The following is a 142,060-nucleotide window of genomic DNA, read 5'->3' as shown; positions in this document are numbered from 1 at the left end:
CTGCCCAGGCTGGGAAGCAGGGGCGGTTTGAGGGGTGTCTGTGCCCACCACGGCGTTAGCGCTGCACCGCGCTGTGCCGTGACGCGCAGCTTTGCCTCACGTGAGAGGGAAACCGGCTCGCGGAGCCATCTCTAGCTTGGCTGGTCTGCCCACCAGAACGGCAGCTTTACCGCCAGCTGGAGTCAGCTGGGTGCAATCACTACAAAAATCCTCTATTTATAATAGCAGGAATGAGTGATCCATGGAGACAGTGCGTGCGCAGGCCGAGCGCAGAAAGGCACCTCCGCTGAAATACGTGTCCAGAGCAGCCATTTCCACCTCGGCTTCAGAGCACCTAGGCTGAATTTGTCTCATCTTATTCTAGCCACCTCAAAGGCAGGTGTCTAGCTTGGGCAGCAAGCGGAAGCTTCCACTGTAACTGTGGAAAGTTACTGGTGTCTCTAGAACACGATGTCTCACTGTCCAGAGACACTTAACTTGCATCTACAGCCTCCAAATGGTGCAGAGAGCACAAAACAGCTTAGAAATTTGGACAGCCACCAGCACAGCCGTAGGCCCAGCCCGACTTGGTTCTTGGCTCATGCTGTGATAGTAACAAATGACACAAAAATCTGCAGTGGGCTATAATTGTTCCCAACTCTGAATCGTCTTAGTGTGAGAGAAGCCCCTCTCCCTCCAAGCTTACGCCACTACTGCTGTTGAAAGACAAAAGCAATTTTGCAATAGGGAAACTTGAAAGACTCAGTAGGATTTTCTACTAAATTAAATCTTGCCTTGAGTAGTTACTGTCAGGTTTGATGATTAGCAATGGATGCAGATGGGGTGGGCAAAGCTGGTATTCTGTGCCAATCACTCACATCATATAAAATACAGATTTTTTTAATTTAGAATGTAATAACAAATATCTTCAAAGACATGACAGGTCTCTCTCTGTCTCTATCACCTGGAGCACTAGAAGTAGAACTGCAGTTCTCAGAAAATCTGTAAATCTCTGCACTTCCACTCTCCACAAATAGAAGGCCGAATGCTTTTGGAAGACCACATCTGTGGAGCTTGGGGCCCAACAACAATTATGAGGTCACAAGAAAACAATGAAGTGCTGAAGTTTCCAGGAATTCTCCACAAAACTGCAAGATCCAAAGAATTCGCACAGTGACTAAACTGCTGCGGTGGCTGCCTGACGTCTGCTGCCTTAGAGCAGAGGTGGGCGATCCTGCAACCATTATCAGCATCATCACCATCTCTTTCAAGCTGTGGAACAGGGCCACCATGTCCTTAACTCTAGGGAAGCAGGAAGACTCCCACGTGCCCCGTAGTTCAGTGGTGGGAGACTAGCAGTGAGGAATGGTTGCAGCTGGGTCACATGCAGGGGTGGTTCCTGCTTCGCTTTGATTTCAGAGCCCTGCAGGTTCAAAGTCTGGAGCTTTGCCATCTGCAGCTGCAAAGAGCCAGGCGGTAACGCTTGGGTTTAATGGTTTGTTTTGAAACCATGATGAATTGGAAGTGAAGATACAGTAAATCACCCTTAGAATTAAAATTGTAACAGGAGGCACTGGAATTCCTCTAGCCATGGTAAAGTTGCCGCTTTTTCAGATACCAAGCATTGATTTTTGCCCTCTCCTGAGGTGATCTGAATTGTTCCGTCATGAATAGGGGTTGAGCCTGTTCTCCTCTTCTCCTACCCCATCAGTTCCTCTCTAATTCTCATCCAACTGTTTAATGGTGATTTCTGTTCTCAAAAAAAACAACTTGGGGAGGGGAAAAGAAGGGCAGAACACAGCCCGCCATGGCCCAGTTGTATTTTCCATTTTTAACCTATTTACCTCTGGGAATTTTTGTTTGTTTGATTGTTTTCTTCCTACCTTTCAGGGACAATCCCGCAAAGAAGGGGAGAGGGACTGCAGAGGAATCTCACCAGCTTGAACAACAGACGAAGGCGGGAGCAGCTGCGGAGAGGCCTCTCTCCACAAGAGGCTGCTGGCAGCGAGCTCAGCACTGGGCTCAGCCTGTGAAGGCACCAGCACAACCAGCTTTCAGGGACCGCTCTGGTCATCCTTCCGTGCCCTCCGTGGCTGATGCAGGCAGCACACGGATACCCCATGGAGGAGAATGGAACACCCTTCTGGCAACCGGACAAACTGTCCTTGCAACGTCTGGGCAACGTCAGGATGACTCCAGTGTGGAAACAAACCACCTCGTACATAAAACTGCAGGGCTAACGATAGCTTGCAGAGCAAGGAAATATTTCATAAATGCAAACACTTTAAAATCCTTCAGTTATTTTGTATTTAAAATAAAAGAGTGGATTTGTCTACATTTTGCATGGGATGGATTTAATGAAAGATGTAATTTTAAACAGTTTAGTTCAACTATTCCAAAAATGCTGGGAGGATACTTAAAATTCACTCTCAGTATGATTTACACTGTTGAGTTTAAGCTCTTCCCTTGTCATTTGGGGCTGCTTCCTGGGAACCTGAAGGAAACACGCTTGGCTCAGTGAGGACAGGCTGAAAGCTAAGCTCCCCAGCAGGCCAGGAAGCCCCATGCCCTTCCAGAGGGTGCCATGCGGAGGGACAGAAATGTCTGGGCAGGTTGGAGGTGTCTCTGGGGAACAAGCCCTGGAAGAAAGCTTTGCAGTTCAGCCATCGGATGGACTGCCAGCTCCTCCCTGGGAACAGAGCGCGCAGCGCAACCTGGGAGCACGAAGCTTTGAGGAAGGAAAAGCTGGAGCCTGGAAAACATGAAGGAATTACAAACCCTTTTGGGGAGGCTAGATAAAAACAGACTCCAAGAAGAGCAGCCCTAAGCGTGAACTTACTAAGAACCCATGACAAAGGTCCCTCTAACCTGATATCCTGCCCCCCACGACTAGATGATTAGATAAAGGCTATAAGGAACATTGAACATATGCAGTGATGCTTCCCGCACGTTACCCTCCCAAGCTCCCAGCCCTCCGTGGTTTCAGGGCATCCTGCAGCCTAAGCTGCGGCTAGAGCAGTGTTTCATTACCCTCCCACCCTGCTTGCATATGATTGATCTCTTTTTCAGCATAGTTTTATTTTTAGACTCTATAGCATCCTGTGGCAGTTGTGTAATATGAGAAAACAACTTCCGTCTCTGTTTCTTTCAAACGCGCTTCCTGCTAACTTGACCATGTTAGCCATTGCTCTTGTATGATAAGAAATGGTGAATCATTGTGGTTTATTTGCTCTTCCCACAACTTTCATGATTTTAGAAGTGACAAAAATGATTTCTGGGAGAACTCCCTTCGGCAAGTGTAAAATGGCAAACAAGCAAAACAAAAAAAAAAGGAGAGAGAAGATTAAAGACATTAAGCAAAAGTAAATATGTATCAACATTGACTTTTAAAGCTCTGCAAGATTTAAATACGGGTCAGTAACCATTCTTCGTGTTATAAGAAAATGAGCAGCATCTCCCATCTCCTGAACGCATCTCTTTTCTTCTGTCTAATTTGTAGGAGGCAGCGTGTCTGATACAAGACACCACTTTAAGGTGTCTCATGGCAACATCCCCACCTTCTTTTCCCCACCTTCTTTTCGGGTTACTTTGATTTTCACCGTGACTTCACCTTCAAAGCTACTTCAGAAGCCACCCAGATGATAGTTCATGTATCTGTTGGAGAGTGCCAACCTATTCTTGCTTTGACGCTCATTTTTCATTTTTATCCTCCTAAATTGAAAGACACATTTGCACATACATAGACTTACTTCCCCAGCCTCTTTTCTGTCTCACACCCCAGCCAAACAACAGTGCTTTAATTAGCCAAAGGCATTAAAGTGAGGCTGACAGATGAGCACAAAGCCCGCGTCATTTTCCGTTGTTTTCTTTTAACACAGTGCCTGAGATACAAGAAAAGCAAACATAGGTTCATACCCACTGCCAGATGCATTATAAAAAGCCCTTTTAATGAGGTTGGCCGTGTTTCTGCTTTGGGTCCTCCCCTCCGTCAGCAGGAGCTGCCGGGCGCAGTGCTGAGGCCCGCTGAGGTGCTGGGAGGCCCAGCGAGGCCTCCCTCGCCCTGGGCCCGCAGGAGGTGCCGCTCGTCCCGGCGCGCGCCCTGCTGCCTTCCTGTTGACCCCGCTCCACAGCATCCCGCTCAGGAGAGCCTTCTGCCCTGCAGAGCCAACGTGTGCCATGTGCTCCAGGTGTCCCTGTTTGAGCAGGGGGGTTGGATTAGATGATCTCTACAGGTCCCTTCCAACCTCAGCCATTCTGTGGTTCTGTGAAACGGCCGAGGGACAGGAGTAGGGAGGCGTGGGGCAATGCAAGAGGGAGGCAGCAGCCCTCACAGCCGCCCATTCCTGGTACTCGGTACCGCTCTCTAATGGGTCAGAGGCTGTGGCACCGACTTGGGATAAAAGCATTGCATGGCCATGAGTCAACGGGCTTCAAAGGAGAAAATAATGACAAAGCCATGAGGAATGATGGCTGCAGGGTAAGAAGGAACTGGAGCCGTTGCTTGACACAGACATTTTGAACCAAGCACCGGGTTCTCCCTGTCAGCTCCACGGTGCTGCTCAGGAGCGCAGGAACGGGGGCAGCAGCACGTGCTCTGCAGCCACAGAAATGGCGGCGCCGGCTCCTCACAGAGCACTGAGCCCCCTGCACTCGCTGACCCGCAGGCAGCCAAACCTGCGGGTCTTGACAGGTCCCCAGCAGGGGCAAAACACTGGTGATTTGCAAGCTGTAAAATTGGATGCCAACAAGTCACAGCTCTTTTTGATAAGAGGAAATGGTGCCCTCGGAAACAGCGAACAGGTGTACGATCGCTACTATCCATGTGACTTCAGCTTCCCAAAGGAAACTCAAGGAACCTGGCTGAAGGTGCATGTGTGCAGCAAGCGGCAGTTTGGTTGTGTGATGCTGGAATGACCAGCGCTAGTTTAACAGTTTAATGCAAACGTAAGATGTTAATTTGAGGCGATTAATTTTAGCAGTCATGTAGCTAAGAGATGCTGGCAAAGCCAAGAAAAACACAAACACGGATGGTGCCCGTCCCTCCTACCCCTCTGTGCCACCTCAGCGCTGACCTGCCGTGCCCTTGGCTGCACAGCACTTGTGCACCCCAGGGGAAGTGACTACAGGTCGTCCGTATTTGTTTTCCAAATGCTTTTGGTGGTGTGAGAAGAAAGATAAGGAGCCTTCTCACATGAAACTCTTACGCTGAAACACTAAGCAGCTTTCATGTAGGTTGTGCCGCTTATCTCTCTGGGATCTTCCTTCTTCCATCCATCACATACTGACCCCTAAGTGCACTCAGAGGAAATATTTGCCTGGAGAGTCCTTAAATCACCCCGTCCCACAGTTCACAAAGACAGGAACATCAGAGCACACAAGCTGCAGGGCTGGAAGACCAGCTTGTTCAAAAGCAACTGCAGTTCATGGTTTTGTTTTACCCGTGTTACGCCGCACGGCAAACGTGCCGTTCTCGCCCTCACAATATTGCCCAGGTGGTGCTTTATGCGGATGTGTAAAAGGGAAGTCAAATCTTTAGGCCAAAAGTGCTGCCAGCAGTTTCTGAAAGCAAGCAATGGGCACAGCTTGCTTTCCTCTGCATTTAACCTAGGGTAAAAGTTGCCTGCAAGAAAAGAGGTGCTCACTGCTGTAGATGGAAGAAACAACAGGTTGTTGAGAGAGCGGTGGCCACGGCGCAGACGCACTGTGGGACGTGACACAGACACAGTTTTCAACGTGCACAAGCCATGCAGCACTGTGGGGCAGGCTGCGCCTCCCCAGCCATCCCAAGCAGGACCAGCAGCTTTGCTAGGGGAAGGAGAGTGCTTGGAACTCTGTGACCTTGTATGCATCCACCTGCAGCTCATCATTTTAAGAGGTAAAAATGCTATGGGAGAATGCTGACAGACAAGTCTAAAAATACAAAGATTTCACAAAGACCAAAAGGAGAAAACAGGCGATTAAATCAAAAACATATTGTACACCCACGTTCAAATTCTGCGCAACAGAATACGGGTGAGGAGCATTTGTCTTGCCTTATTCTCCTCCAGAGTAAGAGGAGCCCCAACCCACAGCAGCCCGGAGTTCAGCCGGAGCTCAGAGCAGGGCCAGGGCGCCCGTGGACAACCCGCGCAGCACAGGCCGCGCGTCTCGCAGAGCGGAGGCTGCCGTCAGCGGCTGGCCCAGGCCACGTTGCTTTGAGGTACCTGCCTTCCCCCACAGCCAAACCCCAGGCTTCCTCCCCACAAGCAGCAGCCGGGCTGCCGCCTCTCACCATGCGCTTCACACCGCCGCCACCTCTCCGCAGCTGCACAGCTCCTGCCCCACGCCACGGCCCAGGCCCTGCTTTCCTACGAAGGCCTCCTCCCCACAGCTGCACAGCTCCTGCCCCACGCCACGGCCCGGGCCCCGCTTTCCCCACAAAAGCCATGCCCTTGCTCCCCTCCATGCCTCTGGAGGAGGAGGGCGGCGCTGGCACAACCAGTGCCTCAGGGACAGGAACCTCTTTTCCCATTACATGCACACAGAAGGGAGATGAACAGGGAGGCAGATTCCTTGGTATCATCTCTTCTGCCTTTTATAGGTTTGTTTTCAGAGGCCTAACAGGCCTTGGCTAGGGAGGAGTCTTGCACCAGCCTGCGGAGAGAATAAGTGCCACGGTGGAGAGCAGATGAAGACATGGGGATGATGCATGTGCCCCCTCTAGCCCATCTGCTGCTTTCCACCTCCCCCCGACCTGCTCGCTCTCGTTGCTGCTCCACCTCCAACGTCCTTCTTCCCACAGCACGACATTGCCGCTCCTTCCTAGGCCGAGCTCCCAGCACCTTTCCTTGACCCACTGCCTCCTCTTGCTCCTCCTTTGCCAGAGGCCCAGCTTTTCTCCTCTTCCATGCCATAGTGCATGCAAGCATTTATTAGCACTGTTGGTTTTCCTTGGCCATAGAAACAGGCTGGACCTCAGAAAGCCCCTTCTCAAAGGATAACCATTTTGGACCAGTAGCTATCCCGAAGCATTGAATGTAATGGCAATGGGAAAAGGGGTATTGACTTAAGAGCAACCAGAAGAGTCAGTCTTCAGAGACAAGGGGATCCTGAAACTTCACTCTTGTGGAGCTGCCACTTCACCACAAACATGGATTTACACTATATTTTGACCTGAAAGGTGTCTATCAAGGCTTTCATAGCAGATTCTGTCATTTTGTGCCTTCTTCAGAGCCTGACACCGGCATCAGCGGGAGGCAGCCACAGCTTTTCTCCCACACAGCAATTCCCATGTTGGCATGTGGCACTGCAGAGCAAGGGTGGCACATGACGGCCAGAGATAACATCATGAACAGCGCAGCCTTCTTGCAGCGCTCACGGCATCTCCACGAGATGCACCTGACCTGAAACCGGCCCTTCCCCACTGCGGAAACCTCGCATTCACCTGGGACTCCTGGGACTCGGGGAAGGCAACAGGTCATGGAGGAGGGACGGCAGGATGCAAGTTGGTCTGCAAGAGTCACAGGATAATTCGGATTGCCTCAACAGATCACACCAAGGGTGAGAGGGGTAAAAGGGGACTGATAGGTTTTGGGGAGGAAAGGAAAAGAAAAGGGAGTGGGGAGCCATAAAAACAGCATCTCCTGGAAATGCCAGTGAGCTCTAAATCCCTGCTGAAGTGTATGAAAATTAGTGATTGTCAGCGTTTTCATTTGAAATATCTTATAATTTTGACTTACACTCTGGCATCAGTTCCAAGAAATGTTAATGATTAATAAGAATGAAACATCAGATGAATATAAACACTGGTTAACTTATTACATTTTCTAGTATACATTTCCAAGCATACATGACCAAATGTATGCTTAACTTGATACAAACATTAAACACTTGGTTTTGGCATTTAAAACAGCCTTATGTGATGTTACCATACAATATATGTATCATTGTGCAGAGATGAGAGATGATACTGGAATATACACCAGAAAATGTTTTCCTTCTGGGAGAAAAAGAAGAAACCTTAGGAAGAGGAAAAAAAACACAAACCCACACAATCTGACAGTTTATATTTAAAGCAAAATTTAAAAATCTACTAAATTATAAATATGTCACTAGTTTAGAAAATGCACATTATTAATGAGGGCATGACCCACGAAAACGGACAGACACATATATGGCCCAACATTGCAAAGCCAAGGTCTGACTTTCTTACAGACATCTTTGAAAATATTGCTATGCTTGTGCTTAAATATGAACAACTACATAGCTCAACAGCTCATAAAGCTGCACTCCTGCACTTCAAATTATACCTGGCAGCTAAGGCAAACACTGCTAAATATTAGTGAAAGTTGGATCCCTAATTCATTCCTTAAGTACATCCTCTTTTGATCTTTAACAGACAGAAAACATACACACAAATAAAATACACCCAGTTTTCAGAGCAATAGCTACCTTCAAAATTCAGAAGATTAAACAATCACAACTGTATTAATCAAGTGTCCTCTTCTGGCCTTAACATATATAATCTTCTTAGCACCTTATTTCCTTGCTTGGAAGATTCATTAAACTGGCCATCTGCTTGTGCAACATTCTATGTACTCAGTGAACTGGCTAGGAAAATAACACCACAGATTGTTCTGATACCATATAAAACATGTTTAAAAATCCTTAAATTATGTATGAATTTATAAAAATAACTTAAAACACTATTATTAAAAATCAGTAGTAAAATATAAATTTGTTACTGGGTAGAAATTTAGGCATAAATTCTTCTGCCCAGGGAGCTGGACCATTTAGCCTTTATTCATGTTGCAATACTGAACTCCTAAGAACCATTAGTCATCTGTAACCTCCTGTTACAGAGGGAAACAGAGGGAAATGAAGATAATAAAGGAGATTGATTTCCATTACAAAGAAGCACTTTGCCATTTTTTGGTAAATATGTATGTAGTTTATGCAGCACTGGAGGAATAGTGAAGAAAGTAGGTCTGTTGGTCATTTTTTATGGAAACCTGTTTAAAAGGTATTAATCAAATATGAAAGTACATGGAACTAATAAAAGCTTTATGCCTTGTCTACCCAAAAGGTTTTACTATTGCTTTTTGGAGGCTGGGCGCTGTGTTTTCTGTTTGTTTGGTTGTTTTTTTGAATATACAGCTCAACGAAGCTGAAGGAGCCTCCATGCTGCCGTGTTCCAAGTGGCCACTTCAGACCAGCCACAGTGCAGCATATGATGCTCACGTGAAAAGGAAGAATTTATTCAAAGTGAACTGGGCTCTACAAAGCTCTCGGCAAAATAATTTATTCCAAATTGGAATTCTGTCAGTTCCAAAGTGGATTAATTATAATCACATAAGCTGCAAGATAAAACTAGAAAGATCACATCTGTGTATGTGCATGGTTGTGACTATCAGAAAAAAAAGCTTTCTATATAACAATGCCTCAGTAGTGTTTTCCTGACACACCAATAAAAATGTTTTTCCAAATAAATATATTTAAAATAAAATAAAAAAAAAGTGACAGTCAATTTGGAGCCAAGAGAGATGCTATTCTAGCTGGTACTAAACCTTTTTGCAAGGCTATTCTCTTCCTCATAAAGACACACGAGGACACAACCTTCTGTCTACAGGCACGCCTCACCTACATGACTGTGATGGGAGAAAAAGGTTGCTCATGAAGAGAATTGTGATTGCAGCTTTTTAACTTTGTGCACAGAGGGACTGTGCAATTATCTGAACTTGTGGTAATACATTTGAAATAGGAAGCTCTTTGTACAGGTAACAAAAGACAGAGGAAAAGGAAGTTATTGAGCAGCTGTGCTAGCAGTTCTTCCATCACTGCCCACCAGGAAATGCTGGCTGCAGGCTGTGATTTCACGAAAGCATTTTGCTAAATGCCCTGCAAAGCAATGGCTCAAGAGTCAATATTCCCATTGTGCTGCTGATGGCCATCCCATCGCCGCAAGTGACTCAGCTCCACAGCAGCCTTCGCCGTGGGATAACGGAGCGCCCTGGCCAAGCTTTAAACATTTCTGCAGGGCCCTGGTGATGATTTCTCCACAGCGTTCCTTCCGAATTGCGCTAGTCGGCCACAGCGATGAGAGTCCGTCTGGCAGCAGCAGCAATGGGGGTCTTTAACCTCAGCATCCAGCCTGAAGGGTATTTTCACCAGAACGCTTCGTCACAGAGAGCGTGGTGAATATCTTAAAAGAAAAGAACAAGAAGATTTTTAGTATGTTAAAATGAATCGTCTGCTGAATTAACTTGGGCATAATGCTTAAAACCACAGTTATTTTTTACTTAGAGTAATAAAATAATAATGAAAAACATACATGTAAAATCCTTGCCGCTAAAAAAAAAAATCCTTTGATTTGCCTTCTGGTTCTCTTTTTGCTGTGGAGCAGAAACAACGAAGAGCCCTCCCATGGCTTTATAGCACCTCTTGTCTTACCGCCGTGAAGTCTGCACATGGGAACGAGCGCGTCAGGAGCCCTCCCTAGCGGAGGAGCGGGTTTCTTTACGACTCACAAGTGACTTCTTCTTTGGGAAAGTATCTTTACAGCTCAAAGATGACTTCTGCTTTGGGGAAGTGAAGGCAGCCTCAGGCAACAGCATGTGAAGAGAACAAAAACTTTGCCACGTATGGAAACGTGAAACTGCTTGCTCATCTGGATATATCTGGGCTTTTTATCTTCTGGACAATAACTAAGAAACATTTGGCAAATCTTGTTTAAAAAGGTCCAATCTTTACTGATTTCAACTCATATTAATAAAATATATTCCAGAATAATTACTGTAAAATTAAAAAGTATCAAAATTCTAAAAGAAAAGCAAATTCTACCAAATTCTGTTTCGCATTAGAACTTTACTGTGCAAATGACTGCATTGATTTGCACACATATAACATACAAAGACAAGGGGTATCTGAAAGCCTCTACATGGAAGCTTTACTGCATTAAGGCTGCTGGCAGCTCTTTGGGGAACAGCAGCCATAAGTGATCTACCTCTTCCACCTTCTACAAGCACAAAAAACACTGAGCACAGGGAGACAAACACAGGCCTAATGTATGAGTGGAGGAACAATATATTTAAGCTGGCACAGGATTTGAGATAGAGTTTCTGACTCTTCGGCTCTGATCCACAGGCTGACAATGTAGGGGAGTTTTCATTTTTCACTTGGAAGTAACACTAAGGATGAGAATGAGCAAGCTTTATTTGTTTCCCTCTTGTCCCTATCAGAAATTCTGGGTGTAACAGCCAGTTGCGATGGCTACGAGGCCTGCACAGATCTCTGACTCTCAGGAGCCAGATGGTAATTATTAGAAACATGAATTTTTGACACAACTAGTTAGTTATTCAAGTGAAGACAACATCTTAGATGCAGTAACTGGAAAGCAGTCATTAGCCTACTCACAGAACCACCCCAGCTTTTTAAAAAGAAACACTTTCCCCTCATGATAGACTCTCAATTATACATGCCTGCATCACAAGGAGTGCAGCAGAGTCTGCACCAAAGGGCAATTCTCTGCCAGGCTCATTTCCTACCACTCTGCATCCACTGGCACTTGTATTTTACCTTGCAAAAAAGTCCATTTTGACTTCCAACTCTTTGCTGTCAGAATAAGATGCTGCAAGGAAAGCAAATTTGGCTCCAGTGTGTAAGCAGGGCAAAGTGGGAACCTCAGTTTTACAGTATTCTTTCCATTGAGTAATCCTGTGTTTCACATGAGACTCTGCAAAATTAAATGGCCTTAATGCTAGTGAAGATGGCAGTATTTCACTTAACAATACTGCCACTTTCTTCTTGAGAACAGACTACCTTTCCATTAGCCTTTTCACAGTTCTAAGATTAAAAAAGCTGATATTATCCACCATTCTACTCATCCACATATGCATAGTACTTATAAATGCAAAAAACTAAATTTAAAGGATTTTTAAAAATTAAACACTACTATCCTTGAACTTCCGCTTTTGTTGACTGTTTAAGAGATGAGATTAGTAACAAGCATCACAAAACCCCTTTGAATACTGGCATTAAAAACAATCATTGTTCACCCAAGCTTTCAATTTGTGTATTCCTACTGAGCCAATTTCCTCCTCCTGCACCCAAATAAATATGATTAACTGAAATTATCTACCTCAATTACATCTAATCATCATTCTATTCAGTTTCAGTTTTAGCAGCTCAGATGTCCAGAATAAATTATGCCTGTCATCTTCTCTTCACACTGCATATGCCAATATCCTACTTGAGTTCACAGGTTTCGGTGCCGCACCCAGACTTTCACTGTGCAGGGCCTCTGGTAAAATAAGAACTTGCTGCCCCCACTTCAAGGGCTCCAAGGGCTTCCAGGAACACCATTATAACATGATCATACAGAAAAAGGTACAATCTTTACTGCAGATGCTTTGAAGGTGACTCACATTGCTAGCAGTTCTTTATATTATGGAGCTCATTTTATATTGCTCCCGCTGTATCACTTTGGAAAAGCAAAACAGAGAAGAGGACTTCTCTTCCGCAGCCTGGCGCTACTCCAGTTTGTAGCTAAAATACAGGTGTGCTAAAAACAAGATTCTGCAGAAAGCCCTATTAGCAGAGCTCACACTATGCAGGGATCCTTAGCTAATATAAATTGCTCATAGCACCACTGAAGTCTGGGCAGCATCTTTGATTTACACAAAGGGTAGCTGTCCCTCACCCTATAGAGAGTTCAGGTCTTCATTAAAGAGGAACAGCAAAGTAAACACAAGAAATGTGTGTGCTACTTCTTGTGCTTCATTTCAAGAACGAAAAACAGTGTGGGTAAAGGAGAGATCTCTGTAAGGGCAGAATTTAATAGAAGAATCAGGATGTTGCTGGTCTCCCTTTACAGCACCAGCTTATAGACCTGTTTTGAGCAGGCCTACAAGCCTACTACTCCTGTGAGCTAAAAATAAGCAAATTAATTTAGTCCAAACAGTATCTGAAGCCTTTACGGATGGATGTGGGAGGAAAATTCTATAGTCCCCAGTAGAGGGAGCAGTGAATTAGGGGAGACTATAAGCATTAAGCAAATTAATCAACTAAAAAATAAACCCCAGGCAAAATCGTAGATTAAACCCAAATGTGAAGTTTCTAATTACATATAAAAGAATCACTTTTATGCCTTTCCCCTGCTCACTCCCCCTTCCCCATACCCTTTAATAAAATTCTGGTATTCAGGTTTCCAACATCCGATCCCACACGCTACAGGAGCTGGGCTATGAAGGGGACTTTGCACACAAACCTCTGCGCAGACCGGATGAATTCCTATGGTGCCATCCAGCTGCTCTTTGGTCATTCCACATTTAATAGCAGCTGCGAACCCCTGGGTCACTTCTCCAGCGTTTGGACCAAGAACATGGAAACCAATGACTCGCTCCTAAATAACAATGAAATGGAAACACAATCATGCATCCAGTTCTCTTTAAAAAAAAGTATGCTTTTTTTTCCTTTAACTGAAAGCAGGTAATTTCATCAGTCCCTGAAATATTCCACAGATTAAGGTAACCACACAAATGCAAGTCATCATCAGTGAGAGAGAGAAGGGAAACAGCAGAGATCATGTTGCCCTTTCTGCAAAGGAAAAAGTTGAACCTAAGAACTGAAGAACCACCTTCCTTACAAAGTTTTGGGCAGAAGTCCTCTGTTTGCATCAAGAGCACATAAATTTAGCACAATATGAGCTGTGCTTGATTGTCCTGCAAGTCCAGTTTGCAAACATGTAGTTGAATTTTATTCAGACAAGCTATTCGGCTCAGTCCAACAGACCACTGGCCTAAGGAGAGACAGGGATGTGAAGGATGATTTGCAACATGATGATTTGGCCAATACGATACGTATCTGTTGAAGAACTTTGTTCTATTGAAGCGCAGTTTGACAGTTGCTTGTGTAAAAAGGGTCCTAAGCAAAAATTCTGGCTAACTGAAAATAGACCGAAGAAGGCTCTTTTTGCAGCACTCACCGTCGTTGGGACAAAATGTATCTAGAGATTGCCAAAACAAATTAAAAGTTATCACGTTATATTGACAATAATTTTGCTTCATGCTTTTACTTCTCTCACATCTGTACTACTGTTCACCTGAAAACCATGCAAGCCATAGCATACATCCTTGACAAATACTCAAGAGAGTGAGTAGTGCTGACTTGACTTGCTTTTCCTAAAGAAAGACTGGTTCATTTAGCACATGCCAACTACCATGGTCCTCACTGGCTTTCATGGGTATTCATCAGATTTTGCTTAGCAGATCTAGCCCCGTTGGTATCTGAAGTTGTATCTTCTTCCTCCACTGAATATAAGGAAGTGGGGATACAGAGCACATTGTAAGGTTATTTTGCTTTCACAAAACAGGAGGACTCAGATTTACCCTATAGCTTAAAGAACAATATCTAAGATTAAATAACAGTTAAAATGGAATTATCCTTGCTGCCCTTAAAAAGTGTGCACATGTAGAAAATTAAAAAAAATGAAACTGGGTTAACTACAGTTTCCACTATAAATTTAAATAATTAATGATAAAAATCGCATCCTGAATAATTTTCAACTCCAGTTTTTAAAGGCATTTCTAATTTTCAGGACAAGAAATGGAAACAAAATTAATTAAACACTTTAAACCCCAGTAAATCTTCCCATTTTCTTCAAAAACTTTGGATTAGAAACATTATCATGGCCTCCAAAATAGCCTCCACACTAGTGTAAACTCCTCCAGAAAAAGGGGATGCACAAGATTAGTCTGGCAGACTTAAAACGTGTGACATGCCAATCAAAAAAACTGCAGGAAGATAAATCAGTACCTGATGATAAAAGAAAATAGGCACAATTTTTTTCTGGCACTGTTAGCTCTATGCCACTATCTTAATGAGAACACATTCTTATCAGCACATTAATTATTCAAATCCAACAAAGTTTTTATTAAACAGATGATGCTCATTCAGGGAGGGACATACCCATCCTTCCAGCCTATCTAATTTTGCTTGTGCTTCAGCAGGCACTATACATTTCCATAGCCAGGAAGTTTTATCCTAGTTTTATCTTAGTCTGAGGATAATCTGGGCATTATACAGTGGTAAATGAGATTTTTGCAGGCAAGATAGATTAATCTTGCTAGAATGAACTGGAAACTTTTATAGACACATGTATTTGTAATATACAAATGGCTTCTAAGTGACTTCAATTTCAGAGTGAAAAATTCCCCCCAACGAATTGGAGGGTGGGGAGATGGGGGAGCAACATCAGCAGATAAAAACTTTTAACATGTTTTACATGCCTTGATTTAATCACTTTTCGAAGTTAACAGTCTCAATGATTTCTAGTCATTATTTTACGTGTATGAAAAAAAATGCCATATATCAATGGCAATTTCAGAATTGTGTGTTTTACTAAGAGCTATTCTTCTATAAACAAAAATACTGTCTCATTATAAATATGCAAAATTGGAAAAAGGTAGAGAAATTTAAATTCATTTGCAATTTGTTAAAAGTACACTGTTTACACTGTGGTATCAATGGTCCCTAACAGGAATGTGTAGCTGCTGGTTTCTCCAGAGGGGGACACTTACGTTATCTTTAATATTGCAAATTATCTTTGCGTAGCATTTGTTGTTGTCTCTGGATGGGACAGTCCATTCCAGGGGCCAGAAGTAACTATGGTACACCTGGAAATGCAACACAGAGGTTAAAGAAAAATCAGTAATTTCACAGCACCAACTATGATCTTCCCAAAGCTGCCCGGTTAGCCTAATTTTGCATCATCTATCTCCCAGGGCACTTTACCACTGACTGCAATTGCAGCAGACTCAGGAGGATGGGGCTTTGGAAATGTCACACCTGTAAAAACCTTCACCAGTCATGAAAGGAGCGTATGGCACAGCACGGAGCAGATTATTAGGGGCTGTTTTAAGGAACAGCTATATCCCGAACTCCCTAAGGATTCCCTACAGTTCTCATTAGAAACTAATACCAAATTGATACTATCTCGGAGAATTTAGTAATTATTTGCAACTCCAGGAATAAAATGTCCCTGCACAAATAAGGAGAGACAGCTCACGGTTTTCCATATTAATGGGGTTGCAGAGCATTTGTAAACATTCTGTTACCCAATGTTGAAGTTTAGCAGGTCTGAATGACAAATGCAACTCAATAATGCAACTGTAGTGTATCAAAGGAAAGCAAAATTAAACATAAAAAGCAATACAGGAGGCCAGAATAAGCTGAATTAGGATATAGCCAGACTATGAATGTTTCCAGATATATTTATATTTTACTTTTTGTTATTTAAGTGTTTCCAGCACATTTTCAAAACTAACTTTGAAAATGACAGGTGCACTTTGCACAAGAGTCCTGTGTTTCACATTACAGCTAGAATTTGACTGAATAACAAATATGTGACTCTGTACATAAAAACTCTGTGTGGACAGGACACAACTTTGGCCCCTGCCCTATAGTCAATGTCAAAAGTACTTAATAAAGCAATTTTAAGGAACATTTCACAATTTTCTCCATAGCCCAGTTCAAAAGGTGTATCCAAATAGACCTATGAGGAGAAAAAGTTCTCAGGTTTATGAATGGCAACTTTTCTGATTATTTTCCCAAATTAGGCTCCTCAAGGGATCTTTATGGAACAGAAAAAGAGTTCAATTTACTGTCAGACTCCCTTCTCTTCTGCCTTTTGTACTGTGGTCTGTACAGTATTTTGCAAGAAGAGCCTGAAACAGTAAGTATTTACATATGTCTAATTTCACCCCAGACAGTCATCCCAGTGAATGACAGGGGCTACTCACGTAAGTAAAATTAAGCACATACCTGCTTGCATAGCCCAAAAATACAGCAAAAAAAAAAAATGAATGTAGCAAGATTTCCTCACTTTAGAAAGGAAAAATCACCTTGGCAGGGAATTTGCCACACTGCAGCACAAGAAGCTCAGCTTTGACATTAAAATTAATTTCCTGCTTCCAGTACCTACCCACCTTTAATTTATCCCTCAAATATCTGTAGAGACAAAGAACCTCCTTTTTTTTTTAAACAAACATTCCACCTACAAGCCCACTTTGCCAAAAAAGAACATTTTTGAAACCAGAACTATCAGAATTAGGGACTATTTTTAAAACATAAAAATGGGACTGCCCAGAAAGACGAAAATGTACCTAGCATCCTCCCGCACTTAAATCACAGAATATAATGCTTATGTTATTTTAAATTACATATTTAGAACTTAAAACCCAGATGAAACAAAGGCACTTACCTCAATGTTTTCCTCCCCGAACTCCTCCACTGCCCTCTCTTCAGAATACCCACAGGCTCCATACTCCAAAGGAGTGAACACTGTTGTTGGGACATTCACATAGTCACACTGTGTATTTGAAACAAAACAAAAACCACACAATATCAGTTATATACCAGCACACTGAGAATATCTCAGCAGCCTGAAATGCAGGAAGAAAAGTTGGGTTATTCATAACTTTAAAAGCTGATTTTTGACGGGACAAGAAGAGGGAGATGGGGGGGGAACAAACACAGAACTGGACACTCTCACCAGCGTTGAGCAGACAGCAAACCTGCTGCCAATGCTCTTCCTCCTGCAGCCTGGGGTGCCATGGCCCCCTTTGCCACGAGGCTGCATTGCTGGCTCATGGTCAACGTTTTGTCCCCCCGAACCCTAGGACCTTTTCTGCAAAGCTGCAGAAAACCCCTCCCCTCTCACTTACCTAGTCCACACTCCATCATGTTGTCTATGAGGATGTTGTGGGAGGAAATGTCAAGGTCTTGCTAAACTCAGGATAAACAATAACCACTGCTCTCTTCAACGGATCATCATTTTACCACAGAAGACCAGCAAGCTGCACAGTTCTAATACACTGCGCTAATTAACTTCCACTAATTTCAATTTCTATCAATTTCAATGCTAATTAATTTCTTTTGTGATTCAGGATCAACTAAGATGTGTTTATTATTCTCTCTTTCTCTACCCATACCACTTCATGGAGTTTCATACGATCACCTTATCCACATTTTCTAACCAGCAGTGTAAGCGAGGATCTCATCTGAAGTAGTCCCTCATTTCTTGGATTCACTGAAGGAGATGATGCTTTCTATGGCAGTATAAAGATTTTCATATCTTGAGAGACAGTTATCTAGCACAAACTGCACATCAAGATGTATTTCTAGTGTATTTCATAGAATCATAGAATCGTTAAGGTTGGAAGGGACCTTCAGAGATGATCTAGCCCAACCCCCCTGCACATGCAGGGCACCTAGAGCACGTAGCACAGGACTGCATCCAAGTGGGTTTTGAAGATCATCAGAGATATTATGCACACCGATTCAGAACTCTACTACTGCAATATCAAAAATAAACAACTCAAGCTCCAAACCTGGCTTACAACCAAGTGCAGGTGGCTCTGCAGAGAAAGTCTTTATGCCTGTGCCCTGTGGTTATGAAGGTGAGATGAACACCCACATCGATAGGTGCACAGGTAATAGTTCTTTAAAGGCATTTTCCTTTCTTTCTGGTTTAAAGATACAGGCTGTATGAGTACCAGGTTACTCTTACTGCACTAGCAGAGCTTGACTGCAAACCACAGTAAAGCTAATATGAAAGGCAGGCAGTGAATTGATTATTTTAATTTCTCAGGTAGAAAAGTGTGTTCATCTATTGGTACATTTGACCCTTATTTGTCTCCATACGTAATTTGCAATAGAAATCACTATGCACTATTAAAATGAAAAGACAAATTGGGAAGTAAAACTATTAGTGCACATAAAACTGGAAGTTAAGAGCATCACAAACTCTTTTACATTCTACTTAGGGAACGCAGGTAAGAGTTAGTAAATTGACTGTGAATTAGAGTTAATGAATTTAATGAAACTGGGGTGATTGCTGACATTTAGGGGGAAGGCAGCACTGTTAAAACCAGTTAACTGATCTCAGTAATTTTATTATCACTACAGTTAGAGAAAAGAATAAAATCTCTTACTAGCAAGAAGAGACCATTACAGAATCCATAAGGTATTAATTTCAGCCTATGCTATAAGAACATATCTGCAGTAATATCTTTGCGAGGAGAAAATTAAAGGAATCATTGAAGCTAATCCTTAAAAGCCTATTAAAAGCTTGCCATAAACAAGCAAACTTGCACACTGCACTTACAGTTAGTGCACTGATAGTGTTTCATGGCAACTGGTTACTTACCTTACTGGTTGCACCACCATAAAGCCTCCGAACCAACAACCTTCCAGCCTGGATTGCCACGGGTGTGAGTTCCAGCTTGTCCTGCAGTATATCTCCAATAGCATAGATATATGGCACATTTGTTTGCTCCTCATCATTGACAGGGATTTTTCCTGTTCTACAGTAGGCATTAACAAGAAAATAAATAAATAAACAAACAAACGAATAGGCTACTGTGAAGACTGGAGGGGTAAGTAATTTTTGCAGGAGAGAAAAACATGTACCTGAAATACAAGGGAAAGAAGCTGTGTTCATAATCTTACAAACTTGGACAAGAATGTACGCCAGTGCAGAACAGTGTCTCTACAAAAGTTACAGAAATTTACACACTGGATAAGGAGGTAGCCCATGAAGTTCTGATTCATCTCCTGAATTAAGTCTTTGGTGAGGCATAAATGCTTTCCTCAGCATACTTTACTACCAGCTGTGTGTTGGCAACCTCCAGGAATCACAGGAAGAGACATTCTCCCACTCAAGCTGTAGGATGGAAGAATTTCTCCACTGCTGAAATCCCAGCCCACTGGCTGCAGTAGTTGCTACAAACTTAGCCATCAGGTTTCTACAGGCTGCTACATAGAGACAGGTCATGCTGTTAGATACCTTACCCAAGGGACAGTCAGCAAGCTTTTCAGTGTTAAATGTATTGAACTAATGGAAACCTTTAATTATTAATATTTTCTACTCTATTAATAAATTAAATAGTGCAGTAGCCACTGCAAGAAACACATGTAAAAGGGACAGCTACAAAGACAGGCACAGAAATAGTCACACAGTTACCTAGGGCATTAGAGGGACCAGTGGTGATTCTCATATTAAAATTCAGCTTCCTTTATTTTGCTCTTGTTAACAAACACATAGTCTACACTAAGAATTTTATGGTTTATTCCATTAAGGTGGTAATGGTCGTCGTCATGGTGTCAGGACTGTTCTACTAGACTGCCAGTTTTGGGTGAACCAAAATTCTCCCTTATTCACAAACTGCAACAATTCCCTTTAGCCATATGAGTCACTGTGGTGATACACAAGCTGTCCCCTCACAGATTACCAAGCCAAGTTCCTGGTCCTGCTCATTTCCTTCAAAGGGAGCTCAGCCTGGGTCCCTCATGTTTAGACAGTTTAAAATTACCAATACTGACAATATTACCAGTAGGTCCCCTTCCTGGCACAGTCACCTCACAAAATCAAACATGAAATTCTTCTCTACCAGAAACAGATTGTTTCCGGGGGCTGCTTTAAAACCGAAAAAGGAATTCCTCCAAAAACTAAAAGACATAACCAACTGTGAGTTTAACGAATGCTACTTTGACCTTACATTCCAAAATAAACATATAGCACCATTTACATTAAATAACTAAATCCACCACATTAGAAGAATTCATTTAATTTGTATGAACAAATAAATCTATATCCCAAGAGGCGGTACATATAAAAACAAGGACAAGGATTACAAGAGAAGGAACAGCCAGCAGAGCTTAACACACCCAGTCACTGCGGATGGATTCCAGTATGTGAATCTAGACAGAACAGACCAGACACTTGATTCTTGGCATTTAGGAGCTGGCATTTCAATATCAAAAAAACCCCACATGTGACAAAGTGCTGCTACCTGCTAAACAAACTCCTATCCAAGTACAAGCAAACAGGGGAAAAATTTTCTCAAAGCAACTGAATGTTCATGTGGCCCCACTGTCGCAGCAAATGACACAGCAGTCTGTGCTGTATAGATATGTCCTTACTTTTCATTGATCTTCACTCCAACTTTGTCCAAACCAATTTTTCTTGTGCATGCATCTCTTCCAATTGCCAGCAACACCTGCAAAACAGCGATGCTCCTGTTACTTCCTAAAACCTCCAAAGGGCATTTGCATGTTGCTATCTATCATTTTAATCACATATTAGTAGCTTTGGCTCAGTCATATTGAGATAAACATGCTCCTTACCCATTACACATTTCCCAGAGTTCAAAGCAAGACACACCCTCACTGTGATCTAAGAGTATCAGGGTTTATTTCTGAGATCAAATATAAGCATATATCTTTTCTTGAAAAAATACCTCAAGAGTTTTGTAAACAAATCAGTTAGGATCAAATTACTTCATTTTGTCATGTTTTTTATATTTAAGTGTTTTGCCATATTCCTACTAAAAAGATGACCACAACTGATTTGAAAGTAAAAATCTCTTCAGGAAGAAAACTCAGGTCCTTATACAAATAAAAAGACTGTAAAATGACCGTTGCTGTGATCAGGAAACATCATCATTTACTTGCATGGGCATTCAACCAAGTGACTGCCAGAGAACATTATCTCCACCCAAAGCAATATTTGTTCAGAATGACAGGCAGACCGGGCTGGATTCCCACTCATCCCACCTACTTGCAGAGCAAATTAACAAGTACAGCAGATTCAAATGTGTGCTGCACCAAGGGAAGATGCTTGCAGTCTTGGCCAGTCGCCCAGGCAGTGACGCTGTGCCCTGCACATGACACCCAGGAACAGGGCTGAAGGAGCCACAAGGCTCTTCGCGGGGCAAGCGGGGTAGATCTTCAAAGCTGAAGATCTTCAAAGGAGTCACACACAGCTTCTATACTGAGTGACAGCATTTGAGGGAAAGAGGTAATTGCACTGAGAAATCAGATATTTTATTAAAGGAAAGATGTGCCTGATTTGTAAATCAAACAACTTTCACTAGCATGGACCAACCCCAGCAGTAACTGCTGCTACTGCTGAGTTTCCTCCTGGGCACTGAGGCCACGTCCTTGCTACGGAACAAGTGGAGTGCTGTGAAGGAGAACAAGGTGCTGGCACAGAGTACCTGCAATCTGAAGTCTCAGGCTCGCAGTGCTTACATTTGTGCTTTCTGAAGAGCTCAAAAAAAATATTCACAACTTTTATCCTTTCAGCATCACAGCTGAAAATGAGTGGGGTGAGAGGTGCTGGAAACAGCTAGTCCCACACATACCTTTATGCCCTCACGCTGTGCACACAGTGCTATTTTACTGCCATAGGGGCGTTATAAAGTTCTCTCAGACCAACTTGCCACAGGTCATTAGATGTTTTCATGAAGATGCTGCATCAACAATAGATCTTGAGAAAACATGACACAGGGCTTATAGGGACTCACTGATATGGTAGCTCCAGAACAACAGGTTTCAGTTACTGTGAAATCTATTATAAATCACTACTTATAGTTTATGAGAAATATCTCCTTGGAGACAAATTCTGCAGGGAATTTCACATGACCAAGCTTCTCTGCATCCCAAAGCTGGAAAACAGGGTTTTCAAAAGCATGCAAGTGATTTGGTAAGGTACTTGGGGCTTACGTGAATGGACTCTGAGACTTCTCACAAATTACTCTTTGATTGTGTGCAATCAGCATTTTGTAATGATTAAAAGTTATTTAAAAAATTAAACTTAATCTATGGACAAAAACAACCCACAAAATCTCAACATTAAATGGAAGGTAGTCCATGTTCTTCTTTACATGCTTAGAAAGTTTATTGCAAAGGACTCACAGTATTGTATTCCCCTTCAATGATCTCATTCCCCACTGTGGATTGAGCTGTAACTTTCAACCTTCCAGGAGTTCCTTCCTCAATCTGTTCAACCTGAGGTGTTTGAAAACAAGTTTTTAGTTTCACATAAACATATGCAAATATATCCTTGTCCCACCACATACCATTGACAGTTAGTGTTTTTCATCATGACCTAAAATTCAAGCATTCACTCTAAAGATTGTGTTACCTTCCTCTGGATTTCTGATTACTTGTATTTTTTTAATGTTTTATCTCTCTGCATTTATTCTTAGAAGCAACACAATAATCCCCATCTTCTAAAAGCTGTATTGATGGCTGGGTTCTAGCTCAAGCTCACACATAGCTTGTAATGTCCTTGGCAGGACATTTGCCCTGCTGGAATGACTCGGTCTGGCACATACAGCACTCCTTGCTTGCAGGAGAGGGCAGCAGCTGACTCCAAAGGGCTGGAAAACACTGGCAACGTACAAAACTCTGAAGAATCAAAACTGCACAGAGGCAGCTGAAATAACTATTCCCAGTTTTAGCCATGAATCCTGTAATTGCAGTGGACTACAGCCTATTCCAGAAAAGCAAAGCAACAAAAGAAGGAAACGTGAATCTTTTTTTGTCTTTTTGCACTGTGCTGTTTCTTGAGAGCAACACAATCACAGTTTGTAAAAACAACCACCACCACTACAAAAAGCAGAATGATTGATGCCACAGGCTTTTTCCAAATACTATTTTCTTCCTGATAAATGAACAACAAAACAAGCAAATGCAGTTTGAAGCTATATAGGTGGGTTCTCTTTTATCCTATCAATTTTCACTGAACTATGAGGAAGGGAATAAATATGCTCAAGTAGAGTCCTTCTCTCACTGCCAGAAAACTGCAAAACTAGCTGCTTCCTATAGCTGACTGTACGCACAAAGGATACGTGTGTTTAACCATCCAGTGAAACTTTTAGTGTTCATTCTACAGAAGAAAGAATGTGCACTCCAACAACTGCCCTAGTTCTCTCATCATATATATTGAATGTTTGGTGGTAGAAAAAGGAAAATTTCTAATCAAATTCTGTTTCCCCTGTATTTTTTTTAATTAACTCCTCTACACCTTTTGTGCTGTTCTGCCATCTTCAAAGGATCACTATATTGAATGTTCCTATTCTAAGGAAGCCTGATTTATAATAATTCATTTTCTGTCTTCAAATGTCCAACACAAGATTCCTTAATAAGCACAATATGCATAACTTTGAAAACAACATTGAAAAATAAGAAAAGGTGAGAAGCAATTTATGCAATTTATGTTCCAGAGAACTCTCAACTAGAAGCATGGCCAAATACTCTATTCCCATGGAAATCAATGGTCCATAGTGACCAAAATACACGAGTGCTAAATCTGAAACACTTTAAAGACAGACGCTCATCCCTGATTTTCATACCCCATGGCATTTCTACAACATAAACACAAATAAGAGCATAAATTTCTCTGAAACACCCATTTGACCCCCCACAGCAAATCTCATACTTTCTGAGAGGCCACATCCACAGAGCAGCTACTGAAAACTGCATTTTTTAAACTATTATTGATATTGCTAAGGGTTAAAAAGAATGGACTTCATTCTATTTAAAGTTTTAATCTCCTAAGTGTTAAACTCTATCATCCTGGCTTATTGCCAAATGGAAAATTGCTTAATACAGTTTTCCTATTTTGTAATTAAGCACTAATCATTGTGAAAAATCATCAAGAAAAATACTGCTAGCACTCTCTGAAGTCCTTGATAAGGCAATTTTACATTAAGGTCCAGAGCTTATCTAATCTGTTTTTCAGCTTGAATTTGCCTTTACATATACATAACTAACTGCACAAGTTCCCCTACTGAACTGGAGCAAAATGAAGCAAGCATCCCAAAACTCTGCCAAGGATATCGGTGTGCACGTGTAAAGTCCTTTTACTTTTCAGGATGGTCCATTCAGCCTGGACAACATAAGCAGTAGGAATTGGTTGAGAACTTGAAAACTGACAATTAAAAAAAAATGACTATTTCTGATGCACTGGCTTTCGTCCTGCAGAAAATTATGAACCCACCTAATTCTGAGCCTACCAGCAGTGCCAGTGCCAACTGGACAATCACAAAAATCTGAGTACATTCAGCATTTGCAGAATCAGGACCAGCAAGCACAACAAGGTTTTTAATGCACAATATGCTGAGCAATCTAATTTTGATAAAGACAGTGAACAACCTCAGGTGATTTTAATAAGGCTAACTTGTGTTTCTAATTATACATTTTAACAGGCTTACTCAATTTTAAACATACAAAAATTAACCTATGTTGTAGCAGATCCTGTATTGTGAATTCAACTTGTGTATTTAGTAAAATCATCTGTATCTTAAAACATTACAGTAAGTAACCAATTACATTAGAATCAATTATCATTCAATCCCGGTCATGTGATTCAGCCTACCTTGATTGGCACAAACTGCTTAATAAAGTTGATTCCGTGTTCTTCCATATATTCACCAATTTTGTTTGCAATATCTTGGTCGAATCCTCTCAGAAGAATGGATCTCACCATCACAGTGACATCTAACCCAAGACCTGCCAGAAATCCTGCACATTCCAGGGCAACATAAGAAGCTCCAACCACCAGGGTTTTCCCTGGGCAGTAAGGCAGTGAGAAAAGATCATCACTGGAAAAAAAAAAAAAAGAAAAGAAAAAGAAAAGAAAGTCAGAGAGCACCAAAAGAGTATATTGCTCTTCATATTTTTCTACTTTTTTTTTCCTTGTTGCATGAGTAGATCTTTATTCTTATTCCTACTCACAAAAAAGAGGAGGGAAAGAAATTTTTTTTTTAGAAAATTAGCTGAGATACAAGATCAATACATGACAGATTAAAAGGTTCTTATTAGGGGCATAAAAATAAGTATGAAATACTGTGAATCACCAAAAATGCTAAGGGCTTTTACCATATCAAATGATAAATTGTTGAAAAATGCCTTTTCTTCCCCCAGAATCTTTCTGCAACTATTTCTGCAGAGGTACGAACTGCTCAGAGGTACAATTTGCAAAGTGACTCAGCATGTAGAGAAACATGCCATCTTCACTTTTTTGAAGATGTACATTTGTCAGAACCTTATACACAGAGCCAAATATATCCTGTCAATAAAAGAAATTAACACAAATCACCATAACAGGTAGAACTGAAATATCCAAGAGCTTTGGAGCTAGACTATGAAGCCAGGGATTCCCAGGGAAGCAGGGAGTGATGGGGGAAGTCCTGCTTGTTCAGCAGACACTTGTCTGGCAACTAAATTCTCAAGAGCTTTACATCTGAAATAAGTGTCTCTCAGTGACCCATTGCAGAGGCTAAGCAAGATGCTCTCTGCAAATGTTGCTGTGGAACAAAATAGCATGTGACAGCATAATTAAAGGTTACATCATAGTTGCTATTCCCCAGGGAACCTAATTAAGGTTGTACAGACAGCTTTGGTCTGATATTCCTTGGCTTTGGAGCTCCTGACCCTGACACCTTAAGGTTCTTTTAAAGTAGCACCTTAGGGGTCGTATTATCTGTTATATCCAGTTTCACCACTTACTACCAAGGAAAACATGCAACAGGGTATTTTGGTCTCACAGGGATTATGCCAGTCATTTATTTCATTGATATAGGTTTGCAAGTCTGTAATTTTAATCTCAGATTCTACATTTTAATGGGTAATTTAAAATGAGCCTGAAATGAAAAACACATTTCACATGCGTATCACTTTTTTTTTTTTTTGTCAAAACCATGCTAATTTTGCTTCATTTCATCAATTAACCAGACATTGGAAGTAACTTTTCCCAGAAGTTGAGTTCATTCCGCTGAGTGGCTGGGAAAAGTTTGGGTTGAGTTTCAGGACTGATGAAACACATAAAGATGGTACATTTCAACTGCCTTCATGACAGGGACTACCATGGAAACCCCTTTTTCCTTGACACTTGAGCAGGCAGGTTTTCTCTGAGCAGGGAACGTTCTTCATTATAAGCAAACTGCAGTGTGTGAACTGCAATGCATCATGAAGGGCAGGGGGAGAGGGTGTGCAATGCAACTAGGACCAAGCTGATGAATTAGTTTTATGATGGGCATACATATGATTTAGAGCAGTTTCTGTTACTGGTGCTATCAGCTACAAACAGAACCATCTCAGCCAGCCACCCACTGTCCTGCAGCGTTTACTAGATACCAGTGTTCTCGGTACCTCAATATCTGCCTATCACTGTTCTCCTCTGCTCATGTTCCTTCAAAGGAAAGATACATAGGGAAAAAAAAAAAACAGCAAGAAAGCAGCCCTGTTCACACTTTACTGTTCTATCTTGCAGATTGAGCATTTGCACACGATGAATTATTGCATATTTCTCCCTATTTTACCTGCTAATGCAGTATTCCTTGTCTCCAGGGATGCCCAGGTAACGTGGTCTTTCACCAGTGGCAATGAGAAATCTCTTAGCTGTGTAGAGTTTCTCAATTCCTCTTTTATTTGTTGCCTGTGGATGAAGTAAGAGTCTGAAGTGAGTACTCTCCAGTTCTAACAAGGGAAAGGATATTGCATTTGAAAAGTATCTTTATTGATAAAGCAGTTCAGGAAGACCTAGGAAACAGGTATGTAGTACCTTAACTGTATGTGGTCCTACAAATTCTCCATATGCATTCTCATAGGTGACCTTCTTCTCTCGCAGTGCCACGCGATAGCCCCAGTTCAGTGAGCCAATGTAATTCTGAACAGACTCTGTCATAGTCATCCAGTTGTGCTTGACTGTTACAAAGAAAATGAAGATGTATCTTTCAATTTTTAACCCCATTCTTTTTTTCTATATGCCACATTTTATTCCCAGACAGATCTTTGATCATGGCCTGGTCACATTTATCTTATTTCCATTTTACTCCAGGGTAATCCTGCTGAAATTCAAAGAATTACAGCAGCATAGACAACACAAGAGGTCACACAAAATCAGATCATACAACTAAAAAGCAGCGTATAGTTTTGCCAGCCACTAAAGATATTTTTTTTCTTTTATTAAGATAGCCATAGTCTTTGAAAATGAATCACTTAGATGCATCCCTTTATCAATATTCTCCTATGGACAAATGCTGTGATCGGTTGTCATTGCTCAACAAATGAAGATTATGCATCTCTGAGAGGTGCTTCTGCATGTTTCCCTCTACAGAATTACATACAAAATAAATCCCAACCCTGTAAACATGCACATCAGTGCTAAAATAAAGCAAATTAATCTGTCTATGTAGTAGTGAGGGAAACTGAGGGAAAGGAAATCATTGTTTGCAATGGTAAGAAAGTTTCTAACAGAGAACATACTGGGTTACAGGAATGTACAGGGAATACAGGGTTACATTCAGAAATGAAGTAATATTTTATTGGTTTTATCCACACACCAGTTTTATCAAATATTGGAATCATCGTAAATTATTAAAAACAGATCAAATGCTGCAAACCAGAAAGCACTGTGACCTGTAAATCTTTAAATCTAAAAAGCACTTAAGTTTATGTATAGTCTCTCTGAAACTGCCTCGCTTTGTTAAAATTGGAACATGCTTAAGTGCATCAAGCACTTGACTGTGAAAAACAACCTTGGATTTTTCATACAAATGACAAAACAGGAAAAAAAAAGTTATCTTTCTGTACCTTCTTCTGTAAACTGCCATCCAAATTTCCGTGCATCTTGTAAGGCTTGTCCCAGTAAAGCTGCCTGGTGCATCAATTTTTTAGGTATGCAGCCCACATTCACACAAGTTCCTCCAAGACCTAAGAGAACGGAACAGATTGTGTGCTCCACATAAGTGTGCCTGGTCCCAAAGGAAAATCAGAGTTTCCTAGTAAATAATGGTCCTTTATAACAGATTTGCAGTGGAGAGAAATTTACCCCATGATGTTCCCAGAGGTGTAGGTGTGACAAAGTCCAGCACCATCACTTTCTTGTCATATTTGGCAGCCTCCTGCAAAACAAATTAAATAAGACATGTATTTAAATATTAGAGGGTAAATGGAGTAGATGATAACATCATGCACTGCTGAAAAGCTTCATGACTTTTAATTAAGTAATAACGAATGATTTGCAAGGGCACAGCCATACAGTCATTAATCTTCAGAATTAATCTGTTCACTCAGTAGGAAAAAAAAAGATGAAAGGGAAAAAACAGCAAAAACAGGCATTCACCCTGCTTCACAAGCAGCACAGCTGCTGTTACGCAGAGGACTCTGACAGGGAATCAAACCTCTTCTCCATCCTGTTGTTTTATTTATAACATTTCCAAACATACCATTTATGTTCAATATATTTAACAAACTCTTTATTTATCCAATTTTCCTTTCAAAAAAAGTGTCTGGGACATTTGTTTGAAACCACATCATGCAGTGACACAAGCAGTCATGTGGCCAAGCACTACAACTGTCTTTATCCAGTCTTTCTCCTGGCAGTATGAAGGAATGCTCAATTTCGAGTTCAGCCTGTATGTGTCAGGACTAACTCTTGCTCTTCAGACTAGCCAGCCTGTGATAAGCTGCCTTGACCGTCAGGATGTGCAGATGTCATCATTACCAGGAAAGTGAAGGCTTATTTCAAAACATTTCCCCTAAGATTAATTACCAATTCTATTGACAGTGTGTATACATGATACAGAGACCTGGAATTTCTATACTGGGTCCATTATTCCCTGTGCACTTTTTGAGAGAAAGGCAAAAATCACTGGCAATAAACTGGTATCTGAGAAAGTCACTTAGGTAAACACTACACAGCCGGGAAAGCACAACAACAAATCCCTAGTGAAATGTCGAGAAGTAACTTTGACACTTGGAGTAACCTTAACTGTGTTGTATCACAGGGTGAGTTCCTTAGAGACGTAAGCAATTAAAACTGCAGGCACAGGCTATTACCCTAAGGCCTTGGGGTTGCTTTGGGAAGAGCCAACAGCCCTTAGCAGTATATTACTAGTAATATTTGCTAATCGAAATAGTTAACAATAAAAATTTCCATTTTAAATATATCTTATTTTATGCAAAGCATAAATCATGTATTACAAACAACGCAGACCATGGATAACTTTGAAAACTAATAATCTACTGGGTTTCTGCTTCCAGTTCGAGTTCAAGGTGGGCCGAGAAGCTCATTTATATGCATTAGCAGAACCTCTGAGACAGCTCCACAGAGAGGCACCCGTGGTCTGAGGTGTGTGTTCCCTCATGTGCCACTTCTTAGACAGGCACCAGAAGAGCTTCACCAGAGTTAGCTGACTAGTGAGCACTCGCAGGCTCCCAGCTCACGCTGGTCCTGAGATGCTACATGTTCACATAACACAGTGCAGCAGCATATGGACATTCTCACGAGGAAAGATCACCAACAGATATAATCAGCCTCTACACAATGAGACACCCTCTCTAAAAAGCCCTGTCCCACAGGCTTTCAAACCTTCCTGCATTCAGGTCAGTGCTGCGTGAAGACAAGGAGACTGTTGGGGCTGGAGCTGTTCTGTATGAGCTGATACCAGTGGCCGGGTGCTTTGATCTGGCGCTGTGGTCAGGTTTGGATGTCAGTTTGGATGTGCTTGCACTCACTGTGCAGACATGCCCAGAAAATAACAAGTTCACAGAGCACAGACAGAGGGGAAATGGAAGCTGTCTGATGCAAAGCTGTGTGCCTCACGAGGCAAGGCAGCCCTTATGCCCATGTGTGACTGGAGTTTCGCTTTGCTTTGCCTTTAAAGCTGTCAATTCACTTAAAACTAAAATGAGTTAGAAGTTTATAGGTAAGACAATTTCACTTAATGAAACTGACTTAAAATAGACACATTACTACTGATAGTGATGCTGATTTTATTGATCTACCACCCTCTGCTCTGTTCTTGTGGTGTTTCTAAACTAAACTGAAGGAATAAGGCAATTTATCTTCCTAGCTTCACACATTTTCTGACCCACAGAAGAGAAATGACACAGTTACCACCACTGCTGTAGCCTCACAGCCTAACGTATGTATACACTAAAGCAAAGCGGTTTCCTTAATACCATTACTGCAAGCTGTTACTCTCTTCTCTTCTTGTTGCTCTCTTTTGTCTTTAAACATCCTCATTACCTCAAAATTTGTGTCTACTCATCTTTGTGGGTTCTCCTAATTTTTCTAGATTTTATCTTTTATCCCGGGCCATTGCAATAGTGCCCCTATTAAAGAGAGACCATAAACCTACCAGAATAGGTCATGGACTTAATTCACATTACAAACTACTTCCCAGTTCTGCACTCTGCCATTAAAACAAAGTTCTTCCAAAGGTTCAGGGTTTAAATCCAGTACAATACAATGTAATATTTTCTCCTCATTTTGTCTCATCCCTGATTTACCTCCCTCGTTTCTCAAGAAAATGTCTCCTGTCTGAAGAAACAATCCAGTTTCAGCTCTTGATCAATGAAATAATTGCAATTTCCTGGGAATTCACAATTCACTTCTAAATAGATAATACTGCTACAGCAAGAAAAGGTAAAATGTACCTAACTATAGATGTAAGGAAGAGTTACTGAATCACACTAAATTTCAGTAAATTTCAATTATTTGAAACAATGACAATTCTAAGAGTTGGAGTAGGTGCTTTCTGCACTACTTCAGATTCTTCAATCAATTCTAACTATGTTTCTAAAAGGAATAGCTCAGCCAAAGTCACAAATTACCTGGCTGCAGGCAGGAAGTACTAGAACCTAGAAATTAAGGGTGAGTAGGAGCCTCTACTGAAATTAGAGGCAAAGCCTTCATTTATGTAGCTGTGTAGGCTCACAAATTACATAAAATCTCTCCAAACGAAAAGCACTGTCAGAAATGAAAACAATATATACAATTATTTCTGAGAATGTATTAACATCCCACAAAACTAAAAACCCTTTGATGTTCATTTGGAAAAAGTTTTTAAAGCTTTTTCAATTATTAGTTGAGCTTAAATTTTATTTTAACTACTAATAAAAGCCATTTTTGAGGTATCTCCGTGCTGCTTTCTAACAACATCATCTCCCACTAGTGGGGACACAGGGAAACCAAGTTTTACTTTATTGAGATGCATCCCGTGATATTTTTACTTTTCTTCTTCAGAACATATGGAAATGAATATTATTGGGGTTAACTTCAAAAGAACTGCTGCTTTTAGTAAATGTGATGTCCCTACAGATCCAAGCTGATTCAGGACGTCACTTGCCTACTTACAAGAAAATCCTAAATTATTTTTCTCATACCTTGGCAGCAGCCAGGCCACCTGAGCCCCCACCAATGACAATGAGGTCATAGTCATAGGCATGGGGCACCTGGCCATTCATTTCCAACAGCTTCTGAAGGTCGCCCTCTTTATGTGCCTGGAAAGAGCAAAAAAAGGGGGTGAGGAAACATTAAGACATTACCCATGGTGCTCAAAAATGAGTATTTTCAGTAGCAAATATTGTGACAAGGGAATATAGGTGCATCTGGGTTTCCTGAGCTCTGCTCTTAATTTGCATCTTCAGCCTTCATCTTCTTAATTCTTTCTTGGATATCTCAGTACCTATTATACCAAATTATGAACTTTCTTGTTCTTTGCACAGCCTGGCTTTCCACGTCACCACATCTTCACTGCCTCTTCATAACGTACTTAGGATGAAATACATACATGTTGACACAGGCATGCCATTCATTTATTTTATTCTTTTAATCTGCTCTGGCTTTTCCTAATTAGTGTTTTTTGCTGCATATATTAGTAGGAAAATACAGCAACACATGTACCACTGTAATAACTTGCAATTACCAGTCTTGCAAATGAACAGAACTGAATGAAAATTTCTAAAAAAATACACTTTGTCACCTGCCTTTGTGTGTTTTTACTTTGGTTTAGCATTGTAACTAACCTTATCATCTCCCCCAAAGTCCTGAGATGCATTTTGATAGCTGTATGCTACAAAGCACCCTATTAATCCTATTCATCTTCAGATAGCCTTCCTAAGATCAGTCTTTTGTATCCACTTTGTGGAGCTCCAGTTTATCCAGGCTTCAGACCTTGACCAAGGTCTGGCAAAATTCTCAGTGCCTCCCAAATTGTGGGACAATGTTTGGAGTGAGTAAAGTGTAGATTCCTCACTGATATAAATCAGTGAGTATCAACTGAGGTAACAATATTTTTTTAAAAAACTAAAAGGTATATAAAAAATAAAATTAAAAACCAAAAAGCAATAAAAAGTAAATAAAAAGCAACTAGTCACTTCACAAATCCAGTCACTTTTATTCATGTGTTTCTATCTGTTTGATTAAGCACTTGATTCAGTACTACTGGAGACAGTTATGGTAAATAAAATTAAAGAAGCCAATTGAGCTCTCTCTCTGTTTTGAGCTTACTTTCATTTTGCATTTGTGCTCAATGCATTCTACTGCTTCTCTCCTCTTGGGTTAAATTATCCCTTTGCTTAATTGTGTCTACACTAGGCACTGATGCCACTGTGGCCCCATCACTGACAAAATCCGCTCCCGCTCCATCAAATTACAGAGCAATCTCAGCAGAAGGTCAGACTGTGCCGCTGTTGGTAGAAAGCTACACTTACATTAGTCTTTCATAATCTTGGATAGCATGTTCATTGCACAAATGAAACCTAGAAAACATCTGTGGTTGTTGTGAGCACAGCCAGAAATAGCTCAAGTCTTCCTTCCTCTTCTCTTTCCCCTCTGTAACACCAGTGATAGACCCCTACCACTGAACCTAAGTTAGTGCTCAGTTCTGCTTTTTGCATCATGGCCACTGGCCAGGCTCCTCCTGCAAACAAAAAAGAGTCTGAAAAAGAAACACTTACTGTACTAAGATACATAGTTTCACTTTATTCATATTTATGGATATAACCCAGAGAAAGCATCCTGTTACTTTCCAAAACTATTCCAAAACTGCTATTCTCTTCTGGTTCGCCTAGTGACAACAGGCCAGCATGAAGTAGAAGGGTGGGCGCAAGTTAGCTGCTGCACAGCCAGCAGATGCAACTACCAATAGCAGCGGCTTCATGATGCACATGCAGCTCTGTCTACAGTTCCCTCCTATCTGGTTCATCTTCATTAGTTCAGTATACTCACTCTTCACGGAAATGCATTACCAGTTTTAGACCACACTAAGTAGATTATAACCTCTCCTCTGATGCCATCTCCTAAAAACGTACCCAAAGCAGCACGGGTCTTGCGCAGCTCTGCCTCCCATTTAACAGGGGAAACTTGTTCAGCACCTGTGAACCAGGGCTATGACCCCATCCTGAGAATGGGTCTCCTCCTTCCTGCTCCCACAGTTTGTAAAAGAGAGTCTACATTCTTACCCTTCATGTCAAAACCAAATTACAGAGTTAAAAATAAAAGGTATCTTCCCCCTTACCTTTAAAGTCTTTGCATGATCTCCTGTTGGCTTCTCTTCTCCAACCACCACCACCGGCTGGGTGGCTGCGGGGGCTACCTCGCAGGGCGCCTCTTGCAGCTTCTGTGTGTTCCCTGCAGAAGGGAGGTGAGAGAAGGTGCTGGTGAGAGAAGGCGCTGCCTGAGCCCGAGGTCCCTTATGAAGGCTGCGCTCCCCAGGGAGATTGGTGGGGGAGTGGCCTTCGCGCTCGCGCTCTTCCTCCTAGGCGGCAGGCCGTCTGGGCAGCGTTTCCTCGGGCAACTGATGAGTCATTTGCAACGTTAGGATGACTTGGTATATTTTTCTCTTTAAAGAAATCCCCTACGAGGACTGGCAGGGATTTCAGGACGTTTTGCCAATCCAACAATATGCTTGGAATGAGGCAAGGAAATCGGATTTGCTGCGGTTAAGCTTGAAGATTCAGTCTTAAAAGAAGGTTAAGATTTTTACTTTTGTCATCCAGAAAATGATTTTTTTACATTGTTGTTCTGTCACTTTTTTTTTCCAATCTAATATCTTTTAAAACCAATGAAAACTTTTGATGTTTTTCTTTCAGTTGGTTCCCTAGAAACACTTCACTCAGGTTGATTCACTGAAATGATAAAATGTGTTTTTTATGAAAAAAAATGTATTTTTTTTTCTGCCACAAGGTATTGCTCATACTCTTCAATTGCCTAAACAATTTTTATTTTGAGAAAGATCTGTGCTTCTTCACTGGGCATACTGGTGAAATATATACATATGTCCTAATGAAAAGGCAAAATATATTTAAGCAGAAAGAAAAACGTAACACCTCCAGTTCTGGTTACACTTGATTTGACATGGCACAGAAAGAAAAGAATATCTAACACATGACTGGAAGCCAGGAACAGCTTTGCCTTCCTCCACATAACCCTGAGTTACATTATGCTTAACTCCCAATACATGGGTCAGTACCCCCTTGTTTGTACTTTATCATATACATATTTTGCAGTGCACAACCAGCATTAATTGAGCAAATGCTGACTGACACATGGACCTACTCAGACCAACAGCTACCCTGAACGTGCCCACATCCCTAGGGCAATGAGCCCACGAATCCATAAAGCATTCCCACACACGCGCACACAAATGTAAAGGGGCAGAGCCACTGAAAACTGCTCTGTAACCCTATTGTCTCTGTTTCCCTCTCTGAAACGGGTTGATAAAATTCCTCTAGCTCACAAAGTCACTAGGGAAAGTAATTTGCTGGTGTTGGTAGAGAGTTCCAAAGATCAAAACAGTTATTCAATAATTACACAGCAGTATTAGGGACATGTCATTCTAAGCCTATCCCAGCTTGTGAGAAGCCTACATGAATCCAGGTATATAGATATCCCCCCAGACCTCCCATACACACGCACTCCGCCCCAGGATAAGCAAGATCAGAGGTTTTGAACACAGGACACCATCTGCACAAGGAAGGAATCACTTTTTTCAATACATTACCAAAGCTACACTCCTGCGGCTACCTAAAGCAGCTGAAGCCTCAGCCTTTATTCCTGTAACAAGTTTCAACAACCTCAGGAATGTTCATATAAAAATGTATCTTCAACTAGATAAAGATCTAGCAGTTACACAACATAGACATTTATATAAATATCTCTAATTATCTACAGGTAGACCTCTGTTAGACACTCATAGCCTCAAAACCTGTAGGCAGCCATAACCTTTGGCAGAAACTTGAAAGAGTTTTGTGGTCGGGCTGTTAATGCTTGGGCCCTCTCCCTAGTCCTTTCAGGCAATCTGCCATGCAGAGAATGACAAAGCAGAAAAAATACCCTGCCTCTCACGGGTTTGCTCACATGAGCACTGAACAGAATTCCAGCCATTACTGGCAATTAGCACCGTCTTGGGCTTGGGAAATCAAGACTTGCCCCAAACCCATTAGCAGGTACCTTTCTTCAGACCAAGGCTGATAAGCAGACCCTGGATCACAGAGCAGCTTGGGCTAGTCCTCACAGCTGGCACACTCAGGACTACCTTCTTTGCTGCTGAGCATCAGCACGACTTCAGCAGGCCTGCAGGGACCCACCACCACAACAGGAAGATTTAGCTCTTTCTGGCTACTTCTGCTTACTTTGGGTTCATCAGTTGCAATCTAGAGGCTGGCAGCTACTCTGTGCTGCATCCCCTACTATCTGTCAAGTGCCCCTTGACTTGGCATGGCTGGAGCTAACAAATCATTAGGATCAAAGGGGGATAAGTGTGTTATTTCACCCCACCCTTCCTTACCTGGAGAGAACTTCCTCATGAACCAAAGTTCATACTCCCACCAGCCTCTGCCTGTGAACCTTAGACTCTTCATCATGTAACTTCTAGCACTGAGAGGGGAAAGGAAGCCTTTGGTTCAGAAGGCCCTGACCAAAGAGGACCCCAACAAACCCTACAGAATAATCCAGATTTGAGAGCGGAATTATTCCAGGATATGAATCACCTCATTCTGCAAAAACATCCTCACAGGGATCTAACAGGCCATGTAGACAGGACTTGGGGATCTGCAGCAAGCACGTGCCATTAAACTACTCACTATGCAGATTTAGAAATGGTGCTCCAAGGCAAAAGTTGGTGCTGATTTAGCTAGCCTCTAAATATCACACGGCAGTACCAAATCAAGAAAACTTCACAATATTTTTGACAAAATATCTAATTAAAAACAGCTGTCTGGACTGCAATAGTTTGGAAGATGCCTCTAATTTTGGAATGCTTATGAACAGGTGCCTAACGCACTTTGCAGTCTCTTCAGGCATCTGAGAAACACAGGTTATTTCATATGACATTGAAGGTTTCCCTTATGCTTAAATTAGCTCTTAGCTGAAAATGCATTTCAGCTCTTCCTTCTGCCACCTTTGCTCCTTTCTGCCCTTTCAGCACATTTCATTGCCTTCGCAGTTACATAAGCGTAAACATCTGGAAGTGTCGGATTAGAAAGCTGTTATACGATCCAGGTTACAACAACAAGAAGGAAACAAGCCTTTAAAATATGAATGTGTGTAACTTGGATCATATCACCAATCCACACTAAGAAGCTGCCTTGCAATCAGATGAGCTGAAAAAACTGCAAAGTGATGAAAACTTGGGGCAGCAGGCAAGAAAAACGAAAACCTTTTAAACTGACTTTACTCACAGAATCACAGAATGGTTGAGGTTGGAAAGGATCTCTAGAGATCATCTAGTCCAACCCCCCTGCTCCAGCAGGGACACCTAGAGCACGTGGCACAGGGTGGCGTCCAGGCAGGTTTGGAAGATCTCCAGAGAAGGAGACTCTGCAGCCTCTCCGGGCAGCCTGTTCCAGGGCTCTGTCACCCTCACAGGAAAGAAGTTCTTCCTTGGTATCATAATGCACCTATATCTCCAAGGGATCAGAACTGAAGATTCTGACGACTGAGAAATTCAAACATATGTAGAAGCTGTACTTCAATGCATCTATATAGGTTAGGTCTTTAACCTACCTCACACCCTATTTTCTCTTGCGAGAGCAGCCTTACAGCTGACTGGGAGGCCTGGCTGGGCTGGCTGGGTCAAAGCTTGTTTAGATAAGGGCTGCACGCAGACTGCGCTAGTGATCCTGGCCAAGAACCACTGGCGCTGGCGACAGCACAAAGTAACGCAGCCCTCTGGCTACTCTCATTCGCTCCAAGGGCTGACTCAACCCTTGGCTGCCTGCAGAGGAAGTATAAAGGGAGATTAGAGGTATTTCTCCCTTCACACCTGAACGCAGCTCACATTTGAACCTGAAATGAGGACGTTGCTAGTGTTAAGATGGGCCAATCTCACATTATTTATACACATAGAATTCCATGCTCACGGACTGTTAAGCAAGCGTAAGGCACTGATGTCTAAAGAGTGGTACTACTGAAGGCTGGTATATGTGAGCCTTGAATCCTACTACGAGCATTCAGAAAAAAAGATATATGAATGACAAGTTGTCTTGTGACTCAAATTCAAAATCACCAAGCTTCAAAACTGACAAATCTAACAGAGATTTTTTTTTCCTAATAAACATAAAGGATTTATTTGGATTATATTATTGCTTATACCTATTAGACATACTGCTACAGACTACCTTAATTCTAACTGTATTTTGTTAATCACCCTTTAATATCTTAGCACCTAAGACTTCTTCCATTTACAGGAAGCATAGTTGGAATGGGATGCACATCAGGACATAATGTGGAATGACTTAACCTTGTACCTAGCTAAAAGAGTCTATGTTTAGAGAAACTGGGGTGCTCTACTTTGGTACAGATTTAATGTTAACAAAGTCCTGGACTCCAGTCAGTAGTGTTACCCCTACACTACTCCTGCCTATCTTCTTTATAAAAGAAAAAAATATAGATAAATGGGTAGATATGCATATATACATATATATATATATATACAATTGCATCCATTTGAGTATTTTTTATACAGATATAGAAATTTAATTTGGGTAACTTTTTAACCTAAGTGTCAAGTTCAGTATGCCAGAGGGGAAGGAAAAAATAAAGGAAGCTATCAGGTTTTAACAAAGAGGCCACTCTCAACAAATCAAATGCTATTAACATAAGAAAAAGGCAGAAAACAACAGAAATCTTCATAGTTCTTCTTTCTCATAGCACAATCCAAACTTACTGAGATTTTTTAAACAAACCTCTACATAACAGAGTAAGAATGGGAAAACCATGACTAGCCAAAGAAGAAATACTGATAGTGGAATTGTGAGCGTGACATCAAATGAAAGACAAATTTTCAAGTGAGAACTAACTGCAGGCCTGATTCAAAACTTTCTAGACTAAATGGAAAAAAAAAACCCATACAGACTAAGGCTCTAAGTGATAAAATTCACCCCTTCCAGCTCAATCTCTTAATGAACATCTGGGAACTGACTCAGCAAAGCCCTTCAATCTGATTTGCACTCAAGATGAACCAGCAGGTGAAATGGAATTGATGTGAGCAAGCTAAAAGCATCACCCTTGCATCACGAAGAAGAAGAAGATCTGCTAATTTAGGGCAAGAAGCTCAACACTGAAATACTTGCTACTCCAAGCCATAATCTGTGACATCTGATAGTATAAAAGGGGGGTTCTAAAAATGGCCTCAGCACCTAATTCTGAAGAAACTTGACCAGAAGGTTCAGAAGCAGCTAATCTTAGTGATTTATCTCTCCACTAAAATCTAAAAAAATGTGCAAGTAGCAAAGCACATCCTTAATTTATTTGTGAAATTAGGGTCAATGCACTGGACAGCTAAGGCTTAGCATGGCATAGAAATAAATATATTTGAGTGGCAAATACAGGAGGAGTCTGTAGCTGGAAGGAGATACGGGGCAGCCCCTTAAAAGAAAGCAAAAGAATGAGGAAGTTTATGGCACTGCTGAGCACGGAAAACACAACAGCAGACCCTAACAACCAAAATCTTAACCCTGAAAACAATTCCTCACTGGTGGGCCCCTGACCTATGCAGACCCCGAAAGCCAAGGAATCTGACAAACCAGTTACACTAGAGAACCAAAGTAGTTGAACTTGTAAGATATGGTGAGAACTGTGCATTTTTGAAGAAAACCAGAAGTATTACCTTAGTTCAGTGACTGCATGTTGTTCTAGTGGAGATCATAATAGGATTCTTACCTATGTAGGTTTGTATTTTAAATATCAGGTCTGCACCCCCATTTTTAATATTGAATTTAATACTGTCTTATATCCTGGAAGTGGTAATGACTTTCTTGTTTGTATTCCACCTTCCATTGGTGCAAGAATAACAAGCATCTTCCAATGATAAAAGAAAACAAATCTAAATCAAATAAAATATGCAAAATGATGAACACTGAAGATGACAGAATGAAAAAAATGCAGAAAAATTGCAAATCATCCTTAAATAGCAACGTGTCTTAAAAGACAGAATGTTTAGATTTAACAAGCAGAAGAAGGTATTCCTACTTCCAGTCCTATCTTTTCTTTATGCTTTGTCCATATCCATGCAACACAGTCCAACTAATACAAAAATGTATTTGACTTCATTGTTCTCAACAGGGGCATTGTTATACTCCATGGATTGTTATGAAAAGTCCTACAAGATTTTTTTTTTCCACAGAAATTATGGAGTTTTCAAGCTCTGTCTTTGCTCCTATACCTACACTTTGTGGCTTGCTTACAGATTTTCTGAATAGCTCTCACATCATCAAAGCCCTAGTCAGCATGAGACAATTGCTACTTGTCCTAGAAAGTCTCCAACCTTTCCTCTTTTCTTATGTAACTGTGACATGTTTACAGTAAACCATATAGGATTTAGCCATGCCGCTCTAATTAGCATCAATGGGGATATTTTCCATGAGTATAACATCACATGCTAACCTCAAGTATTTCTGGAGCATCTACATAATAAACTCCACGAGCTTAAACAGAACTAGCTGTATAACCTGGAGGTAAACTCCAGCACACCCCCTTCTTAACTAGAGAAATAATAACTAATACTAAATTAACTGTGTATCTTTTGACTACTTTCATCGTCCATTTTATTTCATTGTGAGTTAAATTAATCAGCTTATGAAAAACTTACGAAAAACTTAAAACACAAGGCTTCTCTGGCTCTGAACTATAGTGAAAGCCAGTAAAACCTCATCTAAAACTTTATATAAAGCTTTGTAAAATGAAATGCTTATGGAAAATGCCATCTTAAAATACCTGTAATTTTTAACAGGGATTTTTACCATTTCCTCCCAGCATCACTACTGCTTTTGGATTTTCCCATATTAGCACAATACTTTGTCTAATATGGATCAAAACAAAGGAAGCTGATTTCTGCTATGACTAAGTGGACATGTATCCTATTCATAGTGTTATTCTGCGTTAGCTTCTCTGCCAGCACAAACCTGTGGCCACTGTAAACTGTGATTAATACTCTCATGCTACATTTTTGTCTGGTCACTAAATAAACAACTGCCTGACAAGAAGAGGAAGTATCACAAGTACTTGAACAAGTACAGCACCTGGGGCACCCCGAGGTGGAACGGAGTAGTCAGCAGGAATATTGGGAACAGGATCCGGATCTCCTGCTACCATGCCAGTCATTAGGCCCTGCTGCCACTGGCCACGTCTTTATTGTCTCTACCACAACTAAAGCCACTTATTAATTCCTGCACATCTCTTTGCAATGGAGGTTTCATTTGAGTCACACACAACATCACAAACACAGGAAAGCCTCTCACATAAAATCGGATTTTTGCCAAACAAGTCTGTGTTAAAAGGGAACATGCCTAAAGTAAAACTAACTTTTTGCAGGTGATGGCCCACAACCTGCAAAAAGGATGAGGGCAGAATAATTTCTTCCTCTTTGCAGCAACCCAGCACACGATGACACTGCATTTCCAGGAGGTGAGTGAAGTAGGGTAGCCTAACAGATTGTGACCCTCAAAACTTTCTTGCTACATAACAACACAACAAACCACCTGATGCATACAGGATTCTGATAAGGGCCTGACTGGAAACGGTTGCAAAAGAAGGTCAAGAAACAGTAAATATATCACCCTTTTGTGAGCTAGGATTACAGAAATGTTTGCTCTATGTAAGTTTGTGCAAACAGTGCAGGAGTTAAGGAAGTTAACACCTTCCTTACTGTCATAGTGGGAATGCAGTGCCAGAATATATACGGGGTGACAGCGCAATATTGTGCTCCCCTTCTGAGCCTGCGAGTGAACACATAAAACTGGCAAGTTTGCCTTAGCTCACCACCAAAAACCAGCACAGTTTAGTACTAGACTAGAATAACTATTATCGTTTTCTTACTCAAAGTACTGGCATCAACAGAAGAAACGGATGTGTGGCATTACAAGGGAGACATAAATCTCTGTATCTGCAATGCTCTGTTATGGCTCTCCTGAGGGAGATGTGAACGCAAAAGGAGGAAGTGAAGATAAAAAGCAAATAAGACTGCTGGGCCAAATCACACTGTGACAGCCAGCACTAACCGGGGCCAGTGACTTCTGGAGAGACAAGCAACCGCACTACAGGAACACACAGTCATACAGTGGCAGTTCCATGGGTTTACCATAAATGAAACTGACCATATGATCAATATTGTACACTCATATAGCTCCTACAGGATGAAAACAAGCTAAAGAAAGCAATGGCTGGGAGCTTCTTCAAGGCACAAAACAAGGTAAAACTACGTTGAGGATGAGGAAAAAGGCAGAGGGTGTCAGTCATAACTTGGTAGGGTGAAGGATGGCTCTGTGAGGGGGACACATCTGGCTAACGATTGCTGACAGTGCAGAAACAGGACATAGAGTAAGTATTGAGAGACATGATACAGACATTCAGAATGAGGAAAACCCACAAGAAATGAAAAAGAAATGCACAGAAAATATAGCACTCAAGAAGCTAGAAATGAAAGAAGCAAGATTTACTCTACACACAGGAAAGAGCTTCATTACAAGAGATAGGTATCAAAAAAAAAGCACTAGGCATCACAAATGAAACTTTCTCCAGAGATGGCAGGGATAAAATGCAATTGCTTTAAACTGTCAGGAAAAAAAGGAAAATAATGTATCAGTTGGGTACGTAGAAGAAGCCACAATGGACGGGATAGTGCATGATTTTCTTTGATATTTGGTTCACTTTCTGCAAGCACAACTAAACAGATAGCAAGGCATCCTACAGGAAGACAAGCAAGATGAACTTAACAGAAGGACAACCTCCAGACAGGAAGGAGTGCTGAAGCTGGACCACTCCCAGTATCTCCAAGAAAGCCTGAACAGAGAGAAACCATTACACTGGACTGGAGGTAAAACAAAAGAGGCCAGTAGTGCACACTGTGAGCACATTGCGCTGCTCCCGTTCATGGACACGGTCAAAGGCAGAAGAAAAATCAAGGTGGGCAACCATGGCTCTGCCTCCACGAGGTTCAAGCCTGCTCTACAATACCCAGGGCACTATGACACATTTGTTTTTGTTACCCCTGGGACGTTCAGGTGCAAATTATGCGGGTAAAACATTTGCAGGAAATGTTACAGAATTAATTGAAGTGTGCAGGGCCTCATTCCTCACTCCTTCACCACACAAAAATGTCAATACAACTTGATCAGCGCCAATGGTAGGACTCCAGCACAGAACTAGGATCACCAAACTGTATCTTCCAGTATATCTTACAGTCACACAGGATTCAGAGTCTCTTAATTAGCACAAATACTCAGCAGTAATGATTTTAACAATATCTTGTTAATTCACTTTGTAGAATCCAACCCAAATTCTGTTCCAAGTCTATGAGAACTTTCCAGGTCCATCAGTGAGTATGTACTGAGCACCCAGTCCTAAAGGGAGCTGAGCAACCTTAACTCCCAATGTGAGTCAAATGGAAAAGTCAAATGGAAACACAGCAGCTCCTAAAATTCATCCAGCATGAGGATCTGGAGGATAAACAAAAGGCAGTACTAGAAGTGATACCAAGCCAGAGTGCTGCAGAACAACCAGTATTTTTGATACAGCAAAAGCTGCAGCTCACTTATCTTAACTCTGATATGTTTAACTTTAGTCATTTATTGTGCAGTCCTGATTTCTTTTCATGAGACCTTTTTTTTCCCCCCCCAATAAAATGCATGTTTCTCGAAACAGGAAACAAATATAATGCAGCAATACATTAACAAAAACTCACAAAAAAAAATCTTGTATTTTGAATTTTCATACCTCTATAACTACAAAATATGCCATAAATATTGCATATTCAAAATACTTTTCATGATGCAAACCAAATACTATTTGAAGACTGGAAGATAACCTTTATAAAAGTAGAAGATAAGGCAGAATATCTTCAACAGCTGTAGTATACAGACTATATATAGACACTATACCTTAAAAATCAATTATTTTTTCCTATGCTAGCCATCGTTTTCCTTGCCATTTTTACTTTCTACCAGTGTTTGCTTCAGCTCTGAAAGTGAATTATTAACTCAGACTTTGCAACAAAATTTATTATTCCTATTGACAAAAAGATGGAAAGATGGCTACAGATCCAAAAAGGAATTAAGAAATTCTTAAAGCCACAAACCACCCAATTTCTTCCTCCTAATAAAAGAACACACAAAAGTTTAAATATGCCTTGTCTGAGAGATGTATGCAGAAATAAAAGCAGAATAACTGCTCATTGTTATGATTAGGTATAGCAGGGGATTAAGGCTGTCCATGATTTAGAGTCAGCTAAACAATGAGTAATTAGCTTTTCTGAATTCTGTTTCAGTTTTCAAATAAATTATGTATCTGTATTTGCATTCCTACGATTACTTGCTTTTAATCTTCCATTTGACCTCACACACACCACCCACAACTCCTCTCATCACTTGTTCTTGATGGACCTAAGAAAAATGGACTTGTTCCTTTAGGAAATAGATGTTATGTGTGAGATATTAATGCAGTTGTACATGACCATTCCAGGAGCAAAGTTGCCTGGACTCTGCAACATAAGGCTTGGCATCATAGTTCATCTTTACTGGAGGTTAAGCTAAGAGGCTGTCAGAGTTTTCTCATGGGTAGCAGGGAGTAGCAGTGTCTTAAACTGAGAAATCAAGATACAGCAGATCATGCAGACTGAGGCCCAAACAACATGTTATTTTACATCATATTCTCCTCAATGAGTCAGCTTCACAAGGCTGAAACATCTCATTAAGACGCTGGCTTCATTTCTGCGTTTTTCAGAGGGTACTCTTGTCACTCAGCAGGAAGGAGGTTCACATGCAACTACGCCGGGCTGTTTATGCTGCCCCAAACTCTATCCTACCATCCCCGTGTTGCTTTCAGGATCTGGCTTGGAGTTAAATCAAGTATTTCTACTCTCAATAGTAACCCATTAGTTGGCAACATGAGGTAAGGGAAGGGAACATTCCCTATTCCCTAACTGCTCCCAGGTAGCTGTTTTGTTCTTCAAGTACAAGGACAACTGGACTCCCTTAACAACATTGACCCTGCTGGGCGATTTGATGGGATTTTCAGGATTTTTTTTTTTTTAAGTCTTCCCCACTTGGGGTAAAAGAACATGCAGTGCTTCCAACGCTTTGAGACTTCCAAGACTTGAGACTCTGGGATTAAAAAAAAAATAAAAGGTACTAACTAATATGCAGCCATAGCAATAAACACATTTCATGAGTTTAACTGATAAACCGACATAAATGAGATAAAGTTTTTTTTTTTTTTGGACGTGCCATCTACTGCTGCACCTTGTCTAAACTCTCACTGAAATCGTCACTGTTCATTTGCACAGAGACTGTGACAAGTTGCTATAAAACATTACATGCTAATTCAAAGCTGGAAAAGTGTGCTAGCTTTGGAGTTCTCCAACTACCACATACATTAAAAAAAAAGGACACCTCTAAACATGTACCCCTTTCCAAAGCATCTGAAAGCTGACACGATCCTTAAGAAGGCAGAGTTGAAAACACTCCTCCAGCAGTAGATGCCGGGTGAAATCCAACGCCCGAAAGGCGCTTTCTCATTTCTACAGCAGCGCCGTGCAGCCCCAGATGCACGCACGGTAACTCCCGAGCCGCTCATCACTTCAAGCTCGTTATTTCTCCTCATCACCGGGTTTCACGGAGCCGGTGAGCGCGCTGCCAAGCACACGACCAAAGAGCACTTGAGGCTGAAGCAAAGGGGTCGTTCTCCGGGCGGGTACAAGACGGCCAGGTGAAACCCAGCTCTCCTGCGGCTGCCACGAGCAGCGCCTCGATCCTCACAGAAACCCCCGTTCAGCCCCCGCCCGCCCAGAGCCTGCGCCCGCCGCCAGCAGCCGCGGCGCGGGCTGCCCTGCCGCCTACCTGCCGGGTGCCGCCGCTGCGGGCGGCCGCCGCGCTGCCGCCGCGCCGCCCTGCCCTTCCGCAGCGCGCTGCCCATGGCGCGGCGCCCCCGCGCGGCCGCGCTCCGCCCCGCTGCCGCCCGCAGCGGCGGCCGTTGGGGCGCGGCCGTTGGGGCGCCTCGCTGTAACGGTCGCTGAGGAGAGGCGCGCGCCTTTCCCTCGCCGCCCCCTCCCCGGCCCTTCCCGCCTCTGGGGCAGGCGGGGAAATGTCCGACAGGCAGCGGCTGTTGGCGCCGAAGCGCCGCGCAATGGTAAAATACTGCCCAAAAGCACCTGCCCCGGAGAATTTCTGGCACAAAGAAAGACAAGAAGGGTTAAACCAAAGCCTGCTGCCCTATAAACCATCAGCTGAACAGCACACAAATACCTGCTGCTATCGTCAGCTAAAATTCGGAACTTTCTTCTCTCCTCGTGTGGAAGCCTGTGGCTTGTTACCTAGTCACAACTTAAATTAAGGCGATTTATCTAATCGGTATTCTTGCTTAGGGCAAGTGTTCACGTTTGTTTGAAAGGGAAGACGCTTAGCCAATTCTTAATGTTTTGGTGGATGAATCTTATTTTCAGCTGCACCTACTGGGCTGGTGAGTAAGAAGGATGCTGTGCGTGGAAGGTGTGTGGAAAATCTCACTGTCAAGAACCAGATGGCCAAAAAGGAGAAAGAGGAGTCCTAAAACTTTATTTGAATAAAGTGAGAGTCTACCTGTGGGGCAACATACCCCTGTGGGTCTCTCAAATTACAGGAGGATGCAGCCTCCTTTTATCGTAATTTCCCGACCTAGGTAGGCCCCCTTCCTTTCCCCACTGGCTAAGGTACTCAGAAGTTACAGACCTCCCGGCCCACCTAAGATATGTTGCTTCTTGATACGTTCCCCCTCTCTGGTCAGTCCTTTGTTGATAAGGAGCTCTCTGCCCTCCTCCAGTTTTCCCCTCGGTGCAGTCAGCTGCGCCCAATCTCATACGCACAGCACGACCTCCATGCATGCACGCCCTAGTCCCGCTCGCTAAAGAATGTGCAGTAGCTCCCTTAGCTGTAAAGAGACAGGCTCCTTTTCCCCTTATTTGTAAAGGCAACAGCCTCCTTTTACCACTCAAAGAAAAGAACACCCAGTGCTAAAGCACTAACACACGCCACAGGCTCAGGAGCTCATAGTCCAGTTCCTAACACGACTGCAGGGCTGCTCCGTGGCCCTGCGCAAGCTACTCATGCCCTAAACGTCCCTCTATGTAAACTATAAAGAATGTATTCATTTAACTTACAGACCCCTCAAAGTTGTGATCATCTTAGTACAGAATCCCAAATCACTCAGGCTCCTAATGCGCTGTCATAGTAGCAATAGTGAGTGACCTACAGAAATAAAAACAGGATAATAATGGAGTTTTGGGGTTTAAGAGGCATTGCCGCTCAGTGCCTGGCTTTTTTTCCACAGAGGACTTGAGCAATTCCCATTTTGGATGCTGCGCTATGACTTCACTTTGCAGTGATATCTCAAGTGCCAGCTGAAGTTTCTATTACAAAGAATTATAACTTAATTTAAGATTGTAAATGGAAAAAAGGTCTCTGAATTTACTGTGAAAATCATCACTGAGATTTTACAAATGATGCCTTCAATACAGATATTACAGATAACTATGCTAGCAAAAATTACGATGATAATGAAGCTAATAATTGTTACAGGTATTCAGGGCTTATTATAGCTTCAGAATTAGAGATATTAAAGTCATTCTCGGCACAGGCTGAGAGGAGGAACCAAACTCCATTCCAGTGTTTGCATCAAATGGGGACTATCAGCTGGCAACTCGGTCACTTTGAAAAACAATTTTAAAAATAGCCTGGAGTGCTGCTGATGTCCTTGTTACTATTTGCTTTGGCTTTTTTGTTTTGCAATTATGTTCTCATCACATTTCCTTCCATTAGGAAAAGAAAAGAAGATCGCATGTTGTAGTGAGGACCCACTGAAGCAAAAGAAAAAAAATCCAAGTCGTCCAGTTATTAAGATGTTACCAACTCTGAGTGCCCAAAAGCGAGCATCCAAAAATCACAATTATCCAAAATCATTTACAGATTTTAGGTATAGTAATCCAAGGGCTCTGTTACTACAGAACAAAATGCTCTTGATGCTGCACGCACGAATTTCACCTTCTTCACCCCACTCTTCCAAATCTATTACTCCTTCCGACAGTTTTACTGGCCCATCTCACCTCTTACCTTAAATATTACAGCCTCCTTACTAAGATCACCTTCAGACCATGTGAAGTGCAGCCTGAGACCTCCTTAATACTCTTTAGATCAGTCCATTCCTGATTTTGCCCTCTTAAAAGGTAACTCACTTTTGGTCTTTCCCATGGCTTCAAGCGCTTTCCTGAATCACAAGTTGCCCTCAAACCCAAGGTCCTATAAAGCTTTCCTTTTTGATGATTTAGAGCTACCATTTTGCCCCATCATTTGTTCTCCAGTCATATCTTCTTCTTTACCCCGTTCATTTGCTCCATGGATGTTTTTTATTTGCTCTTACAGTGTTCCCCATGTTAAATCTTTTTTTCTTTTTTTTTTCTGAGCAGATCCAGAAGGTATCTGCTCTTTCTTTAATTAAATTTCTCCTAGAAATTATACTTCTTACAGGGCTTCTGTAAAACCAAATCATTTATCTCATAATTTATTCATAGCTGACTGAATTGCACCCACACATGAGGTTAAGTGTTGGGTCATTGAAACATAAGGAGAATATAGCGAAAAGAATGAGAAATGGAAGGAGAAGGATGGAAGCAAAATGCAGTATATTTTAGTTATTGCTACAATGATTTCCTGATGCCTTGGCCATATGTTAAAATTTTTTTCTTCCTTCTTTGCGCATTTTTCTCCTTTTAGATTCTTTGGGAGAGAGACTTTTATCTTCCACTGTGCTTAGAAAATGCTTAGTGCATGTAGATTCCCACTGCTAGCCTCCTCATAAATAATCTGCATTATGTCCTTTTCCAGTAGCAAGAACACACAGAGGAGAGCAGTCTTCAGGATTATAAAAGTTCAAGGACACCCTGGATCCTGTAATATCTTCCTGGTACAGACACCAACTTAAATCCCTGTTGGAGCCTGATACACGTCTGCTGACTGAAGTCACTGGGAGCCTGAAAGTGTATTTATTCAGCACTTGATTTAAGTACGTTTTGGACTTGACTGTTAGTTCCATCTACACAGAAATTTAGTTGAGAACTGCTGTGTTAAAAAGCGGGATAACAAAGACTGTTTCATTAGAAATATCCGTAGGAGAAATGAAAGTTTTGGAAACCTGTCACATTGCTTTATGTTTTCAATAGTGGACTATGATATGGCATAGATTGCATAAACCACCACTGTTGATATTAAGAGATGAGCTGTCCTAAATTCAATTAACATGTAAAAAATCTATAAAATACCTGAGTTGTTAATAAAAATGGTAATTTAATTAAGATATGAACTGATAACGTTCTTTATAAAGATGAAAAGAGGTATTTCGCTGATCTTCAATCTTGACTAAAGTATCCTTCAGCAAATGTATTTAGTGCATAATTGCTGCTGCTGAAACCTGTAACAGAGCTGCCATCATCTGAACATCAATGGGATCAGTTCCTCAGTTGTTTCTGGGGTAACTGATTCCCAGCTCCCTGTGGCTATTTTAAGAATGATCATTAAAATAATGTTTGAATTTTGGTTCCCACCAAGATTTCTCAGTCTTTGTGTGTATGAATTGTGTGGAGGGCCTGCCTTAGTAAATTAAGTGCCCAAAGTGACACCATGTAACTTACAGAATTCTTAGTGCTGAATGCAAAATCATCTAGCTCTTAGCATTATTAAAGCTGGCACAGTCCTTGTGTTTTCTGAATGTTAATGTCATTGAAATACCTATCCTTTTTGTCTTATTTTAGGCATCTAAAATTTCGGTTTCTCATATAAGCTCTTGATACAAACCCCTTCTGCAGTCATTGGAGAAGAACGGGCATCTCCATATGGCAGCTCATCTCTTCTAGAGCACAAGCCATTCCCCAGCCCTTCCACTGGAAAAACTCAAGCCTTCCCGTTAACCTTGACAGAAGGAATCTGTTTCTCTGCCTACTCTGCAGACACTCTGGGTGACAGTGTCAGTCTCTCAGTGCAGGAAGGAAACTCCAAATACCAATAAACGTCACAGCTTCTGGACACCTCTAAAACTCTGTATGTATTCCAATGATGTAATTCAAACACACAGAGACAGAAGGTGAGGACATCAGCTTTACAGCAAGCGACCTTGACAAAACAGCAGAAATGAGTTCTACAGACCTCAATAGTCCCTCCTCCATGGCTCCCATAAACGAGTCCTCAAAGCCCGAGGGTTTTCATAACTGAAACACTGCAATCACAGTTGAACTGTGTAACAGTCTGTGCTTCCTCGGTTCCCCTCTTCACCTGAGCTGCCCTCTGTACTCCCTCGGAAACACCCGAATCGGAGCTGCAATGGAGCCCGTCTCCCCCCATGGGAGATGTAGGGTTTCTTTGCAGGGCCATTAAGCAGCTGCTCATCCTCTCGCAGAGCAGAATTAAGACATCTTTTACCATGCTTCTGCTACTGGATAAATTCAATTCCTTGTGTAGCTGACAATAGCGGGGGAAAACAGACACACATAATAACCACGGAATGCAGCCGAATGCAGAGAATAACAAATACACCCACGTGAACGATACTTGCAAATGTGTCATAAATACAGCTATAAAAAGTTAGCGAGTTAAACTGTTACTAGAGGTACTGAAGTTTTTCATTTTACGCTTGGTGTTATTTGTTATAAGGTTTGAAAACCCAAATGATTTTATCTTCCTCTATTTGAAATGATCATTGATTTTTTCCTGTTTAGAAAAAAGGCAAAACCAAAGAGCAAAATGTTTTTATCCAGGAGGCTATAACTGCACAGTTGCAAAGCAGGGCTCCTGTCAGCTTGCATCTCAATAAAACTGTGGCATTGCTTTGCCAAAAACCAAGCAGAGAAGATATTGTTAGAGTTTCACCTCCAACTCTTCCTGTATTATTCATAGCCAAGATAGGGGCCTCTGCCAAGACTTCTTCTGATCCTTCAAATCATTCTGTCTGGACCATCTTCTTACACATTCACTTTGAAGGTCTTTGTTGCTCTTGTGGAATGTTTATACTTCATGTTTTAGACATGTTTTAACAGATAAATTGCCTTATTATAAGTCAGTTGTGCTGTGGGTACATTTCAAAAAGCTTGTTGCTGATTGCATTTAACCCCACCAGGCTAGGATTAGCTAGCACATCTAAACTTCAAGTGGTACCCTTGGATCTCCTTGTTTGGCTAGCTGTTGCACTGATGAAACCTATAAAAAGTGACTTTTATCTAAGGAAAAAAAGAAGATATTCATTCATGTACTCTCTACCTGTTATCTTGGCTCTCTCAACAACTTTTGAAACATTGACCAATTTTCATTAAATTTTTATGCCTCAAAATACTAAATTCCTGCCCACTTTGTGAATTGCTGAGCAGTGGAAAGGAAAAGGCTCAAGTTGTTCAGCTCTTAGAGGTTGCAAACAGGAGCTCAGTCTCAAGAAATCTTCAAGAAGTGACTTCATTAGTCATTTGTTATCTTTGCTATCCTTACCTCTCCCATTCACTTGGTATCTAAGCAATTCACAAAAGTAGGAAAGTAGTGTTGTTACTGATTCAGCAGATAGGGAACCGAGGTACAAAATGGTTAAAACTTGGATTTTTAAATCCATCCATTGGATTTGAAATCCAATCCATTGAAATCTTACAGCCTGGATTGACAGTAATTTCCCCAAGGCCAAAAAAGAAGTGTGCAGTGTAGGTGGAAATTGAATCCAAGCTTGCACCTTACTTTTTTGATCCCTAATTCCCAAACGAACACCAGTCTTTTCAGAATCGCATTGTGCCCAGCTCCCTGTTTGGCTGCACACCAACCTGCTGTGAATAAAGGCACCCTCTGCTCCTCGTGGGGTGGATGTCGAGAGCTGGCAGCTCTTAGAGCTCCGTCCCTCTGGCACAGGGTCTCAGTACAGACCCTGGCTCTGACGCCTGTTCAGAGCTGTGGGACCACACACTCTGAAGCCCTCCTGAACACCTTGTTCCTAAAAAAGGTGGGTATGTTTTTACCATTAAAGGGGAAATGCTTTCTTCTAGATTTCCATATTCATTCTTTTTTTTTTTCCATGTAGTATTGCTCATCTCTGTAGCATCTTCCAAGTATCTTCCAATTAGGATTGTGGGATACAAATGCAACTGCTTTAATCTACAAGAGCAGATAACAAACATTAGATAACTCTTAGGAATGAAATGACAGTGAGGAAGCAGAATAGAGTTTATACACAGACCTACTTCCAGTCTGTTACATTCAAAAAAATTCACAGTAGCATGAACTCTGGAGAATGCTAGAAGAAACCCTGTTACCAGCCAGTGCTTTTCTCAAAAATTGTAATTTCTTATTTCAAAGACATTCTTTTCCAAACGACAGATCCAGACCACAGGGGAGGCAGATTCATGGGGCAGAGCGATGTATCCTCTCTAGTTTAAAAGAGGTTCAGTATAAGACCTGTAGCACAATTATCTTTGACAACTTTCTTAGCTAACACCTGCTGAGTGGAGCAGAAGATACCTAAGATTTGAATTTCCTTGCTGGAAATTTCAGGCACAAAATGACAACCTCACAAAACAGGTAACTCACGTCTTGCTGCAGTTAAGTCCACCTGCTGTAAAGCACTCTTCCCCTCTTTTTCTATGAACAGATCTAAAAGGAGAGGCAGATTTGGGTACACAGAATCACACTGAAGATTAGAGAGATTGGATTCGTGAAGTCCAATTGACATAACGCAGAGTTTGAGATTGGAACTGATAAGCAGTTAGATAACAAAGTAGCAAGAATTACACTGGGTGATTCATGAAGGCCCATACAAGCCATCCCTAACATTGCGTGGAGGTGAGATGCAGATTTGGACACATCCAAGCACAGCATTTCAGGATATATGGTACGAATAGAGCACGTGGTGTTGCAACTGCATGGAGCTTCAGAGTGTGCTTAGCATATGGATAAAACACTCAACCAATTCAAGAGTGCCCGATAGGAAAAAAAAAAAAAAAAAGAAGTGGATTTTTGTTTGGTTAAAGATCGAAAAAGTAAGGAAAAGTTGAGGGCCACACTTTAAAGGAAAGAAACAGAATTTTGAGTAGCTGCCTTGAAAATAAGCGTAACCCAAAGAACCTGCACACAACTGCAGTGGCTATTCCTCTTTTACTTGTTTGTGCAATGTGGGGTTGAGATGAGAGAATCCATACAGAAATCATAAAGCTGCAGAGCAAGATGAACAGTGCATTGCTACAGTATCACATTTAGTGAACATAAGCTATAAAATACGTGAAGGAAGAAGGGAATTCCCCAAGGTGCTAAAATTAGTAACTGTTCTTGTATTATTTTACATCTTCCAGGCATTTTCAAAATAATAATAATAATGTCTTAGCTCACAATGCAAGTCCACAATACCCAGGAGGCCCATAGCATTTGCAGTAAAAATTTGAGATTGTACAAAACTTGTCTCATTTGACGTTCCAGTTTCAACATAAAACTCAGTCCAAATCTATGAACCTTTTGAGTGAAACTGCATCGTGCTGATGTATCAGAACCACATGAAATTCACATTTTTGTTGCGTGAAACCATGTGGAAATGCATAAGGTTTATGGCATTTTGCTTTGTTTAAATTCAAATACCAGAAGAAAACTTACAGAGGGATATATTGTGTACACCAGGTATTAACCGGAGCAATAAATAACTAACTGAATAAGGTTAACAAAGACCTTTGTGAAACACGAGTTTTGTGGCAGTGCAGTTATATACAAGACCTAACGGGTAGTAAGAACTGCACAAAACAGCCTTGCTGTCTCCACATGGGGTAGCATTTGCAAGCAGTCTGTTGAAGGCAGGTGCGTGGAGCAGCTTTGTCTTTATCTATATGAAAAATCACTATCACGGATGTTAGGAGATGACAGGGCAGCCAGGCTATGGAGCACTCCAGTGATCTGGTGTACGCAGAGGCCTGCGGAGCTCGGTGGAGAGGCCACCCGGGCCCCGTTTTTGGAGGAAACGCTCCCTCGGAAAGGGGCGCAAAGCCCCGCGCGTCTGCGGCGAGGCGCCCGCCGGGGGTGACCCGGGGCCTGTCCACGGGGCTTCCACCCCACGGAGCGCCACGGGGGTCTCCGCGGGGCCTAGGGCGGGCGGCGAAGCCACGGGCGCGATTTGAATTTTCACATCCTGCGACGAGGCGGCCCGAGGCAGCGCGGCCCAAAGCGCCGCGAAACGCAACGGAACCGGCGCCCCCCCGCCCGGCCCCGCGCCGGCACCGGGAGGCGGGCGGGGCGCGGCGGCGGCGGGAGGGGGCGCGGCGGGGGGAAGAGCCGCCGCGCGGCGGGCGCGGGAGGCGGCGGAGGAGGCGGCGCGGAGGGAGGGCAGGCCGGCTGCGGGAAGCGGGGCTGCGCGCTGGGACTGGTTCCTTCGCAGCCATTTTCCGTCCAACCAAACAGCCGGCTCGCGGAGGGAGCCAACCAGGGCCGCACGGGAGGTTTGTGCCGCGCTCCGGCCAATGAGGGGTAACCGGTTCCACCGCAGGCTCGAATGAAATGTCCGTCTGCCGCGCCGGGCCCCGGCGCCGCCGCCGCGGGCGCCAGGAAGCGGGGGGACGGCCCCCGCCTGCCCCCCCGCCCCAGCGCGGGCTCCGCCGCTTTGTGCTCCGCGGCGGGGCGGGGGGGAGCCTGGCGGGGCGCCGCCGCGGTGCCCCTCCCGCCATCGCGCTCCCTTCCCGGCGAGGAGGCTCCGCGGCTCCATTTTGTGGCCTAGCGCCGCGGCGGCGGCCCGGGCGGCAGGCGGAGGCGGGGACGCGGTGCCCGGTGCCGGGGGGGGGGTCTCCGCGGCTCTTCGGTGGCGGCGCTCGGAGGAGCGGGAGGAGGGGGGCGGCTTCCCCCTTTGTTCCCGGCGGGGCCCTCGCCGCGCCCACGGCGGCCGCGGGCCCCGCGCGGGAGGCCCCGGCTCCCCGCGGCGGCTGCGGGCCCCGGCGGCGCCCCGGGCCGCGGCGGGGCCGGGCGACACGTGCGCGGCCTCGGCGCCTGCGGGGAGCCGGGAGCCGCCGCTGCAGCGCCGGGAGCGGCCGAGGGGAGGGACCGCAATAAAAGTTGCCCAATGACCCGGGAGAGCCGTTGTGTCTGCGCGATTTTTACTTGTTTATTACCTCTAAAATAAGAAAGGGATCGGTGGGCGATAGCGGTCGCGAGGCAGAGGTGGTGAGCGAGGCGCTCGGGCGCGAGTGGGAGCTGCGAGGATGTCGGGATCAACCGTAAGATCCCTGCGCGGCCCTGACCTCGCCTGGGCTGCGTCATTGGAGGGCACCGAAAAAAGAGAAAAATCACTCGGGAAGGGGGATCGATGAGCGAGTTAGGCTGGGAAAACAAAGCGCCGTGGGCAGGTTAACCAGTAACTGTCACAGCAGGTAGGAGCCACCTGGAAACTTTTCTGCATTTCCGAATTTAATGCTGGCTCAAACCACCCTGTGTTCAGTGAGCGAACTGAGTTGCTTGTTCGCCTTCAGTGCTGGCCGCTGCACTGGCCCGAGGTCGCGCAGGCAGTGATCCTGAAAGGGAAAAATACCATGCTGGGCGTTCGCAGGCAATCCTATTGGAAAGGAAAATAATTGCGGGTTTCCCCTAACTCTTGTGCAGCCCTGAAGATGTGCAGCAGTGAAGAGTCGTGCGCTATAGATCCTTTTGGAGGTGTACTGCTACAACAAAGTCCACTTCTGGCTTTGCCGGTTTTTGAGGCTTAGTGGATCAGATTTTGTGCTGTAAATAGCTGTCCTGCAAAAACTCTTGGATTTGCGTGGGGAGGACACAGTAGTTAACCATAACAACCTCGGCCTTCCAAGGTGGGGGCAGGAGGGAGGTGGAAACCTGGATTTCAGCCCTTCTGCAGGCTCTTGTGTACGGACTAACCTCCGTCTGTGCGGATTGCAGAGCGGGGGTTGGCGGGAACTCGTCTGTTTGTTTGATTTGGGTGGAAGTTTTTGGCAGGGGGGAAAAAATAATCCTGCTGCTGTCTCGGGAAAGCCCGAGGCGAAGCGGTAGCGGAAGGGGAGGCTTTGGGCGCTGCTCGCGTCTGGCTTGAACTGCCTTGCAGGAATCGTGTCGACGCACAGTCATTAGCGTAGCGTTCCTGAGCGGCAGTAAGCTTAGGGATTACTTTGGCGTGTATTCTTTGTTTGCTTGTTTTTGCCCTTCTGTGGCGTATGTAGCTTGACAGTTAAAGTGTTAGAGGAGGACCCATCTCTAATTATCCGGGAGATTCAAGATGGTTTTACATGAATCGTTATCTGCAAGGTCTGCCTGAGATGCCCATGCTCTGCATAGGTCAGGTGGTGATACATGGTCGTGGCTGTCAGCACTTACAGTTAGGAAATTCCATTTAGAAGGATGTTAAGAATACTGGATATTGCTCTTTAGGCTTAAATATTTGACAGTTGCAGCAGTTCAAAGTTTAATAAGCTCTCATTCATAGTAATAAATACATAAGGATGGGCAGCTTGCAGAATTGGAGAATTAAGATTGTTCAAGATACCGTGAAGATACGAAACATGGAAAGTAAAACTGCTTCTGTTGAAGTCTCATATCTGGTTTTACCAAGATTTAAGAAAGGTAGAGCTCACAAGGCTCTTCATTTAGTGTCTTTAGAATGCAAGTTATAATGTGGCTTCACTTCAAAATTTTGTTTTGCTTTCTGTTTTCATTACTACTCAGTAATATTGCTTTCCATAGTCATGATATTTAAAATTTGTCATTTTAATGTCAGAATGCTTCTACAGAGAGCTTTTTTTGTGCTACACACTAAACAACCTGTATAAACAGTATCGTTAAAGTAAAATGGAGTGTCAGCAGTTTTGACTGAAAATACTGGCCTGCCCTAAACTAGCTTTGTAAAAACTCCTACTTGCCTTAGCGCTCAAGGGGCATAAATGGTTCCTGATGTGTTTGATGTACTACCATAGTGAAAGGAAGAGATAAACTACCTGCAAACCTTAGCAAGTTCATAAAGAAAAAGATCAGGATCTGCTTTAATAAACAGATAACCCTATTTTTTAATCAGGAAAGTATTACTAATTTAACATAGGAAGTAACGTGGCCCTTGCAGAGGGTGTCCCTGCAGCAGGAAGGAGCTGCTGGTGCTGTCTCTTCAGCACTGCCGCTTTGTTTCAGCTCCCGGGAAAGTGCTTGTATTCGGCACCGTGGTAATTTCCTCGGTTTGTCTCTGTTTCTTTTCCAGCTTATTTCCCTTTTACTGCTAAAAAAAGAGAAGTAAGGCAAAGCAAGGCGGTTCTTTCCACTTGCCTTCTATTATCACTGTTGTACTAATCTGCTCATACTTGAGGTAAAGCGTATACCTTGTTAATTCACCTGTATTGCCACTAATCCCACTCGTGAGCAGTTGCTTGGCGTACTGAGGAGCTGACACTTATTTTGGCCCAGATGAGAAGAGCGGGTGGAGCTGTCAGGCACTCTTAACATCACTTTGCTTTTGCTAATGTTACTCTGCTTTGGGCAAAAACACAGAACATGAAGGGTTAGAGCAGCTTGAGGTTGAGAAAGACTGTGCAGCATCTGGCTGTGTGCTCTAAGCACATACTAAGGGTTTTTAATGCTATTTTTTGTGGACCTGCTGGAATGACGTTCCTGCACTCTGTAAATGCATTTACCTGTCAGTGTTTCATGCTGTAGGAAACATTGCTTTGCTACGAGGTGAGAATTCACTGGGAAATCGAGTTCTTCAACTGTCCATGACAATAAGGGGAAACAAAAGTAGCATTTTCATTTTTTTTTCTGTGTAGGAGCAGCAAGTCAGAGTTCAGGATACTCAAGTAAAAGCTATTTTCCTTTGTCTGCAGCTGCACCCTGTGTTACAGGTGTGTGTTTCCTTTGGCAGGAAGGTGCAGTGGCTGGTTGGCGTAGCTCGGCAGGAGCGGGTGCTGCCCACAGCTTTGGGTGCTGCCCACAGCTTTGGGTGCTGCCTGACTTCTGTGGCAGGGGCAGTGGTGAGGAACATGCTCCAGCTGTTGCCATTTGCTGCACTTTGTTCCACTTCCTGCTGCCCCTCTTAGGGCAGTAGCTTGGGAAAAGAGGCAGCGTGGATAAATAAATACAGTGGGAAGTGCTTAAGTTACCTGAGGTCTTTGGTTTCCCTCCAGAGACCACTCTTGCGAGCCACTTTCAGGTAACTTCCCTGTTTTGCAGGCAAAATTCTTTTTCTCTCATTTTGCCTTTCTTCCTCTTATTTTGCCCCTTAGAAAATGACCTAAGCACAGATTAGCCTCTCTGCAGCATTATCACTTCTGGGCTTGTGTTATTCCTTAGTTATCGTTTAGCTGAACCACAGATACTCTTCTGTTAAAGAGAACTACTGAGTAGCTGTTGAGTCCTGTTTAATCCTAGTGATACTGAGGTTTGCTTGGTTGTGGGCAATTGACAGAAGCTTTTTTCTTTTTTAAGCAACTCCCTGAAAATTTTCTGCCAGATGGCAGTGTGAAGCTGTACATACTTTCACTTGCCACTTAGCTTTTTTCTTTGATGTCTTAATCTGAAATGTTTCCCTCTTAGTGTGTTACTTGGGTTACTTCCCCTGGATCTGTTAATTTGAGTCTTCCTGGCACCGCTCTTCTCTACCAGAGTTTAAAAAACAAGCAAACAAACAAATGAAACCAATCCATATATATATATAAAATACATTGCTGAGTATTTGGATCAGTGTCCTGTGCTTTTTGCTCTCTCCTCATCGCTGATGAAGTCAGACGATGGCATGGTCACTTCAGGCTGACATGTTGTCGCTCCTGATCTACTTAGTTCTTAGTTCTGGTTCACTTGATGTGTGTGTGTGTCAGCAAACACACACAGAGTTACTTCAGTGCCTTCCTAAACAGGTTGAAGGTAGTGAGTTTTATGATAGATTTGGAGGATGTTATTTTATTTGCTTGCTTGTTTATTTTTCAAGTTTGCGTAGAAGTTGATGCTATATCAATGTTCTGGAAACCCTCCTTCCCCTCTTCCCCCTGCCACGATTCAGTAGCCATACAGATGTTGGGCATAGCCTTGTATTAAAAGACGTTCGTAACATCTGTGTGCTGAAACTCCCAAGCAAATAGGATATATGACCTTGAAATAATTAAATAATTAATTTTGTTTTTTCCCCTTGAAAGTGCTGTTGTAATAGCTCCGGAAGTAACGTAAAATCTGAGCAGAAAACTTAACCTCTTGAACCTTTGAGAATTAAATCTTTCAAGATTTTTGTTTATGCAATTTAGCATCTGTTTCCATCTAAAGAAGTTTTTGTTTTATTTTTCTCTCCTCCCTACTAAAAGCACCAGGCTTAAAGGGACTGTATTTCTGGGTTTCCCAATGACTTCAGTTACTGTAGGTTGAATGTTTCTTGCTACGTTGCACTGCTGCATTTTTAGAGTAACTTCAGCGATAAGGTTTAGAAAAATGGAAGCTAATTAGCATCAGTGTATTCATAGCAGTGTTTTCTCAGCATTAGATTGTGCTGTATGTACTACGGACCTTATGCTAGGTTGATACTCAGTGTTGAATATGTGGTGATTTAAATGGTTACATTTGAGTTTTAAACATCTGAAATTAAAACCGTAGTGCTTGAGCACGTACCAGACCTGTTCATTGAGGAAATTGGGGTAGCAGCAGCTGTGGTTTTAGGCAAGGTCATGTTTGTCATCCTCAGGGCTCACATATATTAGTAGGGTAACTAGATGGTGTATCACTGCAGAAATTTGAAGAATATTGCAAACCTGAGAGAAGGAAACACTGCAGAGGGTGTGTTTCATAGAAGACAAAATAAAAGGGGGCAAGAGGGACAGAAGAACATGACATTTACAGTAGATCTGTGGCCGAGTGAATGTAACCCTTAATGATTGTGGCATCCATAATCCTGACTGAAATTCTCAGGTGGATCAGAAAGCGAAAACTGAGAACAAGACTGCAAGAAAATCCTGGTTTAATTTTAGGAATATAATCACTTCAAGTTGTGGAAGTAATAATGGCTGTTTTGGTGGTGAGTGATGCCATTTGAAGCTTCCATGGTGCTTGCAGTATCGTTAAGCTCTTTAGATGTGTGGGTGGGATGGAGATGAGGGGCAAAAATCTCCCCTTGCTTTGCTGTTTCTCCGTACAGTTCCCTGTGTGTTGAGACTAGGAAATGTCCTCAAGTTTCATTATGTTGTGGGGCTTGTGTTGGGATCTCCTACCCCTGCAGAACAACTTCCTTGGCTGTTCTTGACATACAGGATTGTGGTTCTCTTGCAGTGCAGCCATGATACTTATCATCCCAGCAAGCTGAGTAAGCAGACGCCAGGCCCTTGGGAAAATTGAAAAGCAAAGTTAAATCTCCAACGAGTTCACAAAACACAGACACATTGGCACATGGGAAGCAAGTGCTTAAACCACCATCTTTGCTTTGGCTAGAGCTGCTGTGAGAGGTGAATCCAGAATGAGCCTCTGAAAAGGATCAGAAGTGCTTTAGGAGAAGCAGCATCTGCATGTGTGCAATACTGTGCACAGTGCAGAGGAAGGAGAGGTTTTTCTCTGGAGCAGCTCCTGAGGCTGCATCCAGCTGTAATATTGTCCTGAGTAGAAACAGCATTCAGGTTATTGGTGCATCTATAGCCAAGTGCAGTCCTAGATGTTGCTTACGAGTTTGCAAGCAAAACCGAGTACTTCTGGCCACAGCCAAAGGTTGAGTCAAAGAGAGGTCAAATTACTCATGTTTCAAGATGGATTTAAAAATAGCACAAGACTGACGTTCCCTTTCTGCCTGCTCCTGGTCTGGGAACAAGTGAAGTCTCTTTGGGAATAACCACTTTGCAGTGAGGAGGAAGAAAGACACCACAAAACTTCTGCCAGATCCTTAGAGCCAAACTGACTGGACAAACTAGCAGTGATTTGTCACAGCATCTCTACGTTGTGCTGTTCACCTCTGTCCTTGGGGGCTTGAGTTGCTACTACTGCTTCCTCCAAAGACACTTGAGGTACCTAGACAGCAATTGAGTTAATCAGGTTTTACATGTCTCTGTACATACATCTCCCTGTCTATTTTGACAGTAAGGCCAACTATTCTGATTGGAAACAACTGCTGGAGGAGGAGAGTGGGAAGTGTTGGTCAGGAGAAAGAAGAACTAAATGAAGTACATGTAGCAAGGGAACAGAAGAGCTAATTTTCGAGTAAAAAGGTAAACAACAGGTTGTTAATAGAATTGTTTGATGGTGAATATGGCCAGGAAAAGTTGGAATAAAGGCAGATCTGATGCTGTGGGTGTAAATATGTTCGAAGAAGCCTCTGGATGTTGGAGCCAACATGAAAAGAGTTTTGTGTATGCTGGGAACTCCTGTCCCCATAGTTTCTGCATTATTTCTGCTCTTTAAAAGTAGCGCTATTAAAGGACAACTGCAAAAACACAATTTTAAAAAAGAAAAATAATTGTATTTTTATATTTTATATTTTTATTATATATATTATATTTTTTAAAAGAAATGACACATGGGAGTTAAATATTTTACAAAGGTTTATTATTATACTAATTTTCAAGGCATCTTCAACTGGAAAAATGCCAAGATTATTCAAGCATTTTTAAAAGGTTGCAAAGTTGAATTCAAGCTTAAATTTGGCCCTGCTAAAATAACCCTTTTCAAAGATGAGCTGTTGTCTGCCATGATTTTGTGCAGGTCTAGGCTTTCTACTGAGCAGCTGGTGATGGTGACTGTAAGAATTTGTTAGCCCTCCAGAAGGACCAAGAGTAACATGGTAACAGCCAGCATGGGCTAAAGGGTTTGCACATGTGACACAAAATAGTGACAAAATGTGGATGTAGAAGGCAGTGGTCTGTTAGAGTGCTGCTCGCTTATGGGAAGTCCTTGCTAACGGGTGTGAACTTTTTGAGAGAAATGGGGAGACCTGCATCCTCCTTGCCCTTGCAGAAAGAGGCAGGGCGCCAGGCTCCCGCTCCTCAAAGCATGAGGCTGCGGAAGAGCCTCTGGTCACAGCTGCAGTTTAGTGCAACACTGTGAAAACCTTAGGCTTGGGGTCTTACTTAGGAAGTAAATAAGATCACTGAGACTTACCGATCAACGGCTGCCAGAAATGGTGGTGGTTATGCCCCGCTCCGAGGGGGATGGTAGGATGGGCAGCTGGAAAGGGGAGGTCGCCAGGGCCGCCTGGAATGGGCCCTACAGCTGGGGGAAAGCACTGGTTCTTTGGGTCCCCCTCTTCCTACTAGTACTTAAATTACTTATTAAACCAGTCTAAAGCTCCAAGGAGAAGACTTCTCTTAAGCCGCCACATGTTGCGAGAGGAGCAAGAAGGCTGCCTGTGGGAACAATAGGAGAAGTGAGGCAGGATGGAAGCAGGGAAAGCAAAGGAAAGCACTGCCTTAAAGACCCCCAGGAGTGGCCGGTGCCTCGGGAGGGCAAGGATGCGGAGCCAGCCCTGAGGTTGGCTGGGAGAAGGTTGGCAGCTGCCTTGGCCAGAGCGGTGTCGCTGGAGGGTGACATGAGCGAAGGGAGCGCTCCGTGTGGGAACTGCAGGGAGGGCAGTTGGGGAGCCTGGGAGTGGGATTCAGCCTGGAGGGATATTCAGAAAAACACATGCCTTGACCTGTGCAGGGCAGGCTGTTGTTGGCAGCCTGGTTGCTCTGCGTGTGTATATGTGCATCTGTGTGTGTATACATGTGTGTGCTGTGTGAATGGCGTGTTCCTGTGCACGGCCTGTGCCTCTGGCTGAGGCTGCGGGGAGTTGAACCAAACAGCTCTGCTGCTTTTGCCATCGAGAGCAACTAACAGGCGTTTTTCCCCACACTATGTGGTTTGAAGACTCACGTGAGCTCAGGCTCACAGATGGAGTTTAGCTGGGGTTTGGTCCTACGCTCAGAGAGTATCATTAAAAGCAATCCACAGAATCACCGAATGGCTGAGGTTGGAAGGGACCTCTAGTTCATAGTCTTAGAAAAATAATCTAGGGTGACCTTAGGAATTTCTTACAGGAAAAACAAAATCACTTGTCACAGTTGCTTTCCATGGTGAAGGGAGTTTTAGTTCAGTATGATTTTGCATTTTAATCAAGAAGCTGAAATGCTCGACCCTGATGTGTGATCTAGTAATGGCCTGTAGGTTGTTCCATAAATAAATTTTACGGGAAGTGCCAGCCTTTGCATTAATGAAATACGGTAAACTAATCTTCCTTTAGGTTATGATTGTTCCCTTAATTTAGCATTTTTCTTATGAAAGTAGCACCCTGCAGGAATTGCTCTTTAGTACTTTGAATCTGAAGGACTGATTGAAGTCAAAACAATTAAAGTTCAGCACCCATGGAAGAGAATATACCATTCTCACATGGCAAGAGGCTTGTTTATACTTTACATAAATCAGTCTTGTATTTCTGAGTTAATTAAAGTGCTATTTTTCATCAATGGATGCACTTACAGTGTGAAAAAATGGGTATCTGAAAGGTTTGCTTCTTCTGCTTATAGATGGATGGCGATAGCTCTACGACAGATGCTTCTCAGTTAGGAATTTCTGGAGATTACCTTGGCAGCAGTCACTATGTGATACAGCCTCATGATGGTAAGAAGCATTAGTAAATACTCTTTCTCTCTGCATCTGTACTTGCTTCTGCTTTTCGTACAGCTCTTTATTCTCTTCTGTAAAGCCAAGATCTTGTAGTTGTTGTGTTCATAATACCTCTCCATGTAAAATACTTTGCCTGCAGTTTGAAGATAGGGTTTGGGATTTTTCAATGTTGACATGGAATCCCTCAAAAAAAAAAAAGGTGTCTTAGGAAAGAATTTTCATTTTGACATGACATTAGTGCTGTTTTGTGATGTTGGGAAAAAAAGTGTTTATAATAGCATTTATAATTCCAGTTAGCTACTACCTTCATTTGTGTACGCAATATGATAAAGATGATATAAAACACATTTGTAAGTACCCTAGTGCTTTATCAGTGGTTTTTTTTTCCTGCAATTTTAATATTTTGGTCTTTCAGAAGTTCTTAATCTCTCATTGTAAGATTTCAAATTTCACTTAATTGTGGCCAATTGTCTGTCACATGCATTTTTTACTAACTTTTCTTTATTTCATTAGACACAGAGGACAGCATGAATGATCATGAAGATACAAATGGCTCAAAAGAGAGTTTTAGAGAACAAGATATTTATCTCCCAATTGCAAATGTGGCAAGGATAATGAAAAATGCCATACCCCAGACAGGAAAGGTAATATCCTTATCTGATAAAGAAAGTGTGTTAATGAGTTTCATTCATTCCTATGAGTCAATTTGAGCTAGTAGAACAGTACCATTTTCCAAAGGATCTTGATTTATTTGTAGAATTTGATTTATTTTCACATAAAAAAAGAATCTAAGCAGGAGGTGCTTGAGATCAAGTCCCTTTTTATTAGGCTTCTGAAAGCTTTTAGTAACTTCCATAATCACAGCATTCACAACAGTGCTCTTCAGAGGCCTTTCAGGAGCATTGTTTTTGAAGATGTGTTCTATGAAGTTGTCACAGCGGTTGCCATGCCAAGTTGTCACAACTTGGAGACAGTCCTATATGAGAAAGAAATTTTTTTTGTGCGATTCTTTGCTGTGAAATAAAATATTCTGTTGAAATGTTTAAAAGTTAAAAGTAATGAAGTGAATGTGGTAATTATTAATATTAATAAATAATAAACGATAGAGTAAATGTAATAAAAGTTGGAATAAAAATCAATTCTTCGATCTCGCGGGAAGGGAGGGATGAGTTTTCCTTTGCCCGAATATTTGCATATCCAAATACCAAGACAACCTAGGAGCTTGCCCTGCACAAGGTAGCCAGTAAGAGCAGATATTAAAGGGCTTCTTTTACTTCTTACATTTAAGAACAGACTTGTTATTTAACTCTGCTGACCTGGTAACTGTATGAGCATTCGAACATTATAACTGTTTTGCTTAAACCCATGCAGGGGTTCAAACATTGATCAAAACGTTGTGCAGTATCAGATGCTACTTGCTGTTCCTCTCTTCCAGTGTTCCAGTACTATATCTTGCCTCAGTAACTTTTCTTCTGGCTAAAACTGGTGTTTTTTTATAGATCCCTTTAAATAGAAGCAAGAGATAACTTACTTACATCTGCTTGTACTTCGATAGTGTTCAGGGTTTTCTGAGTGTTAAATTTATATCTTTGCTGCAAAAACCTCTCTGCTAGTCCATATTGTCCTAAATTCTTAGCAATTAAGATGAGATTTTTCTCAAGAATTGAGCATATGGGATGCCAAGCAATCTCAAAAAATCAGGGACGTTTTTTGTGAAAAACTGCAAGGGAAGCTGTTGGCTGATGACTACTTCTGAAATTCTGGCCTCATGTCTGAAAATATCAAAGGAACTAGTGAAGATACTGTTTCTGCCTTTTTTTTTTTTAGTACAAATTTGTTGTTCTCATTTTAAGAATAAGAATCTTTGTCATTTTAATCCTTCAGTTGGCTCCTGTTAACTCTCCAAATAACTGTGAGCAACACTTGCTGTTATTTTAAGTCGAGTAAATTACTTTCATCCAACTGAAAGCTATAATCAAATTTACTTATTTCATTCTTGCCTGCAGTATGTGTTTGTTCATTTGAATTCTCATTTAGGAAATTTATACCAGCGTATTAAAGAGTTAGAGAGGCTTGCTGCTAGCCATATGTTTTAGTCCCTGAAATCCAGTGAGGATAAAAACATGTGCCCTTGCCCAGCCTGGGGAATGCACTGCAGCTGATTGCATTAAAAGACACATGAGGGTGGGCCGTGGCCCTGCTATGAGCAGGGTTAAAGAGAAGAGGTGGGTAAGCAAATCCAAGCCCAGTCCTGTGCTGCCTGTGTCTGTGCCAGCTTGTGCACGTTGCAGTTATGAGTTCAGGCTGAAACAGTAAAACTTAAGAGCACGAAATGGTAAAACTGCTGCAAGAGCATTGCAGCTGTGCTTACATAGAGCAGCAGTGACCTGCGGCGAGTGGTTTCTTCACATACAGCTTTTATCTGAATGGGTAGTGTTAGCAGGTTTGGGGTATTCTCTGGATATTCTCCAGTGTGTTCTGAGGGGACTGAAGGTGGTGGGTCTGTGAAGGTCCATGCTGGGTACCTGAAAGTGGCATGTCAGCAATCTTCAGATGCACTAGAACTGAAGGACCAGGAGAGAGGAGGATGTACAACAACCACAAAATGCCAGGAGTTGTTAGCTGACCTGCACTGCAGGTGAATTCTCTGAGCGTTGATCACTCTGCTCCTAAGGATGATCTTCATTTATCTTTTGCTGGTGCTTTTTCCTTATCAGATTGCTAAGGATGCCAAGGAGTGTGTACAAGAGTGTGTGAGTGAATTCATCAGCTTTATAACGTCGGAAGCAAGCGAGAGGTGTCACCAAGAGAAAAGGAAGACCATCAATGGAGAGGATATTCTCTTCGCCATGTCTACCTTGGGATTCGATAGCTATGTGGAGCCTTTGAAGCTCTACCTCCAGAAATTCAGAGAGGTTGGTAAAGTGCATTTTTTTTCCGTGATTTAATCACAGTGTTTTTATTCCTAGCTGCCTGTCATTGAGTACCAGCTAACTTGCACAGTATCTCCCAACTCTTGTCAGAGACTGATGTAATTTTTTAAAAGCCTTCCAGAGGCCATGAAGAAGAAGAAGGAATAAGTTAGCTTGTTGATTAGATTCACTGTTTCAATGCAGTTAAAACTTTCCCCTGAATAACTTTTCTAATAAGTTGCTTGTAGCAAATTGTGCCGTTCTTTAAAGGTACTTATTAAGAATGTTTAATTCAAGCTTTAGGTACAATTAATAAAACTGTACTGACCTGCATCCTCTGTAGATCTGCCTAATGCCTGCTGTTGTGCTGGGCTTCAGATCTGCAAGAGTAAAAACCTTCCTATGTGAACCATTATTCAGACATAAAAAGCTGTCTGCTCCAGTGGTTGGTTAATTGGGGTTTAGCCTGTTGCTTTGCTTTTGATATTCTGCACAAGGTTGGTGTGTGATACAAGCTGTTGTCTTTACTTCTGTCCTATCAGAAAGTGACTTACAGCAATGTAAACTTTTTGAAATAGATCTTGATTCTGTTTGAGGATTGTTGACATTTTTTTTCCTCCTGCTGTCTATAGACCAAAGAGAGTTATCTGTTCTTTCTTCTCTCCCTGGGTGTTCAGTTATCTCAGACTATCACGTTTGACCTAGGAAATCCAAGACGTTTCCCTCCAGTGACCTGCCTTCCTCATGACTGCAAATGGAGAAATTGTTTAGGGTTAATACAATTCTGTGGAAAGAACCCCCAACAAATACCATGTTTTGAATGTGCCAGACTGGCTGCACGGTTTTGTTGGCATGAGTGAAGCTGAGATTTCTAAATTACTGTAGAAAGAGGTGTTCTTTGCACTGTCTTAGTTCTGAAAAAACATCGTTTTCAATTAGTTGGGGTCAGGCTCGGTGGGGCTGTTTAGTTTGCCTGATAGCAGGTGAACTTTCTTTCCCCGGAGGTTGTTGGCAGTGATGGAGCACTAGAGGGAGCTGAACTGAATGAAAGGGGATGCAGGCCGAGGAGCCGGGCTCGCTGCAGTGCGCTTTCTTTTTGCCACTTGTGTGTGCGCTTTAATTAAAACTGCAATTGCTGCCTAACCTGTCGCAGTACCTCTGTGAACAGGCTGAAGTTGAGTGTGTTTTACTTTCAGTCTGAAATGTCAGTTTGCTTGCAGATGTGCATGTTGTGGTAGCAGAGCAGCGGTGCTGGGTTTTAATATTTGAATTGGGTGTTTTTGCCCATCGCTTTCCAACCTCCATTTCAACGAGCCCTGTCTACAGAGCGCTGTGTGTAGTGCAACACTTCTGTAGCTATTTAGCCTCAGATGGTTGCAGAGGTCACTCTTCATAGCCATAATGTTTTCCTGGATGTTCATACTTAAAAGCAAAGATCATAAAGCTTCCTAGCTATAAAACTGCTGGGGTGACGGGAGGCCTTGGCGCTCTCCGCTGATACTCCAGGCTGCAGTGGTTGCTGGGGGGAAAGAAATCCAATATCTTGGATTTAAATGTCAGCTCTTATTTGTATGATGATGGCACTTGCACGTGGTTCATAAACAAACGTTGCACTTTATTGGGTGTTCTGAGAGCCTCTAATTTCTTGTAAAAATGCTTTGACTGTCTCTGTAGATCTCTGCTTTCTGCAGAACTGCCGATCCTTTCCTAGAACTACCCAGTCTTGGTTTGCAGTGTCTTTTGTGGAATATGGCTAACATAAAAAGCACCACTTACATACTGTTACACTGGGCACCTCCTTAAAAATTATAGCTTTGGTTTTGCTGTGTTTTGTTCCCTTTTTTCTTTTGTTTAATAAATCTTTGATTTATGTAGAGGGATGGCTAGAGAGCCGTGTACATGGCTGCCCAGCAGGCCTGCTCAATTCCAGCCTTCAGTTTTCAGTGAAAGAACAAAGGGACTGCTAACTAGGAGATAAGGAAGTAGACCAAGGTCAGAGGGAATAAAAGAGCTGTTGAACTAAAAGGATGAGCTAAACAAGTAAGGGGGGCTGTAAGGGTCTGAGTTAGATCATTGTCTACCAATTAGGAGCCTGTGTAATTACATCACTAATTGTTAAGAATCATATAAATGTACTGCATGAAAAGCTAATAAACGAAGCCAGTTCCAGCTTCTATGAAGTTGTTGTCTGGCATTCCTGACCCGCTCCAAGCTGCAACAGATTTAAAACTCCTACTGCTGCACAGTGGCTCTTCTACAAGTTCAGAAAATTCACTAGTAGTTTCCCAAAACAATTTCAAGTGACTGTATTCTAATACAGATGCTGCTCTTATTTTATTTTTCCAGGCAATGAAAGGAGAAAAGGGAATTGGGGGAACAGTTACAGCTGGAGATGGCCTAAGTGAGGAGCTCACAGAGGAAGCGTTTAGTAAGTAATGCTTTTCAAATGACTTTGTTATTATGGCTCTCCTAGAAATAGCACTTCCTCTAGACATCAGATTTGGTATCTGAGGAGCAAATCTCAGGCTGACCATCTGGGTGACACACATGATCCAATGAGACTTTTATTTGAGACGCTCAGATGATAGTCTGTGCTCTGATTAAAACCCTCCAGAAGACTTTTACAGGTACAAATTGGTGCTAGTAGTTTCTCTCTAGACTTAAATGCAGGCTAATGAAGGGTAGAAATTTTATTATACTTTTTTTAGTGGCTCCACTGTTCCTGCAAGATTGTCAGGAAAAAATGTCAAATAAAAACGTGACAATTTGAAAATTCAAGGGTGGCCGGGATTTTGGATTGTTTTTGTTTGTTTGTTTTGAGGGGTTGTTTATTTGTGTTATTTGTACTTTTTAAACTGTGAAATAAGACCTGATTTTTGCAGGGTCTTAGTATGGCTTTGATTTGGTTAATGCTGAATTCTTAAAAACCCCAGGCAAAGACTGTATATAAGTGCTAAGGACCAGTAATTTTGAAGCAGGTAGAAGAATTAGGAGATGTAGCTATTGTCATGTCAATCAATGAGTTGATTAAGTGCCTGTTAAGCGCCTGAAGGTCTCTTCCTAGTCAGTTTTTTTCTGGTATCTCAGGCCTCGGGGCCTCAGTTTGTTGTGTGAAACGAGCCTTGACTTGCTGTGCTTGCAAAAGAGCAAGTCTGGAAGAGAGTATTAAGACCTGGCGGGACACCCACACATTGCAGGAGCAGAAGGGAAGGCCAAAGGGGGAATTTGCTGTGCAACAGGTGATCCCGGGGCGCGCTGCAGGGGTTTCCCTCCTCTGCAGGTCACGGGGCGCTCACTCACTCCTAAGGGCACTCACAACTTTAGGGCTGCCAGAGCCGTTACTGCCCGGGGCCTTAATGCATCGCTCCACACGGCAGCTTGTGTTTGCTAGAAAGGAAAGAAGGCAAGAAAAAGCAGAAAGCAACGTCAGCCTGCAAATCACAGCAGTTAGGGTTTTATGGTGTTTTGAGATTTTCCTGGGTTTTGCCTCTGATTCATGCGTAGTAATAGCTGTGCTTAAAAAAAGAAATAAAATCCTGTTGTTTGTCTCCAACTACGATGCAGCAGCTTAATTTACAACTTAAGAGCTTTGCTGCTTTGCTGCTAAGCAGCAATTGTAACATACGTACTCTAAATGCCACAGAGCTCCATACACGTGTGACTGTAAGGATTTATCTAAAATATCACTCCAGCAGTTTGTCTCTGAAGTGTCAGGGGTGCTTTTAACTCCATTTATGGCCTCTTCTTCCCCATATGGAATTCTGAGCTCTCGCTCAGTACCCTGCAGGTCGCACTGTGTTCGCATCGGCTGCCTCCCTGGCAGGACCTTTGCCTCCAGCAATTTCACTTCAATTTTTTCTTAAGTTGAATTTTTCTTAAGTGTTAATGGGAATAAACTCACACGCATGGAACATCTAGTAACAAATGTCACCGTAGCAGTTTGGTCCGTAGCTGTCACAAGGGGAACTGTTCCCTCCTCCCTGGCTGGATGTGGACCAGATGTTATTCAGTGGTGCTAAACACTTCAAATAAGGCTCCCTCCCTCTTGCACTTCTTGTCTAACTTTCTTACAATGCTCCTCCTTTTCAGCTAACCAGTTGCCAGCGGGCTTAATAACTACAGATGGCCAACAGCAAAACGTTATGGTTTATACAACGTCTTACCAACAGGTACTGTTCCCTATCACCCGCTCTCCCTTTTGCTACTAAAATGCAGACCGTATTTCAATAGCCCTTTTCTGAAAGATGGGAGTATTAATCATATTTAGTTCTTGGGCTGTTGAGCCATTCAAATGCAGTGACATCTTAGGGCTGCTAACTGTGGTGCAGCTTCAGAAAAGCTTGACTTGGTTGTAAGTTCACCTGTTCTTTCCCTAGATATCTGGCGTTCAGCAAATTCAGTTCTCGTGATTTGAGGAAATCTTTGGATCTGGACACGGGAGACGGAAAAGCTGTGCAGCTCTAACGAAGAGACAGTTTTAATGACTGGTGAAGAGATTTATCTCTTTGTATATTAAATAGCTGTAATGTAGCTACCTGAAGCTTGACTAACTGAGGTGTGAATTCTGACTCAAATCTTTTTCATGAATAATTTTAAAAAAATTGGATTTTAAAGGTATTAAAGTATTTTTGTTTTGTACAAGAGTTTGTTGCTCTGTATAACTCCTGTATGCATTGTATATTGCAATTTATTACTGTCAGAGATTTGTAGACAGTTTCTTATTTTCATATTGAATCATGTTACTTTTGTATTTCAGGTAAACAGCTGGGTTAATTCATGTTTACCCTTTGAATAAAATTGCAAGGGTAAAGTTCATTTTTGAATGCCAGTTGCCTTTATTATAAAGATTGAGTTGGTCTTGGTTATGTAACTTGTCTTGCATGACAACCTCAACGAACTCTACATGTCAACATATTTATTGAAATTTTGAAAGGGACTTTTTCATGAAACTAGCAGCTCAAGAGAATTGCTACCAGTGTTTTTTATGTAACTTTAGAATTAAAAATTAATATAGAAACAAACGATTGCTCTAGTACATCTTGAAGTTTAGAGCTCTTTCAGCAGTGTCAATATAAAGCACTGTATGATGCAGGTCTTCATTTCACTTTTTGTTTTCCCTGCTCCCATTAACTCTCCTTAGACTGATTTTTGTTATATTTAAGGCAGTCTTTATGCTACCAGAACGACTCTTCCTTTTTATGTATGTTTTTTAGAATCCAAATCTTCAAATTCAACAATAGTGAGGGGTGGGTGGGATTTTGTAGTTCTTGTGGTAAAAGACCTCATTTTAACTTTTTACTGAAATGTTTTAAGGTTTCTCGTGAGATGATGGGAACTACAACGTGTTAGCGACTTCCTTTGTACAGGCTGCCTGTGTGAGTGACTGAAACTTGAACGAGTGACGCAAATCTGAAGTGAAAGACTCGGACTTCTCGTTTGCTGTCTCTTTCCTGGTTTTGCAATAAACTGTACCTAGATAACGTAGTCCTGTATATTTAGTGAGCTGCTCGTAGTAATCCTGCTGTTTCTTTAATAAGGGGGTAGTAATTTTGCTAGATAGTGTCTCAGCCTCTTTAGAATGGGGGTGGTGTTTTTAGTAATATACCTTATTTGGACTGTATGTGGGACCATTTGGTATTTTTACAGTTTGCAGTGGGCTGAAATGTGATATAACAATTAACCTTTCCACGTGCCTGTCATTAACTTGAACAAAAAGACCCACCTTGGGCCTGTTGCCCTGTAATTTCTTGCTGGTTTTTGTTTGTCGTTTTTTACCAAATAGCCTAATTATTAAACCCTGATAGTAGAAAACCAGCTCAGAGGACCAGGCCCTGCGAAACGCCTGAGCCGGCGGCTCTCCGCTGCGCCCTGGTTGTGCAGCCGTGACCCGCGTTGCTGCCGCGCGCGCGTCCTGCCGGGGAGCCCCAGCCTCTTCCGCGGCCGCCTGGGCCCCTCCGTGGTTCCTCAGCAGCCCGCGCTAAACCCGGGGAGTTTTTCACTGAATGCACAGCTGAGTGACAGCAGCCCTGCAAGGGCCCCTCTCGACGTACCCGGTTCGCAGGGGAGAGCTGCGATGGCAGCCGAGGAGCTGCTGGAGCGTCGGCGGTTGCCTGTGCACCGAGGAGGTGAGGTTGCACCGAGGAGGTGAGGTTGCCCACCGCTTTTGCCTGATGTCACCCGAGTTTTTCAGGTTGCCTTTGCTTCTGTGGGTTGAGGTTAAACTTTTTTTCCTTGAGTTTGTGATATGCCGGAGAGCAAAGGAGCTGATGCAGCTGAGGTTGGTTTGGTTGGGCTTTTTTTCTTTTATTTCTTCTCTCTAGAGACAAAACAGCACCAAACTTGCCCATGTGCTTCCTGAGGGCACCGGGGCGGCTGTACGGGGCTGCCCCTCCTTTCTGATCTCGCCGTTAAACTGGGCGTCCAGGGCAGCTTGCAGGGTAGAAAAGTTGGTTGTGCTGATAAAAGCCAATGTTCTGTTTATAGAGAGGATGAAGGAAATGCTCAGTCATGGTGGTTAGCACAACCACTGTGGGTTCATTTTTTTTTGCTTTAAAAAGTGGTTATGTATTCTGGCTGTTTTTAGTAGTTGGACTTTACAAGTAGTTTGCACTGAAAGTATGTTTGACCATTCCTGCTCTGTCCCTTCTGCTTCCAGAAAACTGCAAGCTCTGGTTTTGTGAACGTTTTAGTTGAACTAACATCACCCTGAGCTGAGCTTGAGCGCAACGTGGAGGTGGCAGTCCGTGCTAAACCTGCAGAAATATTATTCAAATTAACAACTGTGTTCAAAGATCATCGGTGCCATGTGAAGAACATGCTCCTTGGTTGTGCACAAACCTTTTAATCCCTTAAGTTAATGAGTTTGTCTTGATCTTTCTGGTATTTTATTTTCCCGCCATAGAGCTGTGAGAGGCAGTCAGTGCTCCAGCCTTCCTGCTCCACGTGGAGCAGCGGGAGAAGGCAGCGTGTTCGTAAATCCCTGCGCTCCCTGGGCACGGCTCTTTCCAGTTTCATTTGTACTAAATAAAGTCCAAGAAAGGACGCTCTTCCCTTTGAATTCAGGCTTATACTGTTATGCTTGTTGAACGCAAACTTTCTCGTAGAGTCGAGGATGAAGAATGCTGTAGAGAACTGCCTGGACCGTTTTTCCCCTTGGAAAAGAAGGGAGGGTGAAGTATCACCCTTCACCCTCTGGAAAGCTGGCTGTTCATGTGCTTACCTCGTGCTGTGCGCAGTGAGCATGCCGAGGGCCTGCGCGTCCCCCCTCAGCCTCGTCGTGTAGGAAGGCGGTGCAAAGGGGCTGCAGAACCTCCGTCCCGCACGGAGCCGGGCGCAGGGGGAGCCGCCCGCCCCGTGTTTGTGAAAGGGGAGGCTCCAGGCGGGGCTGGGAGCGGCTCCCGGGAGCGGGAATGTGCCAGGCCTCCTTCCCGGGCGCTTCCTGGAACAGCTTCCAGCCGCGCAGGGGCAGGGGAGGCGCTGGCTGGGCACAGGGATGGCAGCCGGGAAGGACGGAGGGTGATCGGGGAGCTGGGGAAGGCAGGTGAGGGATCCCTCGGAAAGGCTAATCCTGCTGTGGGGAGACCCTCTCCCACCGCCTCCGCTACTGCCGCCTCGTAGATCAGCTACAGCAACCCCAAAACGCACGGCCCGGACCGAGAGGGAGACGTCAAGTCTCCCTCCAGCCACGCTTCCAAACAGCCATTTCGGAGAGTTGTTCCCAGGCTCAGGAACATTTTCCTCCAAGGCCAGACAGCTGTTTTGTACTTTTCCTAAGGCAATATGTAACTTGTCCTGAGGTTCGTCTGATGACAGAATGTTTGGCCTTATCATTCTTATGTGTAAGAAGCGCTAGAATTATAGCTATTTTTCAAGTCAATAATGAGGCTAGAGATAATAATTTAAAGCCAGAAGGCCAGCTTGGATTTCGTCTATGCACTCAAAGTTTCCAGAGGCATTTCTGCAGCTTGTGAAAAATCCAAGTTTCTTGATGTTCTAGCAACAAACCTGACAGAAATGCCAGACTCTGAATCATCAAAGGGCTGCACAGTCATCACGAGGTCTTCATTTAAGCTGAATTGACCAACAAGCAGATATTTTAGGCTTAAATTTCAATCATCTCGAGCATTGAAAGAGTGTATCTTCAGAAAGATCCCATAAATCATCAAAGAAACATCATTTCCAATACGCTTTAGCCTCTTATTTTCAGCCAAGCAGTCATTCAAGGGACATGCAGAGTGACCTGACGAGGCCTGTCCCTAAATAACCCCCCATGGGGCGCAGCACGACGCGGCGCAGCGACGGCTCCGCTCTCACCATCCTGTGCGAGATCAAGAGTGCTGGGAAAGGAAAAAAAGGAAGCCCGGAAATGGTCTAGAATTAGAAAGAATTCAAATTGGAATTCACAGGTGCTGACCCAGATCTATGGTGCTTGAGTAAAGCCAGTTGCTCTGCAATGGCATAAATCATCCTGTGGTGCTCTCCTCTCCACCCACCCATGGCATTCCTGAAATAAATCCCACACCATCCCTCTGAAGTAGAAATTATTAACAAAAAAAAAATGAGGGAAAAAAAAAATCTAACAGAATGAAGATGGATACTTTGTGCAAATTCTCTGAGTCAACAGCAGATAGACAACTAGGAGCCGTGTTTCCTCTGCTTTTTATTTAGCTATAGTCCATCTGCTGGAACTTTCCACGCCATTCCTTTCCCTACCAAGCAACATCAGCTTTGCAGGCACTCATTTTCTTACCACAAAATGCACTTTAACTACAAAAATGCAAGTAAAACTGTTTTAAGAGTCTGCTCCCTACACAGACAAAGCTAAGTTAAAATTACAAAAGCTGCCATTAAAAATATTTGGGATGTTTCATAGCACTGCTCAAAGTTACGGGCTACTGCTTGCACGTAATCAATTTTTATTAAAGTAGAATTATCAATATTGCATTTAAGGGAAGTGGTTACCCTAAAAGGCAGTTAGAATTGCTGGAAAAAAAAATCAATTGAATGAAAGGAGTAATTACAAGAAGATGCACTAAAGCCAAGGAACTGGTGGCCTTGAATCCCCTAAGATGGCGTGTACTTAGTGTGCCTATTTTAAGGATCGCTTGGAAATAATTTTGAAGCCATAGCTTTCATGTGTGGATCACAGCATTTTTTTGTAGCATTATCAGATACAGAAACAACAACACTGCTTATCATTTGGGAAGCACCAAAGCGCTGCTTCTCTTCTCTTTGAACATAACATACTTGAGCCTTGATTTTCATTCTGCGGCGCTGCGCCACCAACTTCACAAATACCGTGAGTATTAAAAGCAGATGTTTGCGAGAGGCAAAAACCTCAAAAAAACGATGTCAGCAAACCCAAACCAGCCCCCATCTGCTTCATCTTGTGCTTTTTCCTATTAGCAGGACTTCAATGTTTCACCAGCCACGCAGAGCCCTTCAGCCTCCCGAGGGCCTGCAGGTCCCCAGGGAGAAGGAGCCGCTTTTCGGCGGTGACCGAGGGGAGCCCCGGGGGGCAGCGAGCGCGGGCCATGGGGCACCTTCCTCGGGGGCGCCCCGGCCCTCCTCTCACTGCGGCCAGGCGCCGCCTTCCCTGGAAGGCAACTCGGGGCAGGAAGGCGGCTCCTCCGTTCCCGCTGTCTTCTGCGCTTTCTGGGCACAAAAGACAAGTCTCCTGTTACCCCTTCTGTTTTTCTCCAGGCAGTGGGTATCAAATTAGGAGTTTTTTTGCTTGCCTGGGAGCGGGGGGCACCCACAGAGCGCACGAGCACCAGGGTGCCCCAGGGCCCCAGCCCCACGGCAGGAGGCTCTCGCGCAGGCCCGCGCTCCCAACTTCTGCAACAGGATCCTCTTCTGCTTTGCCTCAGATCCATGGAAAATGCACTGAAAATTGTTTCAAGACCGATTCACACCGCACATTCCCATGTGCCCTGGGAAGAGACCTGTTCTGAGGATCTTATTAACGGAAAGGAAATGACACAGCGACGGAATTCATCACCAGTTCAGTTTTTTTCCTCCTTTACTTTCCACTAAAGCAAAGACTCCAGAAACACGTGGAAAGGAGGCAACAGCTATTCTATTGGAAGAGCCGGGCACACAAGGAGTGACGTGCTGAGCAGACAGGGCAGCTTTCGGCACACGCTCCTGTGGAGCCCCTCACGAAGGGCTAGAGAGGGTGTTGGGGGCCTGTCAGTTCCCTCGGTCCTCTCCTCCCTGCTTCAGAGCAGTCACTTCCCCAGGGGCTCCCCTTAGTCAAATGGCATAAAAACTTAGCCATGTGCCCTGCCATGCTGGAGGGGGCAGAGAAAAGCAGGCACACAGTGAGTAAAGAAGAACAGGGGAGGAAAAAACACTCAGCATTACAGTGCTTAACGTTAAAGTACCCACTTCCCAGGACAACCGTGTGTCCCGTCTCTCCTCCTTCGTGTCCTCCTCGCTGGGGGACGTGCAGGTTTGCCCGCGGGCGCTTTGACAAAGCAGACACACAGCAGGGTGCTCACAACGCACCTGACAGGACAGCCACTTTATTACAAAGAACAAACGACGCTCCCAAATAAGACTGTTTTTGTACAAAGTGTCAGTTGCCCGGGGGAGGCTATTAAAGAAACAGGTCCTAAGACTAGTAAGTTCACATCAAATTCGCTATCCTGGAAAGATCAGATAACAACAGTAATACCTATGATATTTTCAGAGGTTATGGCATGATCATCATGTGCTATATTCCAAACTACATTCAAAAGATATTGCTCTAAGTACTTTGAAAACACCAAGTGTAGGTTATTGTCCGCTTTATTTCCACTTTCACGAGAACATCCGTAAGATGAAGCAGTACCGACGCGTGCCGTCACTAGCAGGACTGCTCTATGCTCACAACTTCTGTAACAGCTGCAGTAAACCAGACACTTCCACAATATGGATAGGGCAAGCTGAGATGTCAGTTTATGTCCTTTAATGACACAGGAAATAAATGGAGAAGAGAGATTCTCAGAGAGCTGATGTCAACAGCCTTCCAAACAAATTTGAAAACAACCCTCAACTCTCCGTATTTGTCTGAGACCGAGCTGATAGGCGGAGTGAGGTGGGACTGAGACATGGTATCAATACAGTTCTACAAACAGAGCACAATGTGTATTTTACAGCGCGCACCACCATCTCATTGCAAAGTAAACCTGTGAGAACTGAAGCTCTGCAGCTGTTCGCTGTCCAGCATCACCCACCTTGGGCAGGGGGAAGAGAAAGCGACACCACGGGTAAGGTCGGCCGGAGAACGCAGGCTTACGAGGAAACTAGACTTGCATTAAAACGCCCGTTTTACCCTTTGGTACTTGTGACACCCCCTTTGCAAAAGGAGCTGTGCAAAGCATGTGAACCCAAGTGCAAAAAAACTCCGCCCAGACATACCCAACAGGTTTTATTCTTAAATAACAGCTCTACAGTCACAGCTATCAACCAACAAAATCAAAGCCGCAAGTGTTTTCCTTAAAAGGCTTCTTTCACAGTACTAATAATAACAATAATAATAATAAAAAGTTATATTTTTCTAGTTACAGCTCATGTGCATGGCATTTTAGTTATCAGACACTATTGGTGGCAAGATCATACCTGATGAAATGGACCATTCAAAACACAAATATATTAAAGCCAGTTTAACTTCAGGAAAAGTTCTATACATTCATACTACAAACACCGTTCCGAGTGAATCCGTGATATCTGTCCTTGTCACAAACATCAGATTTTCCTCAGGAGCCAAACGCTGCGTGCGACTCCTGTACGAGTGACGGTGAGTTACGGTCCCGGCCCCTTCCAAGGGCTACTGCAGCGCACGAGGCGCTGCGCTAATTAAGGCTGTATCAGCAACTCCGTTACCCCCGTGGCTTCCAGGGCAACCACCACTTTGCTATAAATCTGCTCTGGGACACTCGAGCTGTCAAATCTCCTCTAATATCCGAGTGATACTTCTCCCACCAAAACAGGCACGTCGATTCTTTCCGTTTATTTACAAGTATTCTTAAGACAAATTTAACTGGCAGAGGCAAGTAATTCTACTTTGATTTATAGTCTTTTGGCATTCAGGGCAAAATTAAAGTGCAAAGTATAAACTTCATTGCACGTTATAGTAATTTAGATTTTATGTTAAAATAAATCCTATTTAGGTGCCTCTATCTATTCACCTTGTCCAACTCAGCCATTTCCCTCTACACTTTGGTAAACATGTAGTTATATATAGATAGATAAATAGAATTTAAAATGTTTACCTTTATTTCACTACTGTGAACAATTCTTTCCTTCAGCACAGGAATGGATCCACCTATTCCTAGCAGTAATGCTTTTTGAATTTATCAGCTAGCTAAGTTAATGTAAAATGATGCATAGTAAAAGGGAGATACTGAACTTGACTGGTAGAATACACGGGTAAAGCAAACAAGCACTTAAGAAGATTAACTGGAATAAATATGTCAAAAGTTGCCATATAATATGTGCAAAAATTGCTTACCAAGTATTTTAAACTTTGGTTAAAACTTTCAGATTGAAGTTTTACAGAAACATTATGGAAGCAACACAAGTGATTACAAACACAGGAATGAGGTAAGTTATTATTAGTGCAAAAAGCGAGCATATGCTAAAAGCAAAGCATATGGAATTAAAAAAAAAAAGAAAAAAAAAAAAGAATGAATCCAATGGAAGTTTTAATACAAGACCCAAAAGGTCTCTTGTAAACATTGGTATTTACAAGTTTTAGATTTGTACAACTACAAAAGGATAATCCTAAATATTAGTAGTGCATTTACAATGTCCTTTTTTTTTTTTTTTTAATAAGAGAAATGACTAAGTTTCTTTTTCCTTTTAAATCGTCAGGGAATATCTTTCAAGATTAAGATATTTGTTACAAATAGTAGAAAAATCACTTCTTTACAAAAAGTATATATTAAAATATTTATACATTTTAAGTTACTATATAATAACTGGAAATTTTTGCCTTATACTCAGACACCACAGTGCAGCACGTGGTGTAAAACATGGAAACCAGTCAGAACTTGCTCATACACCAAATCTTTATGGATTATCCGTGCAAGATCTGCAACAATCATTGGAACTCTACACAAATACTGCTGTATATGCCTTTTTTTCCTTCCTTTTTTCCCCTCTAAATTTGAGGGCATGAAAATTTTAACTAAAACTATCAGAAAGGGCTACTGGATAGAGTATGGGCCTCCACTCCATCCACTTTAATATAATTAATTCTCTATTATATGGTAGTTATACCTGAGCAAGGCCATATAACGTTGATGTTTCAAAAGTAAAAAAAGGTTATATAATTTTAAAGATAAAAAAACAATGCAAAAATAAAATATTTGTAGCATTTACAAATAGTACAAGAGTTACATTAAACACTACATTCAAAACTCGAAACTTATGCTGCTGTTTCTACTTGGAGCTTGATGTTTTCATATCTGCAAAGAGAAGGAAACATCGGTAAACTTCTCATATTTCATCTCACCTACACCGACAAACAGCTTATAGCGGCAAATACTATTTTGGAGTTCCAGGATACGGATCATTGTTGAAACCCTTGCCACCTAAATGGCCTAAAGAGAGTGTTATAGGGAACATGATGAGAGAGAGACAACTTGCACAAGCCCCGCGCAAGGCAGAGCTGCTGTGTGGCACAGGGATGGGAAGGAGTGGGAAGGTCTCTCCTGGCTGGGAGCTGGATTTCGCCAGCTGCTCAGACCACATCCTTAAGCAGATCACTGCATCACCAAGCCAAGAAAATGCCAGTTGCAGCATCCTAGGGGGAAAATAATCCCTCTCCTTCCCTGGCCTCTGGCATTTATACAGCTGCACTGCAGGCCCCAGCAAAGAGCTGATCAGGCTGCACTTTATTTTCATCTTTATTTGCATCTTTATTTTCAGCTCACCCACAGCCAATTCATTATGAAGCTCTCCTGGCTGTAACACAGACTTCAAAAGAGCTTATGTTGGGCACAAAAAAGCCTTTACCTTGAAGCCATCGGACTTGTGTGGCCGGTCCGTATCCTCTCTCGTTCTTGGCAGAAATCCTGAACACTATAGCAGGCCGGGACGTATAATCAACGTGAGCATTGGAGAGCTGGGTAGCAGTCACTGTGCAAGAGGTTTTAAGACCGCAGTATATTCTCATAAACACAAGCTGATTTGGATTTTCCTGTAACTGTGTGGAACGGATTGCTAAATAAGCAGAATATTCTAAAATATTTCCAGAAGGTGAAGCAGGAGGCTCCCAAGAAAGATGAATACAGTCTACGCTCTGGGAAAAGAAAAAGAAAGCAAGAAAACACATGATCCTGTTCAGGTAATGAAGTATACATGCACCCCAAACCAACCACACACACACTTGTACTCCAAAGAACACGTGAAAATTCCAACCTATTCGAAATTCCAACTTATTCTTCATTTCTTTACGCCAGAAGCAAGTGAGCATTTAGGCTTCCAGCACAAAGGCAGAGCTAAAACTGCCAAAGGGCATTTGGGAAAATTAGAACACTCATTTTCTGGGCCATTCAAGATGAAAAATAAAATAATATATATATTTTTTACTTCCACAAATACAGCACAGCTTGAAGGTAGCAAGTTTCACTAGTGTAAAATACAGTATGTCATGAAAGTGAAACCCCAAACAAGAAAATTCACCTATCAATAAAACATGTAACAAGTTACAAAAGCCACAAAACAAAAACAATCAAGCCCCCCAATAAAAGCCTCTTGATTTTAAAGCTCTCAGATAGAACTTGGTGGGGTAACAGTTTAAAAGAGACATCCATTTAACAATTAGCAATTTAAGGATACAAATGCATCCTAACATGCCAATTCAATTGTTCTTCCAACAGCCATACAATTTTACCACTTCTTTTATGTGAAAAGAAAATTAGAGGTCAAAACATTATGATTCTTTGGAGGTAATGATACGTCTTTTGGACTTTTTTTTAAAAACAATGTAAAGATCTATAAAGTTAAGGGTACAGTAAGAAAAAAATTACAGGATGATTGATAAAGATGTGTTTCTGGCAATAAAGTCATTAGGACCTAAAATAATTCTTTATACTAAAATTTTTAAAGAATACTTCATTGAACAGAAACCACCAGTGACACTAATTAATATAACTTTCACTTAAAAAAAACAAACAACAAGAACAGAAAATACAAAGCAAGCTCAACACCAATAGAAAATACAAGTTCCTAGATTAAGTTTGTAAGCAGAATATTATTCAGCAGAACTAGTATTACCTCTATTTCTCACCTTGCTGATTTTGACAGTTGAAGGAGCTCCAGGAAAACCAGGAATGCAAGTCTTGAATTCACTGACTTTACTGAAGGGGCCAACACCACAACCATTAATTGCAGCAACTCTGAACCTGTACACTGTGCCTGGGAAGAGATCCTGTTTCTTAAGTAATCTATAGTCTGGAACATCTGCCTTTTCCTTCTGAAAATAAAAGCAAAATTTGTATTAAGTCTTAAAGTATTCCAAACACTTCATCTAAAAAGCATACGCAAGTTGAGAACTGATTTATCTCACTCTATTCAAGTTCATTAAAACACTTCTGTACTTAATTCAGAATTCACAGAAAGGTTATGACTGAAGGCTGACCTACTTAAAAATAACTTACCTAGGTAATATTATGAGACTAAGTCTCTAATAAAAAAACCCAAACAAACAAACAAAAAAAATCAAAACCCATAATATATTAAGCTCATTAAGATGTGGAATATTTATAGTAAAGTGTTTTCTGGGAAAAAAAAAGAAGTGTTCTATTCTTTTGTTACTGTCCCAAAAAAAAAAAAAAAAAAAAAAAAAAAAAAAAAGAACTCTTGGTTTGATGTTTGATCTATTCTACAAATACATTCTAGGAAGTCTACAAGTTTAGGATGCAACAGGCCAGTGTAATTGGTATTTACAGAAGTATACAGAGAATGTCAAGAGATTTTGGGGGTGCTCAAGTTGCCTGTTATTATGTACCTATGGACCAAAAACAGTTAAAATCCACCCACAAGTTTCATTTTCTCTAATGTGCCATATGGGCAAGCGCTAGCTCTAAGCATAGGACACAAAAGCTGTTCCTAAAGAGCACAGCTCTGGAAGGCAGCAGAGACCACTTCAGTGAAATGAAAGCACACTGAACCATTTGCTGCTGGGTGGGTTACATACAACTGTCTGTGGTCACTTACACATATTTAGCATGAGGGATTTTGGTTCTGAAATCAACTCGAGCATCTCTAACCAAAGCAGCCTCCTGGCTTGTAGGTGCTTCTGCCCATTTAAGTGAATATACTCAGCAGCTTTGCTTCTTTGGGAGGGCATAGAGAGGTTGGGGCCAAACTCTTCTCAGCAACAGGACAAGAGGCAACAGGCAAAAACAGAAATGCAGGAAGTTCTGCCTAAACTTGAGGGAAAACACCTTTACTGTGAGGGTCACTAAGCACAGGAACAGGCTGCCTGAAGAGGGTGTGGAGTCTCCATCCCTGGAGATATTCAAAGTTGTCTGGACACAATCCTGGACCACGTGCTCTAGCTGACCCTGCCTGAGCAAGGGGGTTAGACTAGATGATGCCCAGAGGTCCCTTCCACCCTCAAATATTCTGTGATTCTAGTTCACTAAAAAAAATCATTAATACATGTTTTAGCTATCAAAACTGAAGATACTTTTCAAGTTGTATGTGCATAACATTTTCATAGCTAAGCTTATATGTGCAACAACCTAAGTCAGAAAAATCTAATCAAAAAGACACTACAGCTCTACAATTCTATGTTTAGACTTTTTAAACATTCAAACTTATGTCTTATTCATTGTGTCTTAATCATTTGTAAGTGAAGAAAAAAAATAAAATACCATACACTGAAAGAAGCATTATATTTTTGAAGAATTTTTACTAGTTTGAGAGTTTAAAATCATTTTCTAATGTTACAGATAACACCATGGAAAGAATTTCCATAGCACTGGAATAACACTAAGAGCCTCCATATAATCACAGAAAAATGACAAAAGAAAATGCATTTAGAAAACAATAGAAAAGGTGAGCAAAAGTTTCCTATCTTATGACCATGTAGTTTGTGATACAAGCACCGTTTTCTGCTACGGCATCAGAAAATCCCACATTTTGCTGTTGGGCATATGGGCAACAGATTAGAAAATATGTGTGTGTGAGTGTGTTAGAGAAAAACCACCACCTACCTTGTTAGAGATGCTCAGGGTTTCCTCTGGCAGCAGGTAGAACTGGCTCACCACTGCAGTGTTGTTTTTAAAAATTCCAACATCATACCACTGTCGATCCCTTGTTTTCACCGTTGACATCTGCCTTAGCGGAGTTTTCTAGTAATTGAGGAACATGTTAGGTATAGCACCCATACTTCAATGTCATATAAAAGAATCACATTTCAAGACTCAAGCATATGTAGGAGAGAACCCCTATCACATCAATAAGTTACTTTCTCATACATCAAAAGAATATACACTTTTTGGCAAAATTCTGTTCAAAATCAGTTGGTTCTTAAACACCCATTTAGACACAGTCCACCATTTACAAAAAAACAGAATAGCTGTAATTGGCATGACATCTCTGACAGCCTGGTTTAAAGGGTGAAGGGAAGAAATTAGAAGGTCTAGAACGAGGTGTCTATAGCAGCACATAGTTGTGAGTTAATCCATCTCAGAGGTCCAAAGGATTTTGCAGTGGGGTCCAGCCTCAGGAGCTCTACCTGGGATTTGGGGCAATCCCTCTGCCCCAAACATTCTCTCAAAGAAGTAACTGCTGAATTTTCTCACAGCTGAGCAAGGGCCTCTGCTGCAGTGGGGGGCTCCTGGGAACTGCTCCTGACTTCCTTGCCCGTCTCCAAGCACCAAGGAGGGTCCTTGGGTGCTCAGTGCTGCCCAGCACAGGCAGACACTGTCCCTGCTCGCATGGAAGATGGGGCGGGAGAAGCAGCTGCTATTACCAAAACACCCCAACCCTTTAGCAGCAGCTGCTGCTTCCCATCCTTAGCTCCTCTCTTTGAGGCAACAGTGGCACCGTGGTTTTGTGTATTAAGGTGTAAGCAGGTGAAATAGTAGGCATTTACTTTTTCAGGCAGTATTTACAGCTTGCATAGCCAGTCCCCATCTCCTCTAGGGAAAAACATCAAGATGTCAGTTCAGTTACGTTTCAAAGCTACAGATCAGCAGCTAACACTACATCTGATCTAATACATACTTCATATTAAATTCAATTATGCAGACAGAAAAACATCTTTACATTTGCAAGTCATGCAGCAGAGACCATTCTACCATGCCAATCGATAAAAATGATTTAACGTGTGAAACACAAACTGTATCTCCTCCCAACTACACAACTGCTAGTGAGGCTCAAATCAAACCCGCACAAAGCAATGAGTTCTACAACAGAAAACATTCACCCCTGTATAATTCATTCCAAGCCCTAAACGTACATTTTGTTTCAAAGAGATATACACAAAGCAAAATAAAAGAACCTTTAGGACTAATCAACTGTAGAACAATAAAGATATCAATTTTATTAGAATTCTTCAGACTTACAGAAGAGTGAGTATCATTTGTCTGTCCAATATTAACTCTTGTTGAAGGGGTGACAAAAGCAGCTCCAGCAGCTGGAAACAAAAAGTTATATTAAAGATTAGTTTATGTGAAAAATTGCACACAAAGTCCACATAAAACGAAAGTTGCCACAGACAACCATTTACAGTTGCCTGATGAAAGAGTATGCTTAAGATTTCTTTTGCATGCAGTTTTATTTATAATATGAGCAACTATTTAGAGCTTGTTTCATATTCACAGAACAATTTCAAGAGCACAGTTATTACCAGCAACCATAGTTAAAAAGCAGACAGAAGACAGGACAAAGAAAATCCTAACAATTGACAGAAAAAGGAGTTATGGAATCAATATGGAATATCTGTGAACAGATAAACTAAACATCCCATTTAGGCACACACTGATGACACTATACGAACAGCTTAAGCATTAAATCTTTCATTTTTAAATGAAAGCAATTCATTTTTAAGATAATGCTAACAAATTGGAAAATAACTTACTTTTACATTTCAAATTGAATCTTAAAGTGCATGAACAAAGCAAGGGAATATTAGTATTGTGATTTGTGGTTTTTGGGTTTTACTTTTAAAACACTCTCTGGTAAAAATTAAACTACTAACGTAGGGTCAATATGAAAAACAGTTCTCTACGCAGTACAAGAGCAGGACAAGTAGCAAGAACAGCTTGTTGGTTTTCATGTAAAACAAAAATCTTAAAAAAAAAAAAAAAAAAAAAGAATATCTTAAGTTCCTTTATTGCTGCTTTGCTGCTTATTGATTTCTCAGGCAGACTGAAACGGACAAATTAGAGACTGTAATTATCAAAATTAAAAATGTCCAAGGTTGCTATTTACAGACTTCTGCTGACTAAAGACAGCAGACACTCACTGCAGGATGACAGATGTGCTACAAGCACCCAAGCTGGCTGCCACTACTGCTTTAAAAAAAAGCTTGTGCATAAATAAAGACGTAAAGGACTTTTTCACTTACAGAAATCAAAGTAATTTACAAAAATATAAAAGGAATATCCTGATTTTAACAGATGTATAACTCCTGGCAGAGATCATTCAGGCTGCCCAAGGTCATCAATGCCCAGAGCCCTATCTCAATCCCAGGTACTAATCAAGATGAGAATCCCACCACACTAGAGGAACTCTGATGGCCTTAGATACATATGGCTCAAAATACAGTATGTGAAACACATTTCAAACCTTCAGATTTTGAATTGAATGTTGTTAGTGAAGTTTCATCTTTAACAACTGCCCCATTTGTACTTGATGATTCAGTTTTAACAGCCTGCTGGGTTACCATAGTTTGTGTGCTGGAGACAGTACTGCATACAGAGGCATCAGGATTTACAGTTCGTTTGTCCAAGTCATGTAATTCACCTACATTTGCTGAAGTCTGAGGACCTTAAACAAAGAAAATATTAACCAGGAGTCAACACTGACAGTACTTAACACATCTCAACTTGATCTAACGACTTTAGTGTGACACAAAAGCTCAGTGTTTCCTCTGAGTTTAGCCCAGCTTTAGGCCAGTGCTGATTATTTTCACTCCTAAGACTTTCCTTGGCTATTTAGCTTAACAATACCGTGTCTATATACTTAGAATAGCTGGACTCAACCCCACTGAATTTAAGGCATGTCAGAAAGATGCCTGAATCAGACCCCAGTGATCTTCTATTTCTTCCACAGTCAGAGAACATGTGGCTCTCTAAGTCACATCACATCTTAAATGAGCTAATAACTTTTTACTATTAACAGAGATAAGTACTGTCAAAGGGAGCCTGGGGTTGCCACAATCTTCATTTAAATGTCTCATCTGAATGAGATTAATCTGGTCCTGTCAATCTGGTCTTTGACATTAACAGGGCTACTTATGCTCAGGAGTAGACATATTTGCCATCATACTAATAAATATACTGAGAATTTCATGTTCCTTGCAACATTTCAAACATCTCATGTTTCCTCACTTCATCAAAATTCTAAAGCGTAGGTACAGTAATAGGTAGCACAAGGGTTATTTTTAAAATAAAAGGCATGTAAAATAACTTTAAGTGGCAAAACAGATATAATCTAAGTTTATGAGATGATTTTTAACTCTCATTTCTTAATTAACTTTTATTCTAATAGATATCTTACTTGAAGTACAAACAGGCAAAAGAGAAGGGGCATTTGATTCTTTGAATCCTGTAGCATCTGCATGGCTTTTCATAGTCTCTTGGGTAATCTTGTTCTCAGGTGCTGCAACCTTTTCTTTTCCTTCTATTTTTAATAATGAGTTGGATGAAAGGGAAACTTGGACCTAACCAAAACAATACATTTGTTAATGTTTAACTGCGAAGTCTAGACATTTTAGTTGCAAACATAGCACAAAAATGCTTGCTTAAAAATGACAAACAAACCCTCCGAACATATCCCCTGGCATTTTAAATTAAAGCCAGCAATGAACCTTGTAATCCAGCTTATTTTGTTGGCTTGAAAGTGTCTCTGTCCCGTTCTAAATTGTATCTGAGATTGGGCTCCTATTTTTGAACTAGTGGATGAAATATTAACACACAAATTTAGATTGTTGGAGGGGACAGGATGGGAGCAGGGGGAAAAATAAATAAATAAAAACACAAAACCCAGGGACTTCAATCACAGTGACAGAGGTTTTCAATTTTGGTTTTCCCAACGCAAACCAAAGATATTTCTACCACTAGTAAAATTCACAATGCAACTATGTGCACTTTCTACAAGTATATATTATCCAAGGTACTCAGTTAGGTACTAAGATCCAATACAGATCTGAGGCCTAACACAATTAAGTAAAAGTTTGAATTTCTTAAAATGTGATCCTTTACCTGCAGATTTAATCCTTTCCTTTTAAGCTGGCAAAGCAGCAGAACACCTACAACTGCACAACTAATGCACCTGCTAGGTTTATGCTGTAGAAAGAAAATAAGCTGTCAACACAACCCTAAGAAAGAAGGAACGTGACTTAGGTCTTTTACCTCCCACATTAATTTCACCAACACTTTGAAGATGAAAAGCATTTCTGCTGGTATCAGGTTCCCAGTTAGCATTCTGGAAACCAGTGCAGTGGCAGTTTCCTGTGTGTACTACCGTGAAGAGGTCTTCGAAAAAAGTGCAACTACCTCAACAGATTATTTTGTTTTTTTAAATGACTAAGAAGTATGCAGGGTCTTTGGGCCCTGAACAAGTATTTTGGCAGTTTGCTTGTTTCCTGTACTATGCCAATTAGGCTTTTTTTGAGTTTACACTTACGTTATTAGGAATGACATTATTTGTTTGGCTGGGATGATCCACCTTCATATCTGGATAAGGGATGCTAGTCAACAACTGTGGACTTTGATGAAGAGAAGAGGCACCTTTAAGGTAAACAAAAGCAAATTCCCATCAGTTGCATAAAGCCCAATATTAATGTTAGGTGCAATCTATTCTAGTAAGAAAGAGTGAGACCCAATGCTGTACAATAGATTCGGTGGTAAGACAGAGATGAAATTGTAAGGGCAAATAGTTAAAATCCTACTCTCATGGTCCCCTTTCTCAAATCACACCCAGCATTATACAAATTCTCCATAATTACGGGAGTTTTTATGCACAATCTACATTGATATAGACATTTTGTAAATAAGCAAAGTTTCAGAGTCTCTCTTTAAATATTTAGGATTTTTTTTTTTTAAATAAACTCGTGGTAAGTACTTACACAAAGCCCTATTCCACCTTTGGACAAACACAAGCACAGAGATCTGGCAAGTACCTTGTGAAGTGAGCAGCGATGCCTCAGGAACCCCAGCACCAGGTGTTCCAGACGCTGGTGGCACCGGCGAGTCAGAATGTAGCTGGAGTAGATACCCTTCGACTGTAGGTACTTCATCCCATTTCACTTGAAAAGAGTTAGTTGTAGCTCTAATCAGCTGTACCTGGGAAGGGGCTGGAGGTTTCTCTACAAGGAAGCAATAAAACAGACAGTATGTTTGAAATTGCCTTCCTTTATCCCTTTCAGAAATGACTGTATAATGCATAGCCCACCCCAGCTACTCTCTCTCTTCTGAGAAATCTTTTTGATTACTCTAATGTTCTCATCTTTCTGCTAGAGCACGCAATAACCCTTGCTCAGCAGCACTATTCCCATTTTCTCCCCCCTTATACCATGTCAAGGCCCTGCCAAAAAATAAGCAACCATCATGCCAGCTATTAATGACTAACTAGTGCTTCAGAATTCCCTTCTGAAGGAACAATTTTGTCCCTTCTCATATTAAACAGTATCTTCTTGCAGTCCAGGAGATGAGGAAGCAGCAGCAGCAATGATCCCAAGAGAAGGAGAGGTTTGGTAAGAAAGGGTAAGTAGGAACAGCCAGAAAGAAGCCAGGAACCCTGAGTTTAGCAACCCCCTTTTTAGTACAGCCTGAATCTATCAACTGTAACACATGATAGAGAATTTAGCCAAAGTTCTCTTTCAGAGGTTTTAAATAAGCCTCCCTGTATTTTATAATTTATAGTTGTATTTTCCAATCGACCACCAAAAGAAGGCTGCTTTAACAGAATGAGCTTTAGAGTTTAAAGCATCTTTTAAGCTTGCTACAGCTTTCGAGCTTCTGAACACTGATAATGCCAATTTTCCATATGCAAATAATGTATGGAACATAGTACAGGCCTCTATTTATTTATTTATGACTCACCAGTATCAAGGTACCAAAGATCTTTGCAGCAAACTTGATTGTTCCAAGCTTTTCTGTAACCATCTCTACCACTCCAGATATACAGACGAGTGCCCACAGCTACAGCACAGTGTCCTGCTCTTGGCCCTGGTAACAAGTTACTTTTGTCCTCCTGGCAATCTGAGATCAGACCTATCCATTCTGTGGTATCTAGTAAATGAAACTTGAAAAAATCAGTTTCTAGATCATTACCAAAACAAGAAATACATATGTTAGTACACTTAAGAACTCAGAGAAAATGAAAATAAATCACCTCTGTTTTATAGATGATTGCAATTAAATTTTCAGCATCTGCTGGCTTTTAAAATTACACCAAGGAGAAGGTCACCTGAACCAATATTCCAAACAATTTGCAATACATGAACAATTAAAACAGGACCAATTTTCTGACATCTGGTTGTCTCTATCAGACAAACACAAAATGAGAATTTGAAAATTCAAGGACAATTCTATCACAGTTTAGTAACAAACTAATTTCAGATGCAGCTATATTCTACATGAAGCAGGTGTATTCATACCACCTAATATTGAAGTTCCACGAATAAAAATGTGCATTGACAAACCAGCTGAGTATTCCCGAAAGGCTATCCCAAAGACTATTCAAAGCAAACAGGTAAATTGACAGTAAAAATCACATTCAAAGAATGATGTTAAAACTGAGGCCAACTAGTTTTTACAACCCTGTACTCAGGGTCTTAGGTTTTTCAAAATATTAATTTCACTCTGCTAGGAAAGTATTAAAAATACCCACTCCCAGAAGGGCAGAAGGACTAACCCAAATTTAGGTAAGAAAATGAACCGGTACATTTCCATTCACCATCATGAGAAGAAATTTCACCTCCTGCTGACTGGGGAACCCATCCACCAAACACATACATTCTGAAATATAGGAAAAAAGAGAAGAGGGGGGAAAAAAAAAAAAAAAGCTAATTAGCATTTCCAGGCCTGCTGCATGTGCTCTCTCAAACCAGGACAAAACAGAAAATTTCCAGAGCTTTGCAGTTCTGGTTTACAGCAGATTTTGTTGATGTCTACACTCTTTAGAAAGTCTTGTTGCATACAGTCAGCATTTGAAGTTATCTGTAGGTTTTCTAATTATTTTCTGAACTTAACTCCTGGAAGCAGAGTTTAATACTGTATTTTGATTATAAATTACCAAACTGTTAATGCTGTCTAAAAATCACACATTTACATGAGTTTTATACAACAGTTTACTGCAGACCTCTCAGTAAACCATTCTAAAATCAGAAGACAGATATCGAAGTCAGGTACCAAAATGTAGTGTCATGGTGCAGACTGCAATAATATTTTATATAAATAATAAAGGTAAGTTCTTGTGTCACTTCTTTCCCTCCTTGATTCTTTCTCCTCACCCCAACTTGTAAACCGATAATAAAAGGGTCTGAAATCTTCATCTAAGGACTGGATCAAAAGTTCACTTTGTCAAAACTCTTTCTCAAAATAAGCCACACCAGCAAGAAACAACATAACAAGGAACAGATTACAGGGCAAAACTGGCCCACAGAAGCATGGAATGGTTGTGCCCAGAACTAGTTCTCATCGTTGGGCAGTTTCTTTGTAGAGCTAGTTCACTGTGTCACTCAAGTCGGCTTCTGACGGAGCAGCTTAGGGCAAGTTGTGACCAACTCCAAAACTCAGAGATACATTAAGAAATGGAAACTTAGATGCTGGGCAGATCCTGCTGGCTGGAAACACTGACAGTTACATAACTATGGCACTGCATAATTTCCACTGAGGGAGGACAACAGAGGTAGAAGGGCACTCTACAGGGCCAACGGTTCATACTGAGCAGTACTGGGAAAGCATCATCATTCTCCTACTAGGTGTACCTTTCTATAGTTGAGCTTTTAACAACAGACATACTTGTTTCCTATTACATTGGCCGTATGGAGACTGCGAGGAAGTGGGACTGTCCCCTTAGTTTCTGGTCTTGACCAGGTCATGGTTTCTAAAAGAAAAAGAATAAAAATAAATAAATAAAGTTGCTACAGCATATTTCAGTTTATGAATTTTAGGAGGGAACACACCTCTAACTCATGCTCAACAAAAGAAAATTTCATCTTTTCATCTTTTTTACATTACCTGACTTTCATTAGTTATTAAACTGAGTTATTATAGTGACCCTTTTGAAAGCACTCTAAAGAAACAGATCATCTCACACCATAACCAACAGCAGTGAGAATTATTTATACAAGCAACACAGCATCTACCTCACTCCAAGAATTTCAGAAGGCTTAACACGTAGGTCCCAACAAAACCCATGGAACACCACATCATTAGTTTTCATACACTTGAGTTTTCCTTCATGCCTAGTTAGGCCCCTGCACTGACCTACAATCGCAAATGAACTCACCTATGTCAAGCTCCCAAAGATCATTAAGCCTACAGCCACACATCCCTCCAAAAATATACATCTTGGGACTTCCCACGTCCTTCCTGCAGTATACAATGGCTGTGTGAGATTCCCGGGGAGATGGCAAGATCCCTTTTGTCACTGGAATGCTCCAGCCCACAACTCCAGAACCATGTTGCAGCTCCAGTTCATAGAAATCATTTAAGTATCTAGGGTATTGTTGGGAGAAGGGAGGAAAAAATAAAAATAAAAAAAAAAAACAAAGTTACAAATGAGCCTGGGACCCCCAACTCTTCCAAATATTAGAGAATTCTCTGTCATAGAAGTGCTGTATTTTATCCAAATAATACCACCAACTCCAAAATTTAAGAAGTCCAACTTTTTCTTCTAAAAAAATAAGGAAAGTAAATAGAGACCATTACTCAATCTAGCATATTGAAGAGAGCACCAAACTAAGGAGGAATTGAAACAAAAATGATTTTGTATGTGTAATGATTATAACTTGTTACCTCTAAGAAAGTATGCTTTCATATGATATTAGGTAACTGTAGTCCACGAAAGAAACATTCAATATTAGTAACAAGATTCTTAGCAAAATTTGCTACATATAGATAAACTTGAAAAAAAGATAAAAAGTTCCGAGAAATGTGCTATCATGTGGGCATTAAAGATACAAACTTCTGCAACTATAAGGCAACAAAACTGGGGGGGCCAGGGGGAAAGGTTTTCTGAAGCGTTCAGGTTGGCCAACAGACAATTAGCCATTTCTGGCTGAACTTCTTGGCAAGATATTTTTAGATAATTATCTTTGAATCCTGGCATTCACACCAGATAACTTCTGTTTAAATGAGTTTCAAATTGCCAGCTGGTAGCTCCCTTGGTGCCCTCAACTGCAGGTGAATGCAGAAATAAAAGCTTCAGCTTTAGCATGGTTTTATTCACCAATAAGAAAAGCTGACTTCAACTGTTACTTTAAAGAGTTCCCAGGTGCATTTGTAACTGCTTTCCACAGCATTGTAGAGGAAACCAAACTCCCACTGTAAAGCCATTAATGACTGACAAGACATTGATTATTTAAGTAATTCTAATAAAATTCTAATAAAATAAAAGAGCAAAAAATATTAGGGAAATACATCAAGTCTATTCAGGTTTCCCTGGAAGAGTGTCAAAGCCCTTAGACAGGAGATTAGCAGAAGGAAAGTTAAAGCTTCTTAGCATGCAATGTCCCCAAAGCCCCACATAATTAAAACATCAGTACTGACTACAGAGGACAGCCCTCCCCAAATGTTCCTTTTCATTTCGTAGAAGCTGCTTTATCTAGTCATTTATTTTAAACATATTCAGTTCAGGCCAGATAAGCATACCTGGGAACATTATTATTTGAATCCTCACTTTCATTTGCCAGGCCACCAAATAAGTAGCACTTGTTACCATACAAAGAAAAGCTGTGGCCAAGTCGAGGACAAGGTGGTGAACCGGTCGAAGGAGCTTGAGGTTTTACTTTTTTCCAGAGCCATCGACTTGCCTTAAAGACAAAAAACCACAACATACTCAGATATATCTTCGATTTCAGTCAAACTAATGTTAACTGAGCTCCCAGGTTACATCAAGACTTTTACTTTGGATTTTTTCTTTAAGGAAATTACATCCTTTTCTTAAGGCATATGTTAACAGTAATATGAAAGTGCTAAGTTTCATGAAAATACCTTAAATACTTTATATTGCACTTGGACTCTTCTTTGCAGCTATTGATGAAAGTTTCTCTTTTTAAAATTATTTAACTTTTCTCCGCTTTCAAAATCTATATGCAGAGTTGACTTTCCCTTAAGCAGTGCAAATCTCATCTAACTTTCTACTGCAGCTCACAAGATAAAAACCTTGGTTCAAAAATACATAAAACAGTCCTTGAAACAGAAATACATTTATACATTTCCTACCTGCAATTCATATAAGTCATTACTGTATCTTCCATATTCAACCATTCCTCCAAAAACTAGTATTCTGGTACCATCACAAACAAATCCATGGGCTGCACAGCCTGGAGGAATATCTCCCCTTACAGCAGGGAGGAACCACTGATTTGTAGCTAAAAAGGAAAGGAGAAAAAAAGAATCAAACACAGATAAAGAACTGTGCATTTTTAAAATTCTCTGCTTTCTAAAAAATTACCTTTTACTTGTGTATGACTGCAAATGGGCTATTTAACTCTAATGAGTTTTTAAAGTAGTCAACTGAAAATCATATTTTTAAACATCTCTATCAAGCCAGTGTATGAAATGACCACATGGGGTTACTGTAACTCAGTCAGTTACAAAGGGTCACACAGCAATTTAATAGAATTGCCCAAAAATCAGTTAATGAGGAGCCTAAGTGCAGTTCTGCATAAAAGACACAGGCAAGCTAACTCAGAAAGAGCCAGCTCTAGAAAAAGACTTATTACAGCTTCAGCAGCATGGCAGTGTGCCTGGACTTAATAGCCCTGTTGAAAAACTAATTACACTATTCTGGGACCAACACTAACATCTACAGTGCCCTGTGCTGGCACATGGAAGAGAAGAGGCATAGTGACAGGAGAGAGCAACAGAGATGGCCTCACTTGGCACCACCACATTCTGATGCAGACTGTCCTGGAACTAAAGAGTTAAAGCAGATATTTTCACCTTTTCCCTAAGCTATTTCCCTGACTAAAAGGAAGGAAAGTATGAAATCAGATGCATGCCACAAACTTCGCTGTAGGGGCTCTTATCCTGAAAACCACCACACTCATCACTGTAGCAAGAGATGCCCAAATGTGGGCACCCCAGGCAACAACCCTGCAGCTCAGCCTGGCGAAACAATGGTACCCAGAGCCAAAACACCAGGCTGAACTGCAGCAACTGAGACATGCTCATTTCTGCTACTGTTGCAAAGGGGCAAACACTTTCAGTGGAAACCCCATGCAGATAAATCAAAGGCTGGCAGTGTGCAAGTCTTATCCAGAAGGCAGCTGTCAGACGCTCTGTTCTAACAGACAGCACATGTACTAACCAACAGCACCCTACAGATTACTTTTCCCAGCAGTGAAGAGATTATTTTTTTTCAAACAGAATCAAGTATAACTTTAAGCAACCGCTGAAAACTCTGCTCTGAAGAGCTCTCAGAAAAGGGTATTTTCCTTTTTCTCAGAAAAAGGTATTTTCATTTTTTGAATGAACTACCTCCAAAACATTTTCCTACTCCCAAATTTTGTCTCAGAAATCCACAGCAAGTACTTCACCGCCTTTATTCCTGCAGTGGCTTTGAATACGCAACAATATTGACAATTTTTACAAAGTTGATAAAGTAAAAGGGTAGTCAGAATGCTCTACCATCACTTTTTTTTTAAAAAAAAAGCTATATTCTATATTCTATTCTATACTCTATTTTAATCTATATTCTTCAAGCCAGCACTGAAAAGCAGAGAAGCGCCCAACGCGCCCATCTCCAGCCACACACTGAAGTTACACAAGAGCTCCCGGCCCTGCCCGGCATCATCCCGGAGCAGCAACTATGTAGGCATCTAATCCTCCCGAATACAGCCGGCCTCCGGCAGCTTCCTGTCTGGAAAAGCTCCCAGTGCCAACATACTTCTCCAACCAAGATCTGTTTTGCAGCACGCACAACATCGCGAGCTGTCACCAGAGCAGGGGGCTGGATTCAGCACTCGAGGAAAGAGGGTTTAAAACCGCCAGAGCCCCCCCTTCAGCCGAGCCCTGCCCGGTGACAGCCCCGCTACGGAGGAAGCAGCAACCCGCGAAGCAGACGCGCGTCTTCCACAAGCCTCTTCTTTTTCTTTCTTTCCTCCCCCCTCCCAGAAAACCGAATTAACCCCATCGGCACCGCTCAGCACAGCCGTGCCAGGCAAGCCAGGCGCAACGCCGCCTCCATGTCGGCTCCAGGCGGGATTTTAAGCCGGGGGAGGCAGCAGCGGGCCCGGGAGCGGAGGGAGGGACCCGGCGGCCCCGCTCGCCGCCCCTCGGCCGCCCGCAGCGCCCGCGGCCCGGCCCCGCCCCGCACCCGTGTTGTAGACGTGCAGCTCGTCGGCGATGCCCTCGTTGCCGCCGCCGAAGATGATGACCAGCTCGCGGATGGCGACGGCGCGGTGCCCGTGGCGGGAGCGCGGCACCGGCCCCGTGAACGACGACACCCGCCTCCAGCTCAGGCCAGCGGCGGCCGCCGCCATCTTACCGCCGCTCCCACAATGCACCGCGCGGAAGGGACCGGTCCCCCCGCCGCCCTCCCTGACATGGGGGGAGCGCCCAGACCGCGGGGGGGGGTGTCACGTGACAGCGGGTGGCGCCCGCCGGGCGGGGTGGGGGCAGGTCGCGCTTAACGGTCGTCGCCGTGAGGCGGCTTCGCGGTGCGGGGGGAGAAGATACACACACACATAAATAAATAAACAAACAAATAAACAAATATATGGAGACCGTAGTCTGGGGTTCCCTCCCACAGCGGCTGCGAACAGGGATGCTCGCCCGGTTCCTGCTCCCCAGCCAGGCCAAGGGGTTGTTCAGAAACCGGGGCCACGGGTGCGTGGGGCACCCACGTCGTCACGTTTGCTGCCCAGATGCCGTTCGGTTTAAGGCCTCGCGGTCCTCAAGTGCTGGGCGTTGGGCATTTAAATCCTCCTCAGAAATATACTGCTTTTTCTCTCTCTCTCTCTTTTTTTTTTTTCCTTATTTTTTCCCTCCCGTTTGTCAATGTACCCATCATAGGCAGGGCGTGTTGCCTGATATAGCCGGGGAAGAAATGACTTGTTGCTGCTTAAATACCAAAGATCGATATTAGCAACCGAGGTGTTTGGCCGAGTTTCGATTTTACAGTTAGCAACGGATGATCTGTGCAAACCCCAAGATCTCGATCTACAGGACAGAGGCTGCTCAGGATGCCTGTAAAAATGGAGTGTGTATTGAGTAAGGCTTGAGAGGGGGATTGCGGGAAAATGAGTCAAATAAAAAGGATAAAACAAAAACTAACTCCGGAGTAATGGAATACTAAAAAAAAAAAAAAAGTAATAGTTAATAGCTGTAGCCAGTACATGAGGGTTATATTTACCTCTCCTTTACATTTTTTCTTCCTGTAAGCAGTTCTGCAACAGATCAACTTACACACTAAATCAGACCGAGATAATACAGTTCAGGCATGTTTGAGACACACGGTTGAAAATCCACATTTTCAAATCCCCGGAACAGAATAATATATATATTAAAAAAAGTGTAAAATACAGTTTTTAAAAGCTTGGCTCCTCTTCATAAGTTTGCACTGTATCACACTCAAAAATACGAAGAGGAGTTTAGAATTGAAGCTTGCTAGTATTTATTTCTATTTCTAGTATTTATTTCTATTTCTAGTATTTATTCTAGTATTCATGAAAGCCTTGTGATGAAACAGTATTTTATCACAGAGAAGGGAGGGAGGGGTTATAGAATAAAAGGAGTCATATGGAAATAAAACTGCAAAACCATTGCAGAAGTGTTTAGGTGGCAGAGTATCTCTGTGTTCTAGTTCTTTTAATCCAAGTTCCCTCTGAGTCCAGACAAAACCCATGGGTTTAAATTCTGTGATTTCTCAAAGCTCTGAAAGTGAGGAAATTCAAGGAGGAACACATGTCCAGAGCTGAATTCTGCAAGTTTCTCATTGTATTCTATGTGGAAGAACCCCCTAAACAGACACTGGAAAAACTTTTCCATTTGGTCTGGACTTTACGCATGTTGTTGTTTGGCACTTGAACACTAGTTATTTGTTCACATACACCATAAATAATGGCTAGAAACTTAACCTGAAAGTAGGCTGTTAAAGCTTCTGGAAGAGCTTATTTCTCTTTCCTTCCCCTACCCCCTTAAGACTTTCTTTCTTTTTTTTTTTTTTCCCTTGTGGGATTTGTTTGCAATCTGCTAGATGAGGCTCGAAGGCCTGTTTGCCAGATCTAGGGCCGCATCATCGCTCGGCACATCTGGAAGTGGTTTATGGGCTCCCATTCCTTCGGTGCAGCGTCTGGGCTCCGAGCTGCGCCTCTGCAGCAGGGAAAGAAAAGAAAACCGGCACAACTTCCAAAGTAAACTTTGAAAAGTTTGAGAAAGGAGCTGGATTTTTAGAGTGCCACGGTGCCCAGTAAGGCCCTTGTGCAGGGTGCCGTGAAGGAAGACGATGGGCGAGGAAGCTCTGGCAAGCAAGCTGACAGCTGTGGCCCACCTAGGATCTGAGTAAATAGCTCCACAGCTCTTCAGGAGAGAGAGAGAGAAGTCTTGAACACTGTGCTGCCTTGAAGAGGTAAAGAGACTAATTAAGCAGGAAATATCTGAGGAGTAATGTCACTGTTTCTGAGCTTTCCCTTCTGCAGCCCCTCATCTTGTTGCAGCGCTTGGCAACGGAGTTAGGGATTGCCAGGTGCCAGGAGCAGGGGGGAAAAATGGGGAAGTGCTTGCAGAGGAACAAATATTCTACTGTTTCCCTAAAAAAATCAGTGAGTAATGCTTCTGATCTACTGAGACTTAGGAACTTTTTTGTTTTAGAACTTACCGTTTTGCTGTATTAGAGTCTTTCTGGATTTGGATCTTAGATGTTAAAGTGTGGTGTGATTTTTGTTGGTTTAATCGCCTCTGAAAATAACCTGAAGCTCTGACCAGGCAAGTTTCCTCTTGCAGTGGCCATCAGTTTTACTTGTGGTTATCCTTGCAAATGTTAATAAAGAGACTATACACTGAAATAAGTGGGTAATTGCTGTTAGCCTAAGTGAGGTTAAATGATTACTCCAAGAGTATAAGGGTTTCTTTTGTTATCTCAATGAGTAAACTCTTTAAACATGTAAGAAGACAGTACTTTTATGGGACATGAGAGAAGGATTTTTTTTCAAAACAGTTCTTTTGACCAATACCCTGATTTCCTGTTTATGCATATTAATGCCACATGAACAGAAGGGGATACTGGCGCGTAGAGAAGTACTGCAGATGTGAGAAGAATTTCTCTCAAAAATAGCCTCCTTCTCACTCTGATCACTCAGTCATCCTTTCAGTCATCTTTGAGAACACTTGAATAGATGCAAATATAAGTGCTTTGTAAACAAAGTCACATCTTAGCTCTGTGGTATTTTTTTTGTCATTTAACTGGTTAGAGAAAGTGGAGACTGATTTAGGATAGTCCCTAAGTTTAAGCACTAACCAATGAGACTGAGTCATTTTTTTGTGACTCAGCTTTCAAGAATTCTCGCTGCTGTACTCTTGCTGATTTGTTAATGAGGAATCAGAATAAACCTTATATATGCCTGGGATTGGCAATATATGCTTATCTGTGTATGAAAACACTGGAAAAAATGGTAGCACTGAAGCATAGACTACACTGGTCCCCTCCCTCCAGAAAAAAAAAAAATCTTTTTTTCTATTCATTAGCTTCTCACAAATCTCTAGCTTTTCCTGCAGCTTCAGTTCAGCTTCTTAGTTTTTTTTTTTTTTTTTTTTTTTTAAATTGTGAAGGTGAGAACATCAAAGAAATTCTGCTGAAACCAACTCTGCTCCCAACTGTGAATTTCCTTCATTGCTGCAGTCCAGAGGCAAGAAAAAGGCAAGAAAAAGGGTACTGAGGAGGCCGGACTGGCTAAACCTGCAAACTGAGTATAACCAGGGAAGTCTAGGACAAGAGAAGGGCCATGATCTTGTCTGGTGTAAACAAGTACACAGCTGTGGGAGCATTTGCAGCTGGGTCAGTCTGAGAACTCCTTCCTGCTGCAAATGTTTGCATCTTCCATCATCTGCTTTGTGTTTCTGCTAAAATTATCTTTAAAGCTGAGGGAATATTTAGATTACTGGGAATGATACAACACATTGGTGGCACTTGTACAATCAGCTGAATCCTTGATTTTGGAACAGATTCTCAGTCAGGTTTCTTCTCTTTGCCAAAGAGCAAAAAGGAAACATTAATGTTTGCTTCCAGTAAATGTTGTGGTTTTCCATAATTCTGTGGTTTAGGTACTATGTTAGTTCCTTTAAGGCATAAAGTCCCTTTTTTTTAGAAGTATAGTTTTAGGGAAGGCTACCTAGTTTTCATCAGTATCACAAATAATGTGCTTAAATTATAGCCACTTTACGTAAACTCTCCTCTTACCGATACTTTTGTTTGAATGAGGCTACTGTTAGAAAACCTTTTTACTATTGCTCTGAAATTTTCTTACATCCTGAAAGACACTGCTCTAATGGGAGATTTTTTGAATATCCCTCATGAGATGTAGTATTTGTGATTGTTTTTAGGGGGAGATCAGGCATAAATGTAAACATATTAAAATACTCACAGACTAAGTTTGTAAGTAATTCTTTGTACATTGTTTTAATTGTTTTAATTGTTTTTTGATCTTTGTTATTATGGATCTAGGTGATTGTACTGAATTTATTAAAAAGCTATTCATTTTAACATATTAAGTAGCTTAAATTAAAATATATTATGACTGTGGTCTGGAATATTAGAGTTATTTATTCCTAGAATATTATTTACAAAGTTGGAGTTCAGTTCTTTTACCGAGTCAACAGTAAAATTTCATGATGCAAAACCATGTCCCTGAAATAATTAACTAGTTTTCACTGCTGGTATTCATAACTTTGTTCTCCTTCCTTCCCTTTTTCTTTTCTTTTTACCACAGATCACAGTTCATATCCAAAGGAACAGATGGCTCTTCTGAAGAAAAGTAAGAAGATTAAAAACATTTAAAATACTCATTGAGCTCATATATTTTTGAAACAGGACATAGATGTCACGTGTAATTTCTCTTAAAACTTCTGTAATAGTTACATGCAAATTTATAGCTCTAGTTCTGCATAATTTTGCTTAACCTTAAGTATACTGATAAACCTTCGCCTGTTAAACAGTTGACCAGATAAATGTGACTAAAAAATCCATTAATTTCAAATTACTCACTGCTTTAGTGCAGGAGGCATACGGATGCTTCATTGGCTAACTAACTCCTCTGTTTTTTATGGACAAGTATGTGCCTTCAATTATGCACCCAAATCCTTACTGAGGTTAATGCCAGACTCCTCAGCTGATTCACATCTCACTGTAGTGATGCATATATAAATATTTCAATTTGTTCTCATGGCCATGTCTGGCTAATTGGCCCTTTTGAGTCCAATGATTCAAAACGTTGACCCTTTGTTCTTTTGCACACTTTAAATGTGTTTATGCTGGTAAAGAAGTAACAAAGTGGTCAGAAGGAAAGCACCAAAGTAACTGACAACAATGACAATGTGTTCCTTACCTGACCTCCTCTCTGAGCTGTCCTGATTCATACTCTTGTTTGACCTCAGCTTGTACAGCATAGTCTGGCAGGAACTGCAAATTGTGATATACAGTGAGAATTTTTCTTTTTTGCATGTTTTGATTTTTGCTACTTAAAGCGCTTTTGTCAAAGTGTGTATGTGTTCCTAAATATTCTGGAACATGCCTACTTCCAGTGGCATGTGGGATTTATTGTTGTCAAATTTTTTCTTGAATATGCGTCTGAATGTTGAAATCAACTACATATTTTTTTTTTAGCAGTTGAAGATTTATCAAGGAAGTGTGTGAGACAGAGAGGGCTAGGTAAAAATAGTTTTTGAAGTCTCTTGGTGATAGACAACAAAGTAGCCAAGAGAAGAAAGTTCGAGGTGCCTAATAATAATCACAAACATGTACACTTCTTGGTATGGATAGCCCTTATGTATTGGATGCTTATTGATTTAGCAAGCGAGTGGTCCTTGAAAATTACATATCTATAAATAATTGCAGTAGAGGAGAGATACTGCTCTGTTTCTAAGTACACCTTACAAGAATTTTACATTTTTAAGGTATGATCAAATATTAAGTGGTAGGTGAATTTGATTAAAAACAGTAAATAGGGAATATGGTATCTAGCAGCTGCATGCTTATAAAAATATGTCTTTGGGGGCAGTTAGTGCTCAACTCTTACACAGATTATTAATGAATTCTCCCTTTTGCTTCAGTTAACCAGATCTTACTGTTACTTCTTGTTTTAACTGTGTGCGCCATTCTGTATAACAGAGTTCACAAAGTGCCATCTTCACTAAAGAATGGAACAGGTAAATAACTTTCATTTCGTTTATGTTCTTATGCTGTATTCCTTACTGCTTCATCCGAGTAGTGGGTGGTTCTTAAGAATTAATGTTTGCCTAGCAGTAGCTGGGTTACTTATGCTGTTGCAAGTGCGTTGGGATGCAGAACTTGATTAGAATATTCATAGTAATGACTAAGAAGAGCCATTCTGATTCTTTTTCTTTCTTTTTTTTTTTAATTCATCTGTCACTGATGTAAATGGAAGCTGTGTTGAACACTAGTGGAATTTCCAAGTGATAACAAAAATTGACCAGAACTTGCCCCCTTGGGAATGTGGTTGGACTATCAGTTCATTTCAGATAGATTGTCAAGCCTCAACATAATCTACAGCAGAGGTTTTACAGGAACATCTATAGTTACAGAAATCTGTTAGAGTTGGGGTACAGTTGGACTACTATGCAACATTATATTAGCAGCCTATTCTCTGTTCCAAATTTTAGTTTTTCATTTTGTTTATAAATATTTTTATTCCATTATAGTTTTGTGGTGGCTGTTATGAGGTTAACGGTCCTGCTTCAATCTGTACAGATCTATCCATGTTAGCTCTATACTTTGATGACTGTTAGAGGAAAAATCTTCCTTAGCATTAATGTGAACTGTTACCAGTACTGTTTCCAGAGACTTTTTCCATTCTATCATTAGCAGCTTCCTGTTAGTACAAGTGTTTGCACTGTTTCTGTCTGTCCTGCGTCCCAAAGCAGTGAAGCTCATGCAGTTGTGTTATGTTCTCTACTTACCTCTTTCCCTTAGCAGTTTTGGAACCTACTTTTCACTTTAAATATAATTGGCTGAGAAGTAGATGTCTCAAAGGTATTGCAACTCCTACAGGATTAAGATAAATAAGCAGCTTCATGGAGGACAGACTGATTTGCTCACCCTTCATGAGGAAAACATTCAGAGAACTGAGTTGTTACATACTCTGGAGGCATCCGTCTGTCCAGTCAGCATGCATGTGCCTCTGGATTAATGGTCTGTCTTTCCAGGTGGGGATGGAATGTGGTAAGGAAATGGGCTAGTTCTGATATGATTCCACTGGTTATGGAACTTCATACTCATTCATATGACCCATATTTATATATCATACAAGAAGGTGCTTAATTCTCTATAATAATGTGTAATTTTGTTGCTCATAGTTGATTTGGAGAGTCCTGAGGAAATGGAGGAAGAAATTCCGGTTGTAATCTGTGCTGCTGCGGGCAGAATGGGCGCAGCTATGGCAGCCATCAGCAGCATCTACAGCAACAGCGAGGCGAACGTTTTGTTCTATGTGGTTGGCCTGAAGAACAGCATCCCGCACATCCGGTACATGCACTGCCTCCCGCTGGCCTTAGGACCAGGCTCTTGTTCTCCTTAGGAGAGGCATGCAGAGGTCCGAGGGCTTTTCAGGAAAATATTTCTTCCTTTTTTTGGAGTAGTACTATTGATAGCTGTCCCCAGGGTCCCCTACATGTAGGGAAAGGGACATTTTTGCTTTACTTGAGGTGCTGACTGGCGTAAAGGGACATGCCCATACCTATGTCTCTCTGCCATCTGTAGCGCAGTGGCAGAAGAGAAAGCCTGTAGAAAGATGATGGTGTGTCCAAGCTTTTTTGTGACAGTCCTGCTTTGTGGCTCTGCATTTATCCCTCACCTGGAGTGCTGCCTTAAATTTAGGAGCAGAAAAGCCTGCTGCCTAAAGCTAATCCAAGGCAAGAGGGAGTGGTACAAATATACAAATAGAGGCCCAAAGTAACTGGTAATAAAAACATCTTTGAGTGTTAAAATTTGAAAATGGAGTCTAGAGTCTCCCTTCTCTAGAGAGAAGGAAGGTGTGAATCAAAATGAAAGCAGAGTCAACCTTCCTGAGTTCTCACCTCTGACTTACTGCGCATATATGGGCCTTGTACCCACAGTTTCAGTATCAAAATGAAAAGAGGTAACAAGTGGGGTGCCACAGAGAGCTTTTCCAGTCTAGTTTGTTAATAACTTGGATAACAGAGTGGAGAATATACTCTATGAATCCACAGTCACCTCCATGAAGCTGGAGAGAGTGCAGGTATATTGAAGAACAGGATAAGAGCTGAAAACAAACTACCTGTAATGAGATGGAAAAATGAGCTGAAAAACATGTTGAAATTCAGTAATTTTAGGTAGGAGTAGCTGATTGTATTGGCTCAGGGTGAAGAAGGAGTTCAGTAATAGTTCTTTAAATGAGAAGTTTTTTAAAAACTATGACATTATGACTGATTGCAGAAGTGATTACAGTGATGAAAAAAAGGCAAAAGCATATAAATGTGAACGTATATCTGAGGATTTTTTTTTTAATCTTGACTATCAGCACATCAGCAAAAGTATGACATTTAGCTTTGTGTGTCTTCTTTCAGGAAAGAAAGAAGGAAAGAAGTCTCTCTTGGACAGAGAACAACAAATAATTATGTGAATAAATTTGTGAAGAAATTGAGCTTGCTTAATCTAAAGGAAATAAGGTTTAGAGGTGATTTGGCACCCATTTTCAAGGACCGTGCAAAAGAGAGAAAGCTTACTTGCACAGGAGAAAGGTTAAAAAGAAAATGGACTTCAGTTGTAGCAGGAAAGGTTATGAAAACAGTATTTAATGTTAGGGATGGTGAAGGATGGGTTAATTGGACGATATGTGCAGTCTCTGTTTTGGGTGTCTTTTTCTTTTTTCTTTCTTTTTAAGAGCATATTAAATGAATGTCTGTGTGCAGTAGCTTTAAACATAATTGATTCTGTTTTGGGGTGGGATAGATCAAGTGAGCTTCCAAGGTTCGCTATTATCTTATGAGCCAGTGAATTTAATACTACAAGTGCTTGCCACACAATGTAATATTCTTTTATTGCTTCTTTTCTGTCACAGAAAATGGATTGAAAATTCTAAATTGAAAGAGATAAAATTTAAGATTGTGGAATTCAACCCAATGGTACTAAAAGGAAAAATCAGACAAGATGCATCACGCCCTGAGCTATTGCAGCCTGTGAGTAAGCAGACACCACTTAAAAATTTTACAGGGTTTTAATGCTCATTACAGGCTTTAAAATGTCCCAGATCTCCATTCCATTCTAGAGGAGAGTTGTGACCTCAGAGAAGACCCTATTAGTTCTGGATGCTGAGCCCTTGCTCAAAAGGAAAAAGTGTACTGTAGCAAACTCCCTGCAACTTGTCTGTCTCTTTGGTAGCATAAATGTGGTGTTTTTAATGTATTGTGACTTTAAGTGTATATTCATAGTTTGTCAGAAGAAAGATCTACAAACGTGCTTTGTGCCTCCATGATGCTAAGCTGACTGCATTCTGCAGCTCTGTAGGATTAATTCAGAGGGAAAATACTGATCTAAATATTATTGACTGTCTGTAACCACTGTGGACTGATAGGATCAAGAATGTTTAGCATCCAAGGAAGCTGCAGTAGAGAACAGAAAAAGACAAATCACCTGTCACAAACTTTTAGGAAGGGAATTGAGAACTAAAAAGAGAACTTTGTTTTGCCACAATATAAATTCATGGTTTGCCCCTGCCCTGAATACTACGTGCTGTTTTAGTCTCCTTTCTTCAAAAGGATACAGTACTCCTGGAAAAGGCTCAAATCTGTTAAGGTTTAGATTCATTATCCTTTTCTGAACTTCTACGTATCAAGTATATGGAAAAATATTCTGTACAAGGAATGACTGATTGGGTTAAAACTTTTCAGCCTGGAAATATGACTCTGAGCTCACAAAATAAGAGGTCCACAGAACTGAATGACATAGAAGTGTGAATAGGGGATGATTGCTCACTGTCTCTTACAATACAAAAGCTAACAGCCATTAAATTAGTAGGAGTCACATTCACAACAATCAAGGCATGTTGCATGTTTTTTGTGCAATCTGTAGAGCTTCCTGATTAAAGACCCTGTGAATGTAAAAAAAAAAAAAAGTATATAGATTCACTGCGGACTGAGGTTTTCATTCAGTCAGACCACATCTGTTTCGAGAAATGCCTTGAGCTGAAAATAGATGAAAATTATGAGAGTACTTGCAGCAACTTTTCTCTGTGCTTCCGCTGCGCTAATTTTCTCTGAGCATCTGCCAAGGGCTACAGGTACTGAGTAAAATGGCCTGAATGAGTATGGTTGTTCTTATCCTCCTTGTCCCCTTTCCCTCTGCTATTCTTATTGCAGACTTTGCTATTTCACCTCTGTGCCACCAGTCAAATCATTCCTCTAGAGTAGAGTGATTACTGTGTTCATTTTGAAGTGTTTTGTATGAAATACATCACAAAAAGAAAAAAAAAAGAACAATTGCATTGGGCTACTTAGTAAGGGTCATAGTAAATATAATAGTAAATAATAATGGACTCAAGATATCGTTAAACTGAGGGGGGTGGAAGCAAGTGATGGTTCACTAGTACTCAAAGAGAGAAAGCAAAACGGTATGTGAATGTAATGACAAAAGAAGCTTGAGATTACTGCATTAAACTGCTTCACCATTTAGTCCTGACCTTTTTTTTTTTTTTTTTGGCTTTATAGCTGAACTTTGTTCGATTTTACCTCCCCTTGCTTATCCAAAAACACGAGAAAGTCATATACTTGGATGATGATGTCATTGTGCAAGGTAAGATGTCATCCAAAAAACCAGTTTCCAACAGAATTAAAATAAAAATTAAGCAGTTTACAGTTACTTGGAAATATCAGATATATTAGAAACTGAGGCAATTTCTAGGAGCACGTGAACTGAGGCAATTTCTAGGAGCACGTGAATTATCTGTTTGTTTAAAGGAAATTCCGAGGAATATTGTTGTCTCCAAATAGCTTTTAAATGTTTGATTTTGATCAAAATGGTATGCATGGGCTTTCATATAGAAATAATTGCATTTATAATTGAATTTAGTCAATTGCTGAGAGATATAAGAGATTTTACAAAGAGGCTATTTATCATTAAATGCATGACTTGGTTTTCCTGTTATACCTGAACTTCTGCAAATGCCAGCAGTGCGTTATCCAGAATAGCTGTTTATTCCTGAGAGCAAGAGGAGTTCACTCAAATAAGAGAGTTAAAATTATGAATCCTGAGCATGTGATTTTGAGTATCTTCAGCTCACACTCCATAGCAACTTGCAGAATTCCCATCAAAGATTTCGGAATTCTCTATGCAAGTGACAGCAGTCAGAAGACATGGAAATCTTCAAAAATCATTTTGTTTCCATAGAAAATAATCTAATTAGAGGCGCAGTCATTTTTAAAGATGAATTTCTTTCTTTCTTTTTTTTTCCCTCAGCTTTCTTTCTCAGCGTATTTTCATACTTCTCTGGAGAGCCATCGTCTTCCCTTGTTTTATCATGTTGCTTTAGCTCACTTCTGTTTTGTTCTTTTTTTTTATAACATCCTTTAATGATGGCAAACACAAGCATTTTACAAGTGCTTGTTAAACCTTAAAATGGGATTCCAGTGAAAATTTGTTTTGATAAGAAATGAGGATAAGTAAAATAAACTTTTTGGCCTCAATCAATCTTTACTTAATAACATTAAGATCGGTGAAATAATGCTGAAAACAAATCTTACTTTGTTCTCCACAACTTTTCTGCAGCTTTCCATAGTTTTATCTCTTTAGTGGCAGATTTCAGCACATTGCACTTAAAGGGGCTGCCATTATCTGCTTGATAAAATTTGTTTAAACTGCTTTGCCTCATCTTGTTTTCATTTATGCTAAACTTCATCATACAATGTCTTCAACATGGAGTTTTGGGGGAGAATAAAATGAACTTCGTTTATATATGTATGTTTGTTTCCAGTGCTCACCTTGACTTTTTGCTTCTATTATTCTGACTGCCAACAGTGGATAACAGCAATATTTAACTCTCTAAGAAAACATTTTTAAGGTCTTTGCTTATACTGTGATTTCCCAAGCACTTAAACCTCCCCCAGCATCCTCTCCTCCTGCACTGACCTTCGCTAGAAATGTAGTTGCTTTTCATCCAGATTAGTTCCCTGGTAGGATTTCACTGCTTGTGTAGAGGGGTTGGACTGGTTGATCTCTAAAGTTCCCTTCCGCCCTTAATCACTCTGTAATTCAAATCAGACTTTCAGCACAAAAGAAATGGGTGGTTGGGAGCAGAGGGAAGCAGAGACTTCCCTTTGAGGGTGTCACCTTATATCGGTGGGTGGCGGGGGCTTGGCAAGCCCCAGGCTAGAGGTGCAGTCTCAGCAGTGTTGGGGCAGGCTGCTGCTCAGGGAAGGGCTCCCTCTGCTCCCCAAGCAGCCCCTGTCGCCTCCCTTGTGCCGCCTCTTGTGCAGCTGCAGAGTAAAGCTGATTCAGCTGCCTCACCTGGCAGAACATGGATGCATCAAATACTGATGATAATATCTGAAGATAGTATATTTATATATTTGTTTGTTTGTTTGTTTTCCTCTGCTTCAGCCAGCCTAAGCCCTGCCCTGGTCCACCCTCCAGGGCCTAGCAGAAAGGGATGAAGCTGAGTGTGAGAGGGTAGAGGCAGAGGGAGGGCACCTCTGTTTCCGCAGTGGCTCCCCGTGTAGGATCTGTAACACAAGACTGCTCTCTATCAGATACGTGTGGAAGTGAAAGGGAGATATAAGTTTTGACCTAGTAAGGAGTGAATGTGATTATGTGATTCTCATATTTTAACTCTGAGACTTTTTTTTTTTTTGGTCAATTGCTTTTTCCAAAGCAGTGACAATTAAAAATACTAAATCCCAGTCTTTTATGTATGTTCATGTTTTTCTCTTTTCTTGTAATTTATATTTTGAAAAGCAGAAGCTGCTTAGAATCAGGATGAAATAAATACCTATTAAGGTATGTCAATCTTGAACTATAAATAAGCATCCCATTAATGTTTTTTGGAGGGACAAGAATCCTATCTCGAGATTTTTAGCTAGCTGGAGTGGATGATTAAATATTCTCTGCTTGTTTCAGAAATAGCATTTCCAGTATTTGCAGTGTGGGAGATGTTTCTTGTTACTTTCCAGACTTCCAGAGTCCTTTATTGAGGTTTTCCAGTGACAGCAGCTTTACTTTATTGTGGCCTAGATATGGGAGTGCTCAGCTCATGCTTGTGGGCCATGTGTAGCCTTCTAAGATGATTAATTCCACTTGTGACCCAAAACAGGGAAGAGCAGTGATGATGGCTGCACATGCCCTTAGTTGCTGGAGCAGCTCAGTGGCAGCACTATCCTTTCCACATGTTTTCTCTCACAAAGTTTCCCTCACATCATGGCTATGTGCTAGTCGGATGATGAAGAAGGTGACACATGCCATATGTCTCCCTGCATCATCTGCAAGGAGCTGGGTGGCCTGCCAAGCTGGAAGGGGATGGTCCCGTGTGGCAGGAGCGTTTCAACTGCCCGAGGCTTATTTGTCAGTGCTGGGAATCCAGCTATCTCGATGGGAGGTGCAGGCACAACAGCATTGGGAAAAAGGCTGGTCTATGCAGGAGGCTCTGCTGTATTGCAAAATTCAGCCTTCATTGATACCCAGGTATCCTCTAAAATGGATAGGTTTGTAAGTAACATGGGAAAGGGGAAGTTATCCTAACTGTGTAGCCATGAAACAGGTTTATTCTTATGCTTTTGACTTTCCTGTCATCAGGTGACATCCAAGAACTCTACGACACTAAGTTAGCTCCTGGACATGCTGCTGCTTTCTCAGATGACTGTGATCTGCCTTCTACACATGAAATGGTTAGAAGTGTAGGGATGCAGGTAAAACATCATTTTGAAAGTCTAATCATGACTAAATTTACCCACACACGTAACAGTTCTGCACATTTTCTCCAAAGTGAGAAGTTTAACTTTTGGGGATACATATGTAATGGTTTTACAGGTAGTTAAGAAGAAATACTTCTCAATTCTGGAATAATACCATGCTATGCAGAATTGTTTCCTGTGATAGTTTAAAGCTTGATTGCTCTTGGATTCTACTACATTATGTTTGGTATTTTACTAAATCCATTTTGCTGTCAGAAAATCATAAGCATTTATGCAATGTCTAGTGAAGTCACTGTATGGTATTTGTATGAGTCAAATTAATAGGAAATTATAGGCCTCACCTCAGTCACTAGAAAAAAATGATGGAACGGGTCATTCTGGATACCATCTCTAAGCATGTGAAGGATAAGAAAGTGGTAAGAGTAGTCAGGGTGCATTTCCCAAAGGGAAATGATGCTTAATAAATCTGATAGTCTTCTGTGGTGGGGTAGCTGCCTGGGTAGATGAGTAGTGGAATTTGCCTGCCTTGACTTCAGCAAAGCTTTCGACACTGTCTCCCATAACATCCTCAGGGGAAGCTCAGGAAGTGTGGGTTAGATGAGCGGACAGTGAGGTGGACTGAGGGCTGCCTGAAAGGCAGAACTCAGAGGGTGAGGCCACATGTGCAGTACTGCGTCCAGTTTTGGGTCACCAGGACAAGAGAGAGACATTGCTACTGGAGAGAGTCCAGCAAAAGGCTGCTAAGATGATAAAGGGACTAGAGACTCTCTCATTTCTTACTAATGTGTGTAAGTATCTGGAGGAAGGGTGTAGAGAGGATGAGGCCAAACTCTTTTCAGCAGTGCCCGGTGACAAGATAAACAGCAAACTGAAACACAGAATTTCTGTCTGAGCATGAGTAAAAACTTCTCTAGGGTGAGGGTGACAGAGCACTGGAACAGGTTGCCCAGAGGAGTTGTGGAGTCTTCCTTGAAGAAATTCAAAAGCCACTTGGACACGATCCTTGAAAACGTGTTCAGAGTGACCCTGTCTGAGACAGGGGAGTTGAACTAGATGATCTCCAGAGGTCCCTGCCAATCTCAAGCATTCTGTGGTTCAGAAAAATTTGCACTGAACCTCAGGAAAATAGTGTCCGAAGGTGAATTCCTGAGTAGAATTCTACAGAATTGTCTTTGAGTTCCCATGCAAGTGGGATGCCACATCATGTAGAGTAAGCTACAGAAGGGCAAAAATGTGGTGGGGAAACAGCCCTGTCCAACCCTTGTGGATCAGTACTGTGGAAAAAGTAACACAGTCACTAGGAGTATCCTGTCTTTCAGCTTGTGTCTTGTAAGGAATTCAAGACAGGTACTCAGCACCCAGAAAAACAAATCTGGTACCTCATACTTAGTCTCTGTGTATGAGTGGCACATAGATACATCTACTCCTATCTGTATAGATATCAAGAGGGGATAAATATGTATTTTTTTTCTTTCAAGAACACATACATGGGATTTCTGGACTACAGAAAGCAAGCCATTAGAGATCTTGGCATCAGCCCCAGCACCTGCTCCTTTAATCCTGGAGTAATTGTTGCTAACATGACTGAATGGAAGCATCAACGAATTACAAAGCAGTTGGAAAAGTGGATGCAAAGAAATGTGGAGTATGTATAGGAATCTAGCTTTGTAGTTTAACAATACTTTCAGAACACAGTTTGCAATCTTTTTTTTTTTTTGGTTGTTGTGTTTTAATTCTTAAGTTAGTAACTCTAAACAATCTTTCACCGAGAGATCACAAAGCAAAGAAACTTATGCTCCAGAATGCTCATCTGAGCCAGCCCATGCTGTAGTGACCAGCTGGAATTCAGCCTTGTGCTCAGGCACAAGGCACTCGCACTCACGGTTCCTACTGCGGGTGAGCAGCCCCGCGTGGGGTTGTGCTCCCCACGCTCTTCCCTTCCCCAAGCTGCTTTAGAGAGGACGGGATGTTCCCATGTGTCTGTGTGGGGGCCCTCCTATTGCAAGGCTGGCTGAACTCTAATCGGGCATTACATTTCTTAAATATCAGCAGAAAATGCTTCTTTCTCCATAGTTGGGCCAGAATGGACATAAAACGTGTTTTTTGGCATTGACCATGGATAGGTCATGAAAACAACGGAACAATCACTGTTCATTTTTATATCAGTTCTCTGCCAAACCATATTCAAAATCTGACATTTACTTTCTTTGCCCTCATAGGATTAAGCTTAAGTTTAGTAAAGCTGAATTGAAACTGAACAGCTTGTGTTTTTGGATTACATCCATTTGTTGTTTTTACAAATGCACGAAGGGAGGAAGACACAAAAAATCTATATGTGAATGACAAGACAGATGCTTTTCTCTCACTCTGCTTGTATGGCATATCCTGTTTTGCTTTTTTATATTTTTAAAACCATCCATGAATACTACTGTATTGTATCTAGAAAGATTATTTGTTTTAGAGATTCTTTTGTTTTAAGCTGGCTTTTCAAACTACAGTGGAGAGAGTTGCTCAATGAGTGGTCGAAACGTGTTTTTTTGAGAGGAGATTATGCCTTTTTATGTTGCATCCTCTAAGCCTTTCTCAGCTTCTGCCCATGTTTCCTCATTGTTGGATTAGGCTGTGTTTGATAGCAATGAGCTATCAAACTGGAGCTGAAAAGCTGAAAAATACCAGTACTTAGTAGCATTAGAAAGGGTTATGCTGAAAAGCAGTGTGTTCATTTTGAATTTTGCCAGAGCATTTATGAGCGTCTGATTTTATACTAAAAAAAATATGTTTGATTGTGGCTTTTTTGACATTTCTTCTTCTTCCCTTTGCAGGGAGAATCTGTACAGCAGCACCCTTGGTGGGGGTGTAGCCACCTCCCCAATGCTGATTGTATTTTATGGGAAACATTCCACTATTAATCCTATGTGGCACATAAGGCATCTGGGTAAGTTTAACTTTCCAGCATTTCCCATCAGCACTAAATAAAGTGAGAGATGTTAAGGTTCCAGTAGAGAACTTTACATTACTATAATTCAGTATGTTACCTCGCAGCTCAGACCCACAGTCTGCAATCTGTGCTTCTTTCTTTTCTTCTGATACTCTTATGTTCTTCAGTGTAGTGCACAATGTGGATGGGGACTGTTATGCAAATAGCTTTAGCAGTCGAGTAAACTATGTGGTTGCACGCCTGCAAGGAAATACCTAATAGTCCTGTAATTGGATTAAAAAAAGGAAAAGAAAAAAAAGAGAAATTACTAGGACAAAATTGAGACTGATACTGGACACTTTTTCAGTCGACAGTGTGAAAGACTATGGGATCCCTGGGATGGTGGCAGTAGTTAGTCAGGAGGTGGTATCTATCTGGAAAATTTATCTGACTTGTTTTATTAAAATTATTATTAGGCTTTGTTAAAACTAATGTGAGGATTTTTTTAAGGCCCAGCTATGCTAAAATGCTGAAATGTTAAAAATTAATGACACCTTATATTTCTAATTGAGGGAAAAAAAGACATGAAATTGAAAAAAAGCTACTTTACCATACACTTTATTGTCTATACTAGTAATAAACCATACTAATTAGTTCACAAGTTGGATTTTTCTTTTTTCCTTCTAACATGACTATGTAGTGTCTTCCACTATTGAAATAGTACTTTTGTGTACCCCTGCAGGCTGGAGTCCTGATACTCGCTATTCAGAGCATTTTCTTCAAGAAGCTAAATTACTTCACTGGAATGGAAGATACAAACCTTGGGACTATCCCAGTGTTCACACCGATCTCTGGGAAAACTGGTTTATTCCTGACCCCTCAGGGAAGTTCAAATTAACTCGTCCTGAGAGCTGATACTGGAAACTGGTTAACAGTTTCATAAACCATAGGGTGCAGGATGTGGTAATCAGTGATACAACCTCTCAAATTGCTTTATTAATTGATTAAAAAAAAAAAACATTTGTTAAATAGTGCTATAAGTGGCGATCAGTTTATATGTGCTTATGGGTGCAGCAATAGCTACGCACTTAGCTCTTCACTCTTGACTTTCAAGTAAGGTGAAGAAACAAATATACTTGATACAGAAGTACTTTCATTAAACATTTACAGAGGTGAAAGTCAGTACCAGACATGATGTGTTTTAATGCAAGGCCTTTCTAAATATGATTAGTACCTACTGCTGTGTAGAAAAGCCTACACGGGAAATACTTGCAGCATTACATATGAGCTGTATTTAGTCCTCTTGCCCCCATTAGGCAGCTTGAGATTGAAATTTAGGCATCATTTCTACTAAGTGGAGTTCTCTTGCCTGCAGGTTGTTTTTCAGCATTGTGTCTGTCTGCACCCTGGGGCAGTCGGACAGTGTCATACAGACCCTGTGATGTCCACACATCACTGCTACCCAGGTGCGGAATTACACTCTAACACACGGCACTACAATTCCTGATTTTATTGGCAATCATTTGTAGATTTAAGACAGATTAAGAACCTCTGCATTATCGTAAAGAGAAGAGCACCAATTCTGAGAGTACACACAGAATTAAAATATTTAGTGAAACTGTCATTGTACACTTAACTATACTTTATATACATAGATAGCCCAGTAGGTGTCTCTTTTAAAAAAGAGACCTTTCCCTTCAAAATAAAAAAGGAAAAAAAAAAAAACCCACCTTACAGTAGTTATATACTACTGTGTTACCTACTCAGCAGTGCTAGTTACATGATTTTAACTTTGTTGAAAAATAAAATAGAGTTGTAGCAAATCCCTGATACAAGATACTTCGAGCACCTGCAGGAAAATGTCCATGTAAACAGTGATACATCATACAGTACACCTTAAATAATAGACAAGACAAATCCTATACTTTTTTGACAACATACTGAACAGCTTTAGGCTGAAGCTAATAAACACAGTCAAACTCATAATGCACACTTCCTTGATTTAAGACGCTCAGAATTAAGCCACATAATTTGGGAAGAAAACTGTAAACATCATAACTGCCTCACACCAGGCTGACAGTGTGTGCCCCCAGTGACAGTTGCTGCAGCAGGCTTAGAATCTCCTCTAACTGGCTACACTCACTGGGCTTCAACAGTCAGTGGCTGTGAGGAAAGGATAAAAACACTGGTACAGAAATCTCTGACCAGCCTGGATTGTGGAGATACTGCTTGTATCTATTTTTCAAGTATGTGAAGCACCTACTCTCATAAGTTCATCAAAACAACAAAGTTTTGATCAGCTTATTGCTTTTACTTCATCTCTTCCTTATACATTAGAAGAGGGAAGAATGATGATGATGATGAGGCACAAGCATGGAACCTCTTCTTTCTCGGTCACACACTGGCCACATCAAAGAGTGTGTATTTTAAAGAAGAAAGCTGTAATTTCCAGAGTTGCCTTCTCATTCGTGGAACAGCTGCACTTACCTTTAAGTTAATCTTTTGCTTCTAAGGGCAGTAAAAAGACCCGCTGAGGTCTCCACATTAAGAATTGCTAAATTGCATTTTTTTTCACTGTATGCTAATTGTAAGATATACATTTTTTGCTTAATTTATACGGCAGATATAAATAACTGTACATAGACTTTACAGAGAATGTGGTGTTTCAGGTCCCTGCAATAAAATCTCTTCCAAGGGGTTTTCTCCTCATAACAGTGTTGCTAGCAATAGGTAAGGTGAAGGGACTAATCACATCAAAAAGGCTGGGAATTTAAATGCCACAGAATTCAAGAACCACTTTTGTTTGTTTGTTTTGCTTTAAAAATTCCAGTTCCTTACGTCAGAATTTAAGGGGCAAGAAACGGAGGGGTAGGGAAACCTGAAATTAAGACAGCTCAGCTAGAATATTTAGGTCCTAAATTTTCCTCCCCAATCTTGGATCTTGAGAAGATGATGTCCCTTAGCACATCAGGACTACAGCCACTAAACAGACAGATTTCTATTCCGGCCTCTAAAATACTCAGCCTTCCCACCTGCAGGACACAACCTTCTGCATTATTTAAGAAGGTAACAACAGGCAGACTTAAAAACACTGCTTAAGTCTGCATGATCAAAAACATCACTTCATGCAAGACCAAGGTATTCTTCCCCTTCTCCCCTCTCTGGATATAAAAGGATTATGAGATATCCAAATATACGATGCATCAGTAAAAAGTGTAACCACCGCTGGTACTACTACATTACAAGTTACAGAATAAAATTATCGCCCCAAGGGAATCTTCACAAATGAGAAAACAGTTTGTAAAGAACCGCAAGAAAGGACATACATTAAATATAAAACTCATATACAAAAAAAAAGCTATTTTTTTTTTTTAAAAAAGGTTGGACACTTTCTTAAAATTATCTAATTCATTGATTTAAGCCTACCACACACATTTAGTTTTGACTATAATAAAATAACTAGGGGAGATAAAATACTATTAAAATGCTTCAGTTTGGAGAATCAAGGTACCAATCTTGATCACTGCATTAAAACTGCAGCATGTATGCATAGCCAAGAAGAAACAGCAATTAGGCACTGCTTCCTTCTTGTTCCTGTGTCATTCCAGCACTGAATTCTGGAATCTGGTCTGCAAACGACTGTGTCATCCACTGTCCATTGGGAACTTCACCAAAGGATGACCCCTCACAGTACTGTGGATTGCTTGCTGCTGAAAACAAAACATATAGGTTAAAATGCAGGTGATATCTTTAACTAAAATAGGAAAAGACTTTGCAGTTTCCATCCTTCCCTATTTTTGACCACCTACTTAGACTGAGTGCAAACATTTCTTTTTGTTCTCTACTTTTGTAGAGCCAGATAATTTCATTAATTATAAATTCTGAAAATCCTCAGTGAAGGGTGACTGCATATATTTGAACATAATCAGATAAATAAGTCCTTTTTTTTAAAAAAAAAATAATACTTTACTCTGCAGTGCTCTCTATGAATATTTTTTTCTTTCTAGAAGGGACACTTTTTAATGAAGAAGGGTAGACAGAATGCAAATTTCAATTATTTCAATTAATCAGTGAGGTTAGAATTTAAGATTCAAGACATCACTGATGTGGCAGTTGCACTTTCCTGCATTATTATTTATCTTTTTTTAATTGCAGTTGGGAATTTTACTTCCAAAATACAATTACGTTCTTAATTGCAGCTAGAATTCTAGACTACTTCTTCATTCCGTTCCTTTCTGTTTCTAATTTACTTTCTTTTTTCCCCTCCAAACTTATCAGAATTAAAAAACCACCCCTCCTACCATGCTTCTTTCAAGTATTTGCAAGGACTTTTGTCAAGTACAGACTGATAAAACTACGAAGAGCCAAAGCTAATTGCTCTCTTATTGTTATACTGCACCCTCACTAAAAGATGCAGGGCACCAAACTGTGTTGCATGTTCTGGGTTTGTGTCGCAGTTGCTGCTGTTTTAAACCTTCACACTTCAGACAAAATTGTTGAATTTGTCTTCAGATTATTCACAGCATAAAAAAGCTAGCAAACACTATTTGGGTTACAGCATTGCCATACACTCCTCCCTTACCTGCCCTGCTAGTGAAACAACAACTTCAATTCTACTGTGATGTTTCCTGTTCCATTATTCTCTGATTTTACGTTCATTAGCAAAGAAAATATTGAAGCAGCAACTATCAGTTTTGTTCTGAACAGCACCACACATTTATGCAAAACTCACTGTAATCAAAAACGGTTACTCTTTAAGTCACTAATTCTATCTGTTTGTCAGATTTCAGGAAGCTACCTGAAAGTCTGAATTTGGGAATCAAAGTCTGAAGGTGCAAACAATTTATATATATCTGAAGTGGCTTCTTCATATTTCCCTCTCCCAAAAGGCTATGAATTCCCTCAATTATGTAATAGTTTAAATACTGCTATAGTTTAAATATTTTGTTCAAATTATAGAAGTTGCCAAGAGGGCAGAAAACTAAGTCGACGTCCATATATAACGCAGGTTTACAGACTGAATGACCTTTACCAGTTCCATTTGAAGAGAAATTGCACTGTTCATTTTCATATATTGCACGATCGCAGTAAGCTCCTCCATATGCTGCTTCATAGCCTGGATCATATTTTTCTTCTTTGACAGCCATCTTTTTAGCATCCTCTGCACAAAGAAGAGATCTCAAGTATTAATATTTTGAAGAAAAATACCCAGGAACATTTTTATCAGAGAATCCTTAATAAAAACAAAACGCCACATATTTTAATTCTATTCAAAGGATAATTCTGGTTCCTCTTAGACAACCAGGACTGTATTAAGCAGAGCATGGAATATTGTTGTATACACCACATGATTTAGGGTAGATGGGACATACTTTCTTTTTATCCTTAAATTCTTTAATTCCTTTTACTCAAGCAAATGCTACAGCAATGCTATGTGTGTTGTACAACATTGAGAAAGGATTAATGAAACAATCACTATACCTTGTGCAAGCTGCAAGTCAAATGTGTACTGCACCTCCTGCACCTCTGTGTTTGGTGCAATGCCTTTCAATTGATCCCTTAAGTCTTTCAGCTTTATGTAATAATGAACTTTATCTTGAGCACGAGGAAACTGAGCACATCTTGCACTGGATGACGGCATAACATAGCAGAGCTGGAGGCAAAGAGCAAGAAAAGCAGCACTATAAGCCCCTGAACTACCAACAAATATTTAATGCATTGAGAAAAGCTTCACAGTTAAGCTCATGTTATCTTAGAAAACATCAATTAAGGCTCATAGTAATTGTGGGAGGGACTAAAGGAAGCTTTACAGCATCTTGCCCTACAGATAGAGGTTGATACCAACTGCTGATGCTATGACAATTTTTACCGCTTGTTGGAGATTTATAAAACAGATTAAACAAACCTGTTTGGGATGATTTAGACACGGCTCTTCAGATACCTTCTAGTACTAGATGTCTGTGCTGAATGCACAGACTCCTGAATGCAAGGAGCTGTCTTAAAGATGTGCCTGAAAATTGTTCAGTCCCACTTTATACTTTGGGCAAACTCTGCCTTTGCTGTAAGTGGGTGCAAGTCCTGAGATTGAATTAGTCTTGAAATGACCAAAATGAGAGCACTGTTTTTGTTCCCACACATCAATACTTACAGTTTCTGTATCTGGCACCTTGTGTGGCTGCAATCCAAATTCCAATTTCTTAATTTTTATTCCAAAAACTTCTTTACTGAAAATTTCATAAATACCTAAAATGAAATGAACATAGAGTAAATGGACAGAAAAAATAATTGTCAGACCAAATTCATTCAAATTTAAGGTTCTTACATTTTCCATTAAAAGCTGCTATACGAGGTTTATATTTTTGCAATTTCTGCACCAGAATTCGCCCTCCTTCCCGAAACTCTTTGCTAAAAGAGAAAATAATAAATAGTACTCAAAATTACAACTCAAATCACAACTATTACTTGATTAACAAGTGTGATATTTTCCTCTGTTATCCTACCTGGAGAGGTCTTTGCTTCCAGGTGTTGTCCTTTCTACCATGTTTGTAAATCCAATCCCATATTTATGTGGTAAAGTATGGTCATCCATATGGTTCAGCTGTTCATTACTTAGACCAGACATGAAGAGACACTTCCCTGTGAAGTGGCAACAGATGCATTTTTTTTTTAAAAAATATGCTGCCAGCCTACAGTACTGGAATGCTAAAGGAAGAGTCTATTTTAAGAGAGCATCAGTTCCTGTGGAAAGATTTTTGCCCCTACCTAGACAAATTTAACAGCCACACTTAGTTTATGAGAACAGCAAATCCCCACTGAAGAGCAAGAATCAATCACCATGATCCCCTGTAAGGCAAAAAATGTCCAGTATGGAGCTTTACATTTCACAAGTCACACTGAAAGGCAAGGAATGCAATAAATACAAAGAGCAGATTTTTGTTTAACTTTTAGTCCTCAAAGTGTACACTGACATGCTAGGAAACTACTGTTTCTGGTTTTGAATCTGGAGATTCTGGTATACTGTGTTTACCTGACAACTCTAAACCTACACTTAAAGTCACTAATCATTCCCCTGTTACTTTATTATTTTAATGTATGCTATATGACAGAAAAAGCTATGAAATTTAAGTCACTCTCAGATAGTTAAAAGCAAAATACCCTTCTTGGAAAACAGCATAATCAAAATGCAACAAGTTCTAAAGGAGTTCTGCAAATCCCATAAAAAGAAAGGAAAACCAAAACCTACAAAAATGGTTTCCAGGTCCAGGATAATGATGTCCTTTGTAAGCTGCCATCAAGCCAGGGTTTATGCCAATCTACAAAGCAAGATATCAGTCCATTTTAATGATGGGAAGATGGCAAAGTGATCAGAAATTTGATCATGTTACTCTAAGCAAAAGTCCTCAATTCTTTTAGATAATGCCAGCAAACGAAACTATGGAAATGATACTCTCCATTGTCAGTTAAAGAACAGAGTCTCACTTTACATGTGTAATGTCAGAGAAGCAGCTCACAGCATGTTTTACAGTCACTGATGAATGCCTACACTAAAGCAAGTCTTTCATGACTTACTATGATTTTTAACAGAAAATGCAAAGCTGGTGCATACGGGAAAGAGTTTAAATACTTATATGCCAAGAACTTGCAGAATAAAGTGACAGAGATGTTCACAAGCAGCGAGCAGACACTACTCACACTTCTACCTAATCCTTCATCTGTGAGTTACTTACTATTACAATGTCCAGATCAAAGGTCAAAATATCAGGTAAAGTCTTGGTAAGAAGCTCCGCTTCAGATACACCATTAAAACGGTCCACTTTCCTTTTGACTTTAAAAGTATCTGTGATCTTTTCTTGTTTGCCTTTTGATTTGGTTGCTTTTTCTTTTTTAGCAGCAGGTTTTTTGGGTTGCTTTGGCTCAGCTGCTTTGGTTTTTCTTTTCCTTCCTCCTTTTGCAACTGCTGAAACACACAACAAATGCCCCCTTTTTAACATTTCTAATGCTACAGCACAGACATTCATAAAGACTGAATTAGATGTGCGGATACCTGCTAAATACTCATGAATGGAAATAATTATCAGACAAATCTCAATTTTCCAGGGTCAGCACAGAGACAGCTTGAGTATCTCTGCACCGCAGGCAGACGCTGATCACAGACAACTAAAATCCAAACCATTCTTTGAGAGAGTTTTTTATATGAAGGGAAAACACAAGACATGCATCCAACTCAAAGCTGCCAAATGATTTCAAAATGAAGAACATCCTCCTAACTCTCAAGCTGATCAGATATTACAACCAGGCACTTCATTAAAGATTAACTGCCTGACCACAACGCCAGGGTGACCTGTGAGAGGGCAATCCTGAAAGCTTCCAGTCTTTGTCCTTTACATTTGCTCCTGTAGATTTCACAAGCAAGATTTCAAGCCCTGTCTTTGAAGGTCCTGCCACTTTTCAGCTCAGACTGGAGGGAAAAAAAAGGAGACACGCTTTCCTCTCTAGCTTAAATTACTAAATACCATGAAACCAGCTAAAGATATTATTCTTATCTATTAAACTAAAAATCTGTTGTTCTTGGCACAAGATAACTTTCTCAAACCGAACTATCTGAATATTATAAACATATTTAACTTTGCTGATTGGTAACAAATGTTACTAAAAAGAATACATCCTCATACTGAAACTTAAAAGAACATATCCTCATACTGCAATACATAATCTCTCTACATGGAAAGAATACATACTGAATATTTCCTCAAAGAACATCAAGCAAAGGAAATCCAACAGATCTAAAGAGGCAGTATATTAAAACAAGTATATATAAAACAAAACCAAACAAACAAGAAATATGTTTTTTTAGTTCACTTAATATAGTGTGATGCAACTACCTTTAGGAGGTTCCTGAGCCACGTTTGGCTCTGGAACGCCCTCTAGGGTTGGCTGTTCAGTCAGCACTTCCATGTTGGGCACTGCAGTCATCATTGGGTGGAATGGGAATGTATAAAAAGCTTGAATTTGCTGAAGATGTGAGTAATATCTTAGAAAGGCAAAGAAAAAAAAGACAACTCATCAACAGTTTAGAAATCTAATGATGAATCCAGCAGTCTGTAAATACCAATCCCCATCCAGGCTGGCACGTACTCCAAGGACGCTCTCCAATATAGTCTGTTAACAAGTCAGCAAGTTACCCAAATACCTTGAATAATCAGACTGCTGCCTGGCTGGGGGGATGATGTGAAACACAACAGGGACAGCCAACCCTCTTTTAAGTAATAGAAGATACAAAAAAAAAAACCCCACAAAAACAAAACAAAAAAGGCAACATTGTAAGTATAGCACAGAGCCTTCCCTTACACTGGAAAAACACTTTGTAGAATATGTTAAAAGACAAGCTGTCTGTCAAATGTAGCAACTACGTACAACACAAATGAGTTAAAAACACTTTAGACAAAGATTTTCCAACTTCTAAGCTTTCTTACTGTTGCATCAGTTACTTTACCTGATGTGACACAGAATGGATGTACAGAACAGGACACAAAACACGGAGCAACCATTACCCCACTCTGGATCCCAACACAGGTTCTGTACTTATGCTATAGAAAATCATTCATCCACACAGATCCAGCCTCCTCCCATGCACACAGACATTTTGTCATAGCTAACCTTTCTGCTTTACATATGGACTAGTCATACACAACCAATAGGCACCAACGCAAACTTATATAACCTGCTTCCTGTCCGTAGATATCCCCTGTTATACAAATACATAATTATTTTTCACAAACGCTAAGTTTGCAGGAAATATTTTCATAATCTCAAAGCTATTCATAAACACAACAAATAATGCTGGCTATACATAAGCACCTCAAAGGCACACACCACCTTAGCGATGCGGAGGCATCATTCTTTATTATTCAAGAAGTATTTAAGAATCCTACCATAAATAAGATATATCCCAGAACAGTTCAAACTCTTGTGATCATGTTTCTAACTCCGAACCGAATACCTGCCTTGAATCAAAGAGAATGAGGAACCTGGGAGGCCTAACAAAGCCATGGAGTATTTCCAGAGTATAGGAAATACCCTGGACTCCCCTGCCAGAATTGCTCTGTGCAACTACTGAACCAGAGGGCAAAACTGATTTCCAGATGTGCCCAGCTAAGGAACACAGCTGGGACATACAGAGTCCACTTCATGTTCCGCTAAATGCTCCATTACACAGACGAGTAAAATGTCTAAAAGGTACTTGTAAGCATAAAATCTAGGAGCAGTCACTAACAGGACAACTTCTTGTATGGAACTGATCAAGTTCCCTTTAAACAGAGGAAAAATTGCGCCGTGTCATCAGACAAGTCCTATAACCATTTGGTGATGAGATCAAAGAGAGCCCTCAGCCTTAACGCTCACATATGCCTCTCTCTTGTTTTTAACTTTTGTTTCAAGAATCGGTTTTCTTGTAGAGATTAAAAAACAAACAAACAAAAAAACACATTTTGCCACAAATGAACAGCGCACGCTACGGAGCATGTTACAGACCGTTTAAATAGGAACACTTGAATACACACGTTTCAGTTCAACAAAGGAAAAAAAAAACGAAAATGGATTCAAATCCTCAAATTCAATTCAAACTACAAAGGAAAGGAAAGGAAAAGAAAATCAGAAAAAAAAAAAAAGAAAAAAAAACATATGGTCACCGGAAAGAAAAAAAAAGGGGTGGGGGGGGGGGGGGGAAGAAGAAAGAAAGTCCCTGGCAAAAAAGGGCCCCCATGAGTCGCCTTATGTTTCTTTAGGAACAACGGGCCGCACAGGCCCTGGACCACCCCGCAGCCGCTCGCTCGCGCCCCGCTGCCCCTGCCCTCCCTACACATCCGCGCCCCGCTGCCCCTGCCCTCCCTACACATCCATACATCGCCATCGGCACAGACCTTCTCCTCCCCCCGCGCTCACGTCACTCAACCCGCGCGGCCGCCCCTCCCCCTCCTCCCCCGGCTCAGGGTGGGGGGCAGAGCCCCAATCCCCGCGGCCGCTGGCGGGGGCCCGCGGAGACGAGAAGCGCCGCCGCGCCAGGCCGCCCGGAGCGCGGCTCCCCCTCCCCCGGGCCGCTACCTGCCCAGCTCCTCGGCCTCCATGCCCGGGCCCGGCGCCGGAGCCGGGCGCGCTATTGTCAGGGCGAGCCGAGCCGAGCTGAGCGCGACGCGACCCTCTTCCCCTCCCCCTCTCCAGCCCCCTCAGCCTCCGCAACGGACCTGCCGGGCCGCACCGCGTCACGTGGGCGGCGGCGGCCAATGGCGAGCGAGCCGGGCCCGTGAGGCGTTAGCGGGGGGGGAAGAGCGGGCGCCGTGGGGAGACGGCGGTCTCGTTGCCGCGGGCTCGGCGCAGCCAACCCTGCCGAGCGGCCCCTGGCCCCTCACAGAGCCGCGCGGGCGGGAAGAGCTGGGCCAAGAGCGGGCGGCAGCTGCGGCGGCTCCGCCACCTTGGTGTCACCCCCCCACACACAGAGCCGGTTTGGCCGCGCTGTCCCCGCCCCCGCGCAACGGCCGCTCGCGCGCGGCGGCGGCGGTGACGCACATCCGGCGGTGACGCCAACGGCCGCCGCGGGCGGTTGCTGCGAGGTGGGGGCGGCGGGTGCCATTGCGGCCTGGTCTCGCGCAGGCCGGTCATGCCCGCCGGCGTGTCCTGGCCCGTCTACCTGCGCACGCTGGGCGCCAGCCTGCTCGCCATGTTCGCGGGCGCCGAGGTCGTGCACAGATACTACAGGCCGGACCTCGTAAGTGCGCGCCGAGCGCGGGGTTCTGCGCGGCTCTTGCCGAAAAGACACCGTGGTTCTGCTGCCAAAAATCGCAAAGAAAACAAGCAAGAAAATGCAGCTAATGCTTAGCCTCGGGGCAAGAGGCAAACGGGTATTGGGTATCTAGGTTTTTGCTTGGTAGTCTCCTTCAAATGAAGAAAGTGATAAAAAACATAATGTAGCTGCATACAATTTTTCAGAAGAGGATTTGTTTGTGGGAAGCTTTTTCTGAAAGAGGTAGAGTGGCAAGAAAAATAAATAGATCAATAAATCAGACTTATTTCTCTTCCTAATAAAAATGGAGATGACCAATGGTTTAATGGTAGAGAATCTCAGCCAGTCAAAATTTGAATTTGACTGAAATTTGAATCACAGAGAACTGAAGTCCAGCTGAGACCATGCAGACAGTGCAGTGGCTGATGTGGTATCTTGGAGGCCGTCTCACTTGGAGGCCTTCCCTCCTCCCCTTGCTTTTGCACACTTGGCACTGTGCTATTTTCTAATCAGGAATAAACTAAAACAGCACTATGCTTAAGCAAACATCTGAAATGTGTTTTTTTTTTCTCATTAATGTATTTGTACACCGAAGAATTTATGTTTCCAACAGTTGTAACAGTTCTACGCATTACAGTTTAATAGGCTGATTGTTCATATATTCTTCGTATATTTTTATCTTTGTGCGTGTATATACATATATGCAGTGTGCTAATTTGGCCCTAGGTTCAGTTTTTCATTTCTAAAACCAGAATGTGAAAGTGGTGAGTTTGTTTTTTTCTGTCATTGAGAGGAAGAATTTATGTGGAAGCTTCAGTGAGTGTTTTAAAAACATACTGGTCATCTCAGCAGTACTTGTGTTCTCATGTGATGAGAAGAAACTCTAGCTGCTTTTTTTTTCAAATTATATTTTCTTAATTTTAAATTAAAAAAATGTACAGTATTTGCTCAGGAGGGAACAAAATACAATTACCATGTGGATGTAGTAAATGTCCCTTAAAGGGTGTGTTAGCTTAATGTTATTTATTTTTTTTTTCTTGCTCAAGCACTGATATCTCTGTTTTTAACAGACAATACCTGAAATACCTCCTAAACCTGGAGAACTGAGGACAGAACTGCTGGGTTTAAAAGAAAGATCAAGACAAGTTCAAACTTCACAGCACTGATCACAATTTAAGTTGTGAAGACAAACTGTTAATATTATGTACTTGTTTCGACTGCGAAATGAATTCAACAGTTTTCCAGTAAGATCTTAAAGGACTTCGCAATCCTTACTAGAAATCTGTCTATGAAATACTATATTCCCTTAGTACTGTTTTCCTGTCTCTTTAAAAATAGCATTACAGGAAGTGTAAAACTAAATGTACTAAGAATACTGTTGTTAAAAGTCCAATGAATTGTGCACCATGCTTCTGACTTTGACTGCAATGTAAGTATCCTTCTGAACAAAAAAAAAAAAAAGTTTACATTGGCTGTGTCTGATAAAGGTTTAAAATTCTAAGCTGCTTAACATGTATAGAATGCTCAGTACATTAAAAAGTCAAGCTTTTATGGACCCTCATCAGCCTTAACAAGCTTACTCATTTTGCAGTAGCAGAACTCTACTTGTCTGTTATTTTTTTTTCTCACTGTTTTTAAAATGTGAACTCTCTTCTCTTAGATTCAAGACAGAATCTGATTTAGAAAGTTACTGCATATGCAATAAGATTCCTTTTTAGAGCACTTGCTTTGAACTCTTACTGCTGTGGCTTTAGGAGCAAATACGTGAACGTTGTAATTTTAATAGGCAATTATTTTGGTCCGCTCGTAAGACTGAAGGATCTGACATCATGGTCATATTAGTTAAAATGGGCTGACTAAGCATGCGCACGTTGTGCTTAGATTATGTACACTTGCACTCCATTTGGGTGTCCAAGCTTCAACATGGCTCTTGAAATTATGAGCCCCTTCAAATATGCTGTTTAAAAAGAAAAAAAAAAAAAAAGTCTAGGGTGTAGGGATGGAGCTGTGTGGGGTGGGATGAGTTCTCTCCTGCTCCTGTGTGCCCATATGCATGTTAGTGTGCACGCTGCCGCCTAATGAAGACCCCTGGCTTCCTGTCTGAAAGACACTTTTATAAGCAAAGAAACCTTGATGAAGTTTCAAATGTTGCACTAAAGGTAGAATTAAGTCTAGAGAAAGAGTATTTACTAAGTCAAGTTTGATGAAAATACTTTTTTCTTCTTTCGCTTTGTTTGTATACTCCTAAATGTAGGTTGAGGTGCAGGGTTTTCAATCTAAGAGACCTTGTTCTGAGAGTCAAGAAAGTCTCAAGAAGATGCTCAGCAATTTTGTTTCTCTTCAAGGCTAGAGTTTCCCCTTAAATTGTAACTGAACTGGGAACTGTTGTTTCATCTGTCCTTCTAGAGCCAAGAGGCCTCTGTGCTTTTTCCCCAAGTTACTCTGACAGGGAATCCCGTCCTTCCCTCTCTGAGCTTCTAGCATGAACAGTGCGTTTATATTCTACTTGAGTTGTAAGGATACCCGAGAGCCACTTACCAGCCTGTTTGATTAGAGCCCTGCCCCATATGCTCCTGCTGTTGGAAAGTGAGCAGCACTGACTGAGCATCGGTTTTACCCCAAGCTCTTGCGAGAGCAGTGGCAGACTGCCCCCCTCCGACCAGCGGCACTGACACCATTGATTTCAGAGGCAAAGGCAGCTTCCTCAGCACCAGGATAACCACACTGGACAAACAACCCCAGCACCTCCCTCTTGGGATCAGCTCATCCAGTGCTGATGCACTTTGCCAAGCTGGCCAAAAAGCTTGTGCAGCTGCACTGTTCTTATTTATAGCCAACACCTGTTGCTCCAGCATGCAGCCTGACTGCACGTAACACCCACAGTGGAGGAAGAGGAAGAAGCATGAACCACGACCCTCAGTGTGTGCTCTTTTATTAGGTCTGAAATCCAGGCAGACATGGCATCCTAACCAACCAAGGCAGTGAGAGCTTCAGCTGTGGAACAGAGCAAAGGTTGCTTAAAGTGGACAAATAATTAACAGATAAAGTTCTGCAGCAAACAATACTGTTCTTCCAAGAATATCCCTTCTACAATTAACCATTAAAAAAAAATGCTTAAACATACAGTAGGTGCAAGTCACATGCTACTCAAGCTGGTCAAAATTATAGATGAAGGATGTATATTCGTTTCTTATCTACTTCAGAAAAGCTCTATCTTTAACACAAGAAAAAATACTTCACATTCCAACCTGTAATGCTCTAGATTTGGTATGAGCTGTAGTTAGAAGTACACAATCAAAATCTCAGGAGCAGTTGCTTGCTACAGTGCACAGAAGACAATGAGTTGGACTGTTTTAAGAGGAGTGCACTTTTAAGAGTAGGTGCTCTACATGAAAAACTAAAGGACTACTACTAAAGCTGATGCACTGCTAGCTGCTGATCTGTGCTCGAGGCAGATGCCTCCAGACAACTTAAACATCCATTTGTTAGAAATGATAACAGAAGACCACAGCAGTGAGACAAAAAAAAAAAAAAAAAAAAAAAAAACCCAAACTAGGAAGCTCCCATTCTTCCTGGAAGTCTCAAACAACACACTTCAAAAACAACTCCCTAGGAACCCTAACTCCATAACCATGCTGATACAAGTGTATGTATTGCAAAGGAACAGAATTATTTGGGCAGTATAAAGTGAAAAGTAAATCTCAGGCCCTTAATTAGCTTATTTTGCTTCGGAGTGAGAAGCTCAAACTCTTGCCTGAATGCCCTGAGACCCCCTATTCCAAGTCATGAACTCAAGGATGGCAGAAAAACTTCATGTAAACACTTTCTACCTACCCCCTGTGAAGATTTGTTTCAAAGTAGAGGCACTAGTGGAAACAAGATCAAAATGCAGTGCTCAATCCAAACATCACATAAAGCTAATATGAGTGGAAGTGGTGCCTCCACTCTTGCTGCTGCTATTGTATTCCATTTGGTATCTGCTGCCAGATCTTGGGTTAGACTGAGCACTTACAGCACTCACGCACACCAGACACAGGAGTAAGAGTGCTGAAAGTCTGGCAACAGCATTAAGAAGCAACTGTCACAGCCAAGGACTCCACATTAAAAAATTGTAGAAACGAGGACTAGCTCTTAGGTGAACTACACAACTTATGAGGCACTGTTGCTGCACAGTAAAGAACATCATCATCTCAGCTAATAAGACACTTTTCTGTCACACCTGTGACAGATTGAGACCACTCTTACTTGTCTCTAACATGAAGGTCACCTGTCCCTTATATTTAAGGACTCAAGTTCTATATTTAGCCCAGTGTTAGTGGCTGTAGGCTGTGAACTTCAGAGTTGGCTACAACTACACTTCCTTTACAGCACTCTGGTTCACACTGAGCTGCAGGACTCCACTCCAACACAGTATCTATTTTTAAATATCTCTGCTTTCTCAAGATGACAGTAGCCACATAACTTAGGAACTCATTATTCCACAGTTGAGGGGTATAGCTCACAAGTAACAAGTGTTCCAGCTCAAAAGCAAGGCAGATTTGACTACACCTAACTTGAGGTATACAGCAGTGAAAGGATTTCCACTTGTGGGGGAGGGACCCCTGAACCACCACAGGCTTCTTGTGTGGCCCTGAACACTCGAGCAAACCCAGGGCAATCCCATCAATTCTTTTTAATGGTAGCCCACAAGATGAGCTTACGCTGTAACAGGGTTAATATGGTGTTTGGGAACATTTTATTTTGTACATGACAAGATTTTACACCAAGAAGTCAGTTAAATAGTACAAATTTACATTCGTGAGGAATGTTTTAGAAAAGTCAACTTAAAAAAAGGAAAAAAAAAAAAAAAAAAAAAAAACTTCCTTTGCCCCTAAACCCATACCATCCCTCAACAAACAGAACAATCTAATTCACATTCCCTAGCTCCCAACACAGGATGGTAGTTGCGTGTAGTTTACAGTTCATCTTTCCCATCTGTGGATTCCTGTTGAGACAAGAGAGATAAATCAGACTTTTTGAAAAATGAAAAGGTAGTAAAAGCTGTCCCATGAGAAGTACTATTGACACTGTCAAGTCACATAAGTAACAAAACTTCTGAATAAAGAATTGCACTCAAATTTCTGTTCAGATGACATGTTAAATCCTCTAAGAGGAAAAAAAAACACCCAAGTCTTATTTCAGACTGCTCAGGTGCAAAGAACAGATCAAGTTTGCCATTTCATCTTCAGTACTCTGAAGTATTAAAGTACAGGATACCTAGAAAGCAACTTTTCAAGAACAGTATTGGCACAAACAAGTATGTAAAATTGGAGATGATCTTGTAGGACTCATCTAAGAGCCAGGCAATACAAAACAGGCAGAACCAACACAGGATAATCATGGTCAGACCCCTGAGTACTAGAATATAGCATACCCAGCAAGACATCATTAAAGCTGCACACATTAAGCAGCAGGGTCAAGGCTCACTACACAGAACACTAACTACTTAACTAAGTCTGCAGTGTCACCACATATTTGAGTTGTTTCGTGCTTACAGCATTTTGTGCTAAGGAAAAAAGTGGCCATTTCTGTAGCAACTTCAAGAAAAACTCGGAAAAACCTCATGCCAACTATTGGAGTTATGGAAAGCAAAGTTAACAGGTTTGTGTGTGGCCGAGAAGCACCAGAGCCGAAACTGCACGCAAGTCACTTCACCTTCTGTGTTTCGCTTTCTTCAGCATCTACTTCGTCTTCATCTTGCTCTGCCTCCTCAGCTGCTTCTTCAGGCTCCTCCGGCTCCTCATCCACCTGCAGGAGGGTCACAGGCACCTTGCTATGTATTCCCAATAGTTCTACACCTCTATTGGCTTGGGATGTTTGCTAGTTGGGAACTGACTAGAACAGACTCATTACCAGATCCCACATTTGACTATTTTCCCCAAGCTTTCTGAAGGGCAGAACAAGTTATTCTCTGCCACTGATATATATTCGCTACTGCCATGGTTTCTCTAGCAAGATACCAAGAAATTCTTGTACAGAATTATTCCTGTATAGCCACCATTTAGTTAAGAATTAGGCACTGTTTTAACACAAGGCAATGGCAAGAGCATCATCTCAAGGGAAGGTCAGGAGCTTCAAGGAAAGTCTCATCCCCCCAGCCAGGACTTGAGCTAGTCTCCGAACGGCCCACCTGCATACTGGAAGCCATATGCACTTCAGTCTTCTTTTAAGCAGTCTACCCCTGCTTCTCCACTTTAAAGACCGGGGTGGGGGGTCACCCTTCAAACTGAAGGCAACTAACCTTTGCATCCAGGTCAATGTTTAAACTTAAACGAAGCATCCTTTCTATTCTATCTCCGTATTCCTTGGTGTCTGGTAGCATATATCCCGATCTCAAAGTTGCGGTTTCAAACAAGACCACTGCGAGATCTGAAACTGTTTTGTCATCTTCATTTTCCTAACAGGGAAGCATTAAAAGAAATAAAAACAAAACACTGTTAAATAGCTCGTACACAGCCACACAGTCAATGTTTTGCAGTTACTCATTTACCTTGACTCTCCTCAGCATGTCCTTTATCAGTGGATGTCTGGGGTTTATTTCAAAAGTCTTCTTTTGGCTGGCATAATAGCTGAAAGTAAAGTTCGGTATTTAAGCCATATTGTAAAGGACAACTATACCTTTCTACTCCATTAATACCGAGTACAGGTACAGTAACTCTATCACCCCAAGCCAGCTGGGCTATCATTTTTTTTTTTTTTTTTTTTAAAAAAAAAACCTACTACATATGTCTACTTACTTTGTAGATATGTCCTTCCCAGTCTGGTAAGCCTGGGCCTTCATGATTCTTTCCATGTTACCAGACCATCCATACTGACTAGCCACAAGGGCACACGGGGACTGGGTTAAGCGTTGAGATAGCACTGCTTTTTCAATCTAGAGAGAAAAATGCTCAATATTAGTTCCCAGAATCAAGCTCTTATTATGGAAGGGAGCCAACAACTCTGAAATTGTATTTCACCTGGCCACTTGAGTGGCATCCAAGAGCCCTACAGCAGTAGTAGCTCAGTATCTTCCCGAAGTCACAAGGTATTTTACCCAACTTGGTATTGCATTCCATATAAGGATGACAGAAGAAGCTATCATGCCCCTAATGTCCAAGGGGTTAACAAGGCAAATGCTACAGCAAGAAATACAATACCATATGCAAAGATGGGTTACACAGCCCAACATTTTGTACCTTGTCTTTTAAGGCCTTGTCTTTCATCCAGTTTAAGAGTGGTTCAAAATCCTTTTCCAAAGCTTCACGACTCTCTTTGGATTTTTCGCTTTCTTCAAACTTAACGCCTTCCTTAGCTACATTCTGAAACCTCTTGCCATCAAACTCTGGCAGAGCCTGAATGCAGTACTCATCTACAGGCTCAGTCAGATAGATCACTTCATAGCCCTTCTTCAGCAGGCGTTCAACAAATGGTGAGGACTCAGCCTGAAGAGAGAGAACAGAACAGACAATATTTTAGTCGTGTTGGTATCAGCAGGTAGTGAACACCATACAGGTATTTTGATGAGCAGCAATATGAAAAGTCTGAACTGTAGCAGTACCATGAAATAACTTGGCATTCATAGCAAATGCAGACAGTTCACAGTGGCCATATTTTTGCCTAGAAACAATTTTCCACCTCTTTCAGTTCCATGCTCACGTACCTCCTTCCTGCTGGCACCTGCCATAAAATATATCTTGTCCTGTTTCTCTTTCATCCTTTCCACGTACTGATCGAGGCTGGTAAGGTTACTTTCATGATGAGAAGACTGGAAGCGAAGAAGTTTAGCTAGTCGTGTGCGATTAGAGTGATCCTCAATCACTCCAAGCTTCACATTAGTTCCAAATTCTTTCCAGAATGTGTCGTTGTATTTTTCTTCTGCAATTTTCTTGATCATATCAAGAGTTTTACGAACGAGTTTCTTTCTTATCACCTAAAAAAACCCCCCAAAATAGTAGTAATACAAAGTGTTAATACCATGCTTTAGCAATAAGCTTTTGATATTCTCAGGTACCACCTACCACTTTTGCTTTCTTGGCTACTGCCACAATAATCCTACTCATCTCATAATGAGGGGGATGCTTAATTCCCCTTGACTTAGAGGTAAGCAGAGGTAGTCCAAAAACAGCAGAGCTGGGCTTTTCTGTACTTTCAACCTCATATTCCTACTTTAAGCTAAACTGAGCAAGCTATTTATCTGTCAAATATTGGTACAGTTACATATTTTCATTCTGAACTAGTCCCTGCCTACTCACAGGAGAAAGTTTATGATCTAATTAGCTTACCTTTAACAACTTATGCTGCTGCAGTGTTTCACGAGATACATTCAGAGGAAGATCATCAGAATCCACCTAATATAAAAAGATACTTATTAAATATTGCTAACAATATTTGAAGACTGAAGTCAAATACAACTAACATACGATACTTACAACACCCTTAACAAAGTTGAGATATTTGGGCATCATGTCATGGAAGTCATCTGTGATGAATACTCTTCGAACATACAGCTGAATAAGAGAAACAGTAATCAGGTTATTATGGAGGTTTTAATTATTTTTAAACCAGAATCAAAACACTTGTTTAATTTACCTTTATAAAATCACTTTTTTTGGATCCATATTCATCAAACAGGCCACGTGGAGCAGAATTAGGAACAAACAAAATGGATTTGAAAGTTACTTCCCCCTCAGCAGTGAAGTGGATGTAAGCCATAGGATCATCATGTTCCTGCGAAGAGAATTCTATTAATTGACAGTGGAAAGATATGGGCAAAACAAATACACTTTGAGAAATGTTTTTGCCAGATCTAGGCGTGTATGAAAAAAAAAAAAAAAAAAAACCCCTACAACTATCTCCTCAGGCTTCATTAGACTCTACTGAAGAGAATAATGCCTGACTCACCTGAAATGCAAGTAATCTGGGAGAGTTCTGGAAGAGTTACTAATTCTGTTTAAAGCCACAACTAAAGTTACCAATACAGGAGATTACAGGTTGCAATCCTAGGCTTGCTGTCTGTCAGGCTACAGACCAACACCAACTAACTTGCCATTCATAGGTAAGTCCATTCCATGAACACCCAGGCACCATTTCATGTACACATCATGAGATACTTTAGTAATCTACTGTTCTGGAACAATTCTTCAGTCTTGGAAATTACCTTGGAAAAGGTTTTGTAAAAAGCTTTGTATTCATCTTCTTCAACTTCTTTAGATGGCCTCTGCCAAATTGGTTTTATGTCGTTCATAAGCTCCCAATCCCAAACAGTCTTTTCAACCTATGTACATACACAGCATATTACATACAGTAAGGAATCATGCTTTACTAGAAATCAGTCAGTTAAATAAATCCCACCAAAGAGAACTCTATGTCATAAAATAGCTTGGGAAAAACAAAACTACAAGATCTATATATAGCTGCTGCATTTAAGTGCTATGTAGCGCCAAGCACTTGAAGTATAAGCATATGGCAAAGAGTCTACACTACCCTATGGCCAATATAAATTTACTGCATCCACTGCTAGCAAGGATTTTATTTCAACCCCATTCTGAAGAAAGCTTTCAAAAAAGGGCATATTCAACCCAAACTATTCAGTGTTACTGAAGTTCATTTTCACTTCTAATAGAATTCACTGCATCAAATCATTTGCTCTATTTCAACAAAATCTACCTTATTTCCCATTTTCTTTACTGACCTATCTCATCACACATGTAAACAGGACTGTTTTTGAAAAGCACACACAGTGAATTGCATCTCTGAAAGATAAACTGATGCAAACTGCTGAAATAACTGTCATATGTTACAAGACCTCTGAAGGCTGACAGTTCACCTTTTTAGTTTTTGGTTTCTTTTCTTCCTCCTCTTCTTCAACAGCAGCTTCATCATCATCTGTTTCCTCTTTCTCCTTTGCTTCTTCCTCCTCCTCAACAGGCTCTTCAACAGTTTCTGTCTGGAAACAGCAGAAGAGGGGTTTGGTTTCCTACCAGGTAACTTCCAGTATTCTCTGAGAAACACTCAGAGTACCAGTTTAACTTGTGTGATTTGCCCATGGCAAGCATTTCTGCCTAGGCAGCTCCATGTTGAGTTGCACTTATTCATGAAAGCACTGCATTCGTCCAACACACTAGGAGGCCACTCCCATCAGTTATAAGAATTCAGCTTTAGCAGCATTAGATGCACAGGCTAGCCATAGTCTGAGATGATTTAAAGTTAGCGTCACACTGAAAGGATAGTTAAGCTGTTACAACTACTATTAAAATACTGCCCTGTTTAAGGACATGTACAGCAGTCCTGCCTTACACCTAAGCAAAGCTTCTAACTACCAGACACTCTACTGCATGGCCAAGAGAACATTTTTCCCTAGTAATTAGCACAGGTCTTGTCTCCTTTGGCAAAATGTTCTTTCTAAAGAATCAAAGCCAAGTCCCTTGAAAATTTGTTTTTCAAGCTAGATTTCAGAGCACCACTAGCTACCTTAATTACTAGCTAGTTTTTCCTTCCCACTGAGTCAAAGAAGTTTAGAAGCTTTGGACAGTGCACCTTTTTTTTTTTTTAATCCTTTAAGACAGTTAAGAAATTCCACACTAATACTATAGAGAAAAAGGAAAAAAAAAAAAAAAAACAAAAAAACAAACAAAAACAAACCAACCACCCCCCCGGCCTCAGCTCATACTGACTTAACCCTCAATAAAAAAGATACTGACCTTGCTGCTCCACACATATATGGGGAAGTTTATGAATTGTGAGTATTTCTTGACTAGATTTTTAACAGTATCCAGTTCAAGGTAGTCAGATGCTTCCTCCTTTAAGACAAGGCTAAAGTAAAAAAAAAAAAAAAAAAAAAAAAAAACACTTGTTCAAAATCTGAGACCAGTACTTTAGAAGACTTACAGAAATAAGATACCTTTCCACTGTTGCTGTTACCGTGATGCAAGTTTACTTAGTCACAATTGAAGTAGTAAAAAGCTCCCCATGATTCAAGAATACAATCCTTTTTGGAATATTAAAATTTCGCAGAACAGTACAAAGTTCAAAAATCTAAAAAACCTCCAATCACATTATAGTGATCAGGCTGAGGGTGTCCTACTGATTTCATTTGAAACTAAAGCACTGAGAAGAGTAACTTATTTCCTCTCATTCTTCCAAGCAGCAGTTCCGAAAGAAGAGTGTGTCTCCTGGAGAGAGCCCAGCATAGGGCTACAAGGATGATCAGGGGCCTGGAACATCTGCCCTATGAGGAGAGGCTGAGGGAGCTGGGCCTGTTCAGCCTGGAGAAGAGAAGGTTGAGAGGGGATCTAATCAGTGTCTATAAGTAGCTCAAGGGAGGGAGTGAGGAGGATGGTGCTGGCCTCTTTTCAGTGGTGGCCACTGGCAGAACTAGAGGAAACGGCCACAAACAACTGAAACACCAAAAGTTCCACAGGAACTTAAGGAAACATTTCTTGACAGTGAGGGTGACAGAGCACTGGAACAGGCTGCCCAGAGAGGTTAGAGAGTCCCCTTCTCTGTACGATCTTCCAAACCCACTTGGACGTGCTCTTGGTGACCCTGCGTGTGCAGGAGGGTTGGACTAGATGACCTCTAGAGGTCCCTTCCAACCTTAAGCATTCTATGATTCTATGAAAAGGAAGGTCTAAATCACAGAAATGCATATGCCTGAGGTGATAAAGCAGGGGTGCTGTCAAGCTACTACTATTGTATTTTTATCAGACCAGTCCCACCAGGAAATAAGCAGCAATCTGTTTCCAAAATGAAGCTCTACATCCCTCTGGCCAGTCTCATTTAGCCCTGATGGCTTTGGGAAGGTATAAGAGCTGGCAGGCTGCTGGAAATATCTGGAATTACTTGCCACCGGTTACTTTTCAAGATACTTGTAATATTCTCAGCTTGACATTTCATGAGATAAACAAACTGCAGTAAAACTCTACAACTCTTTTACATGTAATTACTACTTAGGATGCTCATGAGTCTGGCAACAGTTGTTTCTCCAGGACCAGAAAAACGTATGTATTCACTGGAGTATTCGAGTGATTTTAGTGTTGTCAAACTAGGTATCTATCTACACACACAACTTCTTAATCCAAGGAAACAGACTTAATTACCTTATGGTTGTACCACGTCCTAAAGTGTTTCCTCTTGGGTCATCGATCACAGAGAACTCATTTGAGTCTGACTCCCAAATATGCTGAGTATCATTATTGTGTTTTGATGTGACAATAACTCTGTCTGCTACTAAGAAAGCAGAATAAAAGCCAACACCAAACTGGCCAATTAATTCAGATGTTGACTGACTATCATCCTGCATTTCAGTCATCTTGTTTAAGAATTCACTTGTACCAGACTTTGCAATGGTACCCAAATTCTTAATCAACTCCTCCTTTGTCATGCCAATACCCGTATCTGTAACATGAAGCATGTTCTTCTCTTTGTCACACTGAAAAGAAAGGAAAGATCAAATTGGATTTCACTTTGAACCTTCAGACAATATTCACTACTGTGAAGGAGTAAAAGGAGCCTGGCAGCTTGTCATCCCATTTTAAACCTGCCTGGCTCTGATAAACTGATTTCAAAGCAAGAGCAGCAGTACAGAAAAATCTACCTTTGAAGTACTTCAACACTTGTTACTATTTATTAAACCAAAAATATTTTTAATGGACAAAAAAAAATTACCTGGTGAAGTGAATGGCAAGGGTCCTGATCTAGTGGCCTTGGTTTGAGTTAGAATCATCATTAAGCAACTACCTTAACAGGTTAAGAAGACACTACCATCTTTTTTTTCCTTCTCCTGCCCCTCAATGGAGTGGATAAAACAGTTATCTAATGCTTCTTACCTTGATTTTGACAGTAAGTTCCTCATTACCAGAAAGAGCATTCTCATCAGTTAGGGATATTAACCGTATCTTATCTAAAGCATCAGAAGCATTTGAAATAAGTTCCCTCAGGAAAATCTGAAACAGAAATCAGTAGTCAGGAATTCAAGAACACACAAACAGTCCTAACACGTTCTACTGAAAAACGCACCAACCTCTTTGTTTTTATATAATGAGTTGATAATAAGTTTCATCATTCTGTTAACTTCTGCTTGAAATGCAAATTTTTCAGATTTTTCTCTGATTTCTTTTATTTGGGATGCATTTAGACCATCTAGCTGAATAGCTTCTTCTTCTCTAAAGAGAATAGAATTCAAAATGTCAAGCAATCTTGTTCACATGCAGCACCACTATTTTTACAGTTTAGCAGTTTTCAGTGTTACAGCAAGTCTTTTAATTACTGACACATCTAATCTATGTTGCATGACCACATCAGAGAAATAGAACAGTAACTATTCCTTAGTGCTGAATTTCCACCCAAGTAAGACTCAGGTGAAAATCCTGCTTGCAAGTCTTTTTTTTCCTCCCCTCCTATAAAGAAACACTGAGAAGAACACATGCATCTATAAACCACTCTAATCCTCAGCACTTGGCATATTTCACAAAAGATTAAGTGTTTTATTGGTATTCCATCATCTGGCATGAAACTTATACTGTTTACCACACACAGTTACCTGTGGAAACAAATCTCTACTTATCAGCTCTTATGCAACTACTGCTATTAGAGAAAATAAGCCAAGTATTTCTGAAACCCGTTACCTCCAGCTCTCCTCTATATTATATAGTGTTTCACAAACACTATCCTACTCTCAGATGCCTACGTGTCTCCAGTTTATTGAGAGCACATCTTGAAAAGGCTACTCCCCGCCTCCACCAGTGTCTTCTATTCCTTGTGCAGCTTTAAGAAATGACCCCTAAATTAACAAGAATAGTTTTAACCATTCAGGAATAACGGGCCTAAGCCCCCAGCTACAAACCTCTGGACAACTTCATCATCTGTTCGAGACCCTTCTCTGCTTTTACCCAGGTCATCTTCCACGGTCCCATCCACATCCACTTCATCAGCTCTAACGGACACTGGAAGAAAGTTAAAAAAACAAAAACACACAAGAAGCATCACGGGGTGAAGCAAAAGACAAATCCGGCCTTCCAAAAACTCAATCACTGCTCACAGATTTACCGACCCCGCCCGCCCCGGGGGGAGCTGAACTCCCCGGGAGACAGGAGAAAGGGGGCGGCCCCCGGCCTCCCCTCGGGGCACGAGCGCTCCCATGCGGCTCTTCCCGCCCCGCAGCAGTCCGCGAGAGGCAGGACACGCGGCCCTGCACGACGCCCGCCCGCCTCCCTCCCCTACAGGGAACGGCCCTGGGCCGCAGCTGCCCGCGGGCGCCGAGGAGAAGGGGGGTTTTCCCCTTCTCCCCTCACAACTCCCGGGGGCTCCGACGGCCCCACCCAGGGGCCTCGCTGGCCCCTCTGCGCCCAGCGAGAAGGGCTCAAGAGGAGCGGGGGCCCCGCCGCCACCAACCGCCTCTCGCCAGAAGCTTCCAGAAGGCGAGCGCGCGGCCCCGGCACTCACCGGCCAGCAGCAGCGTGCAGGCGAGCGCTAGTCCCCAGAGCCGCTTCATGGCGCCGGCTGAGTAGGTGGTTGGTCGGTCGGTCGTTGGTGGCCGCAGAAGCCCCGCGCGGTTCCTCCCTCGCGCTCCGAGCCCGCGCGGCCGCCACCGCCTCGCACCCCCCGCGCCGCCACTGCCGACCGCCGGAACGGCCCTCCCCCCTCCACCTTATCAATGCGGGGCGCGCGGGCGCGGGGGGGCACCTTGCGCGGCTGGCCAATCAGGGCGTACCACGCCAAACAGGCAGCCAGTGGCGAGCCGGCACGGGCGGGGCCCGCGGCCGCCGCCGCCAATTGCCGCTTTCCATGTGCGGTTTCCTGCGGGCAGAGCGTGGCCGCCGCCCATTGGATGGCGGAGAGGTGCGTTCGGCCAATCGCGCCTGCAGATGGGCCCGAGCCGCCTGCACGCCCAGTACTTCATTTTTTTTTAAAAAATATTTATTTATTTATTTTTAATGAATATCCCCTAAAATGTTTAGCGCCGAGGCCGCGTGGCTCGGAGGGAGGGCGTACGCCCCGAGGAGCGATGAGAAGAACCTCCACATGGGCAGAAGGGCTCCCAAGCGCTTCCGGGGGCACCCGGAATATTTACCCTGGAGACGGTCGCTATGGCAAAGACCGCTTCCGGCCAGGGCGGCCCGGGCCACCGCCAGACACCCGAGCTGTGGAGGAGGGCGGGGGGGTGGTCACGAGGGGACGGGGAGCGGGCGGAGGACGCGCGAGCAGCAGCACAGAGAGACAGCGGCTGCCGCCGACCCGCCTCAGCTGCGGCCACTTTTAAGGCGGGAGGGCGGGGTGCGACCAGCGACGCCCCGCGATTGGCTGTCGTGGCTTGATTGGCGTGGCGCGGGGCAGGCCGGGAGTCGTAGTCCGCCCGGCCCGCCGGGAGTTGCAGTCCGCGCAGCCGCACGGCGCCCCCTGCCGTCACGGCGACCGTTGGCGCGCGGGAAGGGCCGTTACCCGCCCGGCTGCGGGGCCCGAGGCGACCTGCGCCCTGCCCTTGCGGCGCCGCTTTTTAAAATACGTGTTTTCAGGGATATGGCTTTGTCAAAGTGTTCTCAATCCACCTCACTGTCCACTCGTCTAACCCACACTTCCAGAGCTTCCCTATGAGGATGTTATGGGAGACAGTGTCGAAAGTCATGCTGAAGTCAAGGTAGACAACATCCACGGCTCTCCCATAATCCATCTAGACAGTCACCTCATTGTAGAAGGCTATCAGGTTCATCAGGCGTGACTTCCCCTTGGTGAATCCATGCTAGCTATTCCTAGGCACCTTCTTTTCCTTGACATAGCTAGAGAAGGTCTCTCGCATGAGCTATTCCATCACCTTTCCAGAGATGGAGGTGAGGCTGACTGGCCTGTAGTTTCCCAGCTCCTCCCTCTTGTCCTTTTTGAATACTGGAGTGATGTTGACTTTCTTCTAGTCCTCCCCAGCACCTCCTGGCACCTCCCCTGCTCTCCATGACCTCTCAAAGATGATGGAGTGCGGATGAGCAATAACCCCTGCCAGCTCCCTCAGCACACTTGGGTGCATCCCATCTGGGCCCAGAGATCTATGGGTGTCCAGTTTGCCTAAATAATCCCTAACACAATCCTCCTTGGCCAGCGGAAAGTCCTCCTCTCTCCTGGTTCTCTCTCCTGTCTCTGGGTTCTGTATTTCATGGGGACTGGATTTAGCAGCAAAGACAGAAGCAAAGAAGGCATTTAGTAACTATGCTTTCTCTTCATCCTCTGTCACCAAGGCACCTTCCCCCTTCAGCAGCAGACTAGCATTTTCCCTAGTTTTCCTCTTGCTGCTGATGTGCTTGTAGAAGCCCTTCCTTTGTCTCTGACATCTCTTGCTAACTCTAATTCCAAACAGGCCTTGGCCTTCCTCATTACGCCCCTGCGTTCTCTGTCAATGTTGCTATATTCCTCCCACGTGGTCTGGCCCTTTTTCTACATTGTGTATGTGTTCTTTTTCTCATTAAGTTTACCCAACGGCTCCCATCCATGCAGGTCTCCTGCCCCCCTTGCTTGACTCCTTTCTTGCAGGAATGCACCGATCCTGAGCTTGGAGAAAGTGGTGCTTGAATATTAGCCAGCTCTCCTGGACCCCCTTTCCTTCTAGGCCCTGGCCCAGGGGATTCTTCCAAGGAGGTCCCTGAAGAAGGCAGAGTTAGTTCTCTTGGAGTCCTGGGTTGCAATCCTTCTTGGCCAGAGTGCAATCTTCTGGGCATTATTTATGAAGTACATTCATGCTTCTACTTCTTCTGTTTACCTTAGAAACAGGGGCAGATATGAAATATTGACTCAAATGTGTATATATGCCCAAGCCTAAAACTTGTTCGCTTTGTGGAACTGGTTCAGCTACTGAGCTGTGTGGCTGGAATTCACCGCCGTGTATGAGAGTCCCACGGATGTCTTTAAAAGCAACCTTGCTTGAAGCTTACATAACACAGGGTCACACTGACCCGTAGGCTTCACGTTGCCTCCCTACATGGGGAGATTTCTGGGCAAATATCTGGCCAAACTGTTTTATGATATATGGGGAGTTTTTTACGGCTCGATGGGCTCTGTGGGAGTAGGTGACAGCTGGGGCAGGAGCAGCGGCTGCGCTCAGAGAACAGAGTAGGTCAGACAGTGAGAGATTCAGAGGAGGTGAAGAACGAGGGGAAAGCAAGGAGTCAGACTAAGAAGCGAGCATAGGCCTCTAGAAAGGGATGTCCATCTTACCGAGTTTTAATGCTACATCTTACCAATAGATACTATACATCCATACTCCAATGACAGTATGGACTTCCATTCCAATGGTTTATAAATAAGG

General features: G+C 41.8%; 7 protein-coding genes across 13 annotated transcripts; 3 read left to right on the top strand and 4 right to left on the bottom strand.

Annotated features, from left to right (window-relative positions):
* Positions 1-9,707: 9,707 nt before the first annotated feature.
* Positions 9,708-34,225, bottom strand: TXNRD1 (thioredoxin reductase 1). 2 transcript variants are annotated; one of them, XM_010214622.2, is made up of 14 exons: positions 34,113-34,225; positions 31,978-32,094; positions 28,637-28,709; positions 28,399-28,518; positions 27,368-27,510; positions 27,126-27,241; positions 25,181-25,406; positions 22,714-22,806; positions 20,938-21,014; positions 19,163-19,319; positions 17,216-17,323; positions 15,534-15,629; positions 13,223-13,357; positions 9,708-10,159 (listed from the first exon to the last, which is right to left on the bottom strand). In XM_010214622.2, exons 2-14 carry the CDS (start codon positions 32,056-32,058, stop codon positions 10,091-10,093), a joined length of 1,494 nt encoding a protein of 497 aa, XP_010212924.2. In that variant the 5' UTR covers positions 32,059-32,094; positions 34,113-34,225; the 3' UTR covers positions 9,708-10,090. The 2 variants fall into 2 exon arrangements, with proteins under 2 accessions (XP_010212924.2, XP_088377755.1); XM_088521629.1 differs by lacking the exon at positions 34,113-34,225 and adding an exon at positions 33,553-33,571.
* Positions 34,226-54,429: 20,204 nt separating this feature from the next.
* On the top strand, positions 54,430-72,043 carry NFYB (nuclear transcription factor Y subunit beta). 2 transcript variants are annotated; one of them, XM_088521649.1, is made up of 7 exons: positions 54,430-54,551; positions 63,552-63,645; positions 64,165-64,295; positions 66,369-66,566; positions 68,910-68,991; positions 70,653-70,732; positions 70,940-72,043. In XM_088521649.1, the coding sequence occupies exons 2-7, from the start codon at positions 63,552-63,554 to the stop codon at positions 70,970-70,972; spliced, it is 618 nt and encodes a 205-aa protein (XP_088377775.1). In that variant the 5' UTR covers positions 54,430-54,551; the 3' UTR covers positions 70,973-72,043. The 2 variants fall into 2 exon arrangements, with proteins under 2 accessions (XP_088377775.1, XP_088377776.1); XM_088521650.1 differs by lacking the exon at positions 54,430-54,551 and adding an exon at positions 57,749-57,768.
* A 6,933-nt stretch (positions 72,044-78,976) lies between these two features.
* HCFC2 (host cell factor C2) lies at positions 78,977-96,463 on the bottom strand. Its single transcript, XM_088521590.1, has 16 exons — positions 96,285-96,463; positions 94,187-94,335; positions 93,614-93,774; positions 92,250-92,458; positions 91,760-91,844; positions 90,651-90,754; positions 89,837-90,025; positions 88,915-89,100; positions 88,419-88,522; positions 87,291-87,453; positions 86,358-86,558; positions 85,133-85,203; positions 83,777-83,914; positions 81,844-82,029; positions 80,568-80,853; positions 78,977-80,017 (listed from the first exon to the last, which is right to left on the bottom strand). The coding sequence occupies exons 1-16, from the start codon at positions 96,448-96,450 to the stop codon at positions 79,992-79,994; spliced, it is 2,424 nt and encodes an 807-aa protein (XP_088377716.1). The 5' UTR covers positions 96,451-96,463; the 3' UTR covers positions 78,977-79,991.
* Positions 96,464-100,899: 4,436 nt separating this feature from the next.
* On the top strand, positions 100,900-113,994 carry GLT8D2 (glycosyltransferase 8 domain containing 2). The gene is made up of 9 exons (XM_010214616.2): positions 100,900-100,938; positions 102,233-102,328; positions 103,496-103,664; positions 105,220-105,337; positions 106,865-106,949; positions 109,941-110,053; positions 111,538-111,704; positions 112,882-112,994; positions 113,719-113,994. Exons 1-9 carry the CDS (start codon positions 100,920-100,922, stop codon positions 113,889-113,891), a joined length of 1,053 nt encoding a protein of 350 aa, XP_010212918.1. The 5' UTR covers positions 100,900-100,919; the 3' UTR covers positions 113,892-113,994.
* A 2,164-nt stretch (positions 113,995-116,158) lies between these two features.
* Positions 116,159-124,234, bottom strand: TDG (thymine DNA glycosylase). Of its 5 annotated transcripts, none has more exons than XM_088521638.1 (10): positions 124,217-124,234; positions 121,859-122,007; positions 120,704-120,933; positions 120,220-120,289; positions 119,477-119,612; positions 119,299-119,381; positions 119,125-119,219; positions 118,458-118,629; positions 118,009-118,137; positions 116,159-116,686 (listed from the first exon to the last, which is right to left on the bottom strand). In XM_088521638.1, exons 2-10 carry the CDS (start codon positions 121,950-121,952, stop codon positions 116,547-116,549), a joined length of 1,149 nt encoding a protein of 382 aa, XP_088377764.1. In that variant the 5' UTR covers positions 121,953-122,007; positions 124,217-124,234; the 3' UTR covers positions 116,159-116,546. The 5 variants fall into 5 exon arrangements, with proteins under 5 accessions (XP_088377764.1, XP_088377760.1, XP_088377761.1 ...); XM_088521634.1 differs by lacking the exon at positions 124,217-124,234 and adding an exon at positions 124,077-124,121; XM_088521635.1 differs by lacking the exon at positions 124,217-124,234 and adding an exon at positions 124,077-124,121 and having other exon boundaries at positions 116,159-116,683.
* A 318-nt stretch (positions 124,235-124,552) lies between these two features.
* UQCC6 (ubiquinol-cytochrome c reductase complex assembly factor 6) lies at positions 124,553-126,351 on the top strand. Its single transcript, XM_010214618.2, has 2 exons — positions 124,553-124,737; positions 125,823-126,351. The coding sequence occupies exons 1-2, from the start codon at positions 124,630-124,632 to the stop codon at positions 125,916-125,918; spliced, it is 204 nt and encodes a 67-aa protein (XP_010212920.1). The 5' UTR covers positions 124,553-124,629; the 3' UTR covers positions 125,919-126,351.
* Positions 126,352-129,470: 3,119 nt separating this feature from the next.
* Positions 129,471-139,297, bottom strand: HSP90B1 (heat shock protein 90 beta family member 1). The gene is made up of 18 exons (XM_088521589.1): positions 139,216-139,297; positions 138,617-138,716; positions 137,795-137,936; positions 137,601-137,717; positions 136,872-137,203; positions 135,474-135,585; positions 134,600-134,719; positions 133,931-134,047; positions 133,363-133,500; positions 133,203-133,280; positions 133,056-133,121; positions 132,434-132,703; positions 131,970-132,215; positions 131,529-131,665; positions 131,282-131,360; positions 131,033-131,188; positions 130,447-130,539; positions 129,471-129,736 (listed from the first exon to the last, which is right to left on the bottom strand). Exons 1-18 carry the CDS (start codon positions 139,262-139,264, stop codon positions 129,707-129,709), a joined length of 2,382 nt encoding a protein of 793 aa, XP_088377715.1. The 5' UTR covers positions 139,265-139,297; the 3' UTR covers positions 129,471-129,706.
* Positions 139,298-142,060: the final 2,763 nt, after the last annotated feature.

The sequence above is a fragment of the Tinamus guttatus genome, unplaced genomic scaffold (genome assembly GCF_059628265.1).
Source record: "Tinamus guttatus ecotype Peru unplaced genomic scaffold, ASM5962826v1 Tinamus_guttatus_pri_ptg000125l, whole genome shotgun sequence".
In the NCBI taxonomy this organism is placed as follows: domain Eukaryota; kingdom Metazoa; phylum Chordata; class Aves; order Tinamiformes; family Tinamidae; genus Tinamus; species Tinamus guttatus.
This window is presented reverse-complemented; position numbering and strand designations above follow the sequence as displayed.

Bases quoted from the DNA above. Each gene is read 5' to 3' on its own strand.
- NFYB (XM_088521649.1), top strand. From the start codon at position 63,552: ATGGATGGCGATAGCTCTACGACAGATGCTTCTCAGTTAGGAATTTCT. The intron at 63,646-64,164 runs GTAAGAAGCATT...TTATTTCATTAG, and splicing joins TGTGATACAGCCTCATGATG to ACACAGAGGACAGCATGAAT. The intron at 66,567-68,909 runs GTTGGTAAAGTG...TTATTTTTCCAG, and splicing joins ACCTCCAGAAATTCAGAGAG to GCAATGAAAGGAGAAAAGGG.
- HCFC2 (XM_088521590.1), bottom strand. From the start codon at position 96,450: ATGGCGGCGGCCGCCGCTGGCCTGAGCTGGAGGCGGGTGTCGTCGTTC. The intron at 93,775-94,186 runs GTAGGAAATGTA...TTTGTCTTTAAG, and splicing joins ATGACTTATATGAATTGCAG to GCAAGTCGATGGCTCTGGAA. The intron at 80,018-80,567 runs GTAAAGGCTTTT...TTCTCTTTGCAG, and splicing joins ACAAGTCCGATGGCTTCAAG to ATATGAAAACATCAAGCTCC.
- GLT8D2 (XM_010214616.2), top strand. The intron at 102,329-103,495 runs GTAAATAACTTT...TGTTGCTCATAG, and splicing joins TTCACTAAAGAATGGAACAG to TTGATTTGGAGAGTCCTGAG. The intron at 103,665-105,219 runs GTACATGCACTG...TTTCTGTCACAG, and splicing joins AACAGCATCCCGCACATCCG to AAAATGGATTGAAAATTCTA.
- TDG (XM_088521634.1), bottom strand. From the start codon at position 124,099: ATGGAGGCCGAGGAGCTGGGCAG. The intron at 120,934-121,858 runs GTAGTTGCATCA...TGTGTGTTTCAG, and splicing joins GGCTCAGGAACCTCCTAAAG to CAGTTGCAAAAGGAGGAAGG. The intron at 118,138-118,457 runs GTATAGTGATTG...TTCTTTGTGCAG, and splicing joins TGACTTGCAGCTTGCACAAG to AGGATGCTAAAAAGATGGCT.
- UQCC6 (XM_010214618.2), top strand. From the start codon at position 124,630: ATGCCCGCCGGCGTGTCCTGGCCCGTCTACCTGCGCACGCTGGGCGCC. The intron at 124,738-125,822 runs GTAAGTGCGCGC...TGTTTTTAACAG, and splicing joins GATACTACAGGCCGGACCTC to ACAATACCTGAAATACCTCC.
- HSP90B1 (XM_088521589.1), bottom strand. From the start codon at position 139,264: ATGAAGCGGCTCTGGGGACTAGCGCTCGCCTGCACGCTGCTGCTGGCC. The intron at 134,048-134,599 runs GTGAACTGTCAG...GTATGTACATAG, and splicing joins AGAAACCAAAAACTAAAAAG to GTTGAAAAGACTGTTTGGGA. The intron at 131,666-131,969 runs GTACAAAATGTT...TTTTCTCTCTAG, and splicing joins ACAAGGCCTTAAAAGACAAG to ATTGAAAAAGCAGTGCTATC.